A 144179-nucleotide genomic window follows, 5' to 3' on the forward strand; every position below is an offset into this window, starting at 1 on the left:
GGTCCATCCAATTGGTGCGCGGCAAAAATGCACCCTCTCAGCATCTATGCACCCTGCAGTGGTTAACTCCCTTCCAATCCTGCGGAGCCAATCATCTACCACTATCGGCTCGGTGCTACTGGAAAACACCGACGGCTGCAACCTCAGAAAACGGGCTAAATTTTCAACTGGGGGTGGTGGTGGTGGGTTGTTGTTGTTGCCTTGGTTCTGAACTAACAACTGCATCAGGGTATTCTGCTGCTGGATCAACTGAGTGAGCTCCGGTGGAAAGGTAAATCCGGGGTCACGTCTCGGAGGCATCTGAGGGTTTAGAGGGAAGAGAGTAGAATAGAATGAGGTCTAGTGAGAAAACACTACACATATGCACATGAGACAAACACAATCATATCACTCAATCAATCAAGCAAGGGCATACAATCGGTCTAGAACTATCATTACAAAGTGCTTGGACTATACTATTTACATGGTGAAATACTACTATTGATATGGTGGTCGACTAGAAATATTGTTCGGTCGAAGACTCCAAGATATCCGCTCCAGCTTCATCAACATAGTCATCATCACTATCGTCGGGGTCCGAGTCAGTGTTGTCGATGATGATGTAGTTCTCCGGGCAAGTGGAACCGTCATCTTCTCCTCCTGGCGCGGGGTCTCCCATGAATACTCCTAGCTTCCTTGTCAGGTCGTCATTCTTCTCCACTAGTACGACGATTTCTTCCTCATAATCTTCGCGAGTTGCCTTGAGTTCTTCCTCAAGCTCCGTGATCCTTTCCATCGCCTTCTTCAGATCTATCATGCCTGCGCACATCTGATTTTCCTGGCGGCTAATATGCTGGTTTAACTCCTGGATGAAAGCGGCAATCGATCTATCCTTCCTGGTGCTGATCATCTCCCATTGCTCATCTCGGCACCCACAAATCCGGTAGATAGTGTCCTTGAGATCCTTGTGGTAAACTTCTCCAATGTGTCCCATGGTGATGTGGGCTGCCATACTCTTTCCTAGACTCCAGGTTGGTGCATCAAAGGAAAACTCTATGGGCTCAGTGACTGGCGTAAATGTCCTTCCAGGAACTTGAACTTGAATCATCCATCGCTCCTCTGCTGGTAAAATGGCGTTGTAAGTCCCGGTGAAGCTTGTTATTCCGATGTTCAGGTACCTAGTGACTTCCTTCAAGTGGCGTCCAAAAGGTGTGTCTTCATGTGGTTGTGCAAACTTGTTCCTTGCGTCCGCCATCCTAAAGAGTAGAAAATGGAGAGGAGTCAGAAATGGGAAGGGAGTAGTGATCTAGGGTTTTGGCTTAGTGGTCGTGTCCTACAGTCAACGTGTGCTCTGATACCATCTTGTAGCGACCAGACCTCAAACAGTCTGATCTCTGTGCATTAGTGTCATCCCTGGATCGGTAATGCTGACACACACACAGTATTTGAGGATTTATAATAGAGTAGTAATCACACACTTATTACATCGAATGTCTCAAAAAAGATCTTATTACAATAAATATGGCTTAAGACCATCTAATACGATAACAGCGGAAGGCTTGGAAGATAAAGTGAGCCCATCAACTCCAACGGCATCACTGAGTGAAAGACCACGACCTAAGGCTCCTTACTCGTCATTTGAAAAGTCTGCAACATGATACGTTGCAGCCCAAAATGGGTCAGCACATGGAATATGCTGGCAGTGTAACACAAGAGAGTAATGAACAGAAAAATGCTATCACTACATGCATATATGGCTGGTGGAAAGCTCTATGGTTATAATGTTTTTGCGAAAAGCCAATTTTTCCCTACTGCAAAGGAATATATTTTATTTAACTACAAAGTTGGTTGAAAAACATTGAGAAGGTAAACCCCCTCTCAATCCCAATTAACAGTAATTAATAACCCAACAAAATTAATTTAGAGTGATGAGATCCACACGATAATGCAAGAACCAGATAGTCAAGATGTCCATAACCGGGGACACGGCTAACCATGATTATTTTGTACACTCTGAAGAGGTTTGTGCACTTCTCCCCACAAGACTCGATCTCCTCCGTTGGATTTCTCACACTACATGATGTTTGAGAAACGGATGACCGAGACACAGTCTTTCCGAAGAGGTCCCCTTAACCGATAGATAGGCCGGTACACCTACAACCCCCTACATCTGCTAGCCCATCATGGAAAGGTTTACCACAACTTAATCAACTATGCCAGAGCCCATAATGGCATGTGGCTGCACACGGAAGTTTCCAGCATGAATAATATTATGATCCCTTGGAGCCTGGGTGGCGGTCCATTCACACGGTACCCCAGGATTTCCAAAAATACAGGCAATCACTAGATACCCCAGGTGCCTCAATCCACCCAGATGTGTATTAAAGTTGCCACCTTAAGTTGAACCATTAATTAACAATCTCACATCTGTCATGAATACACTCAAACCCAATCCACGTCTACGAGCATAGCATAGCAGTATAAGCAACGTAGAAGTAACTCCCAGGGTTTGATAATAAACAGGTGAATAGGTACTACCTCTTCTACTTCCCATCCCACAATTTAATCAGATCCTAACCATGCAATTGTTTGAGGATTGATCTAATGCAATAAAACTGGGTAGTAAAGAGGTATGATCAAAGTGTTACTTGCCTTGCTGATGATCCGTGAAACCTAGAGACTCGATGTAGCACGCTTCGCACTCCGGGTACTCTATCGCAATCAAACAAGCATACAATAAGCAATCAAGCAAGGGCATAGGTAAAACTCAAATAAGAGATCTAACCAGAAAGTTCAACTTAAGAACTCCGGTTTGCAAAAAGAATCAAATCAAACGAAGCAACAAAACTCAAACGGCGAATGAAACAAGCTTCGTTTACTAATCTGGACTAAAGTCAAATTTTACAGTAGCAAAAACTTGTTTAAGTTGGTTAAACAGAAAGAGGGTTTCGAGACGAAACTCTAGGCGCTTGAATCGCCTGATTCCGATGAACGAGCGAAAAGTTATACTAAAACGAAAATCGGATCAGAAATCGCGATCGAAAATAATCGTTTAAAATCCGAGAAAAAGAAAAACTGACGAACAGGCTAACGAACGAACGTTCACTATCTGCGGCTAACGGACGAAAACCGTTCGTTAAAACGAACGCACGAACGAGCGTCCGCTATTTAACTAAACCGAAAAAACCGAACCGGATCTAAAAAAACGGATCTAGGGTTTTCGAAAAAAACCATTCGGTTTTCTCGCGAAAACTGAGGCTGCTGCGTCGGCTACCTCCGGCGAAGTCCGGCGAGACGGCGGCGGCGGCGGGCAGCTCCGGCGAGGTGGCGCGGGGCGGCGGGTGGCGGCGCGGGGCGGCAACGGCGGCGGCGGCGGGGTTAGGGTTTGCGTCGGGCTGCGGGGTGCGGGGCGGCGGCTTATAAAAGGGCCGGCCCGAGGTCTCCTGGCCGGGTACGGCCCGAAGTCGGTTTGACTTTTCTTTAAATAATTCCGACCTGCAGAAAAAGAAAGAAAAGAACTACTAAACAGACTCCAAAAATCCCGAAATAAATTTTTCCCGTCCTCTAAAAAATAAGCCGGACAAGGTGAACATTTATTTGGGCCTAAAATGCAATTTTGAAAAACACATATTTTTCCTAATTCAAATAAAATAGCAATAAAACTTCGAATAAAAATCTTATTTGATTTTAATATTAAATCTTTGATATTTCTTTATTTTGAAGAGGTCATTTTATCCTCTCTCTTTTATTTTTATAAAAGAAATATTCAAAGAGAAAATAATTAAAATCAAACGATCCTTGTTTCAAAATTCGAGAAAACTCAAATATGAAAATAATGAAATCCCAACTCTCTCCGTAGGTCCTTGAGTTGCGTAGAATGTCTAGGATCAAACCAAAATGCAATAAAATATGATATGCAATGATGATCTAATGTATAACATTCCAAATTGAAAATTTGGGATGTTACACAACCGAGGCTGTACCACAACATCGCCATCGACCACCTCTTCTCCGCTGCTACCCACCGACGATCTGCGCCACCACGCCGCCCCGAGCCTCCCTTGAGCCCGCTGCCCTCCACGACTGGCTCCCCGTGAGCATGCACCCCCTGCCTCGTCGTTAGCTCGCCTGTGCCCTGTAGCCGCCCCGCCGCTGTGCCGAGCTCCGCCACCCATCATTACAGTCAGACTCGCACCCCTGCTCAGGTCTCGACCAGTGCCTCCGCGCGCCCCACCATGCCCGGCGGCCTCGCCCCGCGCTCCGCCCTTGTTGTCGAGCCAGCCCCCGCTTCTCGCTCCCCTCGGCGACTCCTGCGTAGCCGGCGCCCCACTCGCTCACCCGCTCACCCCGCTGGCCTCTGCTGCTGCTGCATCGCAGCCCGTCGCCGCGCACCCGCGTGTGCCCCGCCGGCGACTGGCCGCACCTGCCAAGCCGCTGTCGCCTACGCGCCGCCCGTGCTCGCCCGCATCCCCCGCCTCTTCTCCAGGGCCGGGCCCATAGTGGTGCAAAAGGTGCGGCCCGCACAGGGCCCAAAATTCTGGGGGGCCCCATATTTTTTATGCAGGTCTAGTAATAGTTAACGTTACTGGGCCAAGTATCGAGCGACCAGGCCCAATTAAGCATAGCGACTAGGCCATCGAGCGTCCAGCGCGATCCCTGGACTCCTCCTACTCAATCGCTAGGAGGAGGAAAACTCGATCACAATTTGATCACAATTTGTATCCCACAATTTGTGGTCTTTGATGAATATAAAATCGGTCTTTCAGCTCAAAAAAGAAAACTTAATCGCTAGGAGGGTTGCACGCGATGAGGCCATCGCTACGTTATCCAGAAAAAAACTACATCGCTACAGCCTACAGGGATCGGGATCGTGGCTACCCTACACAGGAAAAGAACGCCTCGTCCCTCGCCGCTTGGAGCCCTCCTCCCACGCCGCCTGGAGCCTTGACATCGACTCCTCCTCCCGCCTCGTCCCACGGTGGCTCTGGCTCGGTCCCTGACTCCCCGGTCCTTAGATCGATCAGAATTCAGACTAAGCGCCAGGCCGTTGGCCGCTGCCGCCATTTCCTTCCTGTCTCCTTTCTTAATTTTCAGACTTGTTGACGTCGTCTCGTCAGATTGATCGGCGACCGACTCTAGCTTTCAGGTTCTTAGTGACACATTCTTTTTGATTAACTTCGGTTCCTATTCCTAATTCCTAATTTTCTAATTAATTATTGGCAGGGATCGTTACTTCATTAGATATTGGTTCTTACCTCCTCGATTAAAGATCACAGGACCGAATATTAGGTTACCAAAAAATATTTGGTTCCTTATTTACCTCTAAAACATTGTGTTCATTGGATAAGGATAGTTTGAAATCTTCTCGTGTTAATCTTGAGACAGCCCTTATGAAGGATAAACAATCTGATATTGATGCCAATGATCTATTTTTTGAGTTGAAGTTTCTTCAAAAATTCCATGCCAAAAGAAAATATCGAACCTGTTGAAATTCTGATTTTTTAAAGCAGCATGATTGTTTTCCCAATGCAAGTATTCCATATAGAGTTCTGTTGACCATTCCTATGACAGTTGCATCGGCAGAAAGAAGTTTTTCTAAATTGAAGCTATTGAAGTCCTATATGTGCACTACTATGACACATCAAAGACTCAATGATTTGGTGTAGCGACCAGACCTCAAACGGTCCAATCTCTGTGCTCCGCTGTCATCCCTGGATCAGTAATGCTGACACCACACAGTACTCGGAGGATTTATAACAGAGTAGCAATCACACACTTATTACATCGAGTGTCTCAATAGAGAACTTATTACAATAAACATGGCTTAAGGCCATCTAATAATGATAATAGCGGAAGGCTTGGAAGATAAGCGAGTCCATCAACTCCAACGGCATCACTGAGTATAGAACACCGACCTAAAAACTCCTTAATCATCGTCTGAAAAGTCTGCAACATTAACGTTGCAGCCCGAAAACGGCTCAGCACATGGAATATGCTGGCAATGTAACACATAGAGAGTAATGGAATGAAACAGCTATTCTATATGCATATTTGGCTGGTGGAAAACTCCATGGTTACAGTTTTGCGAAAAAGCCAATTTTTCCCTACTGCAAAGGAATAAATTTATTTAACTATCATGGTGGTTGTTAAACATTGAGAATGGTTGACACCATTCACAATCCCAATTAAACATCATTAAACAAAACCCAACCAAATTACTTTAGGGTAGCATGTTGAGATTCACATGATAATCCAGATACTAGATACTCAAGATGTCCATAACCGGGGACACGGCTAATCATGATTAGTTTATACTCTCTGCAGAGGTTTGCGCACTTTTCCTCACAAGACTCGATCGCCTCCGTTTGGTTTCTCGCACTACATGGTGTTTGAGAAGATGGATGACCGAGACATAGTCTTTCAGAAGCGCTAGCACCTTACGATCGGGTAGACCATACCACCTACATCCCCTACATCTGCTAGTCTACCACTGTAAGAGTTTGCACGGCTTAGTCAACTATGCTAGAGCCCATAATAGCTTGTGGCTGCACACGGAAGTTTCTAGCATGAATAATCTCATGATCCCTTTGAGCCTGGGTGGCGGTCCAAAAGAAAACAGGCAAATCCTGGATTATCCAGGTGCCTCAATCCACCCAGATGTGTGTTTAAGTTGCCACCTTAGATAAACCATTAATTAACAAACTCACATCTGTCATGGATATCACTCACCCAATCCACGTCTACTAGCATAGCATGGCACAATAAGCAACGTAGAGGTAACTCCCAAAGGTTTGTTAATAAACAGGTAATAGGTACTACCTCAACTACTTCCCATCCCACAATTTAATTAGATCCTAATCATGCAATGTTTGAGGATTTGATCTAATGCAATAAAACTGGGTAGTAGGGAAGGTATGATCAAGTGTTACTTGCCTTGCTGATGATCCGCGAAACCTAGAGATTCGAAGTAACAGGCGGCGCACTCCGGGTATTCTATCGCAGACAAACAACAAGCATACAATAAGTACTCATCTAATGCATAGGTAAAACTCAAGTAAGAGATCTAACCAGAAAGTTCAACTTAAGAACTCCGGTTTGCAAAAAGAATCAAATCGAACGAAGCAACGAAAGTCAAACGGCGAAAGAAAGCAACTTCATTCTACTAATCTGGATCTAAGACAATTTTTACAGTAGCAAAAACTTGTTTAAGTTGGTTAGACGGATAGAGGGTTTCGAGACGAAACTCCAGGCGCTTGAATCGCCTCATTCCGATAAACGAGCGAAAAGTTATACTAAAACGAACATCGGATCAGAAATCGCGATCAAAAAATAATCGCGGAAAATCCGAGAAAAAGAAAAATGACGAACGGATTAACGAATGAACATTCGTTAACCGGATCTAAATGACGAATACGTTCGTTAAAACGAACGAATGAGCGAACGCTCGTTATTTAGACTAAACCAGAAAAAAAAACCCGATCTAATAAATAAACAGAAACTAAAAAAACTGACGAAAAACCAATCGGTTTTTCGAAAAAAACCGGGCGCGGAAATCGAGGCGAACCTCAGGCGGCGTGCGGCGGCGGCGCGGGGTTCGAGGGGCGGCGGGCAAGGGTTTGGCTCGGGGCTGGGCTGCCCCGGCTTTTAAAGCCTGCCGGGCCAGAGTCCCAGGCGGACACGACCCGATTAGGTCGGTGCACGTTTTTTTAAATAATTACGCGTAGAAGAAAAATAAAAAGAAATACTAAACGGACTCCAAAAATCCCGAAATAAAATTTCCCGGGCTTCTAAAATCAAGCCGCACAAGGTGAACATTTATTTGGGGCCTAAATGCAATTTTGAAAAACGCACATTTTTCCTAAATTCAAAAATACCGAAAAACTCTGAAATAAAATCTTATTTGATTTTATTATTAAATCCTCAATATTTCTTTATTTTGGGAAAGTCATTTTATTCCCTCTCTCATATTTTTGTAATAGAAATAATTTATGATAAAATAATTAAAATCAAATGATCCTATTCTCAATTTTTGAGAAAACTCAAATATGAAAATAACGAAATCCCCAACTCTCTTCGTGGGTCCTTGAGTTGCATAGAATTTCTAGGATCAAAACCAAAAGCAAATAAAATATGATATGCAATGATGATCTAATGTATAACATTCCAAATTGAAAATTTGGGATGTTACAAACCTACCCCCCTTAAGATGAATCTTGCCCTCGAGATTCGGGTTGGCTAGAAAATAGGTGAGGGTGGTCCTTGAGCAAATCTTCCTCTCGCTCCCAGGTGGCTTCGTCCTCCGTGTGGTGGCTCCACTGAACCTTACAAAACTTGATAACCTTGCTGCGAGTGACTCGACTGGCAAACTCGAGAATCTTAACTGGTTTCTCCTCATAGGTCAAATTGTTATCCAACTGGATTGCTTCCAATGGCACTATATCCCTCAGCGGTATGTCAGCCATCTCCACGTGGCACTTCTTCAACTAAGAAATGTGGAACACATCATAAACTCCTAACAATCCTTCGGGCAATTCCAACTTGTAGGCCACTTCTCCTATACGCTCCAAAACTCAATATGGTCCTACAAATCGTGGTGCTAACTTTCCCTTAACTCCAAAACGCTTTGTTCCCCGAAGTGGTGATACTCGAAGATAAGCTCTATCTCGAACTTCGTAAACTGTCTCCTTGTGTTTAGAATCTGCATAACTCTTTTGTCTGGACTGGGCTATCTTGAGCCTATCGCGAATCAATTTCACCTTCTGTTCAGACTCTTTAATCAAGTCAGGTCCAAACAACTGGCGGTCTCCAACTTCGTCCCATGACAACGGTGTCCTGCACCTCCTTCCGTACAAGGCTTTGAAAGGGGCCATCTTTAAACTGGTTTGGTAACTGTTGTTGTAAGAGAACTCTGCATATGGCAAATTGTCGTCCCAAATAGATCCGTAATCTAGCGCACAAGCTCTCAGCATATCCTCCAAAATCTGATTGACTCTCTCGGTCTGTCCATCTGTCTGTGGATGAAAAGCTATACTGAATTCTAGCCTAGTTCCCAAAGTTTCGTGCAACTGCTTCCAGAACTTTGAGGTAAACTGGGTTCCTCTATCTGATACGATACTCCTCGAAACTCCATGCAGACATACGATCCTGGTAATGTATATCTTTGCCAACTTTGCACTAGTATAGGTAGTCTTCACTGGAATGAAATGAGCTACCTTTGTCAAATGATCGACTACAACCCAAATCGAGTCATAGCCTGAACGTGTTCTGGGCAATCATGTAATAAAATCCATGCCTAGCTTATCCCACTTCCATTCGGGTATCGGCAATGGCTGTAGCAATCCTGCTGGCTTCTGATGCTCTGCCTTCACTCTCTAACATACATCACAAACTGCTACGTACTCCGCAATATCCTTCTTCATTCCGGTCCACCAGAAAATATCCTTTAAATCCAAATACATCTTGGTATTTCCTTGGTGAATCGAATATGGTGAATCATGATGACGAATACGTTCGTTAAAATGAACGAACGAGCGAACGCTCGTTATTTAGACTAAACCAAAAAAAACCAATCTAATAAAAAAACGGAACCTAAAAAAACCGACGAAAAACCGATCAGTTTTTCGAAAAAAACCGGGCGCCGAAATTAAGGCGAACCTCGGGCGGCGTGCGCCGAGGCGGCGGCGGGCGGCGGCGCGGGGTTCGAGGGGCGGCGGGCTAGGGTTTGGCTCGGGGCTGGGCTGCCCCGGCTTTTAAAGCCTGCCGGGCCAGAGTCCCAGGCGGACACGGCCCGGTTAGGTCAGTGCACGTTTTTTTTAAATAATTATGCGCAGAAGAAAAATAAAAAGAAATACTAAACGGACTACAAAAATCCCGAAATAAACTTTCCCGGGCTTCTATAATCAAGCCGCACAAGGTGAACATTTATTTGGGGCCTAAATGCAATTTTGAAAAGCGCACATTTTTCCTAAATTCAAAAATATCGAAAAACTCCGAAATAAAATCTTATTTGATTTTATTATTAAATCCTCAATATTTCTTTATTTTGGGAAAGTCATTTTATTCCCTCTCTCATATTTTTGTAATAGAAATAATAGATGATAAAATAATTAAAATCAAATGATGCTATTCTCAATTTTTGAGAAAACTCAAATATGAAAATAACGAAATCCCCAACTCTCTCCGTGGGTCCTTGAGTTGCGTAGAATTTCTAGGATCAAAACCAAAAGCAAATAAAGTGTGATATGCAATGATGATCTAATGTATAACATTCCTAATTGAAAATTTGGGATGTTACAAACCTACCCCCCTTAAGATGAATCTCGCCCTCGAGATTCGGGTTGGCTAGAAAATAGGTGAGGGTGGTCCTTGAGCAAATCTTCCTCTCGCTCCCAGGTGGCTTCTTCCTCCGTGTGGTGGCTCCACTGAACCTTACAAAACTTGATAACCTTGCTGCGAGTGACTCGACTGGCAAACTCGAGAATCTTAACTGGTTTCTCCTCATAGGTCAAATTGTTATCCAACTGGATTGCTTCCAATGGCACTGTATCCCTCAGCGGTATGTCAGCCATCTCCGCGTGGCACTTCTTCAACTGAGAAACGTGGAACACATCATGAACTCCTGACAATCCTTCGGGCAATTCCAACTTGTAGGCCACTTCTCACACACGCTCCAAAACTCGATATGGTCCTACAAATCGTGGTGCTAACTTTCCCTTAACTCCAAAATGCTTTGTTCCCCGAAGTGGTGATACCCGAAGATAAGCTCTATCTCGAACTTCGCAAACTGTCTCCTTGTGTTTAGAATCTGCATAACTCTTCTGTCTGGACTGGGCTATCTTGAGCCTATCGCGAATCAATTTCACCTTCTGTTCAGACTCTTTAATCAAGTCAGGTCCAAACAACCGGCGGTCTCCAACTTCGTCCCATGACAACGGTGTCCTGCACCTCCTTCCGTACAAGGCTTCGAAAGGGGCCATCTTTAAACTGGTTTGGTAACTGTTGTTGTAAGAGAACTCTGCATATGGCAAATTGTCGTCCCAAATAGATCCGTAATCTAGCGCACAAGCTCTCAGCATATCCTCCAAAATCTGATTGACTCTCTCGGTCTGTCCATCTGTCTGTGGATGAAAAGCTGTACTGAATTCTAGCCTGGTTCCCAAAGTTTCGTGCAACTGCTTCCAGAACTTTGAGGTAAACTGGGTTCCTCTATCTGATACGATACTCCTCGAAACTCCATGCAGACATACGATCCTGGTCATGTATATCTTTGCCAACTTTGCACTAGTATAGGTAGTCTTCACTGGAATGAAATGAGCTACCTTTGTCAAACGATCGACTACAACCCAAATCGAGTCATAGCCTGAACGTGTTCTGGGCAATCCTGTAATAAAATCCATGCCTAGCTTATCCCACTTCCATTCGGGTATCGGCAATGGCTGTAGCAATCCTGCTGGCTTCTGATGCTCTGCCTTCACTCTCTGACATACATCACAAACTGCTACGTACTCCGCAATATCCTTCTTCATTCCGGTCCACCAGAAAATATCCTTCAAATCCAAATACATCTTGGTATTTCCTTGGTGAATCGAATATGGTGAATCATGACGACGAATACATTCGTTAAAATGAACGAACGAGCGAACGCTCGTTATTTAGACTAAACCAGAAAAAAAACCAATCTAATAAAAAACGGAACCTAAAAAAAACGACGAAAAACCGATCAGTTTTTCAAAAAAAACCGGGCGCGGAAATCGAGGCGAACCTCGGGCGGCGTGCGGCGGCGCGGGCGGCGGTGCTGGCGGCGGCGGCGCGGGGTTCGAGGGGCGGCGGGCTAGGGTTTGGCTCGGGGCTGGGCTGCCCCGGCTTTTAAAGCCTGCCGGGCCAGAGTCCCACGCGGACACGGCCCGATTAGGTCGGTGCACGTTTTTTTAAATAATTACGCGCAGAAGAAAAATAAAAAGAAATACTAAACAGCCTCCAAAAGTCCTGAAATAAATTTTCCCGGGCTTCTAAAATCAAGCCGCACAAGGTGAACATTTATTTGGGGCCTAAATGCAATTTTGAAAAACGCACATTTTTCCTAAATTCAAAAATACCGAAAAACTCTGAAATAAAATCTTATTTGATTTTATTATTAAATCCTCAAGATTTCTTTATTTTGGGAAAGTCATTTTATTCCCTCTCTCATATTTTTTTAATAGAGATAATTGATGATAAAATAATTATCAAATGATCCTATTCTCAATTTTTGAGAAAACTCAAATATGAAAATAATGAAATCCCCAACTCTCTCCGTGGGTCCTTGAGTTGCATAGAATTTCTAGGATCAAAACCAAAAGCAAATAAAGTGTGATATGCAATGATGATCTAATGTATAACATTCCTAATTGAAAATTTGGGATGTTACAAACCTACCCCCCTTAAGATGAATCTCGCCCTCGAGATTCGGGTTGGCTAGAAAATAGGTGAGGGTGGTCCTTGAGCAAATCTTCCTCTCGCTCCCAGGTGGCTTCTTCCTCCGTGTGGTGGCTCCACTGAACCTTACAAAACTTGATAACCTTGCTGCGAGTGACTCGACTGGCAAACTCGAGAATCTTAACTGGTTTCTCCTCATAGGTCAAATTGTTATCCAACTGGATTGCTTCCAATGGCACTGTATCCCTCAGCGGTATGTCAGCCATCTCCGCGTGGCACTTCTTCAACTGAGAAACGTGGAACACATCATGAACTCCTGACAATCCTTCGGGCAATTCCAACTTGTAGGCCACTTCTCACACACGCTCCAAAACTCGATATGGTCCTACAAATCGTGGTGCTAACTTTCCCTTAACTCCAAAATGCTTTGTTCCCCGAAGTGGTGATACCCGAAGATAAGCTCTATCTCGAACTTCGTAAACTGTCTCCTTGTGTTTAGAATCTGCATAACTCTTCTGTCTGGACTGGGCTATCTTGAGCCTATCGCGAATCAATTTCACCTTCTGTTCAGACTCTTTAATCAAGTCAGGTCCAAACAACCGGCGGTCTCCAACTTCGTCCCATGACAACGGTGTCCTGCACCTCCTTCCGTACAAGGCTTCGAAAGGGGCCATCTTTAAACTGGTTTGGTAACTGTTGTTGTAAGAGAACTCTGCATATGGCAAATTGTCGTCCCAAATAGATCCGTAATCTAGCGCACAAGCTCTCAGCATATCCTCCAAAATCTGATTGACTCTCTCGGTCTGTCCATCTGTCTGTGGATGAAAAGCTGTACTGAATTCTAGCCTGGTTCCCAAAGTTTCGTGCAACTGCTTCCAGAACTTTGAGGTAAACTGGGTTCCTCTATCTGATACGATACTCCTCGAAACTCCATGCAGACATACGATCCTGGTCATGTATATCTTTGCCAACTTTGCACTAGTATAGGTAGTCTTCACTGGAATGAAATGAGCTACCTTTGTCAAACGATCGACTACAACCCAAATCGAGTCATAGCCTGAACGTGTTCTGGGCAATCCTGTAATAAAATCCATGCCTAGCTTATCCCACTTCCATTCGGGTATCGGCAATGGCTGTAGCAATCCTGCTGGCTTCTGATGCTCTGCCTTCACTCTCTGACATACATCACAAACTGCTACGTACTCCGCAATATCCTTCTTCATTCCGGTCCACCAGAAAATATCCTTCAAATCCAAATACATCTTGGTATTTCCTTGGTGAATCGAATATGGTGAATCATGACGACGAATACATTCGTTAAAATGAACGAACGAGCGAACGCTCGTTATTTAGACTAAACCAGAAAAAAAACCAATCTAATAAAAAACGGAACCTAAAAAAAACGACGAAAAACCGATCAGTTTTTCAAAAAAAACCGGGCGCGGAAATCGAGGCGAACCTCGGGCGGCGTGCGGCGGCGCGGGCGGCGGTGCTGGCGGCGGCGGCGCGGGGTTCGAGGGGCGGCGGGCTAGGGTTTGGCTCGGGGCTGGGCTGCCCCGGCTTTTAAAGCCTGCCGGGCCAGAGTCCCACGCGGACACGGCCCGATTAGGTCGGTGCACGTTTTTTTAAATAATTACGCGCAGAAGAAAAATAAAAAGAAATACTAAACAGCCTCCAAAAGTCCTGAAATAAATTTTCCCGGGCTTCTAAAATCAAGCTGCACAAGGTGAACATTTATTTGGGGCCTAAATGCAATTTTGAAAAACGCACATTTTTCCTAAATTCAAAAATACCGAAAAACTCTGAAATAAAATCTTATTTGATTTTATTATTAAATCCTCAAGATTTCTTTATTTTGGGAAAGTCATTTTATTCCCTCTCTCATATTTTTTTAATAGAGATAATTGATGATAAAATAATTATCAAATGATCCTATTCTCAATTTTTGAGAAAACTCAAATATGAAAATAATGAAATCCCCAACTCTCTCCGTGGGTCCTTGAGTTGCATAGAATTTCTAGGATCAAAACCAAAAGCAAATAAAGTGTGATATGCAATGATGATCTAATGTATAACATTCCTAATTGAAAATTTGGGATGTTACAAACCTACCCCCCTTAAGATGAATCTCGCCCTCGAGATTCGGGTTGGCTAGAAAATAGGTGAGGGTGGTCCTTGAGCAAATCTTCCTCTCGCTCCCAGGTGGCTTCTTCCTCCGTGTGGTGGCTCCACTGAACCTTACAAAACTTGATAACCTTGCTGCGAGTGACTCGACTGGCAAACTCGAGAATCTTAACTGGTTTCTCCTCATAGGTCAAATTGTTATCCAACTGGATTGCTTCCAATGGCACTGTATCCCTCAGCGGTATGTCAGCCATCTCCGCGTGGCACTTCTTCAACTGAGAAACGTGGAACACATCATGAACTCCTGACAATCCTTCGGGCAATTCCAACTTGTAGGCCACTTCTCACACACGCTCCAAAACTCGATATGGTCCTACAAATCGTGGTGCTAACTTTCCCTTAACTCCAAAATGCTTTGTTCCCCGAAGTGGTGATACCCGAAGATAAGCTCTATCTCGAACTTCGTAAACTGTCTCCTTGTGTTTAGAATCTGCATAACTCTTCTGTCTGGACTGGGCTATCTTGAGCCTATCGCGAATCAATTTCACCTTCTGTTCAGACTCTTTAATCAAGTCAGGTCCAAACAACCGGCGGTCTCCAACTTCGTCCCATGACAACGGTGTCCTGCACCTCCTTCCGTACAAGGCTTCGAAAGGGGCCATCTTTAAACTGGTTTGGTAACTGTTGTTGTAAGAGAACTCTGCATATGGCAAATTGTCGTCCCAAATAGATCCGTAATCTAGCGCACAAGCTCTCAGCATATCCTCCAAAATCTGATTGACTCTCTCGGTCTGTCCATCTGTCTGTGGATGAAAAGCTGTACTGAATTCTAGCCTGGTTCCCAAAGTTTCGTGCAACTGCTTCCAGAACTTTGAGGTAAACTGGGTTCCTCTATCTGATACGATACTCCTCGAAACTCCATGCAGACATACGATCCTGGTCATGTATATCTTTGCCAACTTTGCACTAGTATAGGTAGTCTTCACTGGAATGAAATGAGCTACCTTTGTCAAACGATCGACTACAACCCAAATCGAGTCATAGCCTGAATGTGTTCTGGGCAATCCTGTAATAAAATCCATGCCTAGCTTATTCCACTTCCATTCGGGTATCGGCTATGGCTGTAGCAATCCTGCTGGCTTCTGATGCTCTGCCTTCACTCTGTGACATACATCACAAACTGCTACGTACTCCGCAATATCCTTCTTCATTCCGGTCCACCAGAAAATATCCTTCAAATCCAAATACATCTTGGTATTTCCTTGGTGAATCGAATATGGTGAATCATGCACCTCTTGCAGTATCAACTTCCTGATCTCCGGGTCATTGGGCACGTAAACACGGTCTTCAACCATAGGGTATCGTGCTCATCCTCACGAAATCCCTTAGCCTTTCCTTTGCTAAGTTTCTCCTTAATAGAAGCAATTTCCTTGTCAGTCCTTTGGGCTTCTATTATTTTATCCATCAATGTAGACTGAATCTCCAATGCTGCTACATAGCCTCTTGGGACTATTTCTAAACATAACTCTCAAAATTTTTCGACTAACTCCCTTGGTAATTATCCCGTCATTAGGGTGTTGACATGACTCTTACGGCTTAATGCGTCGGCTACTACATTAGCCTTTCCGGGGTGATAATGCAATTTCATATCATAATCCTTGATGAGCTCCAACCATCTCCTTTGTCTGAGATTCAACTCCTTCTATGTGAAAATATACTTTAAACTCTTATGATCCGTATACACCTCACAATGGTTTCCAGTGAGAAAGTGTCTCCAGGTTTTCAATGCATGCACTACGGCTGCTAACTCCAAATCATGCGTAGCGTAATTCAACTCATGAGGCTTAAGCTGTCGTGAGGCATATGAAAAACTCTCCCTTCCTGCATAAGCACTGCTCCAAGTCCTCGACGTGAAGCGTCGCAATACACCTCATAATCCTTGGTCTGGTCTGGCAAAATCAACACTGGTGAAGTAACCAAACGTTTCTTGAACTCCTGGAAACTAGCCTCACATTCCTCCGTCCATATGAACTTGGTATCTTTCTTCAACAACTCCGTCATAGGCTTCGCAATCTTTGAGAAATTCTCAATAAATCTCCGGTAGTATCCTGCGAGTCCAAGAAAACTCCGGATCTCTCCTACTGTTGTTGGTGCTTCCCAATTGGTCACAGTGATAACCTTTGTGGGGTCAACTGCTATTCCTTCTCCGGGTATAACGTGTCCGAGGAATCCTACTTCCTTCAACCAAAACTCACATTTGCTAAACTTGGCATATAATTGATGTTCCCCGAGCTTTCCAAGAACCAAACGCAAATGTTCCTTATGCTCCTCTTCATTCTTTGAGTAAACCAGGATATCATCAATGAACACTACGACAAACTTATCCAAAAACTCCATAAACACTTTGCTCATCATGTTCATAAAATATGCAGGTGCATTAGTCAGACCAAATGACATAACGGTATACTCGTACAGCCCATACCTGGTGGTAAAAGCCATCTTGGGTATATCCTATTCCCGAATCTTCAACTGGTGGTATCCTGATCGCAGATCGATCTTGGAAAATACCTTATCTCCTTGCAATTGATCAAACAGATCATTGATCATCAGTAGTGGGTACTTGTTCTTGATTGTTACTTCATTCAATCCTCGATAATCGACAACCATCCTTAACGATCCATCCTTCTTCTCCACTAGAAGTACTGGCGATCCCCAAGGTGAAGAACTTGGGCGAATATTACCTTTATCCAGTAACTCCTTAATTTGCTTCTTAATCTCCACCAAATCCTTTGTAGGCATCCTGTATGGTCTCTTCAATATTGGCCCTGTGCCTGGCAATAGCTCAATCAAAAACTCAATGTCTCTATCTGGTGTCTTGTCTGGCAACTCCTCTGGAAATACATCAGGGAATTCCTTTACCACGGGTACTTCCTCCCACACAACTCCTGTTAAGCAATTTACTTGAGTCCTCTTTGGCACATGTCGGGATACATACTTGATCCTTCTCCCTTCTGGGGTGGTAAGAAAAATTGACTTACTAGCACATTCAATATTCCCTTCATACTTTGATAACCAATCCATGCCTAATATCACATCCAATCCTTGGAATTCCAATACTATTAGGTCTGAGGGGAAAACATAGTTACCAATCCTTAATGGTAACCGATCACACCATCGACTAGCCATATATTCTGCTCCAGGCGAGGTTACTAACATGGGTGACCTAAGGGCTTGGTTAACAGGTTATACTTATCCACAAATCCTCTTGAGATGTATGAATGCGATGCACCAGTATCAAAAAGAACGAGTGCAGTAAATGACTTAACCAAAAACTTACCTATTACTGCATCAGGCTGAGGTTCAACCTCCTCCACGCTAACGTGGTTCACCTGTCCCCTGTTGAAAGGGTTCGGCTTCTTCCCAGAGTTCCATTGCCATTTCCATTCTGGGATTCAGGACATTCATTGGCATAATGTCCGGTCTTCTGGCACTTAAAGCAAGTGACTTGGCTCAGGTCTTTCTTGGCTGGGGTTGATGGGTTGGTGCGGTTCTGGCCGTTACTTCCTCCATTCCCATTACTATTCCTGGGGCCATTATGATTGTGCGAACTACCTCCTCCATGGGTATGCTGAAAATGTCCTCCTGGCTTAGGGGTAAATCGTGGCTTCTGCTGAGCTCCTGAATTGTACTTTCCTGGTGCATACTTCCTCTTGCAATTCTCGATTTGCTGCTGCTTCCCTTCAATCATAAGAGCACGATCTACCAACTCCTGGTAGTTGTTGAAGGTTGCTACCATCAACTGCATGCTCAACTCATCATTCAGTCCTTCCAGAAACTTCTCCTGCTTAGCTGCATCCGTAGCAACGTCATCTGGGGCATAACGTGCTAGCTTACTAAAGTCCTCCACATACTGGCCAACTGTTTGTCCTCCTTTGCGCAAGTTGCGAAACTCACGCTTCTTCATGGCCATAGCTCCTGCTGAAACATGGACAGTACGAAAAGCCTGCTGAAATTGGTCCCATGTGACAGTGTCGACAGGGAAAGTGGCTGTGAAATTCTCCCACCATGATGCTGCGGGTCCTTCAAGATGATGTGCGGCAAACTTCACCTTCTCCGCATCCGTGCATCCTGCTGTGGTCAACTCTCTAGCTGTCTTGCGGAGCCAATCATCTTCTACTGTCGGCTCGGTGCTACTGGAAAACACCAACGGATTTAGCCTAAGAAAACGGGCTAAGTGATCAACAGGTGGTGGTGGTGGGTTGTTGTTGTTGTTCCCCTGGTTCTGATTCTGGACTAGTAACTGCATCAATGTGTTCTGCTGCTGGATCAACTGAGTGAGCTCCGGTGGGAAGGTAAATCCGGGGTCACGTCTCAGAGGCATCTGAGGGTTTAGAAAAGGTGAGATTTAAGAATAGAGGGGGTCTAAAGAGAAAACACTACCCGTATGCACATGAGGCAAAAGCAAACAATTCACTTCATTCAATCAACCAAACAAGGGCATACAATCAATCTAACTATCGCAAAAGTGCTCGGATTATAATATTTACATGGTGGACTACTACTACTGATGAGGTGGTCTACTAGAAATATTCTTCGGTTGCAGACTCCATGATATCTGCTCCGGCTTCATCAACGTAGTCATCATCGCTATCATCTGGATCCGAATCGGTGTCGTCGATGATGATGTAGTCTTCCGTGCGTATCTCCTTGGGTTCTTCGTCTTCATCTACTGGTGTAGGGCCTCCCATAAATATCCCGATCTTCATTCTTAGGTCGGCATTCTTGTCCACTAATACTTCAATTTCTTCCTCATAATCTTCACGTGTAGCCTTGAGTTCTTCCTCCAGTTCCTTGATTCTTGTCCTTGCCTTCTTCAGGTCTATCATGTCAGCGCACATCTGGTTCTCCTGATGTCGAATGTGCTGGTTTAACTCCTGGATAAAAGCTGCAATTGATCTATCCTTCCTGGTGCTGATCATCTCCCAGTGCTCATCTCGGCGTCCACAAATCTGCTAGATAGTATCCTTGAGATCATTGCAGTAGACTTCTCCAATGCGTCCTATGGCGATGTGAGCTGCCATGCTCTTTCCTAGACTCCAAGTTGGTGCATCAAAAGAAAACTCTATGGGCTCAGTGACTGGCATGAACGTCCTTCCTGGAACTTGAACTTGAATCATCCAGCGCTCTTCTTCAGGTAAAGTGGCATTGTAGGTTCTGGTGAAGCTTGGTACTCCTATGTTTAGGTATCTAGTGACTTCCTTCAAGTGACGTCCAAAGGGTGTATCTTCATCCGGTTGCGTGAACTTGTTCCTTGCATCCGCCATCCTAAAAGAGTAGAAAAGATGAGGAGTCAGAAGAGAAGACAGTAGGTAGTGATCTAGGTCTTTAGCTTACTGGTCGTGTCCTACAGTCAGCATGTGCTCTGATACCATCTCTGTAGCGACCAGACCTCAAACGGTCCAATCTTTGTGCTCCGGTGTCATCGCTGGATCAGTAATGCTGACACCACACAGTACTCGGAGGATTTATAATAGAGTAGCAATCACACACTTATTACATCGAGTGTCTCAATAGAGAACTTATTACAATAAACATGGCTTAAGGCCATCTAATAACGATAACAACGGAAGGCTTGGAAGATAAGCGAGTCCATCAACTCCAACGGCATCACAGTATAGAACCACGACCTAAAAACTCCTTAATCGTCGTCTGAAAAGTCTGCAACATTAACATTGCAGCCCAAAAACGGGTCAGCACATGGAATATGCTGGCAATGTAACACATAGAGAGTAATGGAATGAAACAACTATTCTATATGCATATTTGGCTGGTGGAAAACTCCATGGTTACAGTTTTGCGAAAAAGCCAATTTTTCCCTACTGCAAAGGAATAAATTTATTTAACTATCATGGTGGTTGTTAAACACTGAGAATGGTTGACAGCATTCTCAATCCCAATTAAACATCATTAAACAAAACCCAACCAAATTACTTTAGGGTAACATGTTGAGATTCACATGATAATCCAGATACTAGATACTCAAGATGTCCATAACGGGGACACGACTAATCATGAATAGTTTATACACTCTGCAGAGGTTTGCGCACTTTTCCCCACAAGACTCGATCGCCTCCGTTTGGTTTCTCGCACTACATGGTGTTTGAGAAGACGGATGACCGAGACATAGTCTTTCAGAAGCGCTAGCACCTTACGATCGGGTAGACCGTACCACCTACATCCCCTACATCTACTAGTATACCACTATAAGAGTTCGCACGACTTAATCAACTATGCTAGAGCCCATAATAGCTTGTGGCTGCACACAAAAGTTTCTAGCATGAATAATCTCATGATCCCTTTGAGCCTGGGTGGCGGTCCAAAAGAAACATGCAAATCCTGGATTACCCAGGTGCCTCAATCCACCTAGATGTGTGTTTAAGTTGCCACCTTAGATAAACCATTAATTAAAAAACTCACATCTGTCATGGATATCACTCACCCAATCCACGTCTACTAGCATAGCATAGCACAATATGCAACGTAGAGGTAACTCCCAAAGGTTTGTTAATAAACAGGTAATAGGTACTACCTCAACTACTTCCCGTCCCACAATTTAATTAGATCCTAATCATGCAATGTTTGAGGATTTGATCTAATGCAATAAAACTGGGTAGTAGGAAAGGTATGATCAAGTGTTACTTGCCTTGCTGATGATCCACGAAACCTAGAGATTCGAAGTAATAGGCGGCGCACTCCGAGTATTCTATCGCAGACAAACAACAAGCATACAATAAGTACTCATCTAATGCATAGGTAAAACTCAAGTAAGAGATCTAACCAGAAAGTTCAACTTAAGAACTCCGGTTTGCAAAAAGAATCAAATCGAACGAAGCAACGAAAGTCAAACGGCGAAAGAAAACAACTTCGTTCTACTAATCTGGATCTAAAGCAATTTTTACAGTGGCAAAAACTTGTTTAAGTTGGTTAGACGGATAGAGGGTTTCGAGACGAAACTCCAGGCGCTTGAATCGCCTGATTCCGATAAACGAGCGAAAAGTTATACTAAAACGAATATCGGATCAGAAATCGCGATCAGAAAATAATTGCGGAAAATCCGAGAAAAAGAAAAACGACGAACGGATTAACGAACGAACATTCGTTAACCGGATCTAAACGACGAATACGTTCGTTAAAACGAACGAACGAGCGAACGCTCGTTATTTAGACTAAACCAGAAAAAAACCGATCTAATAAAAAAAAGGAACCTAAAAAAAACGACGAAAAACCGATCGGTTTTTCGAAAAAAACGGGTGCGGAAATCGAGGCGAACCTTGGGCGGCGTGCGGCGAGGCAGCGGCGGGGTGGCGGCGGGCGGCGCGGGCGGCGGCACGGGGTTCGAGGGGCGACGGGCTAGAGTTTGGCTCGGGGCTGGGTGCACGTTTTTTTTAATAATTACGCGTAGAAGAAAAATAAAAAGAAATACTAAACGGACTCCAAAAATCCCGAAATAAATTTTCCCGCACTTCTAAAATCAAGCCGCACAAGGTGAACATTTATTTGCGGCCTAAATGCAATTTTGAAAAACGCACATTTTTCCTAAATTCAAAAATACCGAAAAACTCCGAAATAAAATCTTATTTGATTTTATTATTAAATTCTCAATATTTCTTGATTTTGAGAAAGTCATTTTATTCCCTCTCTCATTTTTGTAATAGAAATAATTGATGATAAAATAATTAAAATCAAATGATCCTATTCTCAATTTTTGAGAAAACTCAAATATGAAAATAACGAAATCCCCAACTCTCTCCGTGGGTTCTTGAGTTGCGTAGAATTTCTAAGATCAAAACGAAAAGCAAATAAAATATGATATGCAATGATGATCTAATGTATAATATTTCAAATTGAAAACTTAGGATGTTACATTTGGCTACAATAGCATGGCACTTGAGAGTGAAGTGTTAGAGAAGATTAATTACGAGGGTATGATTCAAGATTTCATTTCAAAGAATACTACAAGAATGAGGATGTTCAAATAATTAGCAAACTGGAGTTGGATAGCTACGATCTTTTTATATGTCCAATTGTTATGTAAGACATTACATTATATACATTATATTTTTTTGTGAGATATATATATATATACACATACATTATAATTGCTCGTTAGTTCATTTTTTGTGAAATAGGGCCCCATTTTTTAGTTTCGCACAGGGCCTCAAATTTTGCCGGCCCGGCCCTGCTCTTCTCTCTCTAACCACCGCCCGGGGCCGCGTGGCCTCTGCCGTCCCGCGTCGCTGTCGTCGGCGTCCGCAGCCGCCCACCTTCGCTGGGCCTCACCTAGCTCCCCCCCGCGCGCCGCCGCCGCCCTACGCCTTGCCGCCCTGGCCTCCCGCTCTACCCCGTCGGCCATTGCTGGCCTCCTGCGTTGCCCGCCACCACACTGCCAGCGACGCCTGCGCCGCGCCACCCCAGTTCGCCGCGCGCGCCCGCGCACCCCTCTCTGCCACCGGAGTCGGCCGGCCGGCGAGCCCGTCGTGGGCACGACATCCCCCCACACCCGGCGGGTTGTGGCCTCTACCCGCACCCACGCACCCAATAACCCGCCCCGCAATGGCCGATGGGCCACTGCCCAATAGGCCCCACCAGCCCGTTTTCCTTAAAAAAATGTAAAAAAGGAAATAAAAAAGTGTAATTAAATAATTAATTAGCTCAATTAATTAAAAATAATTAGCATAATCACCTAGTTTATTTAAGTAAACTGTTAGACTAGACTGATCGGTGTATGACAGGGGCCCCACTCCCTGTTGACCAGTCAAACTTTGACTAGTCAACTAGGTCCCCCCGGCCCACATGTCAGTCTCTGTGTACAATCTGTGTACACAGGGCTGGGTACACCTAGCATTTAACCTTTATTTTCGAATTAAAATATTTTCAGAATAGTGCTAAAACTTTAGAAATTCATAGATATTATTCCGTAACTCGGATGAAAAAGTTTTATACATGAAAGTTGCTCAGAACGACGAGACGAATCCGAATACGCAGTCCGTTCATCTACCACACGTCCCTAGCATAGCGAACATGCAACTTTCCCTCTCCATTTCTTCTGACCGAAAATGCCAAACTTCGGGAAAACTTTCCCAGATGTTCAAGGTTGTCAGAATCGCGATTTTGAATCGGATCGGAGCTCCGATGGTAAGATCGCAAATCGTAGAATCTTCACTACCAGGATCGTGGAAACGTAGATTCTATGAACTAAAATCGTAGAATCATAGGGGTTAGTTTGGATCGTAAAGTCGTAGAATCGTATAACAGAATTGCGATTCTGACAACCTTGCAGATGTTATCCCCTTCGCCGGTATCGTGTAGCACTGCATTAGAACACCCCTAGCTCTGTGTGTTGTCTTGTTACACCTATGTTTGCTATGTATTTACTGTTTCTTCTCCCTCTTCTCTTCGGTAGACCTCGGGACTGACGTTGTCGCCGATTACGACTACGCCCTGACGATCAGCACTTTTCAACAGAGCTTCCAGGCAAGCCCCCCCTTTGATCATCCTGATATCACCCATTCCATTCTCTCATGATTGCATTAGATTTTGCTACTGTAATTGATTGCTCCTATTCTGATGCATAGCCTACATTTGTAACCTGCTTATTGTTACCTACCTGCTTATCCTAAACTGCTTAGTATAGGTTGGTTAGTGATCCTTCAGTGACCCCCACCTTGTCCTTGTTGCCCCTGCTTCATTATCGACGACTCGATCAACGTGACCGACGATCAGAGCCCGACACCTCACATCACATCACGCCCCTATTATTGCTTGACTCTGTAGAGCTACTATCGAGTGCCGAGGGTGATACCTCATAACGCACTCCTGATGATAACTCTATAGTGTAGCTATTCGGTCGTGGTCATCGAGGGTGATTCCTCCTTGACCACTCCTGATACGACTCTATCGTGCAACCCCTCAAGTGTGAACCTCGAGGGTGGTTCCTCTTACGTTCACCTTGATGATTACATCGAGTGGAATTCACTAAGGGTGATTCCTCGGGTTTCCTCCTTGATGTTTGTACACACAGTTACCCAGACTTTACTTGAGACCATTGTTGAAGTCAGGTCAGCCCTGAGGGGTAACCGCGAGTTGATGTGAAAGACGGGCGGGCCCATAGAGCACCCGCGACATAAGTCCACGAGATGGGGCGACGAGGTCACATTATCGTGAGCCTCTGCTCGTCTTCGCGATCCCCCAATGCACTAACAGGTTTGGGTATTTGTTCTGAGTTGGCCTCTGGCCTTTATGCACTAACCACCACCCGAGAATAGATATGTGCCTTGACATCGTAGTATCAGCCGAAGCTTTGTCAGATGTCCAGTTCAGCATGGCAGCACGATCGGATCGTGCGGGCCATCCGAGGCGGTGCTGGCATCCACCTTGCGCGCAATGACCCGGAATGCAACGGGCGATGGGCCCAAGACCCCGGAGCGCTTAGGATGCAGACCAGCGGGGACCTCTCTGCTGAGCCTAGGTAGGGCTGCGACGTGTTGATCTTCCGAGGCCGGGCATTGACCCCAGAAAGGTGTGTCCGGCCAGAGTAATCAAGCATGTTGGGTAACGTGGTGCACCCCTGCAGGGAAGATATATATTCGAATACCGTGTTCACGGTAATGGATGTTCATAATTGTATCCTGATCTATTACAACTAGAACTGGTTATTTGAGACATGTGATGGATATGTGGCTCCGGGATTGCTTTCTCATAGGGAGTCGAGAAAGGATCTCTGGGCGTTAATGCTACAGCATGCTTGTTAATTATAAACTGCTATTCTTTACTCTTCTACATGCTGCAAGATGCTTGGAGCTGCTTGAAGATGCTAGTCTTCGATAGGCTAGGACTTCCCCTCTATTCTGGCATTCTGCAGTTCAGTCCACAGATACATACCTTCCTTTGATACCAATGCATACTTAGTATAGATCTGATGCTTGCGAGTACTTTGGATGAGTACTCACGATTGCTTTGCTACCCTTTCCCCCCTTCTTTCTTCTTTCCGGTTGTTGCAATCGGATGGTGGATCCCTGGAGCCAGAAGCCACTGCTGACGGATGCTACTACGTGGAGGTCGCCGACGACCAGGAGTAGTTATAAGGTCCCAGGCAGGAGGCCTTGCCTCTTCGATCATTGTTCCCTTTGTGTTTTCCTTCTTAAGGCAGTCTTATTTAACTTCTGTCTGTACTCAGATATTGTTGCTTCCGCTAACTCTCTTGTGTATCGAGCTATGTATTCGAGCCCTCGAGGCCCCTGGCTTGTAATATAAAGCTTTTATTATTTTATTTGTGTCTAGAGTTGTGTTGTGATATCTTCCCGTGAGTCCCTAATCTTGATCGTACATGTTTGCTTGTATGATTAGTGTACAATTGAATCGGGGGTGTCACATCCAAGCAACGAAACGAACATGAACCCCGCGGGGAGTACCAATACACCAACATTTATGAACAACCCATGCGGTGCATAAAATCGAATGATTAAGAACATGTATAGAAAAACCAACATAACGATAACTTTACACCTCATTCAATAAAGCCAAAAGTTATGCAATGAACTTAGCTTGAATAAACCCGAACGATTACGATCATACAAAAAAGTCATGCACAACAAAACATCTCATTCAAAAATACTTGCCTGGGCCATTGACAAGATCAAACAGGCGTGCATTGCTACACAATTCCTGTTTTCAATACGCTCGTATTTTAGTCCCCCCATCACGCATCCGACGAACTTGACGTGGCTCCAAGAAACACTTGCAAAGCCCGGTGTAAACATGGTGTCCAATTATGCAAGACGAAGAAATGCAAAAAAGGTAGTGAGCATGAGGCCTAATACAATAACATTTAGGAAAAAGGGAGCGCCATAGAACGATGACATTATCACCAAAGGCAAACAATGCACAAAGACAAAACCTGAGGTGTTGCAAAAAGCCAACGAGGCATTGTACGCCAGCAGAGCCGACTAAGCTCAAAGCGATCTCGGCGTCGAATAAGCTCTAAGAAGGCCCTACACAATGAAGCGAGTGGAAGGTCAGTGCGCACCACGTTTGACGAATGACAAAAAAACAAATTTAAAGGGAAACTCAACCGACTTAGTAAAATTACTGAAACACCCCTACTTGGCTCACCTCGACTCAAACATGCCGAGAAATTCACGCGGAAGTGGACACGGCCCGAACCGGCTCGCGTGAACGAGCTAGCCAGCCCGACAATGTGCAGCCCAAACACACACTGAGCTAGGCAGTAGCGTGCGAAGGACACACATGCCGACCCGAGCACACCAGCACGCACAGACATCAGGCACCCCCGCCTGTCGCAACCGAACTAGCCCAGCGCAGGGCAAGGACGCCGACAGACGGCTCCAGATGGCCCATTGTGCGAGGCCGTGCGCGTGCGCCACTGCACACGGGTGCGACGCAAAACCACTGCATGACGGTGTCCCCACACCCACCCGCGGTTGATAACCCACAAGTATAGGGGATCAATTGTAGCCTCTTTCAATAAGTAAGAGTTTCGAATCCAATGAGGAGCTAAAGGTAGAACAAATATTCCCGCAAGTTTTACTGACCACCGATACAACTCTACGCATACTTGACGTTCGCTTTACCTAGAACAAGTATAAAACTAGAAGTACTTTGTAGGTGGAACGGGATAGGTTTGCAAGAATATAAAGAGCACGTAAATAAAAACTAGGGGCTGCTTTAGGTAAATAAGAAATAAAGTTAGTATAGCGAGTGTGGAAAAGTGGTGGTAGGAGTTGCGAAATTGTCCCTAAGCAATTGACTACTTTACTAGACCGATAGCAAGTTTTATGTGAGAGAGGCCACTGCTAGCATGTCATCCCTGACTTGGAATTCTATGCACTTATGATTGGAACTATTAGCAAGCATCCGCAACCACTAACGTTCATTAAGGTAAAACCCAACCATAGCATTAAGATATATTGGCCCCCCTTCAATCCCGTATGCATCAATTTCTATGCTAGGTTGAAGCGTCTGTCACTCTTGCCCTCCAATACATAGTCCTATCAACATACAACTAACTCTATGGTGTGATCCACGTGCGCGTTCATATGATGGGCACCAAAGGACAACAACATAACCACAAGCAAATTAAACCAACCATAGCAATTCACCAATTACCGATAGGACACCGAAAATCTACTCAGACATCATAGGATGGCAACACATCATTGGATAATAATATGAAGCATAAAACACCATGTTCAAGTAGAGGGTACAACGGGTTGCGGTAGAGTGGACCGCTGTATATAGATGGGGGAAGGTGATGAAGATGTTGGTGAAGATGACAGAGGTGTTGGTGTAGATCGCCGTCACACGATGATGGCCCCGGCGACGTTCCGGCGCCACTGGGAGAGAGGGGGAGAGAGCCCCACTTCTTATTCTTCCTTGACGTTCTCCCTAGATGGGAGAAGGGTTTACCCACTGGTCCATGGCTTCCATGGCGGCGGAGGGGCGATAGCCCCTCCGAGATAGGACCTGTCTCTCTGTCTCTCTCTGTTTCTGCATTTTAGAGTCTGGCCTTTCACCGTTCCTTATATTCCCGGAGATCTGTAACTCCGATTGGGCTGAAATTTTAACATGATTTGTATCCGGATATTGGATTTCTTGCGGCGAAAGAAGGGCACCAACCGCCTTACGGGGTGGCCACGAGGGTCAGGGGCGCGCCCCCTGCCTCGTGACCCCCTCGGGCATCGTCTCGCGTTGATTCTTCTTCCCAAAAATCACATATATTCCAAAAAAATCTCCATAAGTTTTTTTCCCGTTTGGACTCCGTTTGATATGGGTTTTCTACGAAACAAAAATCATGCAATAAACAGGAACTGGCACTGGGCAGTGGATCAATATGTTAGTCCCAAAAATAGTATAAAAAGTTGCCAAAAGTATATGAAAGTTGTATAATATTGACATGGAACAATCAAAAATTATAGATACGACAAAGACGTATCAGCATCCCCAAGATTAATTCCTGCTCGTCCTTGAGTAGGTAAATGATAAAAAAGAATTTTTTTGATGTGGAATGCTACCTAGCATAATCTTGATAATGTAATCTAATCATGGCATGAATATTGAGACATGAGTGATTCAAAGCAATAGTCTATCATTTGACATTAAGACAATAATAGTTCAAGCATACTAAGAAAGCAATCACATCTTTTCAAAATAACATGGCCAAAGAAAGTTATCCCTACAAAATCATATGGTCTGGCTATGCTCCATCTTCACCACACAAAATATTCAAATCATGCACAACCCCGATGACAAGCCAAGCCATTATTTCATACTTTTGATGTTCTCAAGCCTTTTCAACTTTCATACAATACATGAGCGTGAGCCATGGATATAACACTATAGGTGGAATAGAATATGATGGTGGAGGTTGTGTGGAGAAGACAAAAAAAGTAGAAAGTCTCACATCAACTAGGAAAATTAATGGGCTATGGAGATGCCCATCAATCGATGTCAATGCGAGGAGTAGTGATTGCCATGCAACGGATGCACTAGAGCTATAAGTGTATGAAAGCTCAAAATGAAAACTAAGTGGGTGTGCATCCAACTTTCTCGCTCATGAAGACCTCGGGCATTTGAGGAAGCCCATCATCGGAATATACAAGCCAAGTTCTATTACTGAAAAAATCCCACTAGTATATGAAAGTGACAGCGTAGGAGACTCTCTCTATGAAGAACATGGTGCTACTTTGAAGCACACGTGTGGTAAAAAGGATAGTAGCATTGCCCCTTCTCTCTTTTTCTCTCATTTTTTGTTTTTTTGGTGGGCTTCTTTGGCCTCTTTTTTTATCTGGGCTTCTTTGGCCTCTTCTATTTTTCATAAAGTCCGGAGACTCATCCCAACTTGTGAGGGAATCATAGCTTCCATCATCCTTTCCTCACATGGGACAATGCTCTAATAATGATGATCATCACACTTTTATTTACTTACAACTCAATATTACAACTCGATATCTAAAACAAAATATGACTCTATATGAGTGCCTCTGGCAGTGTACCAGGATGTGCAATGATCTAGCATAGCAAAGATATCAAAAAATGGACGAGCCATGAAAACATCATGCTAGCTATCTTACGATCATGCAAAGCAATATGACAATGAATGGTCAAGTCATGTATATGATGATGATGGAAGTTGCATGACAATATATCTCGGAATGGCTATGGAAATGCCATAATAGGTAGGTATGGTGGCTGTTTTGAGGAAGATATAAGAAGGCTTATGTGTGATAGAGCACATCATATCACGAGGTTTGGATGCACCGGCGAAGTTTGCACCAACTCTCGAGGTGAGAAAGGGCAATGCACGGTACCGAAGAGGCTAGCAATGATGGAAGGGTGAGAGTGCGTATAATCCATGGACTCAACATTAGTCATAAAGAACTCATATACTTATTGCAAAAGTCTATTAGCTATTGAAACAAAGTACTATGTGCATGCTCCTAGGGGGATAGATTGGTAGGAAAAGACCATCGCTCGTCCCCGACCGCCACTCATAAGGAAGACAATCAATAAATAAATCAAGCTCTGATTTCATCACATAATGGTTCACCATACGTGTATGCTTAGGGAATCACAAACCTCAACACAAGTATTTATACTAATCCACAATTACTCACTAGCACGACTCTAATATCACCACCTTTATATCGCAAAACTATTGCAAGGAATCAAACATATCATATTCAGTGATCTACAAGTTTTATGTAGGATTTTATGACTAACCATGTGAATGACCAATTCCTATCATCTCTATAAATAGATATAAGTGAAGCAAGAGAGTTTTAATTCTTTCTACAAAAGATATACCCACTCTCTAAAAAATATAAGTGAAGCAAAAGAGCATTCTACAAATGGCGGTTTTCTATGTGTAGGGAAACAGGCAATCCAAACTTCAAATGATATATGTGATGCACATGAAGCATTCTATAAAGCCATACCCAAAAGATATAAGTGAAGTGCAAAGAGCATTCTATAAATCAACCGTGGACTATCTCATACTGGCATGGTGCATCAAAGAAAAGTGAAAACTAAATGCAAAAGACGCTCCAAGATTTGCACATATCGCATGAACGAAACGAATCTGAAAACATACCGATACATGTTGAAGAAAGATGGGATGCCTTCCAGGGCATCCCCAAGCTTAGAAGCTTGATTCTCCTTACATATTTACTTGGGGTGCCTTGGGCATCCCCAAGCTTTAGCTCTTGCCTCTCCTCCTTCTCCTCATATCGAGACCTCCTCAATCTTTGATCACTTCATCCACACAAAACTCAACAGAAAACTTGGTAAGACCCGTTAGTATAATAAAGCAAATCACTGCTCTAAGTACTATTACAAACCAATTCATATTTTGTTTTTGCATTATATCTACTGTAATATAATTTTTCCATGGCTTAATCCACTGATAGAAATTGATAGTTTCATCAAAACAAGCAAACAATGCATCAAAAACAGAATCTGTCTTAAACAGGACAGTCTGTAGTAATTTGAACATTCACCATACTCCTGGTACTCCAAAAATTCTTAAAAAATTAGGAAAAATAAACAATTTGTATAGAAAGAAAGTGCAAAAAGTTTCAGAACCGTTTGACGTTCCAGTAATGTAAAATCGCGCACTACAACCAAAGTTTCTATTTTGCACTGCACAAACCAACAAGCAATGTAAACATCCTAAAGGCAAATCTTGGCACATTATTTTTATGATACAATGGATTTGTACAAGGGGATACTTATTTTCTCTGAAAAGTTTCTGTAATCAAGGGTCACAAAGTTTCCATGGGCATGAACAAAGTTCAAGGCTAGCTCCCACTTTAACAATGCTCGTCTTTCTCACTTTCGCTTTTCTTTTTGAAAAAGTTTTAGGTTCCCTTCTTTATTTTTTTTGTTTTTAAACTTTATAAAAGCACACAACAGAAATAAATGACTCTCTAAAACTTCCGGGTTGTCTCCCTGGCAGCGCTTTCTTTAAAGCCATTAAGCTAGGCATATGTTTCTCAAGTAATAGATCCACCCGGATCCCAAGGTATATCAAACACAATTTTAATTAACAATGATTTGTGATTTAGTAGTGAGCACAAAGTAACATATATCATGCAACAACGAAGTCTAACTCTCTTTCTATGCATCGGCATGTCATAAAAGAACAATTCATGCACACATAGTAAAGGCCAATGCATAGTATAAACAATTTCTTGCAATTTTATCATATTGGAAACATGGAGAGGCGATGTAGTTCCTCTCTCATAATAATTGCAAGTAGGAGCAGCAAGCACATGCATATTATATCTATCAAAATCATCATGTGTATTAGTAAAACGCAACCCATCAATATAATCCTTAATAAGGGCAAACTTCTCTGATATAGTGTAGTCGGGAGAATTCAAAAAGATACTAGGACTATCATGCGTGGGTGCTATAGCAACAATTTCATGTTTAATATAAGGAACTATACCAAGTTCATCTCCATAAGCATAATTCATATTGGCATCTTGGCCACAAGCATAGCAAGCATCATCAAAAAGGGATATTTCAAAAGAATCAATGGGATCATAACAATCATCATAGCATTCATCCTTCGGTAAATTTGAAGGGACATTAAACAATGTATTGGATAAAGAGTTACTCTCATTAGATGGTGGAAATGGGTGATCAATCCACTCTTCCTCCTTTTGTTCTTCGCTCTCCTCCTCATCTTTTTCATCCAATGAACTCACAATGTCATTAATTTCTTCTTCCATAGACTCCTGCAAAATATTAGTCTCTTCTTGGATAGCGGAGGAGTCCTCAATATATGGTTTAATATAAGGATTAGAAGCATAATTATCATAGAAATATTTAAGTATGGCCAAATTTTCAGATTTGTAGAGAGTAGTATCACACTCTTCAATAAAAGAAGCAATTTCACAAGTACCCCTAAAAGCAACAAATTCTTCAATTTGTTGAACATCATAGTAATTATAAACACCCTTAGTATATGAAGGTACAATTCCATTATCACTAAACTCACATTGGTAAGGAAGGTGTTTCTTAGGGTCTTTAGAACAACAAGTACAACAATATATTTCACATAAATTCCAAGCATAGCACTGCAAACGATGAATTTGATCCAGTAAAAGTTTCCCCTTTTCAGATATGCGGTGTCGCACATAACAAGCATGCTCATCTAAAGATTTGCCCTCAACTAAGCTAGTTGGGGTTTTAGCCTGAGCACATAGGGATCAAAGATGATCCAAGTAAAAAGCTTCAGTAGTTTGATAGATTTTGAGTGGTTCTTCAACCTTTGGTTTAGTAGGCACCACTAATTTTTTTGGTATTTTGCGTTTCCTACCCATAACTAAAGATAGAAAACAAGAGCACAAAATAAAAACTACTTAGTGATAAAGAAAACAAGCACACACGAGAATATTCACCCCATGCTATAACTCCCCGGCAACAGCGCCAGAAAAAGGTCTTGATAACCCACAAGTATAGGGGATCAATTGTAGCCTCTTTCGATAAGTAAGAGTGTCGAACCCAATGAGGAGCTAAAGGTAGAACAAATATTCCCTCAAGTTTTATCAACCACCAATACAACTCTACGCACGCTTGACCTAGAACAAGTATAAAACTAGAAGTACTTTGTAGGTGTAACAGGATAGGTTTGCAAGAATATAAAGAGCACGTAAATAAAAACTAGGGGCTGTTTTAGGTAAAGAAGCAATACATTTAGTATAGCGAGTGTGGAAAAGTGGTGGTAGGAGTTGCGAAATTGTCCCTAAGCAATTGACTACTTTACTAGACCGATAGCAAGTTTTATGTGAGAGAGGCCACTGCTAGCATGTCATCCCTGACTTGGAATTCTATGCACTTATGATTGGAACTATTAGCAAGCATCCGCAACTACTAACGTTCATTGAGGGAAAAATCCAACCATAGCATTAAGATATATTGGTCCCCCTTCAATCCCGTATGCATCAATTTCTATGCTAGGTTGAAGCTTCTGTCACTCTTGCCCTCCAATACATAGTCCTATCAACATACAACTAACCCTATGGTGTGATCCACACACGTGCTCATATGATGGGCACCAAAGGACAACAACATAACCACAAGAAAATTAAACCAATCATAGCAATTCACCAATTACCGATAGGACAACGAAAATCTACTCAGACATCATAGGATGGCAACACATCATTGGATAATAATATGAAGCATAAAGCACCATGTTCAAGTAGAGGGTACAACGGGTTGCGGGAGAGTGGACCACTGTAGATAGATGGGGGAAGGTGATGAAGATGTTGGTGAAGATGACAGAAGTGTTGGTGTAGATCGCCGTCACACGATGATGGCCCCGGCGGCGTTCCGACGCCACCGGGAGAGAGGGGGAGAGAGACCCCCTTCTTCTTCTTCTTCCTTGACCTTCTCCCTAGATGGGAGAAGGGCTTACCCCTGGTCCATGGCTTCCATGGCGGCGGAGGGGCGAGAGCCCCTCCGAGATAGGACCTGTCTCTCTGTCTCTCTCTGTTTCTGCGTTTTAGATTTTGGCCTTTCACCGTTTCTTATATTCCCGGAGATCTGTAACTCCGATTGGGCTGAAATTTTAACATGATTTGTATCCGGATATTGGCTTTCTTGCGGCGAAAGAAGGGCACCAACCGCCTTACGGGGTGGCCACGAGGGTCAGGGGCGTGCCCCCTGCCTCATGGCCCCCTCGGGCATCGTCTCGCATTGATTCTTCTCCCCAAAAATCACATATATTCCAAAAAAAAATCTCCGTAAGTTTTTATCCCATTTGGACTCCATTTGATATGGATTTTCTGTGAAACAAAAAACATGCAACAAACAGGAACTAGCACTGGGCACTGGATCAATATGTTAGTCCCAAAAATAGTATAAAAAGTTGCCAAAAGTATATGAAAGTTGTATAATATTGGCATGGAACAATAAAAAATTATAGATACAACAGAGACGTATCAGCGGTCCACCCATCATGGACCCTCAAGGCGGGTCGCCTAGGTGTGTGCCATCCAGGTAGATCAGATGACTTGAAGAGCCCCCCACGGCATGCCACCACAGAACAACAGTGCAAAGGGCACTCTCATCTTCGAAGGCCCCCAGGAGCCGGGTACTCCAGCATCCTTTATAGGATTAATTACTACTCAATTAGCTCATTGTCTTTGGAGTGATTTTGTGGGGAAAGTGAAGCTTCACCTAGCCCATTGGCACCTAGTTTGTATAAAAAAACATGGGGACCTTGGTGTGCCTAACCTTAGAGATGTTAACCTATGCTTTCTTGGGAATTGGGTTAAGAGGTATATTAAGGATGCTTGCAAAATTTGGAAGACCATAGTTGATAAAGATACATTAATTCTTCCCCAAACATATTCACGAGTAAGTCTCATAAAACTTCTAGATAATGGGTTATGTGCGCTAGTAAAGCTTTTGAGTTTGGATATAGATGGGTAGTGTGTAACGAAAAAAAATTAGATTTTTGGAGGACATCTGGTTTGGCACCTTCCCTCCATCTTTCCAACTCTGGCCAGTTTATACAGTTTCCACAAGTAGCGTGAGACTCTGTCTAAGATCTATGATGGGCAAACTCTCAAATTCAACTTTAGGAGGATATTTACACCCAAGTCAATGCTGTCTTGGTACAACCTTGAAAAAAATTGTTCAAAGTAGAATGTTCTTTGATGAAATAAATGCTTTGATATGGCAATATGAATCTAAAGGACAATACACAATTGGATCCATGTATAGCATCATCACTTTTACAGGGAGTGCACCCAATGTACATCACGTCAGTGTGGTTTATACTAGTGCCTCCCAGTTGGGTCCAGGTCTTTCTTTGGCTTTTATCTTATAACAAACTTATGACTAGAGACAACCTTCAAAAAGGAAAATGGAAAAAACTAGAGAGCCTTACACATTTTGTTCTTTGAATGTGTGGTGGAAAAATAGATTTGGGAGCATTTGTCTAATTTCTTTAGTGTGCATTTAGGTGTTGGTTTTATATGTATTGTCAGAATTTGGCCTGCCAATAAAAACCACATGTGGTTCTCAATTCAGTTTGTGCATGTTCTTCATGGTGCATTTGGAAAACTAGAAACACCAATGTCTTTAAGTATAAAATGAGTGATGTGGCTGATTCTAATGACATGCAAAAAGTGGAAAATCTTGTTCAACGAAAAACATCTGGAACATTGCCTGATTAAGTCCCTACACTGCCTGACAATGGGGCATGAGCTACTAAAAATTTCACCGCAGGTGCTCTACTCGAACCAGCCCTACTTGACACTTTCGCTCCCTAAAGTGATGTCCCAAAACATGTCGCTATCTGGTGATGGTCATGTTTAACGCCCACGCGCTGCACATTTCCAAGGGATGAAGCCCACCACCATCATCCTATGCACTCCACTGGAGGTAGCGGGTTTGCCAAACCACCCGCCTTTCAAGAAAACAAAGATCAAGAGCATATCATTAACGATGATGATTTTGAAGAATCACGGGTTGGATAAGGGCTACGATTAGCGGATTTGGTAGCTTAGACTTCATTTGCTTTATATTTGTTCACATTGTGGATGATTCGGCTCCGTTGTAGCCGTTGCTTTTTTGCATTTTAATTTCTCATGTTGTAGTGAACTCTCTTAGATCTTTTGCCTTCATTGTTATGAAAGCAGGGGGCTCTTGACCCTCTAGATGCTAAGAAGTAACACATCAAGAGACATTATACATTTTTGCAGAGAATATTGTTGTTTTCCAATTCATATTTATATGCATCGAATACAAGAGTGCTTTCCACATTGCTGTAGTAGCACAACAAGAGATATTATACCCTTTTGCAGAGAATATTGTCGATTTTAAGTTCAAATTTACATTCATTGAAGACAAGAGTTCTTTACTCGTTATTGTAGTCCTTTATTAAATTTAGCATTGCAAAGATCGAAATCATGCACGACACATGTTGTACTTGGGAATACACAACTAACCTAGGGTATATTGAGCACGATACTGCCTAGGATGGGAGCAGAGGAAGTTAGAGATGCTCCCTGCCCCCTCGGCTTCCACGGTGTGCCACATAGGTTTAGAATTGTGGGTTTTTAGTAGGTGCAAACTAAACTTGTACCCAAGTTTCCATGTCACATGAAAACTTACACCACATAAAACTTTTCTCTTTGCTACAAGGATAGGCAGAATGCCAGTCTTACTTGAAGCGCAACACATGAGTTAACATGGACTGAACAATCAAATACCATATTATAGTACATGGAATGATTCTACATGATCACAAATATCCTTGCCATATTGACTAAAGTATATGCAACAGAGGATATCGTTGGTTAAAGCTGCTTATTACCATGCACATGGGAGTTTATGGGTTTGATTTTAATCATACGACGTTTAATTTGTGTTTTTCAGTCCCATTTAAGCAATCAGGAGTTTTGTCTGCCATTTTAGTTCAAATTTCAAAGACTCTCATGCCTGAAGTAGTAAACACTTGTTTTCTTTTGGTAAGTAGCAATTTTTGAAATAAGACCTTACAACTTTCCTCATCTACAAATTTTTCTCAAATGAGAGGGGCTTCGCCTTGCCCCAACTTTTATTAAAAATCCAAGGCAAGACCACGAACCATACATTAACAACTCTCGGCATAGTGATGAAGTAGTTGCAGCAGATTATTACAGGAAGTTTTTTAGAAAGATCTCCCCTAGGATTTGCTCACATTTGAGCTAGGGGTAGGCAACAGAGCTACCCATACAAAGGTATCGCTACAAAATAGAATAGCTCTATTGACCAATCACCCCACATCAGCAACATGCCAGCCAATCCTAAGCAGCTCCCCCAGTCGATGGTCGAGCGACCTTAAACGTCAAAGGAGGAGCGCAACTTGGTTGTGTGAACAAAGCACCTTCCATTATCCCGAGCACACACAAAATCCAAGACACATTAAACACTTCACAAACAAAGCACCTCTTATCATGGCAACATAAATCAATCTAGTTGGCCAAACCAAACCAATAAATCAGAGAAGAAATAACAATCATGCATAAAAGAGTTTAGAGGAAACTCAAATAATATTCATGGATAGATCTGATCAAAAACTCACAATTCATCGGATCCCAACAAACACACCACAAAAAGTCATTACATCAAATAGATCTCCAAGAACACCGAGGAGAACATTGTATTGAAGATAAGAAATAGAGAAGAAGCCATCTAGCTACTAACTATAGACCCATAGGTCTGTGGTAAACTACTCACGCATCATCGAAGGGGCATCAAGGATGATGAAGAACCCCTCCGTGATCATTTCCCCCTCTAGTAGAGTGCTAGAAAAGGCCTCTAGATTGGATCTCGTGGTGGAACTTGCGGTAGCGGAAAAAGTATTTCATGGACTCCCTGGTAGGTTTTGGAATTTTAGGGTATTTATAGAGGCGGAGGTAGGCCAAACGGGCGCTTGTGGGTCCCACTACCCACCAGGGCGCGCCAGAGGCCCCTAGTGTGCCCTGTTGCTTAGTGGGCCACTCCTTTGTCTTCTCGTGGCCTCCAGAAGCTTCCAGGGTCTCTTATTGCCAGGAAAAAAATCTCCAAAAAGTTTCGTGGCATTTGAACTTTGTTTGGTACTGATATTCTACAAAGTCAAAAACAAACAAAAAAATAGGTTAGTCCCAAAAATGATATAAAGTTGCTTGTAAATGTATATAAAACATCCAAAATTGATAATATAATAGCGTGAAACAATAAAAAAATTATAGATACATTGGAGACATATCAATAGGTTAGTTCCAAAAAATGATATAAAATTGCATATAAAACATCCAAGATTGATATTATAATAGCATGGAACAATAAAAAAATATAGATACATTGGAGACGTACCAACATCCCGAAGCTTAATTCCTGCTCGTCCTCGAGTAGGTAAATGGTAAAAACATAATTTTTGATGTGGAATGCTACCTAAAATGTTCATTATGTAATCTCCTTTACTGTATCAATATTAAGAAACAGGTGATTCAAAGAAATAGTCTATAATTTCACATAAAGACATCGATACTCAGGCATACCAACAAACAATCATGCCTTTCAAAATAAAAATGCGAAAGAATGCTATCCCTACAAAATCATATAGCCTTGCCATGATCCATGTTCCTAACACAAAGTATTAATCATGCACAACCCCGATGACAAGCCGAGCTATTGGTCCGTACTTTCTAATGCGCTTCAGATTTTTCAACTCCCACGCAATATAGGAGCATGAGTCATGGATATAGCAGTACGGGTGGAATATAATGCGGTGATAGAGATCAATAAGGGGAAGTCAAAAAGGAAGATAGTCTCGCATTGACGCGGCTAATCAGCGGGCAATGGAGATGCCCATCTATTGATATCAATGCGAGGAGTAAGGATTGCCATGCAACATATGCACTAAGAGCTATAAGTGTATGAAATCTCAAACTAAAAACTAAGTGGGTGTGCATCCAACTTGCTTGCTCATGAAGACCTCAGGCATTTGAGGAAGCCCATCATCGGAATACATAAGCCAAGTTCTATAATGAAAAATTACCACTAGTATATGAAAGTGTCAACTCAAGAGACTCTCTATATGAAAAACATGGTGCTAGTTTTAAGCACAAGTGTGGAAAAGGATAGTAACATTGCCCCTTCTCTGTTTTCCTCTTATTTTTTGGTGGGCTCTTTTTGGCCTCTTTTTTTCCGTCCGGTTCCTTATCCTGACTTGTGGCAGAGTCATATTCTCCATCATCCTTTCCTCATTGAGACAGTGCTCTAAATGATGATCACACTTTTATTTACTTACAACTCAATATCAACTCCACATCTAGATATATGAATGCCTCTACCAGTGTACCAGGATGTACAATGATCTAGCATAACATGTATAAAAAATGATGAACGGTGGATGAGCCACAAATACCATGTCAGCTATATGATCATGCAAATCAATATGACAATGACGATGTGTGTCATATAAACAGAACAGTGGAAGTTGCATGGCAATATATCTCAAAATGGCTATGGAAATGCCATGATACGTAGGTATGGTGGCTGTTTTGAGGAAGATATAAGGAGGCTTATGTGTGATAAAGCGTATCATATCATGGGGTTTGGATGCACCGTCGAAGTTTGCACCAACTCTCGAGGTGAGAAAGGGCAATGCACGGTACCGAAGAGGCTAGCGAATTGCGAAAAGGTAAGAGTGCGTATAATCCATGGACTCACATTAATTTGTCATAAAGAACTCACATACTTATTGCGAAAGCCTATTAGTTCTCAAAGCGAAGTACTACTATGCATGCCCCTAGGGGGTAGATTGGTAGGAAAAGACCATTGCTCATCCCTGCTACCTCTTGAGCATGCGTTGGTTTTCCCTTGAAGAGGAAAGGGTGATGCACCAAAGTAGCGTAAGTATTTCACTCAGTTTTTGAGAACCATGGTATCAATCCAGTAGGAGACAACACACAAGTCACCTAGTACCTGCACAAACAATCAAGAACCTTGCAACCAACACGATAAAGGGGTTGTAAATCCCTTCACGGTCACTCGCAAAAGTGAGATCTAATAAAGATAACAAGATAAATATTTTTGGTATTTTTGTTGTATAGATTGGAAAGTAAAGATTGCAAAATAGTAAACGAGATGCAATGTAAAAAAAGAGATGCAATATAATAAGAAAGAGACCCAGGGGCCATAGGTTTCACTAGTGGCTTCTCTCAAGATATCATGTATTACGGTGGGTGAACAAATTACTGTCGAGCAATTGATAGAAAAGCGCATAATTATGAAGATATCTAAGGCAATGATCATGAATATAGGCATCATGTCCGTGTCAAGTAGATCAAAACGATTCTGCATCTACTACTATTACTCCACACATCGACCGCTATCCAACATGCATCTAGAGTATTATGTTCATAAGAATAGAGTAACGCATTAAGCAAGATGACATGACGTAGAGGGATAAACTCAAGCAATATGATATAAACCCCATATTTTTATCCTCGATGGCAACAATACAATACGTGCCTTGCTACCCCTACTGTCACTGGGAAGGGCACTGCAAGATTGAACCCAAAGCTAAGCACTTCTCCCATTGCAAGAAAGATCAATCTAGTAGGCCAAACTAAACTGATATTTCGAAGAGACTTTCAAAGATATCAAATCATGCATATAAGAATTCATAGAAGAACCAAATAATATTCATAGATAATCTTGTTCATAAACCACAATTCATCGGATCTCGGCAAGCACACCGCAAAAGAGTATTACATCGAATAGATCTCCAAGAACATCAAGGAGAACTTTGTATTGAGAATGAAAGGGAGAGAAGAAGCCATCTAGCTTATAACTATGGACCCGAAGGTCTGTGGTAAACTACTCACGCTTCATCGTAGAGGCTATGGTGTTGATGTAGAAGCCCTCCGTGAATAATTCCCCCTCCGGCAGATCGCCGGAAGAGGCCCCAAGATGGGATCTCATGGGTACAGAAGGTTGCGGCGGTGGAAAAGTGGTTTCGTGGCTCCCTGCGATCGATCTAGGGTATAAGAGTATATATAGGCAGAAGAAGTACGTCGGTGGAGCTATGAGGGACCCACGAGGGTGGGGGCGCGCCTACCCCCTAGGCACGCCCTCCTGCCTCGTGGCCACCTCGTGGCGTTCCAGACTTCAACTCCAAGTCTTATGGTTTGCTTTCGGTCCAAGAAAGATCATCGCGAAGGTTTCATTCCGTTTGGATTCTGTTTGGTATTCCTTTTCTGCGGAACTCTAAAATAGGCAAAAAAACAGAAACTGGCACTGAGCCTCCAGTTAATAGGTTAGTCCCAAAAATAATATAAAAGAGTATATTAAAGCCCATTAAACCTCCAAAACAGATAATATAATAGCATGGAACAATAAAAAATTATAGATACGTTGGAGACGTATCAATCCCCGACCGCCACTCATAAGGAAGAGAATCAATAATAAACCATGCTCCAATTTCATCGCATAATTAGAGACTATACGTGCATGCTTCGGGAATCACAAACCTTAACACCAATATTCGTACTAAACCACAATCATTCACTAGCACCTCCAACATATCTCTACGTTAATATCGCAAAACTATTGCAAGGAATCAAACATATCATATTCAATGATGTACATGAAAGTTTTTATTATATCCCTCTTGAAAACGTATCATATCAGGACCAATTTCATAACATCTGCATATTTCCATTACTATTTATTAGACTCTAAAAATATATTTAAGTGAAGCATGAGAGTGCAACTATTTCTTTAAAATATAACCAACCCCGTGCTCTAAAGGATATAAGTGAAGCACCAGAGCAACTGCCTAGCTCAAAAGATATAAGTGAAGCATATAGAGTATTCTAACAAATCACGAATAAATGTGTGTCCCTCTCAAAAGGTGTGTCCAGAAAAAGATTATTATGGCAAACTAAATATCAAATAAAGCAAACACTATTATGGCACAAGTTGCTCCAAGTAAAACTTGTATCATGTGATGAATAAAAATATAGCTCCAAGTAATATACCGATGGTTTGTAGACGAAAGAGGGGATGACATCTGGGGAATCCCCAAGCTTAGACGCTTGGGTGTTCCTTGAATATTACCCTGGGGTGCCTTGGGCATCCCCAAGTTTAGGGTCTTGCGGCTCCTTATTCCTTCATCCATCGTGATCTCACCCAAAACCTGAAAACTTCAGCACACAAAACTTAGCAGAAACTTCGTGAGATCCGTTAGTACAACAAGGAAATCATGAACTTTAGGTACTATTACAAACCCATTCATATTTTAATATTTCATAATACCTACTTTATTCCAACTTCTCCATGACTTATACCCCTGATATAATCCATAGAATCATCAAAACAAGCAAACTATGCAATGAAAAGAGAATCTTTCCAAAACACAATAGTCTGTAATGATCTAAGCAAACACCATACTTATGTTACTCTAAAAATTCTCAAAAATTTGATAACATGGGAAATTTGTACATCAATCATGTGTAAAAAATTCAGATCAAAAGCACGTTCCAGTGATTTTTAAGAATTCCTGGACTGAGCATAAAAGTTTCTGTTTTTTCACATAATCAAATCAACTATCAACCAAATCACCCCAAAAGCTTTACTTGGCACAAACACCAACTAAAACATAAAAAAATAATAATTAAATTTGCATAATTGTATCAACACTCAAAAAATAAATGATAACTATTGGGTTGTCTCCCAATGAGCTCTTTCTTTATAGCTATTAAGATAGGCTTGAGATTTTATTGATGCTCACATGATAGATAATAATTGAAACACAAAGAGAGCATCATGTAGCATGTGAAAGACACATTTAAGTCTGACATACTTCCTATGCATAGGAATTTTATAGGATAATAAATTATCAAGACAAGAAATATCTACCATATGCAAGGAAGAAGAAAGAAACATTAACAATCTCAACATCAAGAGAGGTAATTTAGTAACATGAAGATTTCTACAACCATATTTTACTCTCTCATAATAATTAAATGTTGGATCATAATAAAATTCAACATTATAGCCATCATATAAAATTTTCTCTTCATGATCTACATGCATACATGTTTTATAATCTTCCAAGATAGTGGGATTAAACTAAATTCATGACCTCTTGATACGTCCATTTTGCATCATGCTTTTATGTTGATATTGATTGCATTATGGGCTGTTATTTTACATTATGTTACAATACTATGCCTTTTATCTCTTAGTTTTCAAGATTTACATGAAGAGGGAGAATGCCAGCAGCTGGAATTCTGGACCGGAAAGGAGAAAATCTAAGATACCTATTCTGCACAACTCCAAATGTCCTGAAACTTTACGGAGAATTATTTTGGAATATATAAAAATATTGGGCAAAGAAACAACATAGGGGGGCCTACTCGGAGGACACAAGCCTGCCCCCAGGGCCTGTGGGCACCCGGACCTCGTCTAGTGCCCATCTTCTGCTATATGGACAATTTTGACCTAGAAAAAGGAGAGCTTTCGAGACAAAGTGTAGCGACCAGACCTCAAACAGTCTGATCTCTGTGCTCCGGTGTCATCCCTGGATCAGTAATGCTGACACCACACAGTACTCGGAGGATTTATAGCAGAGTAGCAATCACACACTTATTACATCGAGTGTCTCAAAAGAGAACTTATTACAATAAATATGGCTTAAGGCCATCTAATAACGATAACAGCGGAAGGCTTGGAAGATAAGTGAGTCCATCAACTCCAATGGCATCACTGAGTATAGAACCACGACCTAAAAACTCCTTAATCGTCGTCTGAAAAGTCTGCAATATTAACATTGCAGCCCAAAAACGGGTCAGCACATGGAATATGCTGGCAAGGTAACACATAGAGAATAATGGAATGAAACAGCTATACTATATGCATATTTGGCTGGTGGAAAGCTCTATGGTTACAGTTTTGCGTAAAGCCAATTTTTCCCTACTTCAAAGGAATAAAATTTAATTACTATCATGGTGGTTGTTAAACATTGAGAATGGTTGACAGCATTCTCAATCCCAATTAAGCATCATCATTAAACAAAGCCCAACAAACTTAATTTAGAGTAACATGTTGAGATTCACATGAAAATCCAAGTACTAGATACTCAAGATGTCCATAACCGGGGACACAGCTAACCATGATTAGTTTATTACACTCTGCAGAGGTTTGCGCACTTTTCCCCACAAGACTCGATCGCCTCCGTTTGGTTTCTCGCACTACATGGTGTTTGAGAAGACGGATGACCGAGACATAGTCTTTCAGAAGCGCTAGCACCTTACGATGGGTAGACCGTACCACCTACATCCCGTACATCTGCTACTCTACCACTGTAAGAGTTTGCACGACTTAGTCAACTATGCTAGAGCCCATAATAGCTTGTGGCTGCATACGGAAGTTTCTAGTATGAATAGTCTCATGATCCCTTTGAGCCTGGGTGGCGGTCCAAAAGAAAACAGGCAAGTCCTGGAATACCCAGGTGCCTCAATCCACCCAGATGTGTGTTTAAGTTGCCACCTTAGATAAACCATTAATTAACAATCTCACATCTGTCATGGATATCACTCACCCAATCCACGTCTACTAGCATAGCATGGCATAACAAGCAAACGTAGAAGTAACTCCCGAAGGTTTGATAATAACAGGTAATAGGTACTACCTCAACTACTTCCCATCCCAAAATTTAATTAGATCCTAATCATGCAATGAGTGAGGATTGATCTAATGCAATAAAACTGGGTAGTAGGAAAGGTATGATCAAAGTGTTACTTGCCTTGCTGATGATCCGCGAAACCTAATGATTCGAAGTAACAGGTGGCGCACTCCGGGTATTCTATCGCAGACAAACAAACAAGCATACAATAAGTACTCATCTAATGCACATGTAAAACTCAAATAAGAGATCTAACCAGAAGGTTCAACTTAAGAACTCCGGTTGGCAAAAAGAATCAAATCGAACGAAGCAACGAAAGTCAAACGGCAAAAGAAAACAACTTTGTTCTAGTAATCTGGATCTAGGGAAAATTTTACAGTAGCAAAATCTTGTTTAAGTTGGTTAAACGGATAGAGGGTTTCGAGACGAATCCCTAGGCGCTTGAATCGCCTGATTCCGATAAACGAGCGAAAAGTTATACTAAAACGAAAATCGGATCAGGAATCGCGATCAGAAAAACCGCGGATTTAATCCGAGAAAAAGAAAAACGACGAACGCCGAACGCCGATTTTTTTTTTGGCACGGAAAACGAGGCGCGACGAACCTCGGGCGGCGGGATCGTCTGCGGCGGCGGCGGCTCAGGCGGCGCGCGCGGATCGATGCGGGGCTGATGGGCCGGGGCGGCTCGGGGCGGCGCTATTTAAAGGCTGCCCCCGGGCGGTGTCCCGCTCGGGTACGGCCCGAAGTTGGTTCGTTTTTTTAATTTATTCCGCTCGGAAGAAAAATAAAAAGAAATACTAAACGGACTCCAAAAATTCTAAAATAAATTTTCACGGGCTTCTAAAATCAAGCCACACAAGGTGAACATTTATTTGGGCCCTAAATGCAATTTGGAAAAACACACATTTTTCCTAAATTCAAATAAAACACTGAAAAACTCCGAAATAAAATATTATTTGATTTTTTATTAAATCCTCAATATTTCTTTATTTTGGGAAAGTCATTTTATTCCCTCTCTCATATTTTTGTAATAGAAATAATTGATGATAAAATAAATAAAATCAAATGATCCTATTCTCAAAATTTGAGAGAACTCAAATATGAAAATAACGAAATCCCCAACTCTCTCTATGGGTCATTGAGTTGCGTAGAATTTCTAGGATCAACCAAAATGCAAAATAAAATATGATATGCATGATGATCTAATGTATAACATTCCAAATTGAAAATTTGGGATGTTACAAACCTACCCCCCTTAAGATGAATCTCGCCCTCGAGATTCGGGTTGGCTAGAAAATAGGTGAGGGTGGTCTTTGAGAAAATCTTCCTCTCGCTCCCAAGTGGCTTCATCCTCCGTGTGGTGGCTCCACTAAACTTTGCAAAACTTAATAACTTTGCTGCGAGTAACTCGGCTGGAAAACTCGAGAATCTTGACTGGTTTCTCCTCGTAGGTCAAATCGTTATCCAACTAAATAGTTTCCAAAGGCACTGTGTCTCTCAACGGTATGTCAGCCATCTCCGCGTGACATTTCTTTAACTGATAAACGTGGAACACATCATGTACTCCTGACAATCCTTCGGGCAATTCCAACTTGTAGGCTACTTCTCCCATACGCTCCAAAACTCGATAGGGTCCTACAAATCGTGGCGCTAACTTCCCTTTAACTCCAAAACACTTTGTTCCCCGAAGTGGAGATACTCGAAGATAAGCTCTGTCTTCGACTTCGTAAACTGTCTCCTTGCGTTTAGAATCTGCGTAACTTTTCTGTCTGGACTGGGCTACCTTGAGCCTATCGCGAATCAGCTTCACCTTCTGTTCAGACTCTTTAATCAAGTCAGGACCAAACAACTGGCGGTCTCCAACTTTGTCCCATGACAGCGGTGTCCTGCACCTCCTTCCGTACAAAGCTTCGAAAGGGGCCATCTTTAAACTGGTTTGATAACTGATGTTGTAAGAGAACTCTACATATGGCAAATTATCGTCCCAACTAGATCCGTAATCTAGCGCACAAGCTCTCAGCATATCCTCCAAAATCTGATTGACTCTCTCGGTCTGTCCATCTGTCTGTGGATGAAAAGCTGTACTGAATTCTAGCCTGGTACCCAAAGTTTCGTGCAACTGCTTCCAGAACATTGAGGTAAACTGGGTTCCTCTATCTGATACGATACTCCTTGGAACTCCATGCAGACATACGATCCTGGTCATGTATATCTTTGCCAACTTAGCACTGGTATAAGTGGTCTTTACTGGGATGAAATGGGCTACTTTCGTCAATCGATCAACTACAACCCAAATCGAGTCATAGCCTGAATGAGTCCTGGGCAATCCCGTGATAAAATCCATGCCTAGCTTATCCCACTTCCATTCGGGTATCGGCAATGGTTGTAACAATCCTGCTGTCTTCTGATGCTCTGCCTTTACTCTCTGACATACATCACAAACTGCTACATACTCCGCTATATCCTTCTTCATTCCGGTCCACCAGAAAATATCCTTCAAATCCAGATACATCTTGGTATTTCCTGGGTGAATTGAATACGGTGAATCGTGTGCCTCTTGCAAAATCAACTTCGTGATCTCCGGGTCATTGGGCACATAAACGCGGTCTTCAAACCATAGGGTGTCGTGTTCATCCTCACGAAATCCTTTAGCTTTTCCTTTGCTCAGATTCTCCTTTATAGCGGCAATCTCTTTGTCAGCTTTCTGAGCTTCCCTGATTTTATCCATCAAGGTTGACTAAATCTCCATTGCTGCTACATAACCTCTCGGAACTATTTCCAAACACAGTTCACGGAGATTTTCGGCTAACTCCCTTGGTATTTCTCCCGTCATTAATGTATTGACATGGCTCTTACGGCTTAATGCGTCAGTTACTACATTAGCCTTTCTGGGGTGATAATGCAATTTCATATCATAATCCTTGATAAGCTCCAACCATCTCCTTTGTCTGAGATTTAACTCCTTCTGGGTGAAAATGTACTTCAAACTCTTATGATCCGTGTACACCTCACAATGATTTCCAATGAGAAAATGTCTCCATGTCTTCAATGCATGCACTACGGCTGCTAACTCCAAATCATGCGTGGCATAATTCAACTCATGAGGTTTCAGTTGTCTTGAGGCATATGAAACAACTCTCCCTTCCTGCATAAGCACTGCTCCAAGTCCTCGACGTGAAGCGTCACAATACACCTCATAATCTTTGGTCTGGTCTGGCAAAATCAACACTAGTGAGGTAACTAAGCGTTTCTTCAACTCCTGGAAACTAGCTTCACATTCCTCCATCCATATGAACTTGGTATCTTTCTTTAATAACTCCGTCATAGGCTTCGCAATCTTTGAGAAATTCTCAATAAATCTCCGGTAGTATCCTGCGAGTCCAAGAAAACTCCGGATCTCTCCAACTATTGTTGGGGCTTCCCACTTGGTCACGGTTTCAACTTTAGCGGGATCTACTGCTATACCTTCTCCAGATATAACATGTCCGAGGAATCCTACTTCCTTCAACCAAAACTCACATTTGCTGAACTTGGCATATAATTGATGTTCTCTGAGCTTTCCCAGTACCAAACGCAAATGCTCCTTATGCTCCTCTTCATTCTTCGAATAAACCAGGATATCATCAATGAACACTACGAGGAACTTATCCAAAAACTCCATAAACACTTTGTTCATCATGTTCATAGAATAGGCAGGTGCGTTAGTCAGACCAAATGACATAATGGTATACTCATACAGCCCATACCTGGTGGTAAAAGCTGTCTTCGGAATATCCTGTTCTCGAATCTTCAACTGGTGGTATCCTGATCGCAGATCGATCTTGGAAAATACCTTAGCTCCTTGCAATCGATCAAACAGATCATTGATCATTGGTAGTGGGTACTTGTTCTTGATCCGTTGCTTCATTTAATCCTCGATAATCAACAACCATCCTTAACGATCCATCTTTCTTCTCCACCAGAAGTATTGGCGATCCCCAAGGTGAAGAACTTGGGCGAATATATCCTTTATCCAGAAACTCCTTAATCTTCTTCTTAATTTCCACCAAATCCTTTGCTGGCATCCTATATGGTCTCTTTGATATTGGCCCTGTGCCTGGCAATAGCTCAATCAAAAACTCAATATCTCTATCCGGTGGCATGCCTGGCAACTCCTCTGGAAATACATCAGGGAAATCTCTTACCACTGGTACTTCCTCCTGCACAACTCCTGTTAGGCAATTTACTTGAGTCCTCTTTGGCACATGCCGGGATACATACTTGATCCTTCTCCCTTCTGGGGTGGTAAGCAAAATTGACTTACTAGCACATTCAATATTCCCTTCATACTTTGATAACCAATCCATGCCTAATATCACATCCAATCCTTGAGATTCCAATACTATTAGGTCTGAGGGAAAAACATAGTTACCAATCCTTAATGGTAACCGATCACACCATAGACTAGCCACATATTCTGCTCCGGGCGAGGTTACGAACATGGGTGACCTAAGGGCTTGGGTTGGTAGGTTATACTTATCCACAAATCCCCTGATTCTGATTCTGAACTAGCAACTGCATCAATGTGTTCTGCTGCTGGATCAATTGGGTGAGCTCCGGTGGAAAGGCAAATCCGGGGTCATGTCTCGGAGGCATCTGAGGGTTTTAGAAAAGATGATATATAAGAATAGAGGGGGTCTAAAGAGAAAACACTACCCATATGCACATGAGGCAAAACAAACAATTCACTTCAATCAATCAAACAAGGGCATACAATTGATCTATCTATCGCAAAAGTGCTCGGACTACTATATTTACATGGTGGGCTACTACTACTAATGAGGTGGTCTACTAGAAATATTCTACGGTCGTTGACTCCATGATATCTGCTCCAGCTTCATCAACATAGTCATCATCACTACTATCCGCTTCTAAGTCGGTGCCGTCGATGATGATGTAGTCTTCCGGGCTAATTTCCTGAGGTTCTTTGTCTTCATCTACTGGCGTAGGGTCTCCCATAAATATTCCAATCTTCTTGATCAGGTCGTCATTCTTCTACACCAATACTTCAATTTCCTCTTCATAATCTTCACGTGTAGCCTTGAGTTCTTCCTCTAGTTCCTTGATTCTAGTCTTAGCCTTCTTCAGATCTATCATGTCGGCGCACATCTGGTTCTCCTGTCGTCGAATGTGCTGGTTTAACTCCTGGATAAAAGCTGCGATTGATCTATACTTCCTGGTGCTGATCATCTCCCAGTGTTCATCTCCGCGCCCACAAATCTGGTAGATAGTATCCTTGAGATCCTTGCGGTAGACTTCTCCAATGTGTCCCATGGCGATGTGAGCTGCCATGCTCTTTCCTAGACTCCAGGTTGGTGCATCAAAAGAAAATTCTATGGGCTCAGTGACTGGCATGATTGTCCTTCCTGGAACTTGAACTTGAATCATCCAACGCTCTTCTTCAGGTAAAGTGGCGTTGTAGGTTCCCGTGAAGCTAGGTACTCCTATATTCAGGTATCTAGTGACTTCCTTCAAGTGGCGTCCAAAGGGTGTATTTTCATCCGGTTGTGTGAACTTGTTCCTTGCATCCGCCATCCTAAAGAGTAGAAAAGATGAGAGGTCGGAAGAGAAGAGAGTGAATAGTGTTCTAGGTCTCTAACTTAGTAGTCGTGTCCTACAGTCAGCGTTTGCTCTGATACCATCTCTGTAGCGACCAGACCTCAAACAGTCTGATCTCTATGCTCCGGTGTCATCCCTGGATCAGTAATGCTGACACCACACAGTACTCGGAGGATTTATTGCAGAGTAGCAATCACACACTTATTATATCGAGTGTCTCAAAAGAGAACTTATTACAATAAATATGGCTTAAGGCCATCTAATAACGATAACAGCGGAAGGCTTGGAAGATAAGTGAGTCCATCAACTCCAACGGCATCACTGAGTATAGAACCATGACCTAAAAACTCCTTAATCGTCGTCTGAAAAGTCTGCAACATTAACGTTGTAGCCCGAAAATGGGTCAGCACATGGAATATGCTGGCAAGGTAACACATAGAGAATAATGGAATGAAACAGCTATACTATATGCATATTTGGCTGGTGGAAAGCTCTATGGTTACAGTTTTGCGTAAAGCCAATTTTTCCCTACTTCAAAGAAATAAAATTTAATTACTATCATGGTGGTTGTTAAACATTGAGAATGGTTGACAGCATTCTCAATCCCAATTAAGCATCATCATTAAACAAAGCCCAACAAAATTAATTTAGAGTAACATGTTGAGATTCACATGAAAATCCAAGTACTAGATACTCAAGATGTCCATAACCGGGGACATGGCTAACCATGATTAGTTTATTACACTCTGCAGAGGTTTGCGCACTTTTCCGCACAAGACTCGATCGCCTCCGTTTGGTTTCTCGCACTACATGGTGTTTGAGAAGACGGATGACCGAGACATAGTCTTTCAGAAGCGCTAGCACCTTACGATGGGTAGACCGTACCACCTACATCCCCTACATCTGCTAGTCTACCACTGTAAGAGTTCGCACGACTTAGTCAACTATGCTAGAGCCCATAATAGCTTGTGGCTGCACACGGAAGTTTCTAGTATGAATAGTCTCATGATCCCTTTGAGCCTGGGTGGCGGTCCAAAAGAAAACAGGCAAGTCCTGGAATACCCAGGTGCCTCAATCCACCCAGATGTGTGTTTAAGTTGCCACCTTAGATAAACCATTAATTAACAATCTCACATCTGTCATGGATATCACTCACCCAATCCACGTGTACTAGCATAGCATGGCATAACAAGCAAACGTAGAAGTAACTCCCAAAGGTCTGATAATAACAGGTAATAGGTACTACCTCAACTACTTCCCATCCCACAATTTAATTAGATCCTAATCATGCAATGTGTGAGTTTTGATCTAATGCAATAAAACTGGGTAGTAGGAAATGTATGATCAAAGTGTTACTTGCCTTGCTGATGATCCGCGAAACCTAACGATTCGAAGTAACAGGCGGCGCACTTCGGGTATTCTATCACAGACAAACAAACAAGCATACAATAAGTACTCATCTAATGCACAGGTAAAACTCAAATAAGAGATCTAACCAGAAGGTTCAACTTAAGAACTCCGGTTGGCAAAAAGAATCAAATCAAACGAAGCAACGAAAGTCAAACGGCGAAAGAAAACAACTTCGTTCTAGTAATCTGGATCTAGGGAAAATTTTACAGTAGCAAAATCTTGTTTAAGTTAGTTAAACGGATAGAGGGTTTCGAGACGAATCCCTAGGCGCTTGAATCGCCTGATTCCGATAAACGAGCGAAAAGTTATACTAAAACGAAAATCGGATCAGGAATCGCGATCAGAAAAACCGCGGATTTAATCCGAGAAAAAGAAAAACAACGAACGCCGATTTTTTTTCGGCACGGAAAACGAGGCGCGACGAACCTCGGGCGGCAGGATCGTCGGCGGCTCCAGCGGCGCGCGCGGATCGAGGCGAGGCTGATGGGCTGGGGCGGCTTGGGGCGGCGCTATTTAAAGGATGCCCCCGGGCGGTGTCTCGCTCGGGTATGGCCCGAAGTCGGTTTGTTTTTTTTTAATTTATTCCGCTCGGAAGAAAAATAAAAAGAAATACTAAACGGACTCCAAAAATTCCGAAATAAATTTTCACGGTCTTCTAAAATCAAGCTGCACAAGGTGAACATTTATTTGGGCCCTAAACGCAATTTTGAAAAACGCACATTTTTCCTAATTTCAAATAAAACACCGAAAAACTCCGAAAAAAAATCTTATTTGATTTTTTATTAAATCCTCAATATTTCTTTATTTTGGGAAAGTCATTTTATTCCCTCTCTCATATTTTTGTAATAGAAATAATTGATGATAAAATAAATAAAATCAAATGATCCTATTGTCAAAATTTGAGAGAACTCAAATATGAAAATAACGAAATCCCCAACTCTCTCCCTGGGTCATTGAGTTGCGTAGAATTTGTAGGATCAACCAAAATGCAAAATAAAATATGATACGCATGATGATCTAATGTATAACATTCCAAATTGAAAATTTGGGATGTTACACAAAGCACCGCCATCTCGAGGCGGAACCTGGGCAGAAGCAATCTAGGGCTCCGACGGAGCTATTCTGCCGGGGAAACTTCCCTCCAGGAGGGGGAAATCGAAGCCATCATCATCCCAACGATCCTCTCATCGAGGGAGGGACAATTTTCATAAACAGCTTCACGAGCAGCATCTCCTCTCAAACCCTAGTTCATCTCTTGTATTCAATATTTGTCTCAAAATCTCAGATTGGTACCTGTGTGTGACGCCCCCGATTCAATCTTACAGTAATCATACACGCAAACGTGTACGATCAAGATCAGGGACTCACGGGAAGATATCACAACACAACTCTACAAATAAAATAAGTCATACAAGCATCATATTACAAGCTAGGGGCCTCGAGGGCTCGAATACAAGAGCTCGATCATAGACGAGTCCGTGGAAGCAACAATATCTGAGTACAGACATAAGTAAACAAGTTTGCCTTAAGAAGGCTAGCACAAACTGGGATATAGATCGAAAGAGGCGTAGGCCTCCTGCCTGAGATCCTCCTAAACTACTCCTGGTCGTCGTCAACGGCCTGCACGTAGTTGTAGGCACCTCCTGAGTAGTAGCAGTCGTCATCGACAGTGGGACTCCAACGTCTGGTCGCAACAATCGGGTATAGGATGGGGGAAAAGGGGGAGCAAAGCAACCATGAGTACTCATCCAAAGTACTCGCAAGCTAGGAACTACACTACATATGTATGCATTGGTATCAAATGAAAAAGGGGTAACATATGTGGGCTGAACTGCAGAATGCCAGAATAAGAGGGGGATAGCTAGTCCTATCGAAGACTACGCTTCTGGTAACCTCCATCTTGCAGCAGAAGAAGAGAGTAGATGGTAAGTTCACCAAGTAACATCGCATAGCATAATCCTAACTGATGATCCTCCCTTCATCGCCCTGTGAGAGAGCGATCACCGGTTGTATCTGGTACTTGGAAGGGTGTATTTTATTAAGTATCCGACTCTAGTTGTCATAAGGTCAAGGTACAACTCCAAGTCGTCCAGTTACCAAAGATCACGGCTATTCGAATAGATTAACTTCCCTGCAGGGGTGCACCAGATTTCCCAACACGCTCGATCCCCTTTGTCCGGACACACATTCCTGGGTCATGCCCGGCCTCGGAAGATCAACACGTCGCAGCCCTACCTAGGCACAACAAAGAGCTCAGCATGCCGGTCTAAATCCTATGGCGCAGGGGTCTGCGCCCCTCGCCCATTGCACACCTACACGTTGCGAACGCGACCGGTGAGCAGACCTAGCCTCCCTTATACAAGAGCAGGCATTCCATTCCAATCCGGCGCACGCCGCTCAGTCGCTGACGTCACGAAGGCTTCGGCTGATACCATGATACGTCCGTTTTGCATCATGCTTTTATATCAATATTTATTGCATTATGGGCTGTTATTTCACATTATGTCACAATACTTATGGCTATTCTCTCTTATTTTACAAGGTTTACATAAGGAGGGAGAATGCCGGGAGCTGGAATTCTGGGCTGGAAAAGGAGCAAATATTAGAGACCTATTTTGCACAACTCCAAAAGTCCTAAAACTCCACGGAACACCTTATAATAAATAATGAAAAATCCTCGCCAAAGATGAAGACCAGGGGGCCCACACCCTTCTCACGAGGGTGGGGGGCGCCCCCCCTAGGGCGCGCCCCCTACCTCGTGGGCCCCCTGGTTGCTCTCTGATGATCATCTTCTCCTATATGAAGTCTTTCGTTGAGAAAAAAATAAGAAGCAACCTTTCGGGACGAAACTCCGCTGCCACGAGGCGGAACCTTGGCGGATCCAATCTAGAGCTCCGGCAGATCTGTTCTGCCGGGGAAACTTCCCTCCCGGAGGGGGAAATCATCGCCATCGTCATCACCAACGCTCCTCTCATCGGGAGAGGGTAATCTCCATCAACATCTTCATCAGCACCATCTCATCTCAAAACCCTAGTTCATCTCTTGTATCAAATTCTTGTCTCCAAGTTCGGGATTGGTGCTAGTAGGTTGCTAGTAGTGTTAATTACTCCTTGTAGTTGATGCTAGTTGGTTTAATTGGTGGAAGATCATATGTTCAGATCCTTTATGCATATTAATACCCCTCTGATTATGAACATGAATGTGCTTTGTGAGTAGTTACGTTTTTTCCTGAGGACAAGGGAGAAGTCTTGCTATTAGTAGTCATGTGAGTTTGGTATTCGTTCGATATTTTGATGAGATGTATGTTGTCTAGCCTCTAGTGGTGTTATGTGAACGTCGACTACATAACACTTCACCATTATTTGGGCCTAGAGGAAGGCATTGGGAAGTAATATGTAGATGATGGGTTGCTAGAGTGACAGAAGCTTAAACCCTAGTTTATGCGTTGCTTCGTAAGGGGCTGATTTGGATCCATATGTTTCATGCTATGGTTAGGTTTACCTTAGTACTTTTGCTGTAGTTGCGGATGCTTGCAATAAAGGTTAATCATAAGTGGGATGCTTGTTCAAGTAAGAACAACACCCAAGCACCGGTCACCCACATATCAAATTATGAAAGTACCGAACGCGAATCATATGAACGTGATGAAAACTAGCTTGACGATATTCCCATGTGTCCTCGGGAGCGCTTTTCCTTATATAAGAGTTTGTCCAGGATTTTCCTTTGCTACAAAAAGTATTGGGCCACCTTGCTGCACTTTATTTACTTTTGTTACTTGTTGCTCGTTACAAATTATCTTATCACAAAACTATCTGTTACCACTTATTTCAGTACTTGCAGAGAATACCTTGCTGAAAACCGTTTATCATTTCCTTCTGCTCCTCATTGGGTTCGACACTCTTACTTATCGAAAGGACTACGATAGATCCCCTATACTTGTGGGTCATCAAGACTCTTTTCTGGCGCTGTTGCCGGGGAGTGAAGCGCCTTTGGTAGGTGGAATTTGGTAAGGAAAAATTTATATAGTGTGCTGAAATTTACTGTCACTTGTTACTATGGAAAGTAATCCTCTGAGGGGTTTGTTCGGGGTATCTTCACCCCGACCAGTAGAGCAAAGCGTTGCTCCTCAACCTACTGAAAATGAAATTCCTTATGAGTATCCTTCGAGTATAATAGAAAAACTGCTAGCTAATCCTTTTACAGGAGATGGAACAAATCATCCTGATGAACACCTAATATATGTGGATGAAGTTTGTGGATTATTTAAGCTTGCAGGTATTCCCGATGATGTCGCTAAGAAGAAGGTCTTCCCTTTATCTTTGAAGGGATACACATTGACATGGTATAGGCTATGTGATGATATGGGATCATGGAACTATGGAAGATTGAAATTGGAATTTCATCAATAGTATTACCCTATGCATCTTGTTCACCGAGATCGCAATTATATATATAATTTTTGGCCTCGCGAAGGAGAAAGCATCGCTCAAGCTTGGGGGAGGCTTAAATCAATGTTATATTCATGCCCCAATCATGAGCTTCCAAGAGAAACAATTCTTCAAAAAAATTATGCTCGGCTTTCTGAAAATAATCACACCATGCTCAATACTTCTTGTGCTGGCTCTTTTATGATGAAGACTATTGGATTTAGATGGGATTTATTGTATAGAATTAAATGCAACTTTGAAGATTGGGACCTCGACAATGGTAAAGAGTCAGGTATGACACCTAAGTTTGATTGTGTTAAATCTTTTATGGATAACGTTATTTTCCGTAAGTTTAGCACTAAATATGGACTTGATTCTGAGATAGTAGCTTCTTTCTGTGAATCTTTTGCTACTTATGTTGATCTTCCTAAGGAGAAGTGGTTTAAATATCATCCTCCCATAGAAGTAAAAGTAGCTGTACCTATTAAAGTTGAAGAAAAGACTGTCACTTATAATGATCCTATTGTTCCTACTTGTTATGTTGAGAAACCACCTTTCCCTGTTAGGATAAAGGATCATGCTAAAGCTTCAACTGTGGTTCGTAAAAGCAATATTAAAACATATACAACTCCTGAGCAAGTTAAAGTTGAACCTAATATTGCTATTGTTAAAGAGCTCTTGTCTGATAATATTGATGGGCATGTTATTCAGTTTTGGGGTGAAACTACTAGAATTGCTAAACCTTGTGCTAAAGATAAACATAGAACTGTGGTAGGCGTGCTTGTTATTTCTGTTAAAATAGGTGTCAGTGTCAAAACCGGCGGATCTCGGGTAGGGGGTCCCGAACTGTGCGTCTAGGCTGGATGGTAACAGGAGGCAAGGGACACGAAGTTTTACCTAGGTTCAGGCCCTCTTGATGGAGGTAAAACCCTACGTCCTGCTTGATTAATATTGATGATATGGGTAGTACAAGTGTAGATCTACCACGAGATCGTAGAGGCTAAACCCTAGAAGCTAGCCTATGGTATGATTGTTATTTTGTATGTTGTCCTACAGACTAAAACCCTCCGGTTTATATAGACACCAGAGAGGGTTAGGGTTACACAAAGTCGGTTACAATGGTAGGAGATCTACATATCTGTATCGCCAAGCTTGCCTTCCACGCCAAGGAAAGTCCCTTTCGGACACGGGACGAAGTCTTCAATCTTGTATCTTCATAGTCCAGGAGTCCGGCTGGAGGTATAGTCCGGCCATCCGGACACCCCCTAATCCAGGACTCCCTCAATAGCCCCTGAACCAGGCTTCAATGACAACGAGTCCGGCGCGCAGATTGTCTTCGGCATTGCAAGGCGGGTTCCTCCTCCAAGTACTTCATAGAAGATTCTGAACACAAAGATAGTGTCCGGCTCTGCAAAATAAGTTTCCACATATGGCCATAGAGAGAATAATATTTACACAGATCTAATCCGCTGACGTATTCCATAGTGAGACATCGCACCACGGCCAAGCCTTTATTCGAATCATTTTATTATCCCACCTCAGCGCGTCATGCGAGGCGGTTTCCTTGGCACGTCTTGTCGAAGCAGAGAGCATGTCCCCTTATTCCGGGATTCTCATCAATACGGGCGTGGGTAACCCAACCGCTTCTAGGACTCCTAGACTATAGGCAAGTCCAAACGATCACGGAGAGGACGCTTGATATTCACCCTCTTTATAAAGGGACAAGGCTCTTACTTTTTTCCCTCCCGTGCTCAATCGAATCCTTCCCCCACCTCAAGCTCAAACACCCAAGGTTCAGGTCAGGTGCTCCGAACCTTCAATCATGTCCGGATCTAGCCTTCAAGGCCGATGGGTGCCTTCCTCCGTCACGGAAGAAGACATCAAAAAGTTAAGGGAGGCCAGATATCTGACCACCGAGGTTGTGCATCGGCTGCCCACCCGAGGGCAGGCCGTCCCCTCCCCTGAACCCAACGAGAACGTCGTATTCGTCTCCCACTTCCTCCGAGGTCTAGGCCTTGCTCTAGATCCTTTCGTCAGGGGTTTGATGTTTTATTACGGGCTAGATTTCCATGATCTAGCTCCGGACTCCTTTATTCATATCACGACATTTATTGTCGTGTGTGAGGCCTTCCTCCGGGTTACCCCTCACTTTGGCCTGTCACTCAAGACCTTTGAAGTAAAGCCAAAGAGGATCAAGGGGCAACATGCAGCGTGTGGAGGTGCCTTAATATGCAAGATGATGGGAGCTCCATGGCCCAAAGGTTCCATTCTAGAGGTGTCTGAATTGTGGCAACAGGAGTGGTTCTACATCACGGCTCCTAGAAGTGCCAAGTGGGCGGCCACCCCAGTTTTCCGCTCGGGCCCTCCACCACAACTGATGTCATGGATCAGCAGAGGTCTGAGCCGGGGTCCAGCCAAGGACGTGCCTATACTGCAAAGCCGCATTCGAGAACTCTTCAATGGAGATTTTAGTTTGGTTGCGGTAATACAAGTTATGCTGGTTCGTCAAGTCCAGCCTTGCAAACGCCGGCCCCTTCGCTTGTGGGAGATCAATCCTGAGGGGCTGCATGTCATTCAAAATTTCCTCGGCCTGACGCACGAGGAGATGTACAAGTCATTCTTCGGACCTCAGGTAGAGTGTCCAGAAATTACCGAGGACGTGGGCCTGAGCAGTAACTGCGCTGTTGAATAGGTAAGGAATCTTCCGGCCGAACATACTATCTCTCACTTGTCGAAGTTATTTCCAAGAGTTCGCTTTTTGACCAGGACTGGCTGACAAAGGCGAAGTTGATTCGGTGTTCGGCCCCCTCCCTGAGGGTTTGGAGAATCCGGTATTGGAAAAGATGCTCCAGGCCGCACCTTGCCCGGAGCCCTTGAAGGAAGATACTGGGGAGGATAATACGGGCGGACGCGGGCCCCCAACACCGCCCATTCTAACCAAGGGAGCGAGCATCTCCATGAAGGAAGACGACTGGAGGAGGAAAAGGACTGCGCCCGGGGATTCGGAAGCCGAAGCTTCCAAACGGGAGAAGAAGTCTCCCACAGAGGGTCCTACCTCGGGGGGTGCTTTTGTCGCACAAAGTCCGCGGGGGGATCAATTCTCCAGCGAGTCGTAAGTGACCCGAAATACTTTAATAGTACATGTATGCCATCTTTTTCTTCTGAGAAAATAACCACCGCATATATCTTTGAAGTTAGGGTCTTAGCCCCTCTCAAATGAGCTTGTCTTCAGGGATCTTCTTCCAGAGATGATGGAGAGCGAAACGCCCCCTCCGGACTCCTCCGCTCCGGAAGCGGACGACCCCGAAGTGTCGTCGCGGAGGGCCTCTCCGGGTCCAGCGAGGCCAGAAGATAATCCCATTGACCCCCGAAGCTCCCAATGTCCGGCTCCCGAAGAGAGCGGAAAAAAGAGTCCGACACCGTCTGGTGTGCGAACGGATGTTCTGAGGGAGTTGGTGGGGCGAGCGGCTATCTCAGATGAACACCGTGTGCTGATGAATACGGTGATGGAGAGAATCTCGTCCGCCAAAAGCGGATTGCATGAAGCTTTTATGAGTCTACTAACAGGCTTTGAGGTACGTAAAATAATGTATGATAGTCCTGCACATGCTAGGTGTGCCCTGTGTAGATAGTAGCCCCTGAGACTCTGGTTGTTGTCGGAAACGACGACGAACAGAGGATCATATTCCCAGGTAATAGCCATACTACCTCTATGTGCAGGTGATGGAAGCTCCGGTGGCTAGCCGGACTATAGAGTTTGCCCTATTTAAAACGGCAGTTGGATGCGGCAAACGCTGACATCGAGCTTGTTAACCAAAGGCTTGACGAGGCACAGGGTAAGTGTCATTATCTGGTAAATGCCACATAGTAAGAGAAGCATAATGCCAGTATATTTAATATGTTGTGACTGCAGATGGAGCTGCCACTGTTGAAGCCTTGCAGGCAGAACTTGCCCGAGCCAAGGAACAAGCGAGGTTTAGTAATGCGGCTGCTTTGAAGGCGGCCGAAGAGTTGAAAATCGAGAAGGTGGCGCATCGAGAGAGCCGAGATAAGATGGCCAAGATGGCCATAGAATTAAAAGCCGCCACCGACCGTTGCCGGGTTCTTGAAAAGGAAAACCTAGCGAAGGCATCGGACCTTGAGAAGGCTGCTGCGACGAGAAAAGACATCCGCTCTGCTATGAGGGCGAAGGAGGAGCTGCGGGAAGCTAGGGATATTGTAGTTGGGAAATCCTTTATGTTGCGGAGGAAGTTCGGAGATCCATGGTATGCCTCTCTGGATCGGCTGTGGAGTTCGGAGGATGTGTATATGGATTTGGCGGCGAGCGCTGCCGATGCGACCAAGTACTTCCAGGGTCAGATGGACCGTGAAGTGGACCAGCTGTTTTGGACACAATTCCATTCTCCCGAGCGTTCACTTTCATTGACTGACCAATTAGCCGAATGGGCCGAACTGAATAGGTTGTCCGGACTTGCCATGAGGTCTGTTGTGGATCAGCTATGGCCGGAAAGGCCAAAACCGAACAGCTATTTCAGCTTGGTGCAGCAGCTCCTTGATGTGGTGCCGCGCATTAATGCGGTGAAGAGGTTGGCGTGCATAGAGGGCTCATGGATGGCCTTTGCCCGTGTTAAAGCATACTGGGCAGAGATGGATGCTACCACTGTTGTAGTGCGGGATTCGGCCATAGGTCGAATGGCTGCTGAGCACTACTTTGAAGAAGTTCTTGAGGGTGGTCGTTTGATAGAGACCCAGTGCTCAAAAAATATTATGTTTGAGTGATATGTAATCTCATTGTAAGCGAAATGCTTTTATAAATTTTTATAAGGCTATTTTTATACTTTTGCCTGAAAGTAATATGATGCCTCCTGGGCGGCCGTTTATGTATACATGTGTATAACCTGAAAGATTGCAGCCGTCGGCTTCGACCCCCACGCATATAATGCGGAGGTGCTCGCAAAAAACACGCGTTCACACTTAACCCAACGTCTTGGTCCTATTAAGGAGGTGATAGCGGAGCGAGCGAGGCAACCGGACTATAATGCTTTAACACTTTCACTTAGCCATAGGAGTTTGACAGTGGGGCTACTAGATAGCCCCTGGTGGCCCCGCACTCTCCCGATCCCGGGGTGCGTACATGCCTGGCTGGAAAACGGCCCTTCGTTAACATTCCAACAGGTCATCGAGTGGTTGACCAGTCTCACGCTATATCATGACAGTCAGTTTTCGGCTTTCTCTACTGAGGTGCTCGTCCGGATGAACCAGGGCACAATCGTAGTAGTTCTCCTGGTGCTACCTTAGCCGGTAAAGCGGAACGTAAGGCACCAAAACACAGGAGCCGGGCAAACCCAACATTTGACCAAAGGCAATGATTCGGAGCTGATGCATATAGGGCCCAACTCGCGACGCCGAACACTCCCTAAGGTATTCGGTCTTTGTGGTATAAACCGGGCCTAAATAATGGCCTTTGTAAGAAGCCCCTTGTGTCCAGGTACGTGCATTTTTCTGGCGTGGCCACATGCCAAGACGTTAGCATCCTTCTCAACGGTGAATATGTATCAACAAGAGACAGTAAAAAAGGTTTACACAGGGTCTTAATCTAAAAAGAATCCTTGGGGTGGGTCCCTGCTGCACGTCTGCGCCTGTGTCTCCGTTGTGCCGTATCCTGGATGGGTGTAGCACGATGATCGTCTGTAAAAGAGAGGAATTTAGGTGAAAAAGTTGTCGTGCAAAAAGGATAGTTTTTAAAGAAACCATGTATAATTCAAGATGAGAAGAAATTGCCACTTGTCTGCGCGCGTTGAGCCCCTTGTATTGACAAATAGGGGTGTGACCATTTATTCGGTATAAATAGCGGCGCTGGACTTGATTAGTTGTGTCTGAGGTCTTGACGACTTATTGGATGCTTTCGCTGGTCCGAGCACCTTTAGTGTGCGGCTGCCAAGGCAGCCACGCTCTCTTCGGCGCGCAGAGATCGCCTGATATTTCCTTTCACTGAAATGAGGCCACGTGGACCGGGCATCTTGAGTGTGAGGGAGGCGTAGTGTGGTATTGCATTAAAGCGAGTGAAAGCTTCGCGTCCGAGCAGTGCTTGATAGCCACTTTGGAACGGAGCGATGTGAAAGGTTAAATGCTCGCGACGGAAGTTATCAGGGGAGCCGAATATAACTTGTAGTAGGAGGGAGCCCGTACAACGAGCCCCTGGGCCTGGCGTTACTCCTTTAAAGGTAGTATTGCTATGGCGAATTTTTGTTGGGTCTAACCCCATCCCGCGGAGTGTATCCTGATATATTAGGTTTAGACTGCTGCCACCGTCCATCAAGACTCGTGTGAAGTGATATCCGCCAATTACTGGGTCTAATACCAGGGCAGCCCATCCTGCGTGTCGGATGCTTGCTGAGTAATCGCGATGGTCGAAAGTGATCGGTTGAGACGACCAGTGGCAGGACTTCGCGGTGACAGGCACTTAGGTATATTTTCCTGGGAGTGCCGCGTTGTTTTTTCCCTTGATCATGTGTAGCACATTTACTGTTTTGACTTCTGGTGGAAATTTCTTTTTTTCCCCAGTGTCTTGCTTGGGAGGCTCGTCCTCGTCTTCACTTGGTGTATCCTCCCCCTTGTGTACGGCGTTGAGCTTCCCGGACAGCTTGAAGACCCAACATTCTCTGTGGGTATGATTAGCCGGTTTACCAGGGGTACTATGGATTTGACATACTTGGTCTAGAATTTTGTTGAGGCTGGACAATTCATCCCTGGTGCCTTTAGAGGGCGACTTTTGCTGACCTGGCCGAGAGCTTTTGAATCCGGCGTTTACTGCCGTGCCCTTCGTGCTGTCTTCTTTATTCCGGCGTTTGTTATTGCTGTTGCGCCATGATTTCCCGTTTCCATCTCTAACTTCAGATGTACGGGGGTCGCTGGTGCTGCATCTGGCTAGCCAGCTATCCTCACCCGCGCAAAAGCGGGTCATAAGGTTTGTTAATGCGGCCATCATTCTCGGCTTATTTTGGCCGAGGTGTTTGGCGAGCCATTCGTCACGGACGCTATGCTTAAAAGCTGCCAAGGCTTCGGTGTCCGGACAGTCAACAATCTGGTTCTTTTTAGTAAGAAACCTGTTCCAAAGCTTTCGGGCTAACTCTCCAGGCCGTTGAGTTATATGACTCAAATCGTCCGCATCCGGAGGTCGGACATAAGTCCCTTGAAAATTTGCCCGAAAGGCGTCTTCGAGCTCTTCCCAACTTCCAATGGAGCTTTTGGGGAGGCCTTTAAGCCAGTGACGAGCTGGCCCTTTGAGTTTGAGGGGTAAGTACTTGATGGCGTGGAGATCATCTCCTCAAGCCATATGGATATGAAGGATGTAGTCCTCAATCCAGACCCCAGGTCTGTTGTTCCGTCTTATGCCTCTATGTTTACGGGTTTGAATCCCTCTGGAAATTCATGGTCCAGCACCTCCTCGGTGAAACATAGGGGGTGTGCGGCACCCCTGTAGCTGGGTGTACCACGTTGTTCGGATGTTTGTTGTGTTGCATTATATGCTGGGGCGCGCTTGCGTGGTCCATAGATGGATCTTGTTGCGCCGTCCTTTGGGTGCGAGCCCTCGCGTGGGTCGCGTGTTGTATTTTGAGTGGCGTTGTATGCCGCTCTGTGTTGGTAGAGGGGTCGTCTATCCGGCCAGGTGGCTGCTTTGATATTTGGTTGTGGGGGGTCTGAGGCCTCCTCATCGAATTCAGGTAGCAGCTTCCGCTTTGGGTAGCTCTTGGAGGGGCGATTGTTGCCGTACCTTGCTGCTGTGTTGAGTATTTTACTCCATCTGATTTGGAGTGTGTCTTGCGCAGCCTTGAGCCTTTGCTTCTGCTTTTTAAGACTCCTCGCGGTGGCAACAAGCCTTTTACGGGCATTTTGCTGCTCTGGGTGCCTGTCCGGCGTTATGTCGTCCGGACTATTATCCTTGATAGAATTTGTTTGTTCGGTTTGATTATCCGGATTGCCGTTGTCCAGCAGCGGTTCGCCCTGCTCCAACGCTGGGTCTGTGTGATCGTTATTTCTGTCGAGGCGGGATTTGGGGCGGCGCTTGCGTCGCCGCTTTGGCTGCTTCTCGAGGGAACAAGCCTTCGGTGCGTCCTTCCGCTCCTCGTTGTCATCTTTTGGTGCGTCCACCATGTATACGTCATATGACGAGGTGGCTTTCCCGGGCCCAATAGGCGCTGGTTCTTCATTGTCTCTTTCATCGGTGTCCATACCGCCGATGTCTTCAGAGTCGAAGTCGAGCATGTCGGTTAAATCGTCGACAGTGGCTACAAAGTGGGTGGTGGGTGGGCTTTGAATTTCTTCATCGTCCGTATTCCAACCTTGCTGACCGTAGTCCAGCCAGGGCTCTCCTGATAAAGAGAGAGACTTTAGTGTCTTCAGAATATCGCCGAAAGGCAAGTGCTGAAAGACATCTGCGGCAGTAAACTTCATGATCAGCGCCCAATCGGATTCGATCGGCAGGGGCGCGGAGGGTTCGGAGTCCGGCTCCTTCGAGTCACGAGTCTCGCAGAGTGCGGGGCTGGTGTTCGGCTCGATCACCGTTGGGATTGTAGCCCCCGAGGCGGCGTCCAACCACCCATCCTCGATCGGCGCAGTTGGCTCCGAATTAAGGGTCGAAGCCGATGCGGGTGCGGCCTCCAGGACACTGTTCGGCGGCGGAGCTAGATCACACTCGTCGTGGCAGTGCGGCGCGCTTGGCAGTGGCTCGAATCCGTCGAGGATCAAGTCCCTGCGGATGTCAGCCGTGTAGTTTAAACTTCCAATCTGACCTGACGACCAGGGGAATAGCTTTCGATCTGCTCCAGATGGCCAAGTGAATTGGCCCTCAGTGCGAAGCCGCCGAAGACGAAGATCTGTCTGGGGAGGAAGGTCTCACCCTGGACTGCATCGCGATTGATGATCGTAGGAGCCATCAAGCCTAGCGGCGACGACACAGAGGAACTCTCAATGAAAACACCAATGTCAGTGTCAAAACCGGCGGATCTCGGGTAGGGGGTCCCGAACTGTGTGTCTAGGCCGGATGGTAACAGGAGGCAAGGGACATGAAGTTTTACCCAGGTTCGGGCCCTCTTGATGGAGGTAAAACCCTACGTCCTGCTTGATTAATATTGATGATATGCGTAGTACAAGAGTAGATCTACCACGAGATCGTAGAGGCTAAACCCTAGAAGCTAGCCTATGGTATGATTGTTATTCTGTATGTTGTCCTACGGACTAAAACCCTCCGGTTTATATAGACACCGGAGAGGGTTAGGGTTACACAAAGTCGGTTACAATGGTAGGAGATCTACATATCCGTATCGCCAAGCTTGCCTTCCACGCCAAGGAAAGTCCCTTCCGGACACGGGACGAAGTCTTCAATCTTGTATCTTCATAGTCTAGGAGTCCGGCTGGAGGTATAGTCCGGCCATCCGGACACCCCCTAATCCAGGACTCCCTCAATAGGAGATCATTGTTATCATGGCTTATGTGATATGGGTGCTAGTGCTAGTGTTATACCTTATGACTTGTATAAAGAAATCAAGCATGAAATTGCACCTGCTGAGTTAGAAGATATTGATGTCACAATTAAACTTGCTAATAGAGATACTATTTAAGCAATGGGAATTGTTAGATATGTTGAAGTCTTGTGCGGGAAAACTAAATATCCTACTGATTTTCTTGTTCTTAGTTCTCCACAAGATAGCTTTCGTCCCATTATATTTGGTAGACCCTTCTTGAATACTGTTAATGCTAAGATAGACTGCGAAAAGAATGTTGTTACTATTGGCTTAGATGATATGACTCATGAATTTAATTTCTCTAAATTTAGTAAACAACACCGTGAAGAAGAATTACCTAGTAAAGATGAAATTATTGGTCTTGCTTCTATTGTCGTACCTCCTAGTGATCCTTTAGAACAATATTTGCTAGACCATGAGAATGATATGTTTATGAATGAAAGAAGGGAAATAGATGAAGTATTCTTTAAACAAGAACCTATGCTAAAACACAATTTGCCTGTTGAAATCCTAGGGGATCCCCCTCCACCTAAAGGTGATCCCGTGTTTGAGCTTAAACCGTTGCCTGATAATCTTAAATATGCTTATCTTGATGAAAAGAAGATATATCCTATTATTATTAGTGCTAACCTTTCAGAGCATGAAGAAGAAAGATTATTGAAAACTCTGAAGAAGCACCGTGCTGCTATTGGATATACTCTTGATGATCTTAAGGGCATTAGTCCCACTCTATGTCAACATAAAATAAATTTGGAAGCAGATGCCAAACCAGTTCGTGATCCTCAACGACGTCTGAATCCTAAAATGTAAGAAGTGGTAAGAAAAGAAATACTAAAGCTTCTAGAGGCAGGTATAATTTATCCCGTTGCTGATAGTCAGTGGGTAAGTCCTGTTCATTGTGTCCCTAAGAAGGGAGGTATTACTATTGTTCCTAATGATAAAGATGAATTGATTCCACAAAGAATTATTACAGGTTATAGGATGGTAATTGATTTCCGCAAATTAAATAAGGCTACTAAGAAAGATCATTACCCCTTACCTTTTATCGATCAAATGCTAGAAAGATTATGCAAACATACACATTACTACTTTCTAGATGGTTATTATGGTTTCTCTCAAATACCCGTGTCGGCTAAAGATAAATCAAAGACTACTTTTACATGCCCTTTTGGTACTTTTGCTTATAGATGTATGCCTTTTGGTTTATGTAATGCACGTGCTACCTTTCAAAGATGCATGATGGCTATATTCTCTGACTTTTGTGAAAAGATTTGTGAGGTTTTCATGGACTACTTTTTCGTCTATGGATCTTCTTTTGATGATTGCTTGAGCAATCTTGATCGAGTTTTGCAGAGATGTGAAGAAACTAATCTTGTCCTAAATTGGGAAAAGTGCCACTTTATGGTTAATGAGGGTATTGTCTTGGGGCATAAAGTTTCTGAAAGAGGTATTGAAGTTGATAAAGCCAAGGTTGATGCTATTGAAAAGATGCCATGTCCCAAGGACATCAAAGGTATAAGAAGTTTCCTTGGTCACGCCGGATTTTATAGGAGGTTCATTAAGGACTTCTCAAAAATTTATCGGCCTCTGACTAATTTATTACAAAAAGATATACCGTTTGTCTTTGATGATGATTGTGTAGAAGCATTTGAAATACTTAAGAAAGCATTAGTCTCTGCACCTATTGTTCAGCCACCTGATTGGAATGTACCCTTTGAAATTATGTGCGATGCTTGCGATTATGCTGTAGGTGCTATTCTAGGGCAAAGAGTTGATAAGAAATTAAATGTTATCCATTATGCTAGTAAGACTCTAGACAATGCTCAAAGAAATTATGCTACTACTGAAAAAGAACTTTTAGCAGTTGTATTTGCTTGTGATAAGTTCAGACCTTATATTGTTGATTCTAAAGTAACTATCCACACCGATCATGCTGCTATTAAATATCTTATGGAGAAGAAAGATGCTAAACCTAGACTTATTAGATGGGTTCTCTTGCTACAAGAATTTGATTTGCATATTGTTGATAGAAAAGGAGCTGAGAACCCCGTTGCAGACAACTTATCTAGGTTAGAGAATGTTCTTGATGACCCACTACCTATTGATGATAGCTTTCCTGATGAACAATTAAATGTCATAAGTACTTCTCATAGTACCCCTTGGTATGCTGATTATGCTAATTACATAGTTGCTAAATTTATACCACCTAGCTTCACATACCAACAAAAGAAAAAGTTCTTCTATGATTTGAGACATTACTTTTGGGATGACCCACATCTTTATAAAGAAGGAGTAGATGGTGTTATTAGACGTTGTGTACCTGAGCATGAACAGGAACATATCTTACGCAAGTGCCACTCTGAAACTTATGGAGGACACCACGCGGGAGATAGAACTGCACATAAGGTATTGCAATCCGGTTTTTATTGGCCTACTCTCTTCAAGGATGCCTGTAAGTTTGTCCTATCTTGTGATGAATGTCAAAGAATTGGTAATATTAGTAGACGTCAAGAAATGCCTATGAATTATTCACTTGTTATTGAACCGTTTGATGTTTGGGGCTTTGATTATATGGGATCTTTTCCTGCCTCTAATGGATATACACATATTTTAGTTGCTGTTGATTACGTTACTAAGTGGGTAGAAGCTATTCCAACTAGTAGTGCTGATCATAACACTTCTATTAAAATGCTTAAAGAAGTTATTTTTCCGAGGTTTGCAGTCCCTAGGTATTTAATGACTGATGGTGGTTCACATTTTATTCATGGTGCTTTCCATAAAATGCTTGCTAAATATGACGTCAATCATAGAATTGCATCTCTGTATCACCCACAGTCTAGTGGTCAAGTAGAATTGAGTAATAGAGAACTCAAATTAATTTTGCAAAAGACTGTCAATAGGTCTAGAAAGAATTGGTCCAAGAAACTTGATGATGCATTATGGGCCTATAGAACTGCATATAAAACCCTATGGGTATGTCTCCGTATAAAATGGTATATGGAAAAGCATGTCACTTATCTCTCGAACTAGAACAGAAGGCATATTGGGCTATTAAAGAGCTCAATTGTGATTTTAAACTTGCCGGTGAGAAGAGGTTATTTGATATTAGCTCACTCGATGAATGGAGAACCCAAGCTTATGAAAATGCCAAGTTGTTTAAAGAAAAGGTTAAAAGATGGCATGACAAAAGGATACAAAAGCATGAGTTTAATGTAGGTGATTATGTATTGCTATACAACTCTCGTTTAAGATTTTTTGTAGGAAAACTTCTCTCTAAATGGGAAGGTCCCTATGTTATCGAGGAGGTCTATCGTTCCGGTGCCATAAAAATCAACAACTTCGAAGGCACAAATCCGAAGGTGGTAAACGGTCAAAGAATCAAACACTATATCTCAGGTAATCCCATAAATGTTGAAACCAATTTCATTGAAACCGTAACCCCGGAGGAATACATAAGGGACACTTTCCCGAACGTTCCAGACTCCGAAAAGGAATAGGTATGTGGTACAGTAAGTAAACCGACTCCAAAACAATTTTTAAGGCAATATTTCTCCGTTTTGGAATATTTAGAAAAATAGAAAATTAAGTAGCAGTCCGGGAAGGACACGAGGGCCCCACGAGGGTGGAGGGCGCGCCCTACCCCCTGGGCGCGCCCCCTACCTCATGAGCACCTTGTGTGCCTTCCGGACTCCGTTTTCTTGCACGATACGTATTTTGGTCGGTAAAAATTCATTATATATTCTCTCGAAGGTTTTGACTCCCGTATCACGTAAAAATCCCTTGTCTTTGTTTTGAGCTGTCCTGCTGTAGACAGAGCAACATGTCGTCCCAGGATTCGGAAGGAGAAAGCTATGTGGCTGATTACCTTGCAGATCCTAAGGTCTAGGGGGATGTGGAGCATTGTGGTTGGACTACGGAAGAAGAAGAAGACTATGAACCCAAGAGAAAGGAGGAGACGAGCTCAGATGAAGATGAAGTCCCACTACCTCAACCTGGGGACATGCATGTGGAGTTCAAAAAGTCAAGCCTCCCGGATAGGTTAAAGAAACCTAAGATCGAGTTTATCCCTTTTCGCCTCTTGCAGGAGAACAAGCAGGAACTATGCAAAAAGATACTGAGCTTGGAGCAGGAGATCGAGGACCTAAGGGACCAAAATTCTGTCCTCAAACGCAAATTAAGGAAGAAGCCTACGCCATCAACAAAATCACCACCGTCTCCTCCAACAAAGAAGAATTGAGTATCTGGGTATGGGCACTCCACTTGGCAACTGCCAAGCTTGGGGGAGTGCCCCGGTATCGTATCACCATCACTTTTATCTTTACCGTTTTCCTTAGTCCGATCTTATTAGTAGTATCTTGATCTAGTAGAATAAAAGTTCTTAGTGTGATCTAGTTGTGAGTTTGGCTTTATTATCCTTCTATGTAATCGAGTCCGTGAGCTATATAATAAAGATTAGTGTTGAGTCAAGGGCTTGATTATTTTGCCATGATCCTAAGTGAATAAAAGAAAAGAGAAAGAAATAAAAAGAAACAAAGAGATCATATGGATCTCATGGGGAGTAATGAGCTCACATAGAAAAAGTATGATGAATAAAAGTTGTTGAGAGTTAACAAGCATAGTTTGGTCATCATTGCAATTAATAGGAAGTAATAAATAAAGAGAGGTCTTCACATATAGATATACTATCTTGGACATCTTTTATGATTGTGAGCACTCATTAAAATATGACATGCTAAAGAGTTGACATTGGACAAGGAAGACAACGTAATGGGTTATGTTTTCTTACATCTGAGATAAATTATATTGTCTTGGATCCTCCAACATGTTGAGCTTGCCTTTCCCCCTCATGCTAGCCAAATTCTCAGCACCAAGTAGAGATACTACTTGTGCTTCCAAATACCCTTAAACCAGTTTTGCCATGAGAGTCCACCATACCTACCTATGGAGTGAGTAAGATCCTTCAAGTAAGTTGTCATCGGTGCAAAGCAATAAAAAAATTCTCTCTAAATATGTATGATTGATTGGTGTGGGAGAAATAAGCTTTATACGATCTTGTGATGTGGAAGTAATAACAGCGATGGACTGCATAATAAAGGTTCATATCACAAGGGGCAATATGAAGTGACGTTCTTTTGCATTAAGATTTTGTGCATCCAACCATAAAAGCGCATGACAACCTCTGGTTCCCTCCGCGAAGGGCCTATCTTTTATCATTATCTTCTACCTTATGCAAGAGTCATGGTGATCTTCACCCTTCCTTTTTACATTTTACCCTTTGGCAAGCACAATATGTTGGAAAGATCCCGGTATATATGGCTAATTGGATGTGGATTTTCATGAACTATTACTGTTGACATTACCCTTGAGGTAAAACGTTGGGAGGCAAGACTATAAGCCCCTATCTTTCTCTGTGTCCGATTAAAACTCCACACCCATAAGTATTGCGTGAGTGTCAGCAATTGTGAAAGATTATATGATAGTTGAGTATGTGGACTTGCTGAAAAGCTCTTATACATTGACTCTTTCCTATGTTATGATAAATTGCAATTGCTTCAATGACCGAGATTATAGTTTGTTAGTTTTCAATGAAGTTTACAATTCATACTTGATATTGCGATTGAATTATTACTCTAGCATTAGAGATCATATGACAAGAATTATATAAGTTGCTGTTCTAAGAATGATCATGATGCCCTCATGTTTGTAATTTATTTTTATCGACACCTTCATCTCTAAACATGTGGACATATTTTTCGATTTCGGCTTTTCGCTTGAGGACAAGCGAGGTCTAAGCTTGGGGGAGTTGATACGTCCATTTTGCATCATGCTTTTATATCGATATTTATTGCATTATGGGCTGTATTTCACATTATGTCACAATACTTATGGCTATTCTCTCTTATTTTACAAGGTTTACATAAGGAGGGAGAATGCCGGCAGCTGGAATTCTGGGCTAGAAAAGGAGCAAATATTAGAGACCTATTCTGCACAACTCCAAAAGTCCTGAAACTCCACGGAACATCTTATAATAAATAATGAAAAATCCTCGCCAAAGATGAAGACCAGGGGGCCCACACCCTTCTCACAAGGGTGGGGGGCGCCCCCTAGGGCGCGCCCCCTACCTCGTGGGCCCCCTGGTGGCTCTCCGATGATCATCTTCTCCTATATGAAGTCTTTCGTCGAGAAAAAAATAAGAAGCAACATTTCAGGAGGAAACTCCGCCGCCACGAGGCTGAACCTTGGCGGATCCAATCTAGAGCTCCGGCAGAGCTGTTCTGCCAGGGAAACTTCCCTCCTGGAGGGGGAAATCATCGCCATCGTCATCACCAACGCTCCTCTCATCGGGAGAGGGCAATCTCCATCAACATCTTCATCAGCACCATCTCATCTCAAAACCCTAGTTCATCTCATGTATCCAATTCTTGTCTCCAAGTCCGGGATTGGTGCTAGTTGGTTGCTAGTAGTTTTAATTACTCCTTGTAGTTGATGCTAGTTGGTTTAATTGGTGGAAGATCATATGTTCAAATCCTTTATGCATATTAATACCCCTCTGATTATGAACATGAATATGCTTTGTGAGTAGTTACGTTTGTTCCTGAGGACAAGGGAGAAGTCTTGCTATTAGTAGTCATGTGAATTTGGTATTCGTTCGATATTTTGATGAGATGTATGTTGTCTAGCCTCTAGTGGTGTTATGTGAACGTCGACTACATAACACTTCACCATTATTTGGGCCTAGAGGAAGGCATTGGGAAGTAATAAGTAGATGATGGGTTGCTAGAGTGACAGAAGCTTAAACCCTAGTTTATGTGTTGCTTCGTAAGGGGTTGATTTGGATCCATATGTTTCATGCTATGGTTAGGTTTAGCTTAATACTTTTGTTGTAGTTGTGGATGCTTGCAATAGAGGTTAATCATAAGTGGGATGCTTGTTCAAGTAAGAACAACACCCAAGCACCGGTCCACCCACATATCAAATTATGAAAGTACCGAACGCGAATCATATGAACGTGATGAAAACTAGCTTGACGATATTCCCATGTGTCCTCGGGAGCGCTTTTCCTTATATAAGAGTTTGTCCAGGCTTGTCCTTTGCTACAAAAAGGATTGGGTCACCTTGCTGCACTTTATTTACTTTTGTTACTTGTTGCTCGTTACAAATTATCTCATCACAAAACTATCTGTTACCACTTATTTCAGTACTTGCAGAGAATACCTTGCTGAAAACCGTTTATCATTTCCTTCTGCTCCTCGTTGGATTCGACACTCTTACTTATCGAAAGGACTACGATAGATCCCCTATACTTGTGGGTCATCATACCACGACGTCGAGTGCCCATAACTGTTCCCGCGTAGTTGGTTAGTGCGTATAGGCCAGTAGACAGACTCAGATCAAATACCCAGATCTCGTTAAGCGTGTTATTTTGAAGTAATCGCGAACGCCGACCAGGGCCAGGCCCACCTCTCACCTAGGTGGTCTCCGCCTGCCCTGTCCCCCCGCCTCAAAGTAACAGTCAGGGGCCGTCGGGAACCATCTGCCCCTTCAGCCCCCAACATCGGAATCACTTGCGGGTACTCAAAGAGCCGACTCGACTTTAGTCACAACATTTATATGTATAAAGTATATAATAAATAGATCACCTCCCGAGTGATCACGACCCGGTAGTATAGCATGGCAGACAGACAAGAATGTAGGGCCACTGATGATAAACTAGCATCCTATACTAAGCATTTAGGATTGCAGGTAAGGTATCAACAGTTGTAGCAACAATGACAGGCTATGCATCAGGATAGGATTAACGGAAAGCAGTAACATGCTACACTACTCTAACGCAAGCAGTATAGAGGAGAGTAGGCGATATCTGGTGATCAAGGGGGGGGGGGGGGCTTGCCTGGTTGCTCTGTCAAGAGAGAGGGGTCGTCAACACCGTAGTCGTACTGGGTAGCAGCGGCGTCGGTCTCGGTGTCTAGCGAGAGGAGAGGGGGAAGAAACAATAAATATTAAGCAAACAAATGCATAGCAATGCATGACATGACAAGTATCGGTGATAGGGGTGCCCTAATGCGGTATGAGGTGGTACCGGTGAAGGAGGGAAACATCCGGGAAAATATCCCCGGTGTTTTGCGTTTTCGGACAGATGAACCGGAGGGGAAAGTTGCATGTTCGCTATGCTAGGGATGCGTGGCGGACGAACGGACTGCGTATCCGGATTCGTCTCGTCGTTCTAAGCAACTTTCATGTACAAAGTTTTTCCATCCGAGCTACGGTTTATTTTATATTGATTTTAAAAGACTTAAATCTTTTTTGCATTTATTTAATTATTTAAATTCAACATTATCCAAAACAGTGCCGCATGACATCAGCAGTCAACGTTTAATTATTTAAATTAAATTGAGTGACTGTTTGACTAATTAACAGTAGTTAATTAGGTTAACTAATAATTAGGTTAATTAATCTTAATTAGTTAATTTAAATAGAATTAATTAAGTTAATTATTTAGTTAATTAATTAATTAATATTTGATTTTATTATTTATTTTTATTTTTTTTATTTTTTTAACGTTCAGGGGTTGTGGCCCCACCTGTCATTTGGCCAAAGGGCCACAGTGGGTCAGGCGGCTTAACAGGCACGAGCGTTGGGCATCGCCTGATCGGCGAAGTCGTGCGGGGCTGGCCCCGGGCGCAGGCGTGCGGGCAGCAGCACACGGCGAGGGGTAGGGGGCTTGCGGTTGCCGGCGACGAGCAAGATGATGCGGGGGGGGGGGGGTCGACTACGTAGGCCGGCGAGTAGCGGCAGCGGGTCGGAGCGAGACCAGCGGCGCCGCGGTAGCAGAGCAGAAGCTGGGGCAGCGCGGGGGCAAGGCCGTGGTGGGCAGCGGCAGCAGCGCTGCGGTGCGCGGCGGGCACGAGGCCATGGGAGCGCCGGCGGGGCGGGACAGCACGTGCGGGCGAGCACCGGGGCCGCGTGCGGGGCGTCGGTCCAAGCGGCACGGGGAGGAGGCCACGGCCTTGAGCGCGTGCTCGTGCGCGTGCGGAGGTGCCGCGACGGAGTGCATGCAGCGGTGGGGCTAGGAAACACGCCGGCGGGCGCGGTGCGGCTGCAGGCAGAGGCGGGGCACGCAGCGACGCGTGTGGAGAGGCCACGCAGCGGGGGGGGGGGGGGGGCTCAATGGCAGGCTGCTTCGGCAGCGACGGGAGTCGGCCGGCGGACACGGCGGGAATCAGGCGGGGTTGGGCTCGGCGGGGGGCCAAGACTGTGGGCGGCGACGCAGGGAGCGGAGGTGCGGCCAGGGCGAGTGAGCGAGGGCGCGACGACGAGAGCCAGCGCGGGGGTGTGGGTGCGCGTAGGGGAGCGGGGCTCCGGCCATGGCTGTCAGTGGCGGCAGCGCTAGCAAGCAGCGGCGGGAAGGAGGGGAAGAGGGGGCAGCTCACGGGGGTTGGTAGGGATCGAGGCAATGGGGGGGCGAGGAGGAGGACGGAGACGGCCGACGCAGGGGATGAGGCAGGCCGGCGAGGGGGGAGGGGTCCGGCGAGGCGATGGACGATCCGGGCGGCGGCGTCAGCGGTCTCCTCCCTCGATCTCGATCCAATCGGGGGAGAGGGGGGAGATATTTTGGAGACGAGGGGGGAGTGTCGGTGGGGTTCGGGGTACGGGAGGATTGGGGGCTTATGGAGTGGGGGTGGGCCTTGGCCCACTTGGGCAGGCCAGCTGGGCCGGAACCCAGGGGGGTGCTTCCGCTTTGTTGTTTTTTTATTTTGTATTTTCTTTTCTTTTTATTTATTTACTTTTCTGTTTTAAATCATTTTAATTTATTTAGGCATTTTATAAAACTGTGTCTTCTACACCATAATTATCTATGTAATATTTAGTACAAATCGAACATTTTTATTTTAATGTTTGAAAACATTTATTATTTAACTTTATTTTAAATTTGAATTTGAATCGGTTTTGAACTAACCCGATATTAACTACAGTGACAGAGGTGACGTGGCATCGTTAACGTGGGATTACTGTAGCATGATTATCAAGGCGTTACAAAACTCCTCCACTACAAGAAATCTCGTCCCGAGATTTAGGAGGTAGAAGGAAACAGTGCGGGGTATTCATCACGTAGGCGGTCCTCATGCTTCCATATGGCTTCATCTTCTGAGTGATGCGACCACTAGACCTTGAGGAATTTGATCGCCTTCTGACGTGTGCGGCGTTCAGCTTGATGAAGAATGTGGACCGGATGCTCTTTATAGGAGAGGTCCTGTTGCAATTCGAGCACTTCATGATCCACTGCTCGGATTGGGTCCTTGAAGCAACGGCGGAGTTGTGACACATAGAACACATCATGACCTGAGAAAGGTTCAGCGGAAGCTCCAGTTGATATGCCACTTTTCCACGCCTTTCGAGAATAGTGAAGGGACCAATATAGCGAGGAGCTAGCTTGCCCTTGATCCCAAAGCGGTGAGCACCCTTCATTGGTGTAACACGAAGATAAGCCTTTTCGCCAAGTTGATAGACCATGTCTTTGTGATGACGGTCATATTGACTTTTCTGACATGACTAAGCAGTCTTGAGATTCTCGCGAATAATGTGGACTTGTTCTTCGGCCTATTGGAGAATATCCGGACCAAAGAGCGGACGTTCCCTAGTTTCTGACCAGTTCAGAGGGGTCCAACACTTTCGTCCATATAACACTTCGAAGGGGGACACCTTCAGACTAGCTTGATAGCTATTATTATAAGAGAACTCGGCATACGGAAGAGATTCCTCCCATTTCTTGCCGAAGGAAATTATACAAGCTCGAAGCATGTCCTCGAGGACTTGGTTGACACGTTCAACTTGTCCTTGCGACTGGGGATGAAACGCCGTACTGAACGACAGATGAGTTCCCATAGCTTCTTGGAAACTTGCCCAGAATCTTGAAGTGAACAAGCTGCCACGGTCCGAACTGATAACCAGTGGAATACCATGAAGTGAAACAATTCTGGACATGTAGAGAGTTGCAAGCTGACTAGCAGTGATGGTTTCTTTGGCCGCCAGAATATATGCAACTTTAGAAAGCCGGTCAATGACGACAAGAATAGCATCATTACCTTTCTGTGATTTGGGAAATCCAGTGATGAAAACCATTTCAACATGGTCCCATTTCCATTCTGGAATAGAGATAGGTTGCAGAGTTCCAGCAGGCCTTTGATGTTCAGCTTTGATACGATGGCAAACGTCACACTCAGCGACATAACGAGCAATGTCTTGCTTCATATTAGACCACCAGAATCTCTGACGAATATCCTGATACATCTTTGTACTACCAGGATGGATGGACAGAGGTGTATCATGAGCTTCTTTCATGACCTTTTTAGTATGATCTAGGTTTTTCCTCGAACATGGTACCACTAGGCGGCCTTTGAAGTACAAGGCGCCATCATCGGCGATAGTGAAGAATGAGGGCTTTCCTTCTGTGAGATGGCGTTTAATCTTCTGGACTTCAGAGTCATAACCTTGAATAGTCTTTATACCATCTATGAGATCTGGTACGACAGCCAGGGTATTTAGAGAACCCTTAGTGACAACACGGAGATTCATCTTCTAAAACTTTGGGGGAGGTGGAGGGGGAGTGTCGGTGTCAAAACCAGCGGATCTCGGGTAGTGGGTCCTGAACTGTGCGTCTAGGCCGGATGGTAACAGGAGGCAGGGAACATGATGTTTTACCCAGGTTCGGGCCCTCTTGATGGAGGTAAAACCCTACGTCCTGCTTGATTAATATTGATGATATGGGTAGTACAAGAGTAGATCTACCACGAGATCAAGGAGGCTAAACCCTAGAAGCTAGCCTATGGTATGATTGTTGTATATGGAGTTGATTGCCTACGGACTACAACCCTCCGGTTTATATAGACACCGGATAGGGTTAGGGTTACATAGAGTCGGTTACAATGGTTGGAGATCTTGAATATCCGCATCGCCAAGCTTGCCTTCCACGCCAAGGAAAGTCCCATCCGGACACGGGAGGAAGTCTTCAATCTTGTATCTTCATAGTCCATGAATCCGGCTGAAGGTATAGTCCGGCTGCCCGAACACCCCCTAATCCAGGACTCCCTCAGTAGCCCCTGAACCAGGCTTCAATGACGACGAGTCCGGCGTGCAAATTGTCTTCGGCATTGCAAGGCGGGTTCCTCCTCCAAGTCCTTCATAGAAGATTGTAAACACCAAGAGTAGTGTCCGGCTCTGCAAAAATAAGCTTCCACATATTGCCATAGAGAGAATAATATTAACACAAATCAAATCTGCTGACGTATTCCGTAGTGCGTCATCACACTACAGCCAAGTCCTTCACTCGAATCGTTTTCACTTTTCCACCTCAGCGTGTTTTGCGAGGCGGTTTCCTTGGCACGTCTTGTCAAAGCAGAGATCGTGTGCCCCCCTTTTACGGGATTCTCATCAATACGGACTTGGGTAACCCAATCGTGCCCGTTAGCATGTTTTCTCGATTAAAGGCGAGTCCCAAATGGTTACGGGGAGGGCTCCTAGTATTCAACCTCTTATAAAGAGACCAGGGCCTTACTCCTTTTCTCCAATCCCAAAACAAGTTCGCCCGGCGCCTCGAGTTCCAACACCCTAGGCTCCAGATTCCGGGTGCCTCATACCTTCGACAATGTCCGGTTCCGACCTTCAAGGCCGATGGATGCGACGGAGGAGGACATGCTAAAGTTGAGAGAGGCTAAGTTCTTGACCGCCAAAATTTCGCACATGTTGCCTGCTCAAAGGCAGGCTATCCCCAGTCCCCAGCCCGGTGAGAGCGTAGTGTTCGTGTCTCACTTCCTTCGGGGGTTAGGCTTCCCGATGGACCCCTTTGTGAGGGGACTGCTATTTTATTACGGGCTGGAATTCCACGACTTAGCTCCGGAGTCCATCCTCCATATCTCCTCATTTATCGTTGTATGCGAAGCGTTCCTCCGTGTTACCCCTCACTTCGGATTATGGCTCAAGACTTTCAAAGTGGAGCTGAAGATGATCAAGGGACGGCACGCAGAGTGAGGAGGCGTTGTTTTAAGCAAAAATGCTGATGCTCCATGGCCCGAGGGCTCTTTTCAAGAGGAGCTAGGCTTGTGGCAACGAGAGTGGTTTTATATCACCGCTTCCCGGAGCACCAAGTGGGTGGCGCTTCCTGCCTTTCGCTCGGGTCCCCCACCACGGCTAGCGTCATGGGTTAACAGAGAGTTAGATTGGGGTTTGCCCAAAGACGTGCCCCTGTTACAGGGCCGAATTAAGGATCTCTTGGAAGGAGACCTCAGCTTGGTCAAGGTGACGCAGGTCATGCTGATTCGCCGAATATTTCCCGGCAAACGCCGCCCCCTTGGCCTGTGGGAGTTTAATACAGAGGGACCGCAAGCTCTCCAGAACTTTATGGGTGCAACGCCTGCGGAGATGTATAGACTGTTCTTCGGATCACAAGAGATGTATCCGGATTTAACCGAGGACGCATGCCTAAGCTGCAATCGCCCGGATACTCAAGTAAGCAACCTTGTGCCCGGACCTTCTATCCGTATAATTGTCATAAATTTGCCCCTAAAAGAGCCGTCCTTTTAAACAGGAGTGGATAGCGAAGGCAAAGCTGATCAGGTGTCCGGCTCCCCTTCCTGAAACCAGGCCGGATCCCGTGCTGGTCAGGATGCTGGAGATAATGCCTTTGGAGGGGGAGGACAAGGAAGCTATGGCCTCCTCGAAGGAGGCTGCTCTGAAGGGAGGAACCGACAATTCCTCTCCTAAGGGGAAGAAGAGAGCCACCTCTGACGACCCGGAAACCATGGCCTCGAAACGGGGGAGAAAATCCTCGTCAGAGGGTCCGACACCGGGGAGTTCCTCGGCCGGACTACGCCCTCAAGGGGATCAGCCCTCCAGCGAGCCGTAAGTGGAGAAAAGATTTTCCTTTTGAGGGATGAGGGAAGTCCTTGATTTATATCTGAGAAGATTAACCAAACCTTTATCTTGTAGCTCGGACCTCAGCCCTTCTCAGCAGAGCTCGTCTTCGGGGGATCTCCTTCCGAAGATGATGGAGAGCGGGATGCCTCCCCCTGCCATGCCGCCTAGCGAGGCGGGCGACCCTGAGGTGTCGTCGTGGAGGGTTTCTCCAAATCCAGCAGGGGCGGAAGGTGGCTATGCGGCCCCCCGAGGTTCTCCGCGTCCGGCCTTCGAAAGAGGTCATGGGGCGAGCCCGGCACCGTCTGGTGCTCGGCCGGAGGAGCTAAAGATTCTGCTGGGGCGAGCTTCTATCTCAGAGGAGCAGCGCGCATTGATGGGCACGGTGATTGAAAGGATTTCATCCGTAGAGAGCGGATTGTATGAGGCCGTCAAAAGTTTACTGACGGGTTTCGAGTACATTAGATAATGTATACTTTTGTCAGTTGTGCATGAGTAAGATGCGCCCTGTGTAGATAGTAGCCCCTAAGACTCTGCGCATCGTCAAGAAATGATGGCACGCGAAGGATCATAATCCCAGGTCTAAGATGTCGCCTTTGAATGTAGGCGGCAGGGTGTCCGGAATCGAGCCGAACTAACGATTTTGCTGAACTAAAGCGGCAATTGGACGTGGCAGATGCCGACATCACGCTTGTCAATAAGCGGCTTGATGAGGCTCAAGGTATGTAATTCCTCGGGCGGCATCAGGTAAGAACAGTTTTATGCCTGTTTCTTACGATGTGTGTGCTTGACGCAGATGGTGCGGCCGCCGTGGAAAGTCTTAGGGCAGAACTTGCCCGAGCTAAAGAACAAGCCAGCGAAAGTGATGCGGCCACCAGGAAAGCCCTTGAAGAGCTGAGAGCCGAACAGGCTGCTCATTGCCAAAGCAAGGAAGAGATGGCCGAGATGGCTGAAAAGTTAAAAAGCGCTATAGACCGTTGCAGACTTCTTGAAAAAGAAGACCAGGCGAAACAGACGGACTTAGAGAAGGCCGTTGCCAATGCCAAGGACGCGCGCTCTGCGATGAGAGCTGCGAAGGAGGAGCTGCGTCAGGCCAAACAGATTGCGGCTGGAAAGCCCTTTATGCTGTGAAGGAAATTGTGTGATCCGAAGTTTGCTCCGTTGGACCGGATGTGGAGTGTGGAGGATACCTATCTGGACTTGGCAGCGAGTGCTGCTGATGCGACCGAACACTTTCGAGATCAGAAAGATCGCGAAGTGGAAAAGCTTTTCTGGTCGCAGTTTCACAATCCAGAGCGTCCACTGGCAGTGGATGATCGTTTGGCTCAATGGGCCGAACTGAATAGGTTGTCTGGACTCGCCATGAAGTACGTCATGGGTCACCTGTGGCCGGGGAGATCGGAGCCGAAGAGTTATTTCAGCTTGGTGCAGCAATTCCTTGACGCGGTGCTGCGTATAAATGCAATGAAGAGGTCAGCATGCATAGAGGGCGCTAGGATGGCTCTTGCCCGTGTTAAGACATACTGGGCAGAGATGGAGACCACCGTTGTTGCGTCCCAAGATTCGGACAAAAGCTGAGTACCCTCCGAGTACTATTTTCAGGAAGTTCTTGAAGGCGCTCGTGTAATAGAGACGCAGTGCCCGAAAGATGCTATGTTATGATAGCATATGTAATTATAAAGTAATATTTTGATAAACTATAGTGGCCTTTTTTATACTTGTGCCTCCAAGTATTGGGAACACCTCCTGTGCGGCCGTTTTAAGATATATATATATATATACAGAATCTGAAAGATGGCAGTCGTTGGCTTCAGCCCCCACGCACATAGTGCGGGGGTGCTCGCAGAAGATGCATTTTCACACTTAACCCAACGTCCTGGTCCTACAAAGGAGGTGATAGCGCAGCGGGCCAGGCAACCGGACTATAATGCTTTAACACTTTCACTTAGCCATAGGAGTTTGACAGTGAGACTATTTAGGTAGCCCCTTGGTGGCAACTGCGCTCGTCCGAGTTTGGGGCGCGGATGTGCCTGACCGGGAAGCGGCCCTTCGTTAAAGCGGAGGAATCCGATAGATTCCGATAGGTCATCGAGTGGCTAACCAGTCTCACGCTACATCATGACAGTCAGTTTTCGGCTTTCTCTACTGAGGTGCTCGCCCGGCCGAACCGGGGCACAATCGCAGTAGTTCTCCTAGTGCTACCTTAGCCGATAGAGCGGAGCATAAGGTAGCCGAACTCAGGAGCCGGGCAACCCAACATTTGACCAAAGACATGATTCGGAGCTGATGCATATAATGCCAAAACTCGCGACGCCGAACACTCCCTAAGGTGTTCGGTCTTTATGAGTGCGGGCGAAACAACACTCTTTGTTAAAAAAGCCCCTAGTGTCCAGGTACGTGCAAAAATTTTGACGTGGCCACATGCCAAGACGCCAGCCTCCTCCTTGGTTATATCAGAAAGAAAAAACCAGGGGATGTGTAGCAACAAGAGATAGTAAAAAAGGTTTACGCAGGGTCTTAATCTAAAAAGAATCCTTTAGGACGGGTCCCTACTGCACGTCTGCGCCTGTGTCTCCGTTGTGCCGTATCCTGGATGGGCGCCGCACGACGTTCATCTGTAAAAGAGAGGAACTGAGTTGAAAATGGGTCGTGCCGAAAAAGTTTAAAATAAGCAAAGTATAAAGTAAGATATATAAGACTGAGCTTTATTGTCTCTTATTGTATATGTGTGGAGCCCCTAGTGCGGGGGTATATGGCTTCTAGGCTTGCATCAATGATGATTTTGCACCGAACTCGTCTATCCGCGTTCGTGGTCTTGAATGACCTATTTTGAAGTTTTTTGGCCGGTGAGGCCATTTTGTTGTGGGGCTGTCAAAGCGGCCACACAGTCCTCCGCTTGGGGAGGCGCACTTTAGTGCTTCCCCTTCAAAGAGATGATGCCTCGTGGACCGGGCATCTTAAGCGTAAGAGATGCATAATGTGGTATTGCGTTAAAGCGAGCGAAAGCTTCGCGTCCCAGTAGTGCTTGATAGCGACTTGAGAACGGGACGATATGGAAGGTCAGCTTTTCGCGGCGGAGGTTATTGACAGAGCCGAATATGAATTCAAGCCGGAGAAAACCCATACAATGGGTGTCCGGACCAGGTATTACCCCTTGAAAGGAGGTTTTGCTGCGGCGGATTCTTGCTGGGTTTATCCCCATGTGCTGGATTGTATCCTGATATATCAGGTTTAGTCCACTGCCGCCGTCCATAAGGACATTTGAAAACTGGAGTCCGCCAATTATTGGATCGAGTATCAAGGCAGTCCAGCCTACATTCTTGATATTCCTAGAATAATCTAGCTGTTCGAAGATGATCGGTTTTGACAACCAGTGGCAGGACCCTTTGGGGATGGGCCATGTGGTGCGTACCTTTACGGGCGCCGCACGTTTTGTTATGTGAAGTGAGTTCACTATATTTACTTCTTGTGGGAAGTTCTTTTGTTTCCTGGTGCTCTGCTTTTGGGGTTCGTCCTCGTCTTCGCTTGGTGTGTCGAGCCCCTTGTGTTCGGCATTGAGTCTGCCAGATTGTTTGAAAACCCAACAGTCTCTGTGGGTATGCTTAGCAGGCTTCCCGGGAGTACTGTGTATCTGACATATCCTGTCCAGGATTTTATTTAGGTTGGACGGATCGTCGCTGTTATCCTTGGGGGGCGATTTTTCCTGATTTTGTCGTGAGCCTTTGAATCTGGCATTGACTGTCGTGCTCTTCGGACTTTTGTCCTTAGTCCAGCGACGGTCCTTGTTGCGTCGCGGTTTTCCGTTTCCATCCCTAGTTTCGGATGTACTTGGGTCGCTGGGGCTGCACCTTGCCAACCAGCTGTCCTCCCTGCACAAAAGCGGGTCATGAGGCTTGTTAGTGCGGCCATTGTTCTTGGCTTTTCTTGGCCGAGGTGTCTGGCGAGCCATTCGTCTCGGACGTTATGCCTGAAAGCTGCTAAGGCTTCGGCGTCCGGACAGTCGACTATCTGATTCTTTTTAGTGAGGAATCTATTCCAGAACCGCCGAGCTGATTCTCCGAGTTGTTGAGTTATGTGACTAAGATCGTCTGCATCCGGAGGGCGGACATAGGTCCCTTGAAAGTTTGCTCAAAAAGCATCCTCGAGCTCTTCCCAGCTTCCAATTGTGTTTTCAGGAAGGCTTTTAAGCCAATGCCGGGCTGGCCCTTTAAGCTTAAGGGGTAGATATTTCATGGCGTGGAGATCATCTCCTCTAGCCATGTGTATGTGGAGGATATAATCCTCGATCCAAACTCCAGGGTCTGTTGTTCCATCATATGCCTCTATGTTTACGGGTTTGAATCCCTCTGGGAATTCATTGTCCAGGACCTCATCAGTGAAACATAGGGGGTGTGCGGCGCCCCTGTATTTGGGTGTGCCGGATTCTGATGATGGCTTCATAGCGTTGCTTACGAGAGCTTGCTTTCTTGGCCCATAAATGGACCTGACTGGGCCATGATGCGAATCCTTAAGTGGGTCGCATGCCGATTTATGTGCGGCGCCGCTTGCCGCCTTATGGGGTCGTCTATCCGACCGTGTGGCTTTTTCATTTTTTGAATGCGAGGGCTCTAGGGCCTCTTCGTCAAATTCAGGTAGTAGCTTTCTTTTCGGATAGCTTTTAGTGCGGCGACTGTGGCCGTACTTATCTGTGGTATTGATTACTTTGCTCCATCTAATCTGGAGTGCATCTTCCGTTGTTTTTAGCTTCCGCTTCTGCTTTTTTAGGCTGCGTGCAGTTGCAACGAGCCTCTCGTGGAGATTCTTCTACTCCATAGGTTTATTCGGCGTGAGGTCGTCCGGAATGCCGTTTTCGCCGGAGGAGGGATGTTCGTTTTCTCTATCCGTGTTGCCCTGTTTGGACGGTTTCTCTAAGGCCTGCTCGTCGTCTACCGGCTCGTCCTGCTCTATGGCTGGGTTTTTGTCGAGGCGGGGCTAGGGTCGGCGTTTACGCCGACGCTTTGATTGCTTTTCGAGGGGTCGATCTCCCGTCCCATCCCCTTTTTCCTCGTTGTTGCTTCCTTTAGGGGTATCCACCATGTACACATCGTGAGATGAGGTGGCTGTCCAATGCCCTATGGGCGTTGGTTCGTCGGTATCTCCTGCATCGTCATTCATGCTGTCGATGTCCCCGGAGTCGAAGTTGAGCACGTCGTTTAAATTGTCGACAGTGGCTACCAAGTGGGTGGTGGGTGGGCTTTGAATTTCTTCATCGTCCGTATCCCATCCTCGCTGACCGTAGTTCAGCCAGGGCTCTCCTGACAAGGAGAGAGACTTGAGAGAGTTCAGGATATCGCCACAAGGCGAGTGCTGAAAGATGTCTGCGGCGGTGAACTCTATTATCGGCGCCCAATTGGATTCGATCGGCAGGGGCGCGGGGGGTTCGGAGTTCGGAAAGGAGTCCGGATCCTCGGAGTCACGGATCATGCAGAGTGCGGGGCTAGCGTTTGGCTCGATCGCCTTTGAGATCGAAGCCCCCGAGGTGGCGTCCAACCGCTCATCCTCGATTGGCGCAATAGGCTCCGAGTTAGGGGTCGGAACCGATGCGTGTGCGGCCTCCAAGACACTGTCCGGAGGCAGAGCTAGATCATGCCTCTCGAGATAGTGCGGCGCGCTTGGCCGTGGCTCGAACCCGTCGAAGATCAAGTCTCCGCGGATGTCAGCCGTGTAGTTTAAGCTTCCAAACCTGACTTGATGGCCAGGGGCGTAGCTTTCGATCTGCTCCAGGTGGCCGAGTGAATTGGCCCGCAGAGCGAAGCCGCCGAAGACGAAGATCTCTCCGGGGAGAAAAGTCTCACCCTGGACCGTATCGTTGTTGATGATCAAAGGAGCCATCGGGCCTAAAGGCGACGACACAGAGGAACTCTCAATGAAAGCACCAATGTCGGTGTCAAAACCGGCGGATCTCGGGTAGTGGGTCCCGAACTGTGCGTCTAGGCCGGATGGTAACAGGAGGCAGGGAACACGATGTTTTACCCAGGTTCGGGCCCTCTTGATGGAGGTAAAACCCTACGTCCTGCTTGATTAATATTGATGATATGGGTAGTACAAGAGTAGATCTACCACGAGATCAAGGAGGCTAAACCCTAGAAGCTAGCCTATGGTATGATTGTTGTATATGGAGTTGATTGCCTATGGACTACAACCCTCCGGTTTATATAGACACCGGATAGGGTTAGGGTTACATAGAGTCGGTTACAATGGTAGGAGATCTTGAATATCCGCATCGCCAAGCTTGCCTTCCACGCCAAGGAAAGTCCCATCCGGACACGGGAGGAAGTCTTCAATCTTGTATCTTCATAGTCCATGAATCCGGCTGAAGGTATAGTCCGGCTGCCCGAACACCCCCTAATCCAGGACTCCCTCAGGGAGCGAGTGCTCGAGGAGGAACAATATGAAGGTTCAGCTTTGTAAATTCTTCGACAAGCGAGGGCTGAACCTTGTGAACCTGGAGGTGGTTGCAGTAAGACTTGTAGCTCAAGGCATCAGCCATTACATTAGCCTTGCCGGGGGTATAGGATATACCCACATCAAAGTCTGCAACAGTCTCCATCCATTTTTGCTGACGAAGGTTCAGATCTGGCTGAGTAAACAGATACTTCAGACTTTGGTGGTCGGTGAAGATCTCGCAACGATTACCGAGAAGCTAATGTCGCCATTGCTTCAAAGCATGAATGACAGCAGCGAGCTCGAGGTCGTGAACTGGGTAGTTTTCTTCGTGAGGGCACAGTTGACGAGAGGCTTAAGCAATCACTCTACGCTCTTGCATTGGGACACAACCTAATCCTTGACGGGAAGCGTTGCAGTAAATGATGAAGTCCTTCTTAGTATCAGGTGGAGCAAGCACTAGGGCAGAAGTCAACTTGTCTTTGAGCGTCTGGAAACTTTCTTGACACTTGTTTGTCCATTGGAACTTGACGCCCTTATGCAAAAGATTAGTCAGAGGCCTCACGATCTTGGAGAAGTTCTCGACGAATCGACGGCAATAGCTGGCGAGACCGAGAAAACTTCGGACTTGCTTGACATTCTTCGGAGGAGTCCAATAGAGAATAGCCTGAACTCGTTCAGGGTTGACGGAAATACCATCCTTGGAGATGACATGCCCAAGATAGGTTACTTCGGGGAGCCAGAATTCACACTTGGAATACTTAGCATAGAGTTGATGCTCTCAAAGCTTTTCTAGCACAAGACGAAGATGTTCAGCATGTTCTTCTTTGTTCTTGGGAAATACAAGGATATCATCCAAATAACCACAGCGAACTTGTGAGGTAATCCATGAATATATAGTTCATCAGACGAGAGAAGGTGGCGGGAGCATTCGTTAAGTCGAATGACATGACGGTGTACTCGTATGATCCATATCGAGTCACAAAGGCGGTCTTTGAGATATCCTCTTCACGAACACGGATCTGGTGGTAACCCAACCTCAAGTCGAGTTTGGAGAACACTGATGAACCAGCCAGTTGATCATAAAGATCATTGATCCGAGGGAGGGGATATTTGTTCTAAATAGTGGCTTGGTTAATAGGTCGATAATCTTGGACCAATCGGTTTATCCCGTCCTTCTTCTTAACAAAGAGAGAAGGTGCTCCCCAAGGAGAGCAACTAGGGCGAATGAAACCTTTGCTAAGAGATTTGTCGATTTCCTCCTTAAGCTCAATGAGTTCATGTGGCGGCATCTTGTAGGGTCGTTTGGCTATAGGAGTGGCGCCTGGTTTCAAGTCGATGATGAATTCGACAGCTCTAGCAGGGGGAATCCCTCGAAGTTCTTCCGGAAAGATGTCTTGGAATTCATGAACGACGGTAATGTTTTCAATGCCCTTGAGTGGTGCAACGTTCAATGCATTCAAGGCATAAAGCCTTGCCTCGGCATTATGAACTAGACGAGCATTGTAGCTTATTATTTCATCGGAAGGGTGTAGCAGATGGATGGTCTTAGTGGCGCAAACTATAGAAACAGTATGCGCTTTCAACCAATCCATTCCCAAAATGAGGTCAATGCTACATGACTTCAGTACGATGGGAGAGACAAGGAATTCCAGTCCATCAATTTCAACAGGAACGTTGTGACTAACCATAGAGGTTTGACATTGGCTCACAGGAGTGTGTACCATTATCGCAGTGTTCATCTCTTCGTATTTAATGCCATGCATGAATGCAAACTCAGCTGATATGAATGAATGCGATGCTCCTGTATCAAATAAAACGGATGCTGGTACAGAATTTAAGAGGAGTGTACCCATCATGGTCGTGGGCTGGTCTAGAACTTCAGTCAGATCAACGTGGTTGGCATGAACACGACCATAAGACTTGGCATTGTTGTTGCGAGGCTGGTTGCCTCCACGGCCAGCTGCAGGGAGGGCCAGTTGATTCTGGTTCTGGTTGCATTCCCTAGCACGATGTCCTGGCTGACCACACCTGAATCATAGACCATTATTGGGAGTGGGAACAGGAGCTCGGGGTGGTGGAGCTAGAAGTCTTGGCTGCCTAGTTGGTGGGGGGGGGGCAGACGCGATACAGCATAGGACTGCCTTGGAGCAGGTGCAGTTGGATGGTACATGCTGTTGGGAATCCATATCCTACGCTTCTGCGAGGATGGGCCCGAAGATGAGCCCGTGTCACGGTTGCGCCTGTGAGAGCTCTGGTGTTCCTGCAGACCAGTTTCGACACTGATGGCCTTGTTCACCAAGGTGGCGAAATCAGCAAAGTCATGCACTATAAGTGCGAGCTTGATGTCAGCTTGAAGGCCATCACGGAACTTCTCCTATCTACGTGCATCAGTTGCAATGTCTTCTTCAGCATAGAGGGACAAATCCAGAAACTCCCACTGATAAGCTTCCACTATTTTGTTGCCCTGAGTGAGGTTGCGGAACTCGGGCTTCTTCCGGTCCATGACTCCCTAAGGAATGAAGCGGGCACGGAAAGCAGCTTGGAAGTCTAGCCAGGTGATGATTGCTCCAACTGGCAGAGTACGCCTGTGACTGTCCCACCATTGAGCAGCGGGTCCCTTCAAGAAGAAGGAAGCAAACGTGACATAGCTGGAAGGGGCTACATCAGTAGACTCCATCTCATAGGTGATGTCATGGAGCCAGTCATCAGCATCCAGAGGCTGAGTTGAGCTGCGGTACACAGTTGGGTTGAGAGCATGAAATCCTACAGAGTCACTTGGGCTGGCTGCTGGTTCATATTGGGGCGAGGAAACTGAGCCATAATATTCTCCATGAACTGACGATTCATCTCAAACTGTTGCATCATCCCAGCCATGTACTCAGGCGGGGGTGGGGGATGGCCACCACGACCACGACCACCTGGTCTAACCATCCTGCTAATTTATAGCAGGGGTAGTTCAGCATTGATAAATTGCAAGGACAAGAATCATACATGATGAAACATGCATAATGAAAGGAACACGATAGATACTACATAGTAGTTGGCATATCTTACAAAAGAGATCATGCGTAGAGTTCGATACATAGAGTTCAGTACATAGACTAAGAACATCATAGGCGGCTCGCAGGCTCGTGATTAATGCATCTAATACTAACAAGCAAGCCTACATGAGTCCCAGGAGGAACTGTGGAGGTAGGTGTAGCCTGACAGCTGGTAGTGACGCGATGGGAAGTCCTCCACGTGAGTAGCCTGGGGTCTGTGGATACTCTGGTGCGGAACCTGGCGCGCAGGTGGCAGAAGAGGACCAAGTGCGGGAGAGTAGCCTCCCACATCTGGCCAGCCGACGCCCTGGGGCATCACGGTCCTGGCAGGGTAGATCACAGAATGCGACAGATCACTAGATCGGACAGAGGGGTGCAACAGCGTCAGAGCACAATACATGTGCTGACGGGTGGTGTACAACTCGTGGCGAAGAGCTCGATTAGCTCTATCCAGCCCTTCAGCATGCAGAACCAGGTTCTGATGGTGGAAGGGCTCTCGGGTGACAGTGGAGTAGGCAGCAGTGTAGTACGCCTCCGCACCAACATCGGATGCGATAGCAATGTGCGTGAAAGGGGAGGGGTCTAACTTCCGATACTCTCCACGAAGACGTGTCAGAGCAGCATAAGCAGCATCGTGGACCGCCATGTCAATAGTCACTCCAACACCATGAGTAGTGTGCAACACGGTAGTGGAGTCATACTCCCAAGAGTAGCGGTGGACGATGGCACGGTACTGCTCCTGGTTGAAGTCCTGATACTCCTCGTAGACGGTGTACTTAGGGTGCCAGCGATAACCCAGATAGGTCATCATCTCAACCAACACAGCAGGTGATCCTGAGGCACCAATGGCCATCGTGTGGCACACGACCAGTCTCGTGGGTTCCATCTGAAAACAAAGATGTTTCAAAGGAGTCAAATGACAGTGTGGAAAATGTTCAATATACTACTATAAGAAATAGCTAGGGCTTATCCAACTTTGGGGTGAACGTGGTCATGTGATCCTAATGTTAGAGTTAGTAAAATCGTTTAACCTGAGTAGGAGAGAGTTCAGAGTCCCAGAGTAAGGATCGTGGAGTAAAAGATCCTAATACCACCCAAATGGCGACGTGGGCCCGTAAGGCACACAACCATGTTAGTAAAAGTTTTGCAATGTCTAGACTCGACTTCGGCCAAGGAGTGTGGAATGGGGATTCCTACAGGCAGTCGGCTCTGATACCAACTTGTGACGCCCCCGATTCAATCATACACTAATCATACATGCAAACGTGTATGATCAAGATCAGGGACTCACGGGAAGATATCACAACACAACTCTACAAATAAAATAAGTCATACAAGCATCATATTACAAGCCAGGGGCCTCGAGGGCTCGAATACAAGAGCTCGATCATAGACGAGTTAGGGGAAGCAACAATATCTGAGTACAGGCGTAAGTAAACAAGTTTGCCTTAAGAAGGCTAGCACAAACTGGGATACAAATCGAAAGAGGCGCATGCCTCCTGCTCGGGATCCTCCTAAACTACTCCTAGTCATCGTCAGCGGTCTGCACGTAGTAGTAGGCACCTCCTGAGTAGTAGCAGTCGTCATCGACAGTGGGACTCCAACGTCTGGTCGTAGCAATCGGGTATAGGAAGGGGAAAAAGGGGGAGCAAAGCAACCGTGAGTACTCATCCAAAGTACTCGCAAGCAAGGAACTACACTACATATGTATGCATTAGTATCAAATGAAAAAGGGGTAACATATGTGGACTGAACTGCAGAATGCCAGAATAAGAGGGGGATAGCTAGTCCTATCGAAGACTACGCTTCTGGTAACCTCCATCTTGCAGCAGAAGAAGAGAGTAGATGGTAAGTTCACCAAGTAACATCGCATAGCATAATCCTAACCGATGATCCTCCCTTCGTCGCCCTGTTACCGAAGACTACGCTTCTAGTAACCTCCCTTCACCGGTTGTATCTATTACTTGGAAGGGTGTATTTTATTAAGTATCCGGTTCTAGTTGTCATAAGGTCAAGGTACAAATCCAAGTCGTCCTATTACCGAAGATCACGGCTATTCGAATAGATTAACTTCCTTGCATGGGTGCACCACATTTCCCAACACGCTCGATCCCCTTTGTCCGGACACACTTTCCTGGGTCATGCCCGGCCTCGGAAGATCAACACATCGCAACCCTACCTAGGCACAACAGAGAGGTCAGCACGCCGGTCTAAATCCTATGGCACAGGGGTCTGGGCCAATCGCCCATTGCACACCTTCACGTTGCGAATGCGGCCGGTGAGCAGACCTAGCCTCCCTTATACAAGAGCAGGCGTTCCAGTCCAACCCAGCGCGCATCGCTCAGTCGCTGACGTCACGAAGGCTTCGGCTGATACCACGACGTCGAGTGCCCATAACTGTTCCCACGTAGTTGGTTAGTGCGTATAGGCCAGTAGCCAGACTCAGATCAAATACCCAGATCTTGTTAAGCGTGTTATTTTGAAGTATCCGCGAACGCCGACCAGGGCCAGGCCCACCTCTCACCTAGGTGGTCTCCACCTGCCCTGTCGCTCCACCTCAAAGTAATAGTCCGGGGCCGTCGGGAACCTAGGCCCACCACTACTTGGGTGGAACCACCTGCCCCTTCAGCCCCCAACATCAGAATCACTTGCGGGTACTCAAAGAGCCGACCCGACTTTAGTCACAACATTTATATGTATAAAGTATATAATAAATACCCGTGATCACCTCCCGAGTGATCACGTCCCGGTAGTATAGCATGGCAGACAGACAAGAATGTAGGGCCACTGATGATAAACTAGCATCCTATACTAAGCATTTAGGATTGCAGGTAAGGTATCAACAGCTGTAGCAACAATGACAGGCTATGCATCAGGATAGGATTGAAGGAAAGCAGTAACATGCTACACTACTCTAATGCAAGCAATATAGAGGAGAGTAGGAGATATCTAATGATCAAGGGGGCGGGGCTTGCCTGGTTGCTTTGGCAAGAGAGAGGGGTCGTCAACACCGTAGTCGTACTGGGTAGCAGCGGCGTCGGTTTCGGTGTCTAGCGAGAGGAGAGGGGGAAGAAACAATAAATATTAAGCAAACAGATGCATAGCGATGCATGACATGACAAGTATCGGTGCTAGGGGTGCCCTAACGCGGTATGAGGTGGTACTGGTGAAGGGGGGAAACATCCAGGAAAATGTCCCCGGTGTTTCGCATTTTTGGACAGATGAACCGGAAGGGGAAAGTTGCGTGTTCGCTATGCTAGGTACGCGCGGCGGACGAACGGGCTGCGGATCCGGATCCGTCTCGTCGTTCTGAGCAACTTTCATGTACAAAGTTTTTCCATCCGAGCTACAGTTTATTTTATATTGATTTTAAAAGACTTAAATATTTTTTTTGCATTTATTTAATTATTTAAATTCAACATTATCCAAAATAGTGCAGCATGACGTCGGCAGTCAACGTTGACCATTGACTTGGTCAACCTGACAAGTGGGTCCCACCTGTCAGCGACTGTTTGACTAATTAACAATAGTTAATTAGGTTAATTAATCTTAATTAGTTAATTTAAACAAAATTAATTAAGTTAATTATTTAGTTAATTAATTAATATTTGTTTTTATTATTTTATTATTTATTTATTTTATTTTTTTAAAACGTTCAGGGGCTGGGGCCCCACCTGTCATTTGGCCAAAGGGCCACAATGGGTCGGGCGGCTTAGCAGGCGCGGGCATCGGGCATCGCCCGATCTGCGAAGCCATGCGGGGCTGGCCCCGGGCGCGGGCGCGCGGGCAGCAGCACACGGCGAGGGGCAGGGGGCTTGCGGTGTCCGGCGACGAGGAGGATGATGCGGGGGGGGGGGAGGGGGCGGTCGACGGCGTAAGCCGGCGAGCAGCGGTAGCGGGTCGGAGCGAGACCAGCGGCGCCGCAGTAGCAGAGCAGAAGCAGGGGCAGCGCGGGGGCAAGGCCGTGGTGGGCAGCGGCAGCAGCGCTGCGGTGCGCGGCAGGCTCGAGGCCATCAGAGCACCGGCGAGGCGGGACAGCGCGCGCGAGCAAGCAGCGGGGCCGCGTGCGGGGCGTCGGTCTAGGCGTGGCGCGGGGAGGAGGCCACGGCCTTGAGCGCGTGCTCGTGCATGTGCGGAGGTGCCGCTGAGGAGTGCGTGCAACGATGGGGCTAGGAAACACGCCGGTGGGCGCGGTGCGGCTGTGGGCAGAGGCGGGGCACGCAGCGGCACGTGTGGAGAGGCCACGCAGCAAGGGGGGCTCGAGGCCGAGCTGCTCCAGCAGCGACGGGAGTCGGCCGACGGACACGGCGGGAAGCAGGCGGGGCTAGGCTCGGCGGGGGGCCGCGGCTGCGGGCGGCGACGCAGGGAGCGGAGGGGCGGCCAAGGCGAGTGAGCGAGGGCGCGGCGATGAGAGCCAGCGCGGGGGTGTGGGCGCGCGCAGGGGAGCGGGGCTCCGGCCATGGCTGTCAGCGGCGGCAGCGCTAGCAAGCATCGGCGGGAAGGAGGGGAAGAGGGGGCAGCTCACGGGGGTTGGTAGGGATCGGGGCAACCGGGGGAGAGGAGGAGGACGGAGACGGCCGACGTAGGAGAGGAGGCAGGCCGGCGAGGTGGGGGGGTCCGGCGAGGCGATGGACGGTCCGGGCGGCAGCGGCGGTCTCCTCCCTCGATCCCGATCCAATCGGGGGAGAGGGGGGAGATATTTTGGAGGGGGGAGTGTCGGTAGGGTTCGGGGTACGGGAGGAGTGGGGGGTTATGGAGTGGGGGTGGGCCTTGGCCCAGTTGGGCAGGCCAGCTGGGCCGGAGCCCAGTGGGGGGAGGGTGCTTCCTCTTTGTTTTTTTGTATTTTCTTTTCTTGTTATTTATTTACTTTTCTGTTCTAAATCATTTTAATTTATTTAGGCAGTTTATAAAACTATGTCTTCTACACCATAATTATCTATGTAATATTTAGTACAAACCAAACATTTTTATTTTAATGTTTGAAAACTTTTATTATTTAACTTTATTTTAAATTTGAATTTGAATCAGTTTTGAACTAACCCGAGATTAACTATAGTGACATGGGTGACGTGGCATCGTTAACATGGGATTATTGTAGCATGATTATCCGGGCGTTACACTGTGGGTCGCTAGTAGTGTTGATTACTCCGTGTAGTTGATGCTAGTTGGTTTATTTGGTGGAAGGTCATATGTTCAGATCCTTAATGATATTCAATACCGCTCTGATCTTGAACATGAACATGCTTTGTGAGTAGTTACGTTTGTTTCTAAGGACATGGGAGAAGTCTTCTTATAAGTAATCATGTGAATTTGGTATACATTTGATATTTTGATGAGATGTATGTTGTCTTTCCTCTAGTGGTGTTATGTGAACATCGACTACATGACACTTCACCATGACTTGGGCCTAGGGGAAGGCATTGGGAAGTAATAAGTAGATGATGGGTTGCTAGAGTGATAAAAGCTTAAACCCTAGTTTATGCGTTGCTTCGTAACAGGCTGTTTTGGATCCACATGTTTTATGCTATGGTTAGATTTATCTTAATTCTTCTTTCGTAGTTGCGGATGCTTGCTAGAGGGGTTAATCATAAGTGGGAGGCTTGTCCAAGTAAGGACATCACCCAAGCACTGGTCCACCCACATATCAAATTATCAACGTAAAGAACGTGAATCATATGAGCATGATGAAAACTAACTTAACAGTAATTCCCATGTGTCCTTGGGAGCGCTTTGCTTTATATAAGAGTTCGTACAAGCTTATCCTTTGCTAGAAAAAGGATTGGGCCACCTTGCCGCACTTTTGCTACACTTGTTACTTGTTACCCGTTACAGATTATCTTATCACGAAACTATCTGTTACCGATAATTTCAGTGCCTGCAGAAAATACCATGCTGAAAACCGCTTGTCATTTCCTTCTACTCCTCGTTGGGTTCGACACTCTTACTTATCGAAAGGACTACGATTGATCCCCTCTACTTGTGGGTCATCACCTCTCCAAACCCACTTCTAAAACTTCATAAGATTGAACACTCTCCGAATATGTGGGATTCTTTTTTCCTAAAGTTGACACTCTTCCAAACCAACTTTCAATATTATTGCCAATATTAATATCAATATCATATTCATCATGAGGATTAAATAAATTATCATGATCATAAGAAGCATCACTCCAATCATGATTATTACAATAAGTAGTGGACATAACAAAATCATCACCCCCAAGCTTGTAGTTCGGCATATCATTAACACAACTGACATTAATGGAATTTATAATAACATCATTGCAGTCATGCTTTTCATGCAATGAGATATCAGGAATCACTTTATAAATTTCCACTTTTAACACTTCATCACAAATTTCAGATTCACAATTTCCAAGAAAAACATCACAAAGACAGTCAAGTGCATGTTGGGTTTCGTAGTAATTTCAAAAAATTTCCTACGCACACGCAAGATCATGTGATGCATAGCAACGAGGGGGAGAGTGTTGTCTACGTACCCAACGCAGACCGACTGCGGAAGCGATGACACGACGTAGAGGAAGTAGTCGTACGTCTTCACGATCCAACCGATCAAGTACCGAAACTACGGCACCTCCGAGTTCGAGCACACGTTCAGCTCGATGACGATCCCCGGACTCCGATCCAGCAAAGTGTCGGGGTAGAGTTTCTTCAGCACGACGGCGTGGTGACGATCTTGATGAACTAAAGCAGCAGGGCTTCGCCTAAACTCCGCTACAGTATTATCGAGGTATATGGTGGCAGGGGGCACCGCACACGGCTAAGGAATAGATCACGTGGATCAACTTGTGTGTTCTAGGGTGCCTCTACCTCAGTATATAAAGGAGCCAAGGGGGGAGAGGGGCGCCGGCCAGGGAGAGAGGCGCAGGAGGAGTCCTACTCCTTCCGGGAGTAGGACTCCCCCCCCCAATCCTATTCCAAATAGGATTCCCCAAGGGGGAAAGAGAGAGAGGGGGGCCGGCCACCTTCTCCTAGTCCTAATAGGACTAGGGGAGGGGGAAGTGGCGCAGCCACCTTGGGCTGCCCCTTTCTCCTTTCCACTAAGGCCCATGTAGGCCCATATGGCTCCCGGGGGGTTCCGGTAACCTCCCGGTAATCCGGTAAAATCCCGATTTCACCCGGAACACTTCTGATATCCAAATATAGGCTTCCAATATATCAATCTTTACGTCTCAACCATTTCGAGACTCCTCGTCATGTCCGTGATCACATCCGGGACTCCGAACAACCTTCGGTACATCAAAATGCATAAACTCAGAATGTAACTGTCATCGTAACCTTAAGCGTGCGGACCCTACGGGTTCGAGAAAAATGTAGACATGACCGAGACATGTCTCCGGTCAATAACCAATAGCGGGACCTGGATGCCCATATTGGCTCCTACATATTCTACGAAGATCTTTATCGGTCAGACCGCATAACAACATACGTTGTTCCCTTTGTCATCGGTATGTTACTTGCCCGAGATTCGATCGTCGGTATCCAATACCTAGTTCAATCTCATTACCGGCAAGTCTCTTTACTCGTTCCGTAATACATCATCTCACAACTAACATATTAGTTGTAATGATTGCAAGGCTTATGTGATGTGTATTACCGAGAGGGCCCAGAGATACCTCTCCGACAATCGGAGTGACAAATCCTAATCTCGAAATACGCCAACCCAACATCTACCTTTGGAGACACCTGTAATGCTCCTTTATAATCACCCAGTTATGTTGTGACGTTTGGTAGCACCCAAAGTGTTCCTCTGGCAAACGGGAGTTGCATAATCTCATAGTCATAGGAACATGTATAAGTCATGAAGAAAAGCAATAGCATCATACTAAACGATCGGGTGCTAAGCTAATGGAATGGGTCATGTCAATCAGATCATTCAACTAATGATGTGACCTCGTTAATCAAATAACAACACTTTGTTCATGGTTAGGAAACATAACCATCTTTGATTAACGAGCTAGTCAAGTAGAGGCATACTGGTGACACTCTGTTTGTCTATGTATTCACACATGTATTATGTTTCCGATTAATACAATTCTAGCATGAATAATAAACATTTATCATGAAATAAGGAAATAAATAATAACTTTATTATTGCCTCTAGGGCATATTTCCTTCAGTCTCCCACTTGCACTAGAGTCAATAATCTAGATCACATCACCATGTGATTAACATCGATAGTTCACATCATCATGTGATTAACACCCATAGTTCACATCGCTATGTGACCAACACCCAAAGGGTTTACTAGATTCAGTAATCTAGTTCACATCGCTATGTGATTAACACCCAAGGAGTACTAAGGTGTGATCATGTTTTTCTTGTGAGAGAATCTTAGTCAACGGGTCTGCCACATTCAGATCCGCATGTATTTTGCAAATTTCTATGTCAACAATGCTCTGCATGGAGCTACTCTAGCTAATAGCTCCCACTTTCAATATGTATCTAGACCGAGACTTAGAGTCATCTAGATTAGTGTCAAACTTGCATCGGCGTAACCCTTTACGATGAACCTTTTTATCACTTCCATAATCGAGAAACATATCCTTATTCCATTAAGGACAATTTTGACCGCTGTCCAGTGATCTACTCCTAGATCACTATTGTACTCCCTTGCCAAACTCAGTGGTAGGGCATACAATAGAGCTGGTATACAGCATGGCATACTTTATAGAACCTATGACTGAGGCATAGGGAATGACTTTCATTCTCTTTCTATTTTCTGCCGTGGTCGGGCTTTGAGTCTTACTCAACTTCACACCTTGTAACACAGGCAAGAACTCTTTCTTTGACTGTTCCATTTTGAACTACTTCAAAATCTTGTCAAGGTATGTACTCATTGAAAAAACTTATCAAGCGTCTTGATCTATCTCTATAGATCTTGAAGCTCAATATGTAAGCAGCTTCACCGAAGTCTTTCTTTGAAAAACTCCTTTCAAACACTCCTTTTATGCTTTACAGAATAATTCTACATTGTTTCCGATCAACAATATGTCATTCACATATACTTATCAGAAATGCTGTAGTGCTCCCACTCACTTTCTCGTAAATACAGGCTTCACCGCAAGTCTGTATAAAACTATATGCTTTGATCAAAGCGTATATTCCAACTCCGAGATGCTTGCACCAGTCCACAGATGGATCGCTGGAGTTTGCACATTTTGTTAGCACCTTTCGGATTGACAAAACCTTCTGGTTGCATCGTATACAACTCTTCTTTAGTAAATCCATTAAGGAATGCAGTTTTGTTTATCCATTTGCCAGATTTCATAAAAGCGGCAATTGCTAACATGATTCGGACAGACTTAAGCATAGATACGAGTGAGAAACTCTCATCGTAGTCAACACCTTGAACTTGTCGAAAACCTTTTACGACAATTCTAGCTTTGTAGATAGTAACACTACTATCAGCGTCCGTCTTCCTCTTGAAGATCCATTTATTCTCAATTGCTTGCCGATCATCGGGCAAGTCAACCAAAGTCCATACTTTGTTCTCATACATGGATCCCATCTCAGATTTCATGGCTTCAAGCCACTTTGCGGAATCTGGGCTCACCATCGCTTCTTCATAGTTCGTAGGTTCATCATGATCTAGTAGCATGACTTCCAGAATAGGATTACCGTACCACTCTGGTGCGGATCTTACTCTGGTTGATCTACGAGGTTCAGTAGTATCTTGATCTGAAGTTTCATGATCATTATCATTAGCTTCCTCACTAACTGGTGTAGTTGTCACTGAAATAGTTTTCTGTGATGTACTACTTTCCAGTAAGGGAGCAGGTACAGTTACCTCGTCAAGTTCTACTTTCCTCCCACTCACTTCTTTCAAGAGAAACTCCTTCTCCAGAAAGTTTCCGAATTTAGCAACAAAAGTCTTGCCTTCGGATCTGTGATAGAAGGTGTATCCAATAGTTTCCTTTGGATATCCTATGAAGACGCACTTCTCCGATTTGAGTTTGAGCTTATCAGGACGAAACTTTTTCATATAAGCATCACAACCCCAAACTTTAAGAAACGACAGCTTAGGTTTCTTGCCAAACCATAGTTCACACGGTGTCGTCTCAACGGATTTAGATGGTTCCCTATTTAACGTGAATGCAGCTGTCTCTAATGCATAACCCCAAAACGATAGTGGTAGATCGGTAAGGGACATCATAGATTGCACTATATCCAATAAAGTACGATTATGACGTTCGGACACACCATTATGTTGTGGTGTTCCATGTGGCATGAGTTTGTGAAACTATTCCACATTGTTTTAATTGAAGACCAAACTCGTAACTCAAATATTTTACCTCTGCAATCATATCGTAGAAACTTTTATTTTCTTGTCACGATGATTTTCCACTTCACTCTAAAATTCTTTGAACTTTTCAAATGTTTCAGACTTATGTTTCATCAAGTAGATATCCCCATATCTGCTCAAATCATCTGTGAAGGTCGGAAAATAATGATACCTGCTGCAAGCCTTAATGTTCATCGGACCACATACATCAGTATGTATGATTTCCAACAAATCTGTTGCTTGCTTCATTGTTCCTGAGAACGGCGTTTTAGTCATCTTGCCCAAGAGGCATGGTTCGCAAGCATCAAGTGATTCATAATCAAGTGATTCCAAAATCCCATCAGCATGGAGTTTCTTCATGCACTTTATACCAATATGACCTAAACAGCAGTGCTACAAATAAGTTGCACTATCATTATTAACTTTGCATCTTTTTGGTTTCAATATATTATGATTATGTGTATCACTACGATCGAGATCCAACGAACTATTTTCATTGGGTGTGTAACCATATAAGGTTTTATTCATGTAAACAGAACAACAATTTATTCTCTTACTTAAATGAATAACCGTATCACAATAAACATGATCAAATCATATTCATACTTAACGCAAACACCAAATAACACTTATTCAGGTTCAACACTAATCCCGAAAGTATAGGGAGTGTGCGATGATGATCATATCAATCTTGGAACCACTTCCAACACACATCGTCACTTCACCCTTAACTAGTCTCTGTTTATTCTGCAACTCCCGTTTCGAGTTACTAATCTTAGCAACTGAACTAGTATTAAACACTGAGGGGTTGCTATAAACACTAGTAAAGTACACATCAATAACATGTATATCAAATATACTTATGTTCACTTTGCCATCCTTCTTATCTGCCAATCACTTGAGGTAGTTCTGCTTCCAATGACTAGTCCCTTTGCAGTAGAAACACTTAGTCTCAGGCTTAGGACCAGACTTGGGCTTCTTCACTTGAGCAGCAACTTGCTTGCTGTTCTTCTTGAAGTTCCCCTTCTTCCCTCTCCCCTTTTCTTGAAACTAGTGATCTTGTCAACCATCAACACTTGATGTTTTTCTTGATTTCTACCTTCGTTGATTTCAGCATCACGAAGAGCTTGGGAGTTGTTTCCGTTATCCCTTGCATATTATAGTTCATCATGAAGTTCTACTAACTTGGTGATGGTGACTAGAGAATTCTGTCAATCACTATCTTATCTAGAAGATTAACTCCCACTTGATTCAAGTGATTGTAGTACCCAGACAATCCGAGCACATGCTCACTAGTTGAGCGATTCTCCTCCATCTTTTAGCTATAGAACTTGTTGGAGATTTCATATCTCTCAACTCGGGTATATGCTTGAAATATTAACTTCAACTCCTGGAACATCTTATATGGTCCATGACGTTCAAAACGTCTTTGAAGTCCCGATTCTAAGCCGTTAAGCATGGTGCACTTAAACTATCAAGTAGTCATCATATTGAGCTAGCCAAACGTTCATAACATCTGCATCTGCTCCTGCAATAGGTCTGTCACCTAGCGGTGCATCAAGGACATAATTCTTCTGTGCAGCAATGAGGATAAACCTCATATCACGGATCCAATCCGCATCTTTGCTACTAACATCTTTCAACACAATTTTCTCTAGGAACATATCAAAATAAGCATATGAAAGCAACAACGCGAGCTATTGATCAACAACATAGATATGCTAATACTACCAGGACTAAGTTCATGATAAATTAAAGTTCAATTAATCATATTACTTAAGAACTCCCACTTAGATAGACATCCCTCTAATCCTCTAAGTGATCACGTGATCCAAATCAACTAATCCATGTCCGATCATCACGTGAGATGGAGTAGTTTCATTGGTGAACATCACTATGTTGATCATATCTACTATATGATTCACGCTCGACCTTTCGGTCTCCGTGTTCTGAGGCCATATCTGCATATGCTAGGCTCGTCAAGTTTAACCTGAGTATTCTGCGTATGCAAAACTGGCTTGCACCCGTTGTAGATGGACGTAGAGCTTATCACACCCGATCATCACGTGGTGTCTGGGCACGACGAACTTTGGCGACGGTGCATACTCAGGGAGAACACTTCTTGATAATTTAGTGAGAGATCATCTTATAATGCTACCGTCAATAAAAGCAAGATAAGATGCATAAAAAGGATAAACATCACATGCAATCAATATAAGTGATATGATATGGCCATCATCAGCTTGTGTTTGTGATCTCCATCTCCGAAGCACCGTCATGATCACCATCGTCACCGGCGCGACACCTTGATCTCCATCGTAGCATCGTTGTTGTCTCGCCAATCTTATGCTTCCATGACTATCACTACCGTTTAGTAATAAAGTAAAGCATTACATCGCGATTGCATTGCATACAATAAAGCGACAACCATATGGCTCCTGCCAGTTGCCGATAACTCGGTTACAAAACATGATCATCTCATACAATAAAATTCAGCATCATGCCTTGACCATATCACATCACAACATGCCCTGCAAGAACAAGTTAGACGTCCTCTACTTTGTTGTTGCATGTTTTACGTGGCTGCTACGGGCTTAAGTAAGAACCAATCTCACCTACGCATCAAAACCACAACGATAGTTTGTCAAATAGACTCCGTTTTAACCTTCGCAAGGACCGGGCGTAGCCATACTTGGTTCAACTAAAGTTGGAGAGACAGTCGCCCGCAAGCCATCTATGTGCAAAGCACGTCGAGGGAACCGGTCTCGCGTAAGCGTACGCGTAAGGTTGGTCCGGGTCGTCTCGTCCAACAATACCGCTGAACCAAAGTATGACATGCTGGTAGGCAATATGACTTGTATCTTCCACAACTCACTTGTGTTCTACTCATGCATATAACATCAACATAAATAACCTAGGCTCGGATGCCACTGTTGGGTTTCGTAGTAATTTGAAAAAATTTCCTATGCACACGCAAGATCATGTGATGCATAGCAACGAGGGGGAGAGTGTTGTCTACGTACCCAACGCAGACCGACTGCGGAAGCGATGACACGACGTAGAGGAAGTAGTCGTACGTCTTCACGATCCAATCGATCAAGTACCGAAACTACGGCACCTCCGAGTTCGAGCACACGTTCAGCTCGATGACGATCCCCGGACTCCGATCCAGCAAAGTGTCGGGGTAGAGTTTCGTCAGCACGACGGCGTGGTGACGATCTTGATGAACTACAGCAGCAGGGCTTCGCCTAAACTCCGCTACAGTATTATCGAGGTATATGGTGGCAGGGGGCACCGCACACGGCTAAGGAATAGATCACGTGGATCAACTTGTGTATTCTAGGGTGCCTCTACCTCAGTATATAAAGGAGACAAGGGGGGAGAGGGGCGCCGGCCAGGGAGAGAGGCGCAGGAGGAGTCCTACTCCTTCCGGGGGGAAAGAGAGAGAGGGGGGCCGGCCACCTTCTCCTAGTCCTAATAGGACTAGGGGAGGGGGAAGTGGCGCAGCCACCTTGGGCTGGCCCTTTCTCCTTTCCACTAAGGCCCATGTAGGCCCATATGGCTCCCGGGGGGTTCCGGTAACCTCCCGGTAATCCGGTAAAATCCCGATTTCACCCGGAACACTTCCGATATCCAAATATAGGCTTCCAATATATCAATCTTTACGTCTCGACCATTTAGAGACTCCTCGTCATGTCCGTGATCACATCCGGGACTCCGAACAACCTTCGGTACATCAAAATGCATAAACTCATAATGTAACTGTCATCGTAACCTTAAGCGTGCAGACCCTACGGGTTCGAGAACAATGTAGACATGACCGAGACATGTCTCCGGTCAATAACCAATAGCGGGACCTGGATGCCCATATAGGCTCCTACATATTCTACGAAGATCTTTATCGGTCAGACCGCATAACAACATACGTTGTTCCCTTTGTCATCGGTATGTTACTTGCCCGAGATTCGATCGTCGGTATCCAATACCTAGTTCAATCTCATTACCGGCAAGTCTCTTTAATCGTTCCGTAATACATCATCTCACAACTAACATATTAGTTGTAATGCTTGCAAGGCTTATGTGATGTGTATTACCGAGAGGGCCCAGAGATACCTCTCCGACAATCGGAGTGACAAATCCTAATCTCGAAATACGCCAACCCAACATCTACCTTTGGAGACACCTGTAATGCTCCTTTATAATCACCCAGTTACGTTGTGACGTTTGGTAGCACCCAAAGTGTTCCTCCGGCAAACGGGAGTTGCATAATCTCATAGTCATAGGAACATGTATAAGTCATGAAGAAAAGCAATAGCATCATACTAAACGATCGGGTGCTAAGCTAATGGAATGGGTCATGTCAATCAGATCATTCAACTAATGATGTGACCTCGTTAATCAAATAACAACACTTTGTTCATGGTTTGGAAACATAACCATCTTTGATTAACGAGCTAGTCAAGTAGAGGCATACTAGTGACACTCTGTTTGTCTATGTATTCACACATGTATTATGTTTCCGATTAATACAATTCTAGCATGAATAATAAACATTTATCATGAAATAAGGAAATAAATAATAACTTTATTATTGCCTCTAGGGCATATTTCCTTCAGTGCACTCAACTCACTAGCAATTGGTTCATGAAAATTGGATTTTTTGAAAAGATTAGCAAGCGGATGAGTACTTTTTTTCCTTTTTATTTTCTATTTTTGGTCAGTTGACATGAAGACAATAAAAGCAAGCAGGCAAACCAAAATATTTGTGTGTTTTTGATTCTTTTTATGAGAAGTGGGGGAGAAGAAAATGAGAGGCAAATGCAAATAAAAATAAGTGCATGTAGATGATAGTTTGTGCTAAGGTACTTGATAGGTTTTGATGATGTCTCCCCGGCAATGGCACCAGAAATTGTTCCTGCTACTTATGAGCTGGTCTGGAATTTTCCCCGAAGAGGAGAGGAGTGATACGTCTCCAACGTATCTATAATTTTTTATTGTTCCATGCTATTATAGTATCAATCTTGGATGTTTTATATGCAATTATATATACCATTTTTTGGGACTAACCTATTAACTTAGTGCCAAGTGCCAGTTGCTGTTTTATGCCTATTTTTGGTTTTCTAGGAAATCAATACCAAACGAAGTCCAAATGCCATAAAGCTTTTTGATGATTTTTTTGGACTTAAGAGACACTAGAAGCTTTGGGAGGAAGTCATAAGACGAAGGGGGTGGCCACGAGCCACCAGGGGGCACCCCGATGCCTCATGGGCCCCTAGTTGCTCCGTTTGACCTAATTCCACCTCTATAAATTCCTATAAAATCGGGAAACCAATAGAGAGCCACCCAAAACACTTTTTCCACCGCCGCAAGCTTCTATTCTCGCGAGATCCCATCTGGAGCCTTTTCTGGTACTCTGCCAGAGGGGGAATCAATCACAGAGGGCTTCTACATCAACCTTGTTGCCCCTCCGATGATGTGTGAGTAGTTCACCATAGACCTATGAGTCCATAGCTAGTAGCTAGATGGCTTCTTCTCTCTCTTTGATCTTCAATACAATGTTCTCCTCGATGTTCTAGGAGATCTATTCAATGTAATCTTTTTGCGGTGTGTTTGTTGGGATCCGATGAATTGTGGGTTTATGATCAGATTATCCATGAATACTATTTGAGTATTCTCTGAACTCTTTAATGCATGATTGTTATAGCTTTGTATTTCTCTCCGATCTATCCATTTGGTTTGGCCAACTAGATTGATTTATCTTGCGATGGGAGAGGTGCTTTGTGATGGGTTTGATCTTGTGGAGCTCAATCCCAGTGACAGAAAGGGACATGACATGTATTTGTATCATTGCCATTAAGGGTAAAACGATGGGGTTTATTCATATTGATTGGATTGACTTTGTCTACATCATGTCATCTTGCTTAAGGCATTACTCCGTTCTTTATGAACTTAATACTCTAGATGCATGCTGGATAGCGGTCGATGTGTGGAGTAATAGTAGTAGATGCAGGTAGGAGTCAGTTTACTTGTCTCGGACGTGATGCCTATATACATGATCATTGCCTTGGATATCCTCATGATTATTTGCTTTTCTATTAATTGCTGAACAATAATTTGCTTACCCACCATATGCTATGTTCTAGAGAGAAGCCTCTAGTGAAAACTATGTCCCCCGGGTCTATCTTTATCACATATTAAAATCCAAAAATACCTTGCTGCAATTTTATTTACTTTATTTTTTTGTTTATTTATCTATCACTACGAGATTTGATCCTTGCAATTAACCGCCAAGGGATTGACAACCCCTTGTTTGCGTTGGGTGCAAGTATTTGTTATTTTGTGTGTAGGTACTGCTAACGAGGCGAGGTGTGGTTCTCCTACTGGATTGATAACCTTGGTTCTTAACTGAGGGAAATACTTATCTCTATTGTATTGCATCATCCTCTCCTCGCCGGGGAAATCCCAATGCAGCTCACAAGTAGCAGGAAGAATTTCTGGGGCCGTTGCCAAGGAGACATCATGAACATCTATCAAGTACCATCATCAACATCTTCTACAATGTATTTACAAAAATAGAAAAATATTTTCTATTTGCCCTTTTGCTTGTGTGCTTGCTTGCTTGAAGTTGCTACATGTCTGAGTTTGTTATTGAGAAATAGGATGGTAACATCCCTAGAGTTGAAATCCCCCAAAACTTGGATTCTAAATTTTTTGTTGCGGGGCATGGGAACATTACAGGTAAAAGTGTTATCCAAGAATTCTTTAATGGCATGGGGACATTGGCTTGTACTGATATTCCTATTCTAAAAAGAATGAAGAGTTATGCCAAAGCTATTTCAGCGCTTGTTCTTAAGCGTGAAAGAAATTTTATGCGTACTCACCCCACTTGCAAAGGTTGTTCTATGAGTTACCCGTCATCAACAACCCTAGGGCTAAGAAGATAGCTACTCTCATCTGTATGAATGAATGTGATTATATAGTTTGCGAGGCTAGAGAGATCTTTGATTTTTGTAATATGAGCCATGAACATCCGGTCATAGATGAAATTTTGTATGAGGATAACTATTTCTTGAGGAATTTGTTTTGTGATAATCATACCTTTGATGAAAACACAAAAAGTTCCTCCTATACATATGATCCAACAAATCTTCAATGGTATTAATCAACAATATTCTTGGATAGTAAAGGGAAACCAACAAGGGTTTGAGGAAGGTTGCTTAGATAATGCTAAAATTATGGTTAATGATGTGTTCCCCATTATTTTTGAAAAGTCTCCCGATGAACCTGTACCGTATGAGGATAACTATTTGTTGAGGAATTTGTTTTGTGATAATCATACCTTTGATGAAAACACAAAAAGTTCCTCCTATACATATGATCCAACAAATCTTCAATGGTATTAATCAACAATATTCTTGGATAGTAAAGGGAAACCAACAAGGGTTTGAGGAAGGTTGTTAAGATAATGCTAAAATTATGGTTAGTGATGTGTTCCCCATTATTTTTGAAAAGTCTCCCGATGAACCTGTACCCAATGATGCAAAAACTAAGGATGACAACACTTGAACCTATGCATTACGCCTAGCTAGGGGTGTAAAACAATAGCGCTTGTTGGGAGGCAACCCAACAATTATCTTATTTTTTTCCTTTTTTGTTTTTTGGTGTGCACACAATTATGATACAGTTATGGTTGTGTTTTTGTGTTTAAATTTGTGTTTGTGCCAAGTAAAGCCTTTGGGATGGTTTGGATGATAGTTGCTTTGATTCCATGGGAAAACAGAAACTTCTGTGCCCAGTAGCAGAATTGTTGAGATTTACTGGGGCATGATAAAATTCTGAATTTTTTACACATGATTGATATACAAATTGCCCACATTTTCCTAATATTTCAGAATTGTTTGAGTTATAGAAGTATGCGTCATTGTTCAAATCATTACAAACTATTCTATTTTTGATAGATTCTGTTTTCATTGCGTTGTTTGCTTGTTTTGATGAATCATGGATTGTATCAGGGGGTATATATAATCCATGGTGAAGTTAGAATACAGTAGGTATAATGCAATAATAAAATATGAATGGGTTTACAACAGTACCTAAAGTGGTGATTTGCTTGTTATACAAACAGATCTCACGAGTTTCCTATTGAGTTTTGTGCGCTCAAGTTTTCGAGTTTTGAGTGAGATCACGATGGATGAAGGAATAATGAGTGGAAAAGGCATAAGATTGGGGATGCACGAGGCACCCCAAGGTAATATTCAAGGACTCCCAAGAAACTAAGCTTGGGGATTCCCCAAAAGGCATCCCCTCTTTCTTCTACCAACTATTGGTAAATTACTTGGAGCTATATTTTTATTCATCACATGATATGAGTTTTACTTGGAGCATCATGTATTATATGAGTCTTTGCTTTGTTTGCCTTTTAGTTTGCCACAATCATATTTTCTGATCACACCTTTTTGAGAGGGACACACGTTATTCATGATTTGTTAGAATACTCTATGTGCTTCACTTATATCTTTTGAGCTAGGTAGTTGCTCTAGTGCTTCACTTATATCTTTTAGAGCATGGCGGTGGTTATATTTTAAAGAAATAGTTGCACTCTCATGCTTCACTTATATCATTTTGAGAGTTTATAATAGTAACGACAATATGCACAAGTTATAAATTTGGTCCTAATATGATAGGTATTCAAGAGGGGTATAATAAAAACTTTCATGTAGATCACTGAATATGATAAGTTTGATTCTTTGCAATAGTTTTGCGATATAAAGGTGGTAATATGTGGGTTTTGCTAGTGAGTAATTGTGGTTTAGTAAGAATATTGGTGTTAAGGTTTGTGATTCCCGAATCATGCACATATAGTCTCTCGTTATGCTATGAAGTTGGAGCATGATTTATTATTGATTGTCTTCCTTATGAGTGGTGGTCGGGGATGAGCGATTGTCTTTTCCTACCAATCTATCCCCCTAGGGGCATGTGTAGTAGTACTTTGCGTCGAGGGCTAATAAAATTTTGCAATAAGTATGTGAGTTCTTTATGACTAATGTGAGTCCATGGATTATGCACACTCTCACCTTTCCACAATTTGCTAGCCTCTTCGATACCGTGCATTGCCCTTTGTCACCTCGAGACGTGGTGCAAACTTCACCGGTGCATCCAATCCCCATGATATGATACACTCTATCACACATAAGTGTCCTTATATCTTCCTCAAAACAACCACCATACCTACCTATTATGGTATTACATAGCCCTTCTGAGATATATTGCCATGCAAATTCCATTGTTCCCTTTTTATGACACACAACATCATTGTCATATTGCTTTGCATGATCACATAGCTGACATAGTATTTGTGGCCCAAGCACCGTTCTGTTGGGGAACATAGTAATAATTCAAAAAAATTCCTACGTGTCACCAAGATCAATCTAGGAGATGCTAGCAATGAGAGAGAGAGAGGGAGTGCATCTTCACACCCTTGAATATGCTAAGTGGAAGCGTTACAAGAACGCGGTTGATGGAGTCGTACTCGCGGCGATTCAAATCGCGGAAGATCCGATCCAAGCGTCGGACGGACAACGCATCCGCGTTCAACACACGTACAGCCTGGGATGTCTCCTCCTTCTTGATCCAGCAAGGGGAGAGGAGAAGTTGAGGGAGAACTCTGGCAGCACGACGGCGTGGTGGCGGTGGAGCTCGTGGTTCTCCGGTAGAGCTTTGCCAAGCACTACGGAGGAGGAGGTGTAGGAGGAGGGATGGCTGTGCTAGGGGAGGGGGTGCGGCTGCCCTCTCTCTCCCTCACTATATATAGGGGGAAGGGGGAGGAGGAGGCACCCTAGGGTTTCCCTAGGGGAGGGGCGGCGGCCACAGGGGAAACCCTAGATGGGTTTGGGCGCCCCCACCCCTAGGAAACTTGCCCACCATGCCGGGAGGGGCGGCTGCCCTAGGGGAGGCGCCCCCACCTCTCCAGGTTACGTGAGATGAGGTGGGAGGGGCGCACAGCCCCTTAGTGGGTTGGTGTGCCCCCTCTTGGCCCATAAGCCCCCCCAACGCTTGCCGGGGCCTCCGAAACTCCTTTCGGTCATGCTGGTCGTCACCCGGTACTCCCAGAACAATTTCGGACTCTAATACCCTTCATCCAATATATCGATCTTCACCTCCGGACCATTTAGGAGTTCCTCATCACGTCCAGGATCTCATCCTGGACTCCGAACAACCTTCGGTAACCACATACTATTCACATTACAACTCTAGCTTCACCGAACCTTAAGTGTGTAGACCCTACGGGTTCAGGCACCATGCAGACATGACCAAGACACATCTCTGGCCAATAACCAATAGCGGGATCTGGATACCCATAGTGGCTCTCACATGTTCCACCATGATCTCATCGGATGAACCATGATGTCGGGGATTCAATCAATCCCGTATACAATTCCCTTTTGAAAGAACAAGTGCTCGCTAGGTGGTTTTGGTAATTGATGACAACATATCTCTTGTTGGACTAATGTTTCTATCTAGTATGTTTCAGATAAGTGCAACAATGGAGTGGCATGGACTAAAGGTTGTGGGAACTCCTTCAAGATGCTAAGGACAAAGGATTGGCTAAAGCTTAAAGCTCAAGACTCTTCATTTTACATTTTAGTGATCCAAGATCACATTGAGTCCATAGGAAAAGCCAATACTATCAAGGAGGGATGAGGTGTTGCTTAATGAGCCTCTTGCTTCATGTGCTTAGTGATATGCTCCAAAACCCTCAACTACTTTCCCACATCCACATATGACCTAAACCCTAAGCCAAACTCGGTCTTACCGATTCTTTCTATCCGGTGCCACCGAGTTTCACTTGTCATAAGCCACTGCCAAACCCTAGCAATTCGGTTCTACCGATAGGGATCTCGGTCTCACCGAGATGGGATTGCAAACTCTCTGTTTCCCTTTCGTAACTTTTTGGTCTCACCGAAAGAGCGAATCGGTCCCACCGAGATTGCAATGTAAACTCTATGTTTCCCTTTTGTAACTTTTCGGTCTCACCGAAAGAGCAAATCGGTCCCACCGAGTTTGCCTGACCAACTCTCTGGTTAGCTTATTACCAAACTCAGTCTCACCGAGTTTGTGTAATCGGTCTCACCGAGATTACGTTATGCCCAAACCCTAACCATATCGGTCCTACCGAGTTGCATGTCAGTCCCACCGAAAATCTCTAACGGTCACTAGGTTTACCTTTTCGGTCCGACCGAGTTTGTTGATTCGGTCCCACCGAGATTGGAAAACTGTGTGTAACGGTTGGATTTTGTGTGGAGGCTATATATACCCCTCCACCTCCTCTTCATTCGTGGAGAGAGCCATCAGAACACATACACAATTCCAACTCATATGTTCTGAGAGAGAACCACCTACTCATGTGTTGAGACCAAAATATTCCATTCCTACCATATGAATCTTGATCTCTAGCCTTCCCCAAGTTGCTTTCCACTCAAATCTTCTTTCCACAAAATCCAAATCCTATGAGAGAGAGTTGAGTGTTGGGGAGACTATCATTTGAAGCACAAGAGCAAGGAGTTCATCCTCAACACACCATTTGTTACTTCTTGGAGAGTGGTGTCTCCTAGATTGGCTAGGTGTCACTTGGGAGCCTCCGACAAGATTGTGGAGTTGAACCAAGGAGTTTGTAAGGGCAAGGAGATCGCCTACTTCGTGAAGATCTACCGCTAGTGAGGCAAGTCCTTCGTGGGAGATGGCCATGGTGGGATAGACAAGGTTGCTACTTCGTGGACCCTTCGTGGGTGGAGCCCTCCGTGGACTCGCGCGACCGTTACCCTTCGTGGGTTGAAGTCTCCATCAACGTGGATGTAGGATAGCACCACCTATCCGAACCACGGGAAAAACATCCGTGTCTCCAATTGCGTTTGAATTCTCCAAACCCTTCCCTTTACATTCTTGCAAGTTGCATGCTTTATTTTCCGCTGCCTATACACTCTATGCATGCTTGCTTGATATGTATTGTGAACTCCACTTAAACCGAAAAAGCTTAAAAATTGCAACTTTAGCATTAAGTGTCTAATCACCCCCCTCTAGACACATCTACTTCAAGATCCTACAAGTGGTATTAGAGCCTTGGTTTCCATTGCCTTGGTTTAATCACCATTGGAGGAAGATGGATGTGTCTACTTTAGGGAGTCTTAGACATAGAGTGCCTATTCTTGATGGAGAGTATTTTCACGAGTGGAAAAATGAGATGCTTGTAATCTTCAATCAATATCATTTGAACAAGTATATTGCTAGTCCTTGTGCACCTCATATTGATCCTTTGCATCCTACCCTAGATGAAGATATTGACATGATTCACAATCTTAGAACTATTGAGCTCATCATTAGAGGATTGCCCAAAATTTTGATTGCTAATTTGCCTACTCTTAATTGTGCCTATACTATATGGAAATTTCTTGAGGAACGATTTCCCGATCATTCCTTGAAAAATTTGGATGAAATTCTCCATAAATCTATTGCCTTGAGTAAGATGAACTCTAGTGATCCTAGTTTTGGTTATTATCTATTTGAGCTTGCCAATCTCAAGCGAGCTAAAGGAGATGTTGGAATCATTAGTAATATCATATTCGAAGCTATAAGAATTCATAAAGGTGACCACTTTGATGATCATTTATCTAATGAATTACCCTCTCTAGGAAATGATGAGTCACAAGATCATGGTGAACATGGATACTATGATGATGATAGTGACTTCGATCTTGATGAGGCAATGAGACATTTTGGTCTTATGGCAAATCTTCGGGGATATGAGTCAGGAGGAAAGGAATGGGTTCTTGATAGTGGATGTACTGATCATATGACCGGAGATGAAGAGATGTTCCGTGAGCTTGCTGAAAATGACGGCCCTCGAAAATATGTCACCTTTGGTGATAATTCAAAGGGTAAAGTGGTTGGCCTTGGTAAGGTGGCCATCTCACATGATAGTTCCATTCAAAATGTCATGCTCGTTGAATCTCTTGGCTACAACTTACTTTCAGTATCTAGACTTGCTGATTTCGGTTTGAATGTCCTATTTACTGAGGTAGAGTGCCAAGTATTTCGTCGAGACAATCATAAAATGGTCTTTACCGGTATGCGTAGAGGTGATCTTTACATTGTCGATTTCTCTAAAAAGGCACAACCTAAAACTTGCTTTATCGCTAAATCCTCAAAAGGTTGGTTGTGGCATAGACGACTAGGTCACGTTGGCATGAGAAACCTTGACAAGCTTATTAAAGGAAATCATATCCTTGGAGTTAACGATGTCATATTTGATAAGGATAGACTTTGCAGTGCTTGTCAAGCAGGTAAACAGGTTGGAGGAAGACATCCCGTGAAGAACATCATGACCACAAGGAGGCCACTCGAGCTACTTCATATGGATCTTTTTGGTCCCAACGCCTACAAGAGTCTCGGTGGAAATTCTTTTGGTCTAGTTATAGTTGATGATTTTTCAAGATTTACGTGGGTGTTCTTTCTTAATGACAAGTCGCAGGTCCAGAAGATCTTCAGAAACTTCGCTAGGAAGGCCCAAAATCAGTTTGACGTGAAGATCAAGAAGTTTCGGAGTGACAATGGAACGGAGTTCAAGAACGCAAATGTGGACACCTTTCTTGACGAAGAAGGGATTTCACACGAGTTCTCGACTACGTACACACCTCAACAAAATGGAGTTGTTGAGAGGAAGAACCGGACGCTCATCGAAATGGCAAGAACGATGCTTGATGAATACAAGACGCTGAAGCACTTTTGGGCAGAAGTGGTTGAGACAGCTTGTCACGCAACAAATCGCTTGTATCTTCACAAGCTACTCGACAAGACGGCATACGAGCTCCTCACCGGTAACAAACCCCAAGTTGGATACTTTCGAGTATTCGGCTCAAAGTGCTACATTCTTGATAAGCATCGTCGTTCAAAGTTTGCTCCTAAATCTCATGAAGGTTTCCTACTTGGTTATGGCTCAAACTCTCACACTTACCGTGTCTACAACAATTTCACCCGAAAGGTTGAAGAGACGGTAGATGTGAAGTTTGATGAATCTAATGGCTCGCAAGTAGAGCAATTGCCAATTGATGTAGGAGACAAAGACCCTTCAGAAGCAATCCAAGACTTGTCCATTGGCAAAATTCGTCCAACGGAGGTGAAGGAGAGTACTTCATCCGTCCAAGTGGAAGCTTCTACTTCATGACAAAGTGAACCAAGAATTGACACGGAAGCATCCACAAGTGGGACACACCAAGATGAAGAAAACGAGGAAATACATCAAGACGAACATCAACAACCTCCTTCTCCACCACGACAAGAGAACGACAACGTCAACAATGAAGAAGACCAAGAAGAAGAACAAGATGAAGAAGATGTTCAACAAAGACCCAAGCAAAAGCTCTCACGAGTTCGAGCAAGAATTGCCAAAGATCATCCCGTCGAGCAAATCTTGAATGATATACAAACCAGGAGAATCACTCGCTCAAAGACTCGTTTAGCTAACTTTTGTGAAAACTATTCATTCATCTCTAGCATTGAACCTATGAAGGTTGAAGAAGCATTGGAAGATCCGGATTGGATAAACGCTATGCATGAAGAGCTACACAACTTTGAGAGAAACCAAGTTTGGACATTAGTTGAGAAGCCCGACAACAACCACAACATCATTGGTACCAAATGGGTGTTTCGCAACAAGCAAGATGAAGATGGAAAAGTGGTTCGCAACAAAGCACGTCTCGTCGCCCAAGGATACACACAAGTCGAAGGTATGGACTATGGTGAGACATATGCTCCCGTTGCTAGACTTGAGTCCATTCGCATCTTACTTGCCTATGCTAATCACCATAATATCACCTTGTACCAAATGGACATCAAAAGTGCTTTTCTAAATGGTGAAATAGAGGAGGAAGTTTATGTCAAACAACCTCCCGGTTTTATCAATCCTAAGAAACCAAATCATGTTTACAAACTTCACAAAGCTCTTTATGGTCTTAAACAAGCTCCTAGAGCATGGTATAAATGCTTGACCAAGTTCCTTACTACAAGTGGTTTTGAAATTGGTAAAATTGATTCTACTCTTTTTACTAAAAGGGTTAATGGAGAACTATTTGTATGCCAAATTTATGTTGATGATATCATATTTGGTTCAACTAACCCTCTCTTTAGTGAAAAGTTTGGAAAGCTAATGTCAGAGAAGTTTGAGATGTCTATGATGAGTGAACTCAAATTCTTTCTCAGTTTGCAAATCAAGCAAACTAAGGAAGGTACATTTGTCTCTCAAACAAAGTACACCAAGGACTTATTCAAGAAGTTCAATATGCAAGAATGCAAAGGTATGTCTACACCCATGCCTACTAGTGGACATAATGATTTAACCAAAGATGGTGAACCGGTTGATCAAAAGGTTTATCGCTCTATGATTGGTTCATTGTTATACCTATGTGCTTCACGTCCCAATATTATGCTAAGTGTGTGCATGTGTGCACGATATCAAGCTGCTCCTAAAGAATGTCATCTTAAGGCTGTGAAAAGGATAGTGAGATACTTAATCCATACACCAAACTTTGGCATTTGGTATCCTAAGAGATCTTCTTTTGATCTCGTTGGCTATTCCGACTCGGATTATGCCGGAGACAAGGTTGATAGAAAGTCCACTTCGGGTACTTGTCAATTTCTTGGTAGATCTCTTGTGTCTTGGTCTTCCAAGAAACAAAACTCGGTATCCTTATCCACCGCCGAAGCGGAATACATTGCCGCTGGTTCATGTTGTGCTCAATTACTTTGGATGACCCAAACTCTTAAAGATTATGGGATCTATGTGAAACATGTTCCACTACTTTGTGACAATGAAAGTGCTATCAAAATTGGTCATAATCCTGTACAACATTCTCAAACTAAGCATATTGAAGTTCGTCATCATTTCATTCGAGATCATGTTGCTAAGGGCAACATTGATCTTAAGCATGTTCGCACCGATAAGCAATTAGCGGATATATTTACTAAACCTCTTGATGAGAAAGTGTTTTGCAGGTTGAGAGGAGAATTGAACATCATTGATGCTTCGAACTTGGAGTAGAAACTCCATTGGATACATGCAAGACATGAGCTTATGACTAATCCATGATATATCTCTTATGATAACTATATTATGTCTTGGATATATTTGCACCTTGCATGTTGTCTAACCCATGTAGGTGCTTGGTTGAATCTAATTCCATGAGATTGCGACTCACTCACATCTTGAGCAATCTCTACATCACCAAGACTCTACACAATGGTGGTTGAAGACAAGGAAGCACAAAACCATTCAAACATATCCTTTGAGAGATTCTATGTTGAGCTTCATGATTGTCATTTTTGGATACACAAGTGCTCTTCCTTGCAAGAACTAACCCATGTAGGTAGATGAACTCAAACTCCAAGTGGTGCTCCCAACTCTTGATGAGCTACATCAACCTTGAGCACCCACACAAGTTCAACTACATGAGCAAGAACCACACCACCACCCAAGGTATGTTATTCCATCTTAGAGAAGCTTTACTCCAAGACATGAGTCAAAGCAACTCAACAAGATGTGAATACATCAAGATGCTTAAACGAAAAATGGTAACCCCATTTTGAGCTTAAACGATGAGTATGACCTATGATCAAGTGTTCTCACTTGACTCCTAAGTCAATATACTCTAACATAGGTGACTATGTCACCGCCCAACTCCAGATGAAGTTCTCTTGTGTTCTTTTCTGTGTTATTGAATTTGTCTCATGCATGTTTATTTTCTTTCTCTTTTTCAAAAAAAAACTTCATCTAGATCTTTCAGTTTCTTCTCTTTTCTCTTTGTTTTTGTTCTGCATTTTCTGCATTCAATTCCTTGCAAATCCTTCAGGTAATTCATTGCAAATCTTTGTGAGATCCTACATGTCTAGTGAGCTGAGGTGACAAATGTTTTTCTCTATGTAAACTCGGTTTCACCGACTTGTAATTTTCGGTCCAACCGAATCCTTTCGGTACCACCGAAACATTCCACTCGGTGCCACCGACTTCGCAACAGGAAAAACAATTTGCCACTTGTTCTATATTTCTTCTGATCCAGCTCTACTCAATGAATCTTGTCCTCTTCAAGCATCACAGTTTTATCCATTGCTTTGTGCTGAGTCTTAAGGACCAAACCTATACGACCGATTCCAGAAAGCCCTTCTTGGAAATTGATGTCAAATGGGGAGAGAGAGATCACATCAAAGCTTGTAGGAGAAAGAGATTTCCAGGGGGGAGAATACTCAAGGATCCCAGATGCTTGATGTTCAAGAGGAGAGATGTCACATGCCTTTTTGGGGGAAAGACATGTATTTGCATTAAGTTCTATCCATTTGTATCTTTCAGCTCTGATTTTCTGTTCCCTATCTTCTCCCAATATCCCATGTAAGATTCAGGGGGAGCAAGACACCTAAGGGAAAGAAATCAGTCAAATTCATTGCATATCTTTACTCTTGGGGACATGTTGAATCCAATGTGGTACCTTGTACTCACTCTCTACATGTCATCCCAGTCTTGGCATTCTTCTGGTTTCTTTTGTGTGCTCTGGCTAGTGGATGTACCTGTGTTATCTAACTTTGTTTGAGCAGGTTCATTCCATCCTAAGCCAACTCAAAGACTACACGGTAAGTGTATGCATCAAAATCATGAGTATGAGGACTTCTTGCTTATGTACATACTGTTTGTAAGAAGGACTCATGAGCATGAAGGTATTTTCCTTGATAATCTTTTACTCTGATGCATATGGCCAAGATACATGTAACACTTTGCCTACTCTGTCATGATTATGCTCTCACATGCTTCTATATTTTATATTCATATGATTGCATTCATGTAAGGGGAGCCTATGCTTGTTGCATGTCCTTCCAAAGCTTTACTTGCTGTTCTTTATATCCTTATCTAAAGCTTTGATGTATGTTGCCATCAATTACCAAAAGGGGGGAGATTGAAAGCACAAGTGCTCCCTAGGTGGTTTTGGTAATTGATGACAACATATCTCTTGTTGGACTCATGTTTCTATCTAGTATGTTTCAGATAAGTTCAACAATGGAGTGGCATGGACTAAAGGTTGTGGGAACTCCTTCAAGATGCTAAGGACAAAGGATTGGCTAAAGCTTAAAGCTCAAGACTCTTCATTTTACATTTTAGTGATCCAAGATCACATTGAGTCCATAGGAAAATCCAATACTATCAAGGAGGGATGAGGTGTTGCTTAATGAGCCTCTTGCTTCATGTGCTTAGTGATATGCCCCAAAACCCTCAACTACTTTCCCATATCCACATATGACCTAAACCCTAAGCCAAACTCGGTCCTACCGATTCTTTCTATTCGGCGCCACCGATTTTCACTTGTCATAAGCCACTGCCAAACCCTAGCAATTCGGTTCTACCGATAGGGATCTCGGTCTCACCGAGATGGGATTGCAAACTCTCAGTTTCCCTTTCGTAACTTTTCGGTCTCACTGAAAGAGCGAATCGGTCCCATCGAGATTGCAATGTAAACTCTATGTTTCCCTTTTGTAACTTTTCGGTCTCACTGAAAGAGCAAATCGGTCCCACCGAGTTTGCCTGACCAACTCTTTGGTTAGCTTATTACCAAACTCGGTCTCACCGAGTTTGTGTAATCGGTCTCACCGAGATTACGTTATGCCCAAACCCTAACCATATCGGTCCTACCGAGTTGCATATCAGTCCCACCGAAAATCTCTAACGGTCACTAGGTTTACCTTTTCGGTCCGACCGAGTTTGTTGATTCGGTCCCACCGAGATTGGAAAACTGTGTGTAACGGTTGGATTTTGTGTGGAGGCTATATATACCCCTCCACCTCCTCTTCATTCGTGGAGAGAGCCATCAGAACACATACACAATTCCAACTCATATGTTCTGAGAGAGAACCACCTACTCATGTGTTGAGACCAAGATATTCCATTCCTACCATATGAATCTTGATCTCTAGCCTTCCCCAAGTTGCTTTCCACTCAAATCTTCTTTCCACAAAATCCAAATCCTATGAGAGAGAGTTGAGTGTTGGGGAGACTATCATTTGAAGCACAAGAGCAAGGAGTTCATCATCAACACACCATTTGTTACTTCTTGGAGAGTGGTGTCTCCTAGATTGGCTAGGTGTCACTTGGGAGCCTCCGACAAGATTGTGGAGTTGAACCAAGGAGTTTGTAAGGGCAAGGAGATTGCCTACTTCGTGAAGATCTACCGCTAGTGAGGTAAGTCCTTCATGGGCAATGGCCATGGTGGGATAGACAAGGTTGCTACTTCATGGACCCTTCGTGGGTGGAGCCCTCTGTGGACTCGCGCAACCGTTACCCTTCGTGGGTTGAAGTCTCCATCAACGTGGATGTAGGATAGCACCACCTATCGGAACCATGGGAAAAACATCCGTGTCTCCAATTGCGTTTAAATTCTCCAAACCCTTCCCTTTACATTCTTGCAAGTTGCATGCTTTATTTTCCGCTGCCTATACACTCTTTGCATGCTTGCTTGATATGTATTGTGAATGTTGAAATTATGCCTAAACTCCACTTAAACCGAAAAAGCTTAAAAATTGCAACTTTAGCATTAAGTGTCTAATCACCCCCCCTCTAGACACATCTACTTCAAGATCCTACACCTTTGTCCATCGGTATGTTACTTGCTCGAGATTCGATCGTCGGTATCCCTATACCTTGTTCAATCTCGTTACCAGCAAGTATCTTTACTCGTCCCGTAACACATGATCTCGTGACTAACTTGTCGTGGTTTTGTCATGGCAGATGTCCTAGAGAAAGGACTTAGTCGTGGAGCCATCGCGACGGGTTAGCTTGAAGGGGTTAAAGCGGACACAAGGACGCAAGAGAGTTTATACTAGTTCGGCCCCTTCGATGAAGGTAAAAGCCTACGTCTAGTTGTGATGGAATTGATGGGTGTTTCGATGACTAGGGAGTAAACAAGCTTCGCCTATGTCTCGAGTTGTTGTCTCTTGTCCTTGAACCGCCGCCGGGTCGTCCCCTTATATACATGGGTGACGCCCGTCGGTTTACAGAGTCCCAACACCGGCTCATAGATGTGTCCGGTTTGGTCTCTACTTATCCCTAACTTACAATACAAGTTACATATTGACACCAGTTTACGGCTATAGGCTCTCAGCCGATTATGGGTCTTGAGCCCTCATCTACCTTCATGGGATTTAACATACTTAACTACTGATGAAGTTAACCCGGCCCAGATAGGCCAGTTTACGCCCAGTAGTAATATCCCTAACATTAGGCCCCAGATTGATTTGAATAGGTTCATGTCAATCCTTAGCAAAAACTTCATCTTCAACATCTTCTTGTAGTTTGGTGAACTGTCGTGATGTCATCTTCTCTGATTCCTGTAAACCGGCGTGACGTCATCTGTCATAAAGAAACTATCTATGATACCTTCTTGTTTAATAAATCCGTGATAATCGAGGCAACAGTTCTGTTTCCAAACTTGCGGCCCCTTGATTTCCGCGCCTGACCCATGTCCCTTGCTTTATAAATAGGACCGAAGGGTCATTTCTTTTTCCTCTTCGTGCCCTTCTGCTTCATCTTCCTCGCGTCGCCCAACTTCGGAGCTCCGCCGCCGCCGTCGACCTCTGCACCAACTTTGGCCGCTGCATCACCCTGAGCGTACCAGAGCACCGCGGCGACCTTCCGCTTCTTCCTCAGCTCCGGTAAGTCTTCTATCCTTTTCATCATAGATCTATTCTAGGGTTTCCATGTTCTCTAGCGTTCATCGCTTGCTTCTTGTTCACTAGAAAACCCAATAGCTTGCCCGCCGGTACACCAAAGACACACTTGTCCGGATTAAGCATCATCTTGTATGTTCTCAGGTTATCAAAGGTTTCCTTCAAATCATCAATCAGAGTCTCCTTCTCCCTAGATTTAACCACGATATCATCCACGTAAGCATGTACATTACGGCCAATCTGCTTGTGAAGACAATTTTGTACACACCGTTGGTAAGTTGCCTGGGCACTCTTGAGCCCGAAGGGCATAGACACATAGCAGAAGGCTCCTAAGGGAGTTATAAATGTTGTCTTCTCCTGGTCCTTAACTACCATTTTAATTTGATGGTAGCCAGAATACGCATCCAAAAAACTTAAACGCTCACAACCCGCCGTGGCATCAATAATTTGATCAATACAGGGGAGGGCAAAAGGATCTGCTGGACAAGCTTTATTAAGATATGTGTAATCCACACACATGCGCCAGGTGCCGTTTTTCTTGAGGACCAGCACCGGATTGGCCAGCCACTCGGGGTGAAAAACATCAACAATAAAGCCAGCTGCTAAGAGCCTGGCTACCTCTTCTCCAATCGCCTTGCGTCTTTCTTCGTTAAACCGGCAGAGGAACTGTTTCACCGGTTTATATTTAGGATCCACATTAAGTGTGTGCTCAGCGAGTTGCCTCGGTACACCTGGCATGTCGGAGGGCTTCCATGCAAAAATGTCCCGATTCTCACGGATGAACTCGATGAGCGCGCTTTCCTATTTCGGATCCAAGTTGGCACTGATGCTGAACTGCTTGGACGAATCGCCAGGTACGAAGTCAACAAGCTTAGTTTCTGCTGCCGATTTGAACTTCAGGGCCGGATCATGCTCTGTAGTTGGCTTCTTCAATGGAGTCATGTCCGCCGGATCAACATTGTCTTTATAGTACTTCAACTCCTCGGTGGCACAAACCGACTCTGCATAAGCCGCATCTCCTTCCTCGCATTCCAAAGTGATTTGCGGCTTCCGTGAACCGTTATTGTCCCATTGTGACCCGGCATCTTGAGCTGCAAATACACATAACAGGGCCGAGCCATAAACTTGGCATATGCCGGTCGCCCAAACAGGGCATGATACGGACTTTGGATTTTCACCACTTCAAACGTCAATGTCTCTGACCTGGAATCATGATCATCCCCAAAGGCCACTTCGAGAGCTATCTTACCAACGGGATATGCTGATCTGCCAGGCACTACACCGTGGAATACTGTATTAGACGGTTTGAGATTCTTTTCTGTTAGTCCCATACGACGGAAAGTCTCATAGTACAGGATGTTAATGCTGCTCCCTCCATCCATGAGCACCTTGGTGAACTTATAACCTCCCACCTGAGGCGCCACCACCAGAGCCAACTGACCCGGATTATCGACTTGGGGTGGGTGATCCTCTCTGCTCCATATGATTGGCTGTTCAGACCAACGTAGATAACGGGGTATGGCCGGTTCAACAGAGTTGACTGCCCGCCTCTGAACCTTCCGGTCTCGCTTGTCCAAGCTAGTGGTAAAGACATGGTACTGCCCACTACTCAACTGCTTTGGGTTGCTCTGGTAACCTGACTGTTGCTGCTGTTGGTTGTAACCACCCTGGTTGTTCTGACTATTTTGACCATTATGTCCGCCCGGATTACCATTAAATCCTGAACCGGAACTTCCTCCACCGTAACCCGGCCCGGACCCTGAGCCACCGCCAGATCCGTGATCATACCGGAAATTATTAGAATTCTTGAACTCCTGCATAATAAAGCAATCCTTCCAAAGGTGGTTTGCTGGCTCCTCCTTCGTCTCATGTCTTGGACAGGGCTGGCTTAGCAGATAGTTTAGGCGGTTTGGGTTAGGGTTGGGTGCTCCACTACGATTTTTCGGCCTACCCTTGCGTCGCTGGCCATTGTCCTATGCGTTTGTATTAGCCACAAAATCCATGTTACCATCTGCTTTACGCTTGCCTCCTCCGCCATTGCCTACCCAGTGATGCTGCTGACCTTTGGAGCTGCTGTTTTTCTTCCCTTTCCCTGTCTTGTCATCATCAGATTTGGGATCCTTGGTACTATCAGAATCAGCATATTTCACCAAAGCGGCCATGAGGGTCCCCATGTTGGTGCAATGACGCTTCATCCGTCCCAATTTCAACTTCAGGGGCCCAAACCGGCAGTTGCCTTCTAGGGTTAATACTACGGTGTTAGCGTTGATGCGGTCTGAGGAGTGCAACACTTGTGAAACCTGGCGCACCCAATGAGTCGTTGATTCTCCTTCCTCCTGGACGCATGCAGCTAAGTCCACTATCGACATAGGCTGTTTACAGGTATCCTTGAAATTGTTGATAAACCGGGCTCGTAATTGGGCCCATGAACTGATAGAATTAGCTGGCAAGCTTTTTAACCAAGTACGGGCCGTTCCTTCAAGCATCATGGTGAAGTATTTCGCACACGCCGTGTCATCCACATCAAGCATCTCCATGGCCATCTCATAGCTCTCCACCCATGTCTCTGGAGGTTGATCCACCGTGTAATTTGGTACCTTGCGCGGGCCTTTGAAATTCTTGGGCAGGCGCACGTTGCGTAAAGCGGGGATAAGGCAAGGTACCCCCAAAGAACTAGAAGTAACACCAGGTTCGATCGAGATGGTTGGACGAACCGGCGTGAGCTGCCGAGCCTGATGCTGTGCGGCTAACTCGGCCTCCCTGCGCGCTCGGGCCCGGTTCACCACTTCCTGAGCGTCATCAGCACCACCCGTTGGGTTGTTGCCACGGGGTGCTCCACATCGTTCATTACTCGACACTGCTGGTTCATCCATATGTCTGCTATAGCTCCGGCTTGGACGGGGGGTCGAGTGGATCCGGTCGCGGCTGTACGAGTACGCTTCCTGTTGGGCCAAAGCTGTCCTCAGAAGTTCCTTGACCCGTCGCGTCTCTACTGCCTGCGGCGGGTCACCTTCAATTGGAATGGCCTCCAGCCGTGCAGCAGCGACAACAAGATTGTCCATTGGGTTGGAGTAGTGACCTGGAGGTGTTAAAGCATCCTGAGGTATAACGGTGTTTTGACGAGGCGGGTCCATCTGATGAGGCTGAACCGGTGCACCTGTCCCAGGGGCTTCTGCCCGGTTCCCCTCCAGCGGATTGCCGGCTCTTGGTCCTGGAGTGTTGAAAAGGTCTCTGGCCTTGAAAACCGGAGGTAAGCGGGATCGGTGCTTCCTCCTCGTGACTTCATGTGACGCGCTCTGGTCCAACATAAGCCTGTAGGCCTGTGCGTCTAAAGTGGCCCGCTCTGCGGCCATCCTGGTGTCCTCAGCCGCCAGATCCGTCTTGGCCTGGGTGATTTGTTCCTTTACCTTTGCAATCTCCGTGTTGTGACCGTCCTGATCTGGTGGATTAACTTCCGCCATAAGCACAGCCAACGCATCAAATAGTTCTGATAGAACCTGAGCCGGCGGGCGCACAGGGCCTCCTGCCCCGGCAGCCGTCGCCGCTGCTGAACCGGAGATCGTTGCCGGAGCTGTCAAAGAATGAAGCGCTGCTTGTGTTCCGGTCATGAATATTCCAACCCGGTTAGGCAGATCAGAGGGGTCCGGAATACTGTCGCCATCGGAACAGCTCTCAATCCGGCCATCTTGTAGCTGATAAAGAGATTCGGTTTCTCCGGTCGAAGATTCGTCACCGGAACAAACGACAGTCGCCCCGCGAAACTCCGATCCGTCCTCATAACTTCCTCCATGGATCACTCCCACGAAGGCACGCTTCATGGCCGGTTTAACTCGGGCGGATTGCGCACGCTGAGCCGTCTCGACGAGGTCGGTGCAGATGTCCGGCTCAGGGCCCGGTTCACCGATCTTGCCAATGAAAACGTGAATGCTACCAAAGGGGACCCGGTACCCGTACTCAATTGAGCCGGCCTCGGGGGCCCAGCCTGCGTCGTCGATGTAGAGATTGTCACGACGACTCTTAGTCATCCGGCCTACAGCGTAGCCCTCGAGTCCTTCAAAGCGGCCCTCCAAGAACCGGAAACCATCGTGCGATAGCCCCACGGTGGGCGCCAACTGTCGTGGTTTTGTCACGGCAGATGTCCTAGAGAAAGGACTTAGTCATGAAGTTAACGCGGACATAAGGACGCAAGAGAGTTTATACTAGTTCGGCCCCTTCGATGAAGGTAAAAGCCTACGTCTAGTTGTGATGGAATTGATGGGTGTTTCGATGACTAGGGAGCAAACAAGCTTCGCCTATGTCTCGAGTTGTTGTCTCTTGTCCTTGAACCGCCGCCGGGTTGTCCCCTTATATACATGGGTGACGCCCGTCGGTTTACAGAGTCCCAACACCGGCTCATAGATGTGCCCGGTTTGGTCTCTACTTATCCCTAACTTACAATACAAGTTACATATTGACGCCAGTTTACGGCTACAGGCTCTCAACCGATTATGGGTCTTGAGCCCTCATCTACCTTCATGGGCTTTAACATACTTAACTACTGATGAAGTTAACCCGGCCCAGATAGGCCGGTTTACGCCCAGTAGTAATATCCCCAACATAACTCCTTAGTCACATTGAGCTCATTATGATGATGCGTTACCGAGTGGGCCTAGAGATACCTCGCCGTCACACAGAGTGACAAATCCCAGTCTCGATTCGTGCCAACCCAACATACACTTTCGGAGATACCTGTAGTGCACCTTTATAGCCACCCAGTTCCATTGTGACGTTTGATACGCCCAAAGCATTCCTACGGTATCCGGGAGTTGTCTAACGTAATGATACTTGACATTAGAAAAACTCTAGCAAACGAACTACATGATCTTGTGCTATGCTTAGGATTGGGTCTTGTCCATCACATCATTCTCCTAATGATGTGATCCCGTTATCAACGACATCCAATGTCCATGGTCAGGAAACCACAACCATCTATTGATCAACGAGCTAGTCAACTAGAGGCTCACTAGGGACATGTTGTGGTCTATGTATTCACACATGTATTACGGTTTTCGGTTAATACAATTGGAGCATGAACAATAGAAAATTATCATGAACAAGGAAATATAATAATAACCATTTTATTATTGCCTCTAGGGCATATTTCCAACAGTCTCCCACTTGCACTAGAGTCAATAATTTAGTTACATTGTGATGAATCAAACACCCATAGAGTTATGGTGCTGATCATGTTTTGCTCGAGGAAGAGATTTAGTCAACGGGTCTACAACATTCAGATCCGTATGTACTTCGCAAATCTCTATATCATATTGTAGATGCTGCTTCCACACTCCACTTGGAGCTATTCCAAATGGTTGCTCCACTATACGTATCCGGCTTGCTACTTAGAGTCATTTGGATAGGTGTTAAAGATTGCATCGACGCAACCCTTTACGCCGAACTCTTTATCACCTCCATAATCGAGAAACATTTCCTTATTCCTAAGGACAATTTTGATCGTTGTCCAATGATCCACTCCTGGATCATTCTTGTACCCCTTTCCTAGACACAAGGCAAGGCACATATTAGATGTGGTACACAGCATGGCATATCGTAGAGAGCCTATGACTAAGGCATAGGGGACTACATTCGTCCTTTCTCTTTCTTTTGCCGTGGTCGAGCTTCAAGTATTAACTTCACACCTTACAACTTAGTCAAGAACTCCTTCTTTGACTGATCCATCTTCAACTCCTTGAAGATCATGTCAAGGTATGTGCTCTTTGAAAGTCTTTTCAGGCGTCTTGATCTATCTCTATAGATCTTGATACCCAATGTGTAAGAAGTTTTACCCAGGTCTTCCTTTGAAAAACTCCATTCAAACAACTCTTTATGCTTTCCACAAATTCTGCATCATTCCAATCAACAATATGTCATCCACATATACTTATCAAAAATGTTGTAGTGCTCCAACTCACACCTTCTTGCAAATACAAGTTTCTTGCAAACTTTGTATAAACCCAAAAGCTTTGATCACCTCATCAAAGCATATGTACCAACTCCGAGATGCTTGCTCCAGTCCATACAAGGATCACTCGAGTTTGCATACCTTTTAGCATCCTTAGGGTTGACAAAACCTTCTGGTTGTATCATGATAACCCACAAGTATAGGGGATCGCAACAGTTTTCCAGGGTAGAGTATTCAACCCAAATTTATAGGTTCGACACAAGGGGAGCCAAAGACTATTTGAAGATATTAGCAGCTGCGTTGTCAATTCAACCACACCTGGAGATTAATTATCCGCAGCAAAGTGATCAGTAGCAAAGTAGTATGATAGTTTTTATAATAGTAGCAGCAGTAACGGTAACGGTAACACTGATAGCAGTAATTTTGTAGCAAGTGTAACAGTGATGATAGCAGTAGTAACTTAGCAAGAACAATATAGGATAAATTCGTAGGCATTGGATCGGTGACTTGTTGGATGATATTCATCATGAGACATTTATAACCTAGGGCGTTACGACACTAGCTCCAGTTCATCAATATAATGTAGGCATGTATTCTGTAAATAGTCATACGTGCTGATGGAAAGAACTTGCATGACATATTTTGTCCTACCCTCCCGTGGCAGCGGGGTCCATATTGGAAACTAAGGAATATTAAGGCCTCCTTTTAATAGAGAACCGGAACAAAGCATTAACACATAGTGAATGCATGAACTCCTCAAACTACGATCATCACCAGGAGAAGTCTCAGTTGTTGTCACTTCGGGGTTGCCGGATCATAACACCTAGTAGGTGACTATAACTTGCAAGATCGGATCTAGAACATGGATATAATGGTGATAAGATAAACGGTTCAGATAAGAAATCATGGCACCCGGGCCCAAAGTGACAAGCATTAAGCATGGAAAAGTCTTAGCAACATCAATCTTAGAACATAGTGGGTACTATGGATCAAGCCCTAACAAAACTAACTCAATTACATGATGAATCTCATCCAACTCCTCACCGACCAGCGAGCCTACGAAGGAATTACTCACTCCCTGTGGGGAGCATCATGGAATTGATGATGGAGAAGGGTTGGTGATGACAAAGAACAAAGATCCCCCTCTCCGGACCCCAAACGGACTCCAGATCTTGCCTCCGGATGAAGAATAGGAGGTGACGACGGCTCCATCTCGTGGATCGCGATAATTCTTTCTCCCTGATTTTTTTCTGGAAAAGTAGGATTTTATAGCGTCGGTTTCAGGGTCTGCGGGGCCACCAGGTGGGGACAACCCACCTGGGCGCGCCTGGTGAGGGGGGCGTGCCCTGGTGGGTTGTGCACACCTAGGTGCCCCCCTTCTGTAGGTCTTGGCTCCACAAATTTTTATATATTATATAAAAATTCCTGGAAAAGTTTCATTCCATTCCGAGAACTTTTATTTCTGCACAAAAACAACACCATGGTAGTTTTGCTGAAAACAACGTCAGTCCGGGGTTAGTTTCATTCAAATCATGGAAATTAAGTCCAAAACAAGAGGAAAAGCGTTAGGAAAAGTAGATACGTTGGAGACGTATCAACTCCCCCAAGCTTAAACCTTTGCTTGTCCTCAAGCAATTCAGTTGATAAACTGAAAGTGAAAAAGAAAAACTTTTATGAACTCTTTTGCTCTTGTTTGCATAAATAAGCTTAAACAACACCCAGGTTTTCAGCCAACATTATAACTAACCATGCCGACAATAACTCTTAAAGATTATATTAATTCATATCAATGACATAATCAGCTAGCGAGCAATAATAAAACATCCCAAACGGCAACACGTTGTCAAAACAACCATGATACAATATGACAATAGTGGTATCTCGCTAGCCCTTTCTGAGACCACAAAACATAAATGCAGAGCACCTCCAAAGTCCAAGCAGTGACTAAACATTGTAATTCATGGTAGAAAAGATCTAGTCATGATGCACCCAACATTAGCTACACACAATGCATGAGTCATGAAAGATGTGCTCTCAGGTTCTAGCGCTTGTTTTAGAAGGTGATGACACAACATAAAAGTAAATAGATGGTCCATTCGTAGAGGGAAGCAATGATTTGCAGAGGTGCCAGAGCTCAAGTTTTTTAAAACAAAGATAAATGATATTTTGAGACATGCACCCTTCTCATTTACTTCACGACAATCAGTTATCAATATATCCCATGCTAAACAAGCTAGTGGCGGTTCCCACGCGATAAAAAGTAAAGTTTTTGACTCCATTGGGAGTTTTTGTTTGATTATTTGAGTGATTAACTCTTTTTGTATTTTGCAGTTTAGGACTGGGCATCCCTATTACCGCCCTTTTCTCGTGTGATGGCAAGTGAATAAACACTCGACCTGAGAATAACCCGCTTAGCATGGAAGATACCGACCATCTCCTGTCGTTCCATGAACGATCCAGGAACACCAAAATGATATTTTTTAGAAGTTTTTAAAGGTGGCACATGCAAAATTACTTAGGACGACAAGGTAATACCGCATATAGGTAGGTATGGTGGACTCATATGGAATAACTTTGGGTTCATGGTTTTTGATGTACAAGAAGAATTCCCACTTAGTACAGGTGAAGGCTAGCAATTAGATTGAGAAGCGGCCAGCTAGAGAGCAACAACGATCATGATCATGCATTATGCATAAGTAACATTGGACACTAGCATGAGTACGATATGATCACCACGAACGTAAATATCATAGAGGCTATGTTGGTTTTGATTCAACTACATGCATGAACATGTGCCAAGTCAAGCCACTCGAACATTCAGAGGAGGATACCATATCATCATACTACATCACAATCATTTTAACACAATGTTGATATCCAAGATAAATCATTATTCACTCCCAGCTACTTATGCATGGCATGAGAAACTATAATCTCTAATTGTTTGCAAACATGTTTAATCATAATGGACTGAATCATGGATACTAGGTTAAACATATTTACACAAATAAAACAAGTCGAGTTCATACCAGTTTCTCTCTGCCACGGCCAGTTCATCGAATATCGTCATTATTGCCTTTCACTTGCACGACTGAACGATGTGAAAATAATAATAGTGCAAGAGTGCCATGGACTAAGCTGGAATCTGCAAACATTTTATTCAATAGGAGAAAACAAGGTAAAATGGGCTCTTTATTAGTTCAACAGTTATTCATAAGAGAGCCACTCACCATTTTCATCGTGGTCTTCTCCTTGGTACAACTCGAATAAAAAGAAAAGAAATTCAGAGAAACACATTGTAATATTTTTGGAGTTTTTGGTTTTCTTTAACAAGCAAATAAAAGGGAAAAGCAAAAATGAGAAAAAATATTTACACGGGAAAGCTCCGAACAAGCAAAAGAAGAACAAGGAAATCTTGTTGGGTTTTATTTTTAATATTACAACTAAGCATGCATAGAAAGTGAATTAACTACAACTAACTTTTTTTCTAAAGTTTTTTCAAACACACAAGAAGAAAGCAAGAAAAATAAATCTAAACATGGATGATACAATGAAAAAGTGTGAACACCAACAAGATGAATAAGTGGACATGAATGTAATGTCGGTGAGAACACGTACTCCCCCAAGCTTAGTCTTTTGGCCTAACTTGGTAATCGATCACGGAGGCTCTCGGTGTGGATGCCTCGGCCTGCTGTGCTGCCTCCATGGCTGCGTTGTGAGCTCGGTCCTCTCCCAAGAACAAAATATCTTCCTTTGTTGTGATAGTCAAAAAGAGTAGGCGTAAGCAAATATGTGTGCACAATAGATTTTTGGTTAAACAATAGATTATAAGTGAAGTTGTCAACCTTTCCCTTAAGAATCTTATGTTCCTTTAAAGTGTCAAAATCTAAATACTGCGTGGGTAGGATAGGGTCAAAGGGCAATGGTGCAACATCCAGCCCTCGCGCTAAACGCGTGGCATAAATTCCACCATAGAACCAGCCACTGTTAGCGTTATGCGGAAGTCTGCGTGCAACAATCGCTCCAAGGTTATAATTCCTTTCACCAGTGAGAGCGGTGTGTATGAGGCTCAGGTCTGGAGCATAAAGTGTACTATAGTCCTGCTTGCCTACTATAAATTTCCCGTTAAATAATGCAAAGTACTGAATTGTGGGAAAATGAATGCTCTTTATTCTACCTTGTGTCACTCCTCTCGTCTCACCATAACAAAGACTAGACAAGAATGTTTGATACTCAGCCCTTGGTGTGGTTCGTCAAGCGAACCCTAGAACGGGAGTTTGCAGTGGTAAGCAAAATTCTCTAGTGATATGGTAAATGGGTTATCATAAAGCATAAACAACAGACTCACGGGGAAGGAATTTAAATCCTTTGACAAATGATTCATTGAGAAGTTGGCGTTGTTCGCACTTACCTGCAAGGTAGGGACCGAGACATTGTGAACATATTGATCAGATTCCTCTTTAATACCCACACACACCATATACTCATCGAAAGGCCATAAGCATGTTTTGGTGGCGGCATCTCGAGTAGAACTATCACTTGGTTCAACATATGACCGGCGAGCGGAGCTGTCACTATAAGATGCCCCCGAGGATTTCCTCAGAACTCCTTCCAAATAGGTTCAGCATGTCCGCGTACAATTTTCTAAAAAAATTTGGGTGACAAAAAATTGTCAACAAAACTTTATTAAATTGATAGAAACTACTCATAGGGATACATAAAGGCCGTAGCAAGCATTCAAACTACTTAGAACACTAAGAATTCAACATGCAAGATCATCTACAGTAGCACCAAGAGTAGATAATTATTCAAAATATAAACCATTAAAACAAAAAGTAATTGGACAAACGGTGGATTCACATACCAAGCAACAATCCCCCAAAACAGTTTCGGAAACGGAGCTTCAAGCAAAGAGATCAAAATCCGCGGGTTTGAGAGCAAGAACATGGGAGAAAGAGCAATGGAGATTTTTTCTGGAGGTAAGTGATGATATGGTATGAAGAGATAAGTGAGGGGGCCGTGCGGGGACCACAACCCACAAGGGCCCGCCTGGGGGTCCTTGCGCGCCCAGGTGGGTTGTGCCCACCTGGTGCACCTCCCTCTGGTATTATTTGCACCAAAAATTCGAAAATATTCAGAAAAAATTGTATTAAATTTTCAGGGCATTCTGAGAACTTTTATTTTTGGGTCATTTTTTATTGCACGGGAAATTCAGAAAACAGACAAAACATGGCATTTTATTTTATTTAACTAATAAAAACAAAGAATAAAAAGTAGGGGCAGAAGGTAGTGCTTACTAAATCCATCAACTTCATACCGCTAAAAAATTATCCATTAATAAGGTTATCAAGTCTTATTAACAACCACTTTCGATTAGCATGAAACTGAAGAACTTTCATAAATCACTAAGTTACCTCAATGGGGATATGAATGTCCCCAACAATAAGCATTTCATATTTCTTTTAACAGTAGGTAGAGGTATTTGAAAACTTCCAATAGTGATTGTGAGAGATTTCTCAATAACATTAATACCGTTCACTTGGAATTGTTTCTTCGGAAAGTGCACCGTATGCTCATTACCATTGATATGAAAAGTGACTTTGCTTTTATTGCAATCAATAATAGTCCCTACAGTATTCAAGAAGGGTATACCAAGGATAATCGACATGTTGTCGTCCTCGGGCATCTCAAGTATAACAAAGTTAGTAAAAATAGTAACATTAGCAACAACAATGGGCACATCCTCAGAGATACCGATAGGTATGGCAGTTGATTTATCAGCCATTTGCAAAGATATTTCAGTAGGTGTGAGCTTATTTAAATCAAGTCTTTTATATAAATAGAAAGTCATAACACTAACACCAGATCCTAAATCACACAAAGAAGTTTTCACATAATTCTTTTTGATAGAGCAAGGTATAGTTGGAATTCCCGGATCTCCATGTTTTTTAGGTACTCCATCTTTAAAAGTATAATTAGAAAGCATAGTGGATATTTTAGCTTCCGGTATTTTCTCTTATTTGTGATGATGTCTTTCATATACTTAGCATAAGGAGGCACTTTCAAGATATCAGTCAAGCGAGTATGCAAAAAGACTGGCCTTAGCATTTCAGCAAAGCGTTCAAATTCTTCATCATCATTCTTTTTAGTTGACTTAGGTGGAAAATGCATAGGTTTTTGAACCCACGGTTCTCTTTCTTTACCATGTTTTCTAGCAACAAAGTCTCTTTTATCATACCTTTTATTCTTAGGTTGTGGGTTATCAAGATCAACAGGTGGTTCTATCTCAACATCATTGTCTGGTTATTTATTATTTAGTTGAGAGTCATTATGAACATCAACATTATCTTTTTCATTATCACTAAGTGAGTGTTCATTACTAGATTGAGTTTTAGCATCAGAGATAGAAGTTTCATTATCATTATCAAGAGGTTTCTCTATTTCAGGTTCACTAGAAGCATGCAAAGTACTATCATTTTTCTTTTTTCTTTTTCTTTCTAGAAAGACTAGGTGCACTAGTGTTATTTCTTTGTGAATCTTGTTCAATTCTTTTTGGATGTCCCTCGGGATAAAGTGGTTCCTGAGTCATTTTACCTCCTCTAGTTGCAACTCTAACAGCAAAGTCATGCATATTATTATTCATTTCATCAAGCAATTCTCTTTGAGACTTAGCAACTTGTTCTAACTAAGTTTGAACCATAGAAGCATGCTTTACAACACCTCTAACATCATTTGATATTCTAAATAACAAGTCACTCAAGCGAGCAATCATATCAGAATTGTATTTCAATTGTTTCATAACATTTGCATTGAAGTGATCTTGTTTTCTAATATAATTTTCAAACTCACAAAGGCATTGGCTAGGGTGCATATTGTGAGGATTGGCATTATCATTGAACTTCATTAGAGAATGTACCTCTATCACCTTAGGCAGTGGTGGTGTATTAAGCCCATGTATTTCTTCAATAGGAGGTAAAATTTTAACATCCTAAGCTTTAATAACTTTTTCCTTCATAGATTTCTTTGCCTCTTGCATATCTTCAGGACTGAGATATAATATACCCCTCTTCTTCGGAGTGGATTTAGCCAGTGGTTCAGGAATAGTCCAATCATCATAATTTTTCAATATGTTATTCAATAATTATTCAGCTTGTCCAACAGTTCGTTCCCCGAAAACACAACCAGCACAACTATCTAGGAAGTCCCTAGAAGCATTAGTTAGTCCATTATAGAAGATATCAAGTATTTCATTTTTCTTAAGAGGATGATCAGGCAAAGCATTAAGTAATTGGCAAAGCATCCCCCAAGCTTGTGGGAGACTCTCTTCTTTGATTTGCACAAAGTTAAATATCTCCTGTAAGGCAGCTTGTTTCTTATGAGCAGGAAAATATTTTCCAAAGAAGTAATAAATCATATCCTGGGGACTACACACACAAACATGAGCAAGAGTATTGTACCAAGCTTTAGCATCACTCTTTAATGAGAAAGGAAATAATTTAAGAATATAGCAATAAAGAGTTTTCTCATTATGAGTAAAAATGGTGGCTATGTCATTCAACTTAGTAAGATGTGCCACAACAGTTTCAGTTTCATAACCATGGAAAGGGTCAAATTAAACCAAAGTAATTAACTCTGGGTCGACAGAGAATTCATAATCCTTATCATCAATGAAGATAGCTGAAGTAGCAAACTTAGGATCACATTTCATTCTAGCATTCAGAGATTTTTCTTTATACTTGCATAATAATTTCTCTAGATCATCTCTATCTCTGCAAGCAATAATATCTCTAGTTGTCTCCTCACTCATAACATAACCATCCGGTACCTTAGGCAATTCATATCTAGGAGGGCTAGTTCTAGCAGGTGTTTCAGGAGTTTCAGTTTCAAGCTAACCATCAGATTCAACAACATCATGTTGTATTACTCTAGCAATTAGTTTATCAAGAAAGTCACCAAGTGGCACATCATCATTAAGCAAGGTACTAGCATCATCATAAGCATTATCAATAGTAGAAGTAGCATCATCAATAACTTGTGACATATCAAAATTAATAACATGTGGTGGTGTTGCAAGTTTATTTATATCCTTACCTCCCCTCGTCCTTGAGGGAAATATCTTAGTCTTAGCATCCTTCAGATTCTTCATAGTGATAAAGTGATAATAATCCCAAGTGACTCAACAAATATAGCTATGCTCCCCGGCAACGGCGCCAGAAAAAGGTCTTGATAACCCACAAGTATATGGGATCGCAATAGTTTTTGAGGGTAGAGTATTCAACCCAAATTTATAGATTCGACACAAGGGGAGCCAAAGAATATTTGAAGGTATTAGCAGCTGAGTTGTCAATTCAACCACACCTGGAGATTAATTATCTGCAACAAAGTGATCAGTAGTAATATGATAGTTTTGATAATAGTAGCAGCAGTAACGGTAACGGTAACAGTGATAGTAGTAATTTTGTAGAAAGTGTAACAGTGATGATAGCAGTAGTAACTTAGCAAGAACAATACATGATAAATTCGTAGGCATTGGATCGGTGACTTGTTGGATGATATTCATCATGAGATGGTTATAACCTAGGGCGATACGGCACTAGCTCCAGTTCATCGATATAATGTAGGCATGTATTCCATAAATAGTCATACGTTCTTACGGAAAGAACTTGCATGACATATTTTGTCCTACCCTCCAGTGGCAGCGGGGTCCATATTGGAAACTAAGGGATATTAAGGCCTCCTTTTAATAGAGAACCGAAACAAAGCATTAACACATAGTGAATACATGAACTCTGTTGGGGAACGTACCAGAATTTTAAAATTTTCTACGCATAACCAAGATCAATCTATGGAGTCATCTAGCAACGAGGGAGAGGGGAGTGCATCTACATACCCTTGTAGATCGCGAGCGGAAGCGTTCAAGAGAACGGGGTTGATGGAGTCGTACTCGTCGTGATCCAAATCACCGATGACCTAGCGTCGAACGGACGGCACCTCCGCGTTCAACACACGTACGGTTGGGAAGACATCTCTCCAACTTGATCCAGCAAGGGGGAAGGAGAGGTTGATGGAGATCCAACAGCACGACGGCGTGGTGGTGGAAATAGCGGTGATCTCGGCAGGGCTTCGCCAAGCTCAGCGAGAGGAAGAGTGTCACGGGAGGGAGAGGGAGGCGCCAGGGGCTAGGGTGCGGCTGCCCTCCCTCCCCCCCCCCACTATATATAGGACCCCTAGGGGGGCGCCGGCCCTAGGAGATGGGATATCCAAGGGGGGCGGCGGCCAAGGGGGGTGACTTGCCCCCCAAGCCAAGTGGGGCGCCCCCCACCCCTAGGGTGTCCAACCCTAGGCGCAGGGGGAGGCCAAAGGGGGGCGCACCAGCCCGCTAGGGGCTGGTTCCCCTCCCACTTCAGACCATGGGGCCCTCCGGGATAGGTGGCCCCACCCGGTGGACCCCCGGGACCCTTCCGGTGGTCCCGGTACAATACCGATTACCCCCGAAACTTTCCCGATGGCCGAAACTTGACTTCCTATATATAAATCTTCACCTCCGGACCATTCCGGAACTCCTCGTGATGTCCGGGATCTCATCCGGGACTCCGAACAACTTTCGGGTTACCGCATACTAATATCTCAACAACCCTAGCGTCACCGAACCTTAAGTGTGTAGACACTACGGGTTCGGGAGACACGCGGACATGACCGAGACGACTCTCCGGTCAATAACCAACAGCGGGATCTGGATACCCATGTTGGCTCCAACATGCTCCTCGATGATCTCATCGGATGAACCATGATGTCGAGGATTCAATCAATCCCGTATACAAATCCCTTTGTCAATCGGTACGTTACTTGCGCGAGACTCGATCGTCGGTATCCCAATACATCGTTCAATCTCGTTACTGGCAAGTCAATTTACTCGTACCGCAATGCATGATCCCTTGATCAACCACTTGGTCACATTGAGCTCATTATGATGATGCATTACCGAGTGGGCCCAGAGATACCTCTCCGTCATACGGAGTGACAAATCCCAGTCTCGATTCGTGCCAACCCAACAGACACTTTCAGAGATACCCGTAGTGCACCTTTATAGTCACCCAGTTACGTTGTGACGTTTGGCACACCCAAAGCACTCCTACGGTATCCGGGAGTTGCACAATCTCATGGTCTAAGGAGATGATACTTGACATTCAGAAAAGCTATAGGGGACGACACTCATCTTTTCTCTATCTTCTGCCGTGGTCGGGCATTGAGCCGTGCTCAATCTCGTACCTTGCAATACAGGCAAGAAGCCCTTCTTTGACTGATCCATATTGAACTTCTTCAATAGCTTGTCAAGGTACGTACTCTGTGAAAGACCAATGAGGCGTCTCGATCTATCTCTATAGATCTTGATGCCTAATATGTAAGCAGCTTCTCCAAGATCCTTCATTGAAAAACACTTGTTCAAGTAGGCATTTATGCTTTCCAAGAATTCTATATCATTTCCCATCAACAGTATGTCATCCACATACAATATGAGAAATGCTACAGAGTTCCCACTCACTTTCTTGTAAATGCAGGCTTCTCCATAAGTCTGCGTAAACCCAAACACTTTGATCATCTCATCAAAACGAATGTTGCAACTCCGAGATGCTTGCACCAGCCCATAAATCGAGCGTTGGAGCTTGCACACCTTGTCAGCATTCTTAGGATCGACAAAACCTTCCGGTTGCATCATATACAATTCTTCCTTAAGGAAACCATTAAGGAATGACGTTTTGACGTCCATTTGCCATATCTCATAATCATAGAATGCGGCAATTGCTAACATGATTCGGACGGACTTCAGCTTCGCTACGGGTGAGAAAGTCTCATCGTAGTCAACCCCTTGAACTTGTCGATAACCCTTAGCGATAAGCCGAGCTTTATAGATGGTTACATTACCATCCGCGTCTGTCTTCTTCTTAAAGATCCATTTATTTTCTATGGCTCGCCGATCAACAGGCAAGTCAGTCAAAGTCCATACTTTGTTTTCATACATGGATCCTATCTCGGATTTCATGGCTTCCAGCCATTTGTCGGAATCTGGGCCCGCCATCGCTTCCTCATAGTTCGAAGGTTCACCGTTGTCTAACAACATGATTTCCAGGACAGGGTTGCTGTACCACTCTGGTGCAGAACGTGTCCTTGTGGACCTATGAAGTTCAGTAGCAACTTGATCTGAAGTTTCATGATCATCATCATTAACTTCCTCTCTAGTCGGTGCAGGCACCTCAGGAACATTTTCTTGAGCTGCGCCACTCTCCGGTTCAAGAGGCAATACTTCATCAAGTTCTACTTTCCTCCCACTTACTTCTTTCGAGAGAAACTCTTTCTCTAGAAAGGATCCATTCTTGGCAACAAAGATCTTGCCTTCGGATCTTTGGTAGAAGGTATACCCAATAGTTTCTTTAGGGTATCCTATGAAGACGCATTTTCCGATTTGGGTTCGAGCTTTTCAGATTGAAGTTTCTTGACATAAGCATCGCATCCCCAAACTTTTAGAAATGACAGCTTAGGTTTCTTCCCAAACCATAATTCATACGGTGTCGTCTCAGCGGATTTCGACGGAGCCCTATTTAAAGTGAATGCGGCAGTCTCTAAAGCATAGCCCCAAAATGACAGCGGTAGATCGGTAAGAGACATCATAGATCGCACCATATCCAATAGAGTGCGATTACGACGTTCAGACACACCATTACGCTGAGGTGTTCCAGGCGGCGTGAGTTGTGAAACTATTCCACATTACCTTAAGTGCGTGCCAAATTCGTGACTCAACTATTCTCCCCCACGATCTGATCGCAAGAACTTGATTTTCCTGTCACGTTGATTCTCAACCTCACTCTGAAATTCCTTGAACTTTTCAAAGGTCTCAGACTTGTGTTTCATTAAGTAGACATAGCCATATCTACTCAAGTCATCAGTGAGGGTGAGAACATAACGATAGCCACCGCGAGCCTCAACACTCATTGGACCGCACACATCAGTATGTATGATTTCCAATCAGTTGGTTGCTCGCTCCATTGTTCCTGAGAATGGAGTCTTGGTCATTTTACCCATGAGGCATGGTTCGCACGTGTCAAATGATTCGTAATCAAGAGACTCCAAAAGTCCATCTGCATGGAGCTTCTTCATGCGTTTGACACCTATGTGACCAAGGCGGCAGTGCCACAAGTATGTGGGACTAGCATTATCAACCTTACATCTTTTGGTATTCACACTATGAATATGTGTAACATTACGCTCGAGATTCATTAAGAATAAACCATTCACCAGCGGAGCATGTCCATAAAACATATCTCTCATATAAATAGAACAACCATTATTCTCGGATTTAAATGAGTAGCTGTCTCAAATTAAATGAAATCCTGATACAATGTTCATGCTCAAAGCTGGCACTAAATAACAATTATTGAGGTTTAAAACTAATCCCATAGGTAAATGTAGAGGTAGCGTGCCGACGGCGATCACATCTACCTTGGAACCATTCCCAACATGCATCGTCACCTCGCCCTTCCCAGTCTCCGCTTATTCAGCAGCTCCTGCTTTGAGTTACAAATGTGAGCAACGGCACCGTTATCAAATACCCAGGAGCTACTATGAGTACTGGTAAGGTACACATCAATTACATGTATATCATATATACCTTTAGTGTTGTCGGCCTTCTTGTTCGCTAAGTATTTGGGACAGTTCCACTTCCACTGACCACTTCCCTTGCAATAAAAACACTCGGTCTCGGGCTTGGGTCCATTCTTTGGCTTCTTCCCGGCAGCTTGCTTACCAGGCGCGGCAACCCCTTGTCGTCCTTCTTGAAGTTCTTCTTACCCTTGCCTTTCTTAAACTTAGTGGTTTTATTCACCATCAACACTTGATGTTCCTTTTTGATCTCCACCTCCGCTGATTTCAGCATTGAATATACCTCAGGAATGGTCTTTTCCATCCCCTGCATATTGAAGTTCATCACAAAGCTCTTGTAGCTCGGTGGAAGTGACTGAAGGATTCTGTCAATGACCGCGTCATCCGGGAGATTAACTCCCAGCTGAGTCAAGCGGTTATGCAACCTAGACATTTTGAGTATGAGCTCACTAACAGAACTATTTTCCTCCATCTTACAACTGAAGAATTTGTCAGAGACTTCATATCTCTCGACCCGGGCATGAGCTTGGAAAACCATTTTCAGCTCTTCGAACATCTCATATGCTCCGTGTTGCTCAAAACGCTTTTGGAGCCCCGGTTCTAAGCTGTAAAGCATGCCGCACTGAACGAGGGAGTAATCATCAGCACGTGACTGCCAAGCGTTCATAACGTCTTGGTTCTCTGGGATGGGTGCGTCACCTAGCGGTGCTTCTAGGACATAATATTTATTGGCAGCTATGAGGATGATCCTCAGGTTCCGGACCCAGTCCGTATAGTTGCTGCCATCATCTTTCAGCTTGGTTTTCTCTAGGAACACATTGAAGTTGAGGGCAACATTTGTTGGGTTTCGTAGTAATTTCAAAAAATTTCCTACGCACACGCAAGATCATGTGATGCATAGCAACGAGGGGGAGAGTGTTGTCTACGTACCCAACGCAGATCGACTGCGGAAGCGATGACACGACGTAGAGGAAGTAGTCGTACGTCTTCACGATCCAACCGATCAAGCACCGAAACTACGGCACCTCCGAGTTCGAGCACACGTTCAGCTCGATGACGATCCCTGGACTCCGATCCAGCAAAGTGTCGGGGAAGAGTTCCGTCAGCACGACGGTGTGGTGACGATCTTGATGTACTACAGCAGCAGGGCTTCGCCTAAACTCCGCTACAGTATTATCGAGGTATATGGTGGCAGGGGGGACCGCACACGGCTAAGGAATAGATCACGTGGATCAACTTGTGTGTCTAGAGGTGCCCCCTGACTCCGTATATAAAGGAGTAGAGGGGGGAGGCTGGCCGGCCAAGGAGGAGGGCGCAGGAGAGTCCTACTCCCTCTAGGAGTAGGATTCCCCCCCCCCCCAATCCTAGTCGGAATAGGATTCGCGGAGGGGGAAAAGAGGAGGAGGGGGCCGGCCACCTCTCCTAGTCCTAATAGGACTAGGGGAAGGGGGAGGCGCACAGCCCATCTAGGGCAGCCTCTTCTCTTTTCCACCAAGGCCCACTATGGCCCATATAGCTCCCGGGGGGTTCCGGTAACCATCCCGGTATTCCGGTAAAATCCCGATTTCACCTGGAACACATCCGATATCCAAACATAGGCTTCCAATATATCAATCTTTACGTCTCGACCATTTCGAGACTCCTCGTCATGTCCATGATCACATCCGGGACTCCGAACAACCTTCGGTACATCAAAATGCATAAACTCATAATATAACTGTCATCGTAACCTTAAGCGTGCGGACCCTACGGGTTCGAGAACAATGTAGACATGACCGAGACACGTCTCCGGTCAATAACCAATAGCGGGACCTGGATGCCCATATGGGTTCCTACATATTCTACGAAGATCTTTATCGGTCAGACCGCATAACAACATATGTTGTTCCCTTTGTCATCGGTATGTTACTTGCCCGAGATTCGATCGTCGGTATCCAATACCTAGTTCAATATCGTTACCGGCAAGTCTCTTTACTCGTTCCGTAATACATCATCTCACAACTAACATATTAGTTGTAATGCTTGCAAGGCTTATGTGATGTGTATTACCGAGAGGGCCCAGAGATACCTCTCCGACAATCGGAGTGACAAATCCTAATCTCGATATACGCCAACCCAACATCTACCTTCGGAGACACCTGTAATGCTCCTTTATAATCACCCAGTTACGTTGTGACTTTTGGTAGCACCCAAAGTGTTCCTCCGGCAAACGGGAGTTGCATAATCTCATAGTCATAGGAACATGTATAAGTCATGAAGAAAGCAATAGCAACATACTAAACGATCGTGTGCTAAGCTAATGGAATGGGTCATGTCAATCAGATCATTCAACTAATGATGTGACCTCGTTAATCAAATAACAACTCATTGTTCATGGTTAGGAAACATAACCATCTTTGATTAACGAGCTAGTCAAGTAGAGGCATACTAGTGACACTTTGTTTGTCTATGTATTCACACATGTATTATGTTTCCGGTTAATACAATTCTAGCATGAATAATAAACATTTATCATGATTATAAGGAAATAAATAATAACTTTGTTATTGCCTCTAGGGCATATTTCCTTTAGTCTCCCACTTGCACTAGAGTCAATAATCTAGATTACATTGTAATGATTCTAACACCCATGGAGCTTTGGTGCTGATCATGTTTTGCTCGTGGAAGAGGCTTAGTCAACGGGTCTGCAACATTCAGATCCGTATGTATCTTGCAAATCTCTATGTCTCCCACCTGGACTAGATCCCGGATGGAGTTGAAGTGTCTCTTGATGTGTTTGGTCCTTTTGTGAAATCTGGATTCCTTTGCCAAGGCAATTGCACCAGTATTGTCACAAAAGATTTTCATTGGACCCGATGCATTAGGTATGACACCTAGATCGGATATGAACTCCTTCATCCAGACTCCTTCGTTTGCTGCTTCCAAAGCAGCTATGTACTCCGCTTCACATGTAGATCCCGCTACGACGCTTTGTTTAGAACTGTACCAACTGACAGCTCCACCGTTTAATGTAAACACGTATCCGGTTTGCGATTTAGAATCGTCCGGATCAGTGTCAAAGCTTGCATCAACGTAACCTTTTACGGTGAGCTCTTTGTCACCTCCATATACGAGAAACATATCCTTAGTCCTTTTCAGGTATTTCAGGATGTTCCTGACCACTGTCCAGTGATCCATTCCTGGATTACTTTGGTACCTCCCTGCTAAACTTATAGCAAGGCACACATCAGGTCTGGTACATAGCATTGCATACATGATAGATCCTATGGCTGATGCATAGGGAACATCTTTCATATTCTCTCTACCTTCTGCAGTGGTCGGGCATTGAGTCTTACTCAATTTCACACCTTGTAACACAGGCAAGAACCCTTTCTTTGCTTGATCCATTTTGAACTTCTTCAAAATTTTGTCAAGGTATGTGCTTTGTGAAAGTCCAATTAAGCGTCTTGATCTATCTCTATAGATCTTAATGCCTAATATGTAAGCAGCTTCACCGAGGTCTTTCATTGAAAAACTTTTATTCAAGTATCCCTTTATGCTATCCAGAAAATCTATATCATTTCCAATTAGCAATATGTCATCCACATATAATATCAGAAATGCTACAGAGCTCCCACTCACTTTCTTGTAAATACAGGCTTCTCCGAAAGTCTGTATAAAACCAAATGCTTTGATCACACTATCAAAACGTTTATTCCAACTCCGAGAGGCTTGCACCAGTCCATAAATGGATCGCTGGAGCTTGCACACTTTGTTAGCTCCCTTTGGATCGACAAAACCTTCCGGTTGCATCATATACAACTCTTCTTCCAGAAATCCATTCAGGAATGCAGTTTTGACATCCATCTGCCAAATTTCATAATCATAAAATGCGGCAATCGCTAACATGATTCGGACGGACTTAAGCATCGCTACGGGTGAGAAGGTCTCATCGTAGTCAATCCCTTGAACTTGTCGAAAACCTTTCACGACAAGTCGAGCTTTGTAGACAGTAACATTACCATCAGCGTCAGTCTTCTTCTTGAAGATCCATTTATTCTCAATTGCTTGCCGATCATCGGGTAAGTCAACCAAAGTCCATACTTTGTTCTCATACATGGATCCCATCTCAGATTTCATGGCTTCAAGCCACTTTGCAGAATCTGGGCTCACCATCGCTTCTTCATAGTTCGTAGGTTCATCATGATCTAGTAGCATGACTTCCAGAACTGGATTACCGTACCACCATGGTGTGGATCTTACTCTGGTTGATCTACGAGGTTCAGTAGTATCTTGTTCTGAAGTTTCATGATCATTATCATTAACTTCCTCACTTATTGGTGTAGGTGTCGCAGAAACAATTTTCTGTGATGTACTACTTTCCAACAAGGGAGTAGGTATAGTTACCTCGTCAAGTTCTACTTTCCTCCCACTCACTTCTTTCGAGAGAAACTCCTTCTCAAGAAAGTTTCCGAATTTAGCAACAAAAGTCTTGCCTTCGGATCTGTGATAGAAGGTGTATCCAATAGTTTCCTTTGGATATCCTATGAAGACACATTTCTCCGATTTGGGTTCGAGCTTATCAGGTTGAAGCTTTTTCACATAAGCATCGCAGCCCCAAACTTTAAGAAACGACAACTTTGGTTTCTTGCCAAACCACAGTTCATAAGGCGTCGTCTCAATGGATTTTGATGGTGCCCTATTTAACGTGAATGCGGCCGTCTCTAGAGCATAACCCCAAAACGATAGCGGTAAATCAGTAAGAGACATCATAGATTGTACCATATCCAGTAAAGTACGATTACGACGTTCGGACACACCATTACGCTGTGGTGTTCCGGGTGGCGTGAGTTGCGAAACTATTCCACAGTTTTTCAAATGTACACCAAACTCGTAACTCAAATATTCTCCTCCACGATCAGATCGTAGAAACTTTATTTTCTTGTTACGATGATTTTCAACTTCACTCTGAAATTCTTTGAACTTTTCAAATGTTTCAGACTTATGTTTCATTAAGTAGATATACCCATATTTGCTTAAATCATCTGTGAAGGTGAGAAAATAACGATATCTGCCACGAGCCTCAATATTCATCGGACCACATACATCGGTATGTATGATTTCCAACAAATCTATTGCTCTCTCCATAGTACCGGAGAACGGTGTTTTAGTCATCTTGCCCATGAGGCACGGTTCGCAAGTACCAAGTGATTCATAATCAAGTGGTTCCAAAAGTCCATCAGTATGGAGTTTCTTCATGCGCTTTATACCGATATGACCTAAACGACAGTGCCACAAATAAGTTGCACTTTCATTATCAACTCTGCATCTTTTGGTTTCAACATTATGAATATGTGTATTACTGCTATCGAGATTCAATAAAAATAGACCACTCTTCAAGGGTGCATGACCATAAAAGATATTACTCATATAAATAG

This window comes from Triticum urartu, chromosome 5A (assembly GCF_056163025.1).
Source record: "Triticum urartu cultivar PI428250 chromosome 5A, HENAU_Tu73, whole genome shotgun sequence".
Lineage (NCBI taxonomy): Eukaryota > Viridiplantae > Streptophyta > Magnoliopsida > Poales > Poaceae > Triticum > Triticum urartu.